Below are 123304 nucleotides of genomic sequence, written 5' to 3' on the forward strand. Positions count from 1 at the left end.
AAGGAACTTTGGGAGTCTTTGGAGAAAAAGTATATGACAGAAGATGCTGGCTCGAAGAAATTCGTAGTAGGCAAATTTCTGGACTTTGTGATGGTTGATTCTAAGACTGTGATCAGCCAAGTTCAGGATCTCTAACTCATTCTGCATGACATTCATGCAGAAGGCATGTCACTCAGTGAATCCTTCCAAGTTGCTGCTTTAATTGAAAAATTACCATAAGGTTGGAAGGAATTCAAGAACTACCTTAAACACAAGCGCAAATAAATGACTTTAGAGGAATTGATTGTGCATTTGAGGATTAAGGAGGACAACCGTGATTCTGAGAAGCGGGCTGGTAAGCATCTAATGGAGTCTAAGGCAAATGTGGTGGAATATGCTCCAAAAGCAAAGAAACGAAAGTTTTCTGGAAAAAGTTCCTCGCAAGGCTCTAAAGGAGGGGAAACTAAAAAGTACAAGTTCAATGGCAGATGTTACATTTGTGACAAAGAGGGACATCAGGCCAAAGATTGTCGTAGCAAGCGCAAAGGCAAAGAAAGATCAAGCAAGAAACCTGCTCAAGCCAATATGACCGAAGTGGACAAAATTTCCAATGGTGTTGAGGACATAAATCTTTCTGCAGTTGTTTCCGAGGCAAACCTTGTCGAAAATCCTAAAGAATGGTGGGTGGACACTAGTGTTATCGCCTCATCTGTGCCGACAAAGAGATGTTCACATCTTATTCTGTGGTGGACAACGACGAACAACTTTTTATGGGCTACTTCTCGACTTCTAAAGTTGAAGGACAAGGAAACATTATTCTGAAGATGACATCTGGAAAGGAACTCACTTTCAACAATGTGCTGCATGTACCAGACATTCACGAGAATCTAGTCTCCAGATCTCTATTGAGTAAAAATGGGTTTAGGCTAGTTTTTGAAAGTAACAAATTTGTACTTATCAAAAACAGGGTGTATGTAGGAAAAGGTTACATGTCTAATGGCTTTTTCAAATTAAATGTACTGACTATTGTACTCTGTATTATTAATAAAAATACATCTTCTTGTTATTTGCTTGAGTCTTCAAATTTGTGGCATGATAGACTAAAACATGTTAATTATGGATCTTTGCGTAGATTAATTAATATGGAATGTTTACCTAAACTTGATATTGATTTAAATCATAAATATAAAATTTGTGTTAAGGCAAAATTAACTAAAACTCATTTTCATTCAATTGAACGAAGTACGGAGCCACTTGAATTAATTCATAGTGACATTTGTGATTTTAAATCAATTCAAACTAGAGGTGGGAAAAAATATTTTATCACTTTCATAGATGACTATACTAGATACAGTTACGTTTATTTAATTCGAACCAAGGATGAAATTTTGGAAACTTTCATTCAATAAAAGAATGAAGTTGAAAATCAACTTGGTAAGAAAATTAAAAAAACTTGGAAGTGATAGAAGTGGTGAATATGAATCACCTTTTGGTGAGTTTTGTGAAGAACATGGAATAATTCATCAAACCACCGCTCCTTACTCACCTCAGCAGAATGGAATTGTTGAAAGGAAAAATAGGACTTTAAAAGAAATGATGAATGTCGTGTTAAAAAGTTCTAGTTTACCTCAGAACTCGTGGGGGAAGCAATACTTTCTGTTAATTATATACTTAATAAAGTACCCCGAAAGAAAGTGAATCAAACACCTTATGAAATGTGGCATGGGTGAGTACCATCCTACAAATACTTAAAAGTGTAGGGGTGTTTGACTAAAGTGGCTATTCCTAGTCCTAAAAGGACTAAGATAAGTCCTAAAACTATTGATTGCATTTTTATTGGTTATGCCAAGAATAGTAGTGCATATCGGTTTTTTATTCATAAGTCAGAACATTTCGAAATGAATGTAAATACTATTATTGAATCTCGGAATGCATCGTTCTTTGAACATATATTTTCAAACAAGACTAGACAAGAGACTAGTACTAATAAAAGATCTTATGATGCTATGATCAGTCATGATCAAGAACAAGATCAAAAACAAGAGCAAGAGATAGATCAAAATGAGGAAAAGGAACCTAGGCATAGTAAACATATTAGAACCTCAAAATCTTTTGGTCTAGATTTTCTAACATTTTTATTAAAAAATGAACCCTTAACTTTTAAAGAAGCTATGTATAGTCCTGAGGCTCTTTTATGGAAAGAATCTGTAAACAGTGAAGTTGAATCTATCCTGCAAAATCACACTTGGGAATTAATGGATTTGCCACCCGATTGTAAGCCTCTTGGATACAAGTGGATTTTCAAAAGAAAATTGAAACAGATGGATCAATTGACAAATACAAGGCAAGACTTGTGGTCAAAGGATAGACAAAAAGAAGGTCTTGATTATTTTGACACATACTCACCAGTTACTAGAATAACATCCATTATAATGCTAATTGCCATTGCATCTTTGTACAATCTAGAAATTCATGAAATGGATGTGAAAACCGCTTTCTTAAATGGTGAGTTAGATGAAGAAATTTACATGAAACAACCAGAAAGATTTTCTGTTCCAGGAAAAGAAAAGAAAGTATGTAAATTAGTTAAATCATTATATGGTTTAAAACAAGCGCCAAAGAGTGGCATGAAAAATTTGACAAAGCAATGATGTCAAACGGATTTAAAATTAATGAATGTAACAAATGTGTTTATATTAAAAACACAAACAATGGTTATGTTGTAGTATGTCTTTATGTGGATGATATGCTTATCATAGGTAGTAATAATGACATGATTAAAACTATCAAGAAAATATTGAATAAACAATTTGACATGAAAGACATGGGAATTGCTGATGTAATGCTTGGTATGAAAATTACCAAAATATAAGAAGGTTATGCTTTGTCACAATCACATTACATTGAGAAAATACTTTACAAATTCAGCAAAAATGATGATCATCTTGCTAGAACACCTGTGGATGTTAATTTGTTCCTTTCTAAGAATGAACAGGAAAGTATTTCTCAATTAGAGTATGTCCAAATTATTGGAAGCTTAATGTATTTGAGGAACTGCACTAGCCTAAATATAGCCTATGCAGTAAGTAAATTAAGTAGATATACGAGTAATCCAGGAGTAGAACATTGAAAAGCTATTATAAGGGTACTTAGATATCTCCGATTTACTCGTAACATTGGGCTAAATTAACTAGATATCCAGCAGTACTTGAAGGATACTGTGATGCAAACTGGATATCGGATACTAGAGACTCAAAATCCACCAATGGGTATGTCTTCACTCTTGGTAGGGCGGCTGTATCTTGGAAATCTTCCAAACAGACTTGTATTGCTAGGTTTACTATGGAATCAGAATTTATAGCTTTAGATAAAGCTGGGGAAGAAGTAGAATGGCTTTGTCATTTCCTTGAAGATATTCCAATGTGGCCAAAACTGGCTCCTGCCATATGCATACATTATGATAGTCAATCAGCAATAGGTAGAGCACAGACTCATATGTATAACGGTAAGTCATGACACATTCGTCATCGACATAACACCGTGAGACAACTATTCTCTGATGGAATTATTTCCATTGAATATATGAAGTCTAAAGACAACATAGCGGATCCACTAACCAATGGTTAGCAAGAGAGTTAGTTGAGAATTCATCGAGGGGAATGGCACTTAAGCCTATTAAATAAGAGTTACCACAATGGCAACCCAACCTAGTTGACTGGAGATCCCAAGATCTAGGTTCAAAGGAACAACCGAGTTGTATATGACTCAGAAGGATCACTGGGGAGTCAAAACTCCTACCCATTTCTATGATGAAAAAGTGATGTCTGTAGCATTTTAGGTTAAGTAAAACTTTTAATGATTCTTATATCTAGGAATACCTAATGGAGTATGGCAGGATACTCTTCATAAAAATCACCTATATGAGTGTGAATTAGGCCCTTTCTATGAGATTTGTGATGGGCTACAATTCTTTAGAGCACTCATGAAAGACTAGGTTATTCAGGGCCAAAATGAACACAATAGTGAGAACTAAATTGTGTCTGGTAATATACTGTGTGAGTTCTATTGTCTTGATTTACACAAATGGCTAAACATTTCAAGACATCATGTTCACTGGTTAGCTAGTAAATCCAATAGTATCTCACAAAGGAAGGTTCAAAGCCAAAAGCTACCTATCTTTTGCAGAATATTTCCAATTTTTGTACTCTCAATAATTAGATCATGTTGTTGTATTTTCTCTCCGTCAAATTCCATTCATGTGGGAGATTATTGGAAATAATGGTTTTATAGGCTTATTTTTGGGCCAACTTTGAGCCCAAATTTGAGTGGGTCCCACACGTCTTTGGGGTGGGTCCAAAGAGGTGACGTGTTCCTTGCCGCATGGCAAGTCACACAGTGAAGATGGTTCATCAAAACCATATATGAGTGAATGGAAAGTTAACGTCATTTTCGAGTTTGTGGAATAGGAAATTGAAGAAGTAAAAATATGGGTTTCCTTAAAATGGTTATCCCACATTGGAAACTTAAGAGAACTTATGTGTGTATATAAGTTCTAGGTGGCAACACTTGGGTTGGGCCCCAAGGAGCACCCCAAGTTTGTAGAAGGGAGGAGTTATAGACAAAGTGACATTTGGCTCAAACCACCACACACACACGTACGCAGCCACCGCCGTTTGTCCGACCGACCGAGCTATGCCTAACGCGGTTGTGGGTTGTGGGTCGAGTCAGTTCTAATATTAATTTTTTGGACAAAATTTATTTGAATTTTTTCCAAAAATTATTGCAGAAAAATTATTCTTTTTCTAAACAAAATTAATTCAAATTTTGCGTCAAATTTGAATTCAAATTTTCTGTCCACAATAGTGCCTCTTCCAGTTCAATTTCCTGTGGTCTAGTAGGTTCAAACAGTTCAACAAGTTGCCCAGCAGGTTCAAACAGTTTGCACCTGTTCTGGTTTTCAACAGATCTGTTCATTTCAAAAACATACATGTTCGGTTTGAATCATATTTGTTTGAATCTGTCCTAACAGTCACCATTTGCCTATAAATAGAGATCATTTCCAGTAGATTTTGACATCCATAAAATTCATTTGTCTTCCCAGTTTTGCTCTCTCTTTGCATTATTATTCATTCTATTTTTTAGAGACATTTGAGAGTATAGAACACAGGTTCTAGTTCGCCGAAACAAATTGTTTTTAGTACTAATACAATCTGTGTAGATCATTGTGTCCTGGGAGATAGACACCATTCATCCGTAAGCACCGAAGCGGGGAGAATCTGTCTTAAAGACAGAATGTCACACACTCGACTTGATCTATTTATGTACTTATTCATTTCGGTAAAATAAATTTGGTAAGTAATTTATTTGTTTGATTTGTTTCAGATTATTTATTTTACACAGAAGATTGTTCCGACTGACGGTAATAGATTTCAACCATGGTTCGGCAAAACTATTAGAAAGAGGAGATGGTGGTGCCTGCAATGGTGCTATAGGGGTGGCAAATATAGTTTGCTAGTAGTGGAAGTGAGGGGTTGGATAGGAAAAGAAATAGTCAAATAATGGTATTTAGATGTTTAAGGCCATTCAAGTCCACATACATAATATAAGGGCAAAAGGGGAAATGACATGGCAATTCTAGAGTGTTGCTATTAGCACTCTATTTATTATTTTAGATCTCCTATTTTTTGGGTAATTCTATTTCCACACACCTATTTATCTCTGTGTACACAATTAATGAAACATAATTTTAATGACAATTCTGCCCCAAAGCAAATGATCATAATAGACATCAAAACACACCATTAATATTAAATTAAAGTTTTCTCTATACACATCTTTTGAAAACAAAAAGACTCAATACACATCTTTTGATTAAAAAAAATTACATAATAAAAAACAAGACCATGTAGACAGGAAAAAAAAATTCAAATAGAAACTCCTACAATTTTATTGCAAGCATTCAATGTAGGAGCACTCATCTCATTTTCTGATGTACAACTTATTTTAATCTTTTCACCATTAACTTCCAGAATTTCCCCATCTACCCAGAATTCCTCAGCATCCTCTACCCAAAATGAGATCCAACCACTATATTAACTAGGAAGTTCTGCATGTGGAAAGGAAAATAGGAGATAGTTTTGCTCCCATTACCAGCTAAGGTCAGCAAATATAACTCAAAAATCATCACACACACACAAAAAAAAAAAAAAAGGGTTGCAAAATTCGATTCAAAGTCAATACCATTTTTTCACAAATCAATCAAATTTAGAGCGATCAAACCCTAAATTTCCTTCAAACGCACAATGTTGGCAAAACCATTGATTCTTTCCTATTTTCCCACAGTGTGAATACCTACAAGATCCAATTTTCACCTCCAAAATCAATAAACTCGCTCCAGAGATGACTCTTTCTCCATCTCTTTCTCGCTTTTTCTTCGGATTTTTCTCTCTGAAACGATAATGGATATGGAAATGAAGACAATGAAGGTGTTTAGAAACTCATAGGAAGTGTTGTAGAGGCTTTAACCTCAAAGAAACCAAAAGCAAAGAGAGAACCCTCTGCAACTTTTTACCTTAATTTTCTCTCTCTTCCCTTCTATTTCCTTTCCTTTCTCTCTAGATTCTCTCTCTACACCTTAGGGCACCTTGCATTCTTGTCCTCTGACATGAAACCTGTAACAACCCCGACCTATGATTAACTGTTAAGTCATGATTAAGTATGCCTAACAAGTAATTAAGATGAAATTCTGAGTTAATTACCTGTGCATTCCATTATTTGTGTTTATATCTATCTGCTGTAGGAATATCTGTTTGTGTTTCTATTTTGTTTTACAAATGGAAGGCTTTATCGGCATCCGATCATGAAATTGACTTGGTATATGTGTTATTTAGAACTTTTAGAACATTATGGTAGGTTAAATTGAAATTCAATTCGAAACGAATTAATTAAAATAATTAATGGCCATTGCTTAAATTAATCATAGTTTAATTAACCAACTCTTAATCAAGCCTATATAAGGCTTCTTTGACTCAAGACACTCAAGTTACACACTCTTATCCCCTCATACTTGAGCTCATAAACGTGAGAGAGAGAGAAAGAGAGAGAGAGAGAGAGGGAGAGAGACTTAGGAAATTGAGTTCAAACACTTGGATGTTGTAGAAACTTGGAAGATTTGGCTTGAAGCCTCAACAATTAGCTAACTAGAGCTCAACTAGACATCTAAGGTATGAAATCAAGCCTTTAACTTTGAAATTTAGTTGGTTAATGCAAGGAATCAAGTGAGATAGGTGAATTGACTTGAGAATTGAGCTAGGAATGAAGGAGTTTAAATCATACCATGTATTCATGTGCATTTCATGGAGTTTTGATATTGTTTTCAAGAGAATTCCCTCATGCATGTAATAATTCCAGCTTGGTTTTAAGAATTCATCACATTTCCTACCAATTCATCTTAATTGATCATGTTTTGGAAGGCTTGAATTCATATCAATACATGCATGTTATGTTCTTTAAACTTTACGCTTGAATTTGCATAATTGATTACTCTTAGGCCTTGATTTTTCAAAATGGTTTTGAATTCATAATGTTTTCCAAGTTTACACAAGCTTCCTTGAGTTTTTGGCCCAAGAGAGCATGTTTTCCAGCATCGAATTTGAGTTTTGAGCCTAGTAGAGCAATATAGAAATTCCAGAATTATGTCTCTCCGATCGAGTGGCAAATCTTGCGCTCGAGCGACCACTCTGAGTTGTGCACTTCCGCTCGAGTGACTAAAAATTAGCTCAAGCATAAAATGCATGCTCTCAAAAGTTGACACATTTTGCAGACCGCTCGAGTGGCAAGAGTTGCGCTCAAGCGAGGACCTTAGTCTCACACTCGAGTGACCATCGAGCGAAAAATTCACACAACCAGTGTAGCGATCCCAGTTTTGCCACTTCACTAAGTATGTCGGGGATCAAGCTGCCCGGTCAGCTCACAAGGGTCCAAGGGCAGCGTCCCTTTGCGGGTCCAAGGGCAGCGCCCTGGTAGGGATCGAGCTGCCTGGTCAGCTCGAAAGGGTCCAGGGGGCAGCGCCCCTTGGCGAGTCCTAGGGCAGCGCCCTGGCAGGATTGAGGGGCAGCGCCCCCAAAGCAAAAATGCAAAATGTATTAGAAGTTTCTTGTCCGCTCGAGCGGCCGTTTATGCGCTCGAGCGGAGAATGTTTGGTTTCAGAAGTTTGACCTGTCTGCAAAAGTACTAGGAAAGTGTATTTGACGCTCGAGCGGGGCTTTCCACGCTCGAGCAGACCATGTTATATCGGTTTGTGAATCTGATATTTCAGATCACTTTTGTGTATCTCTCTCTAAAAACCATTTCCTCTCCCTTCTCTATACATTTCCTTACGCCAAATTGGATCAAAACCTTGATTTCTCAAGATCCATTGTTCTGCCATAAGTTCTTCATCAAAGTTGGTTAACTTCTCAAGGGTTTCATTGTGTGCGGTGAAGATCGAGTTTCGACACCGTTGATTTTGGGGGTTTCATCTCATTTCTTCTTCAAAACTTGAGGTATGAATTTTCTTAGAGTTATATATATATTTTTGCAAGATATGATTTTCGAAATCATCTTTCGATAGCTTTGAAAATTGATTGTTGATTTGAGAAGTTGAGCGATTTTAAAAGTGGGATTGTCTCTTGTTCTTTTAAAATGATCTTATAAGTTTTGATCATCGTTGATTGAAAAAAAGACGATTTTGAAAAGTTTTCTTTCAAAAGATTTGAGTTGTATAGTTTTGGTAAGAAAACCTAGAATTTGGGAATTTTTTTTAAAGGAGACTGAAAATCCATGAATGATATTGTTATATTTATTTTGTGTGTCAAAATAAATGGATGTTTGGAAATTTTTTTATTTATATTTATATAAATGATGAATTTCAGGGAATATGATAATTATTGTTCATTTTGAAAATTATTGTTCAAAACGTTGAAATAGTCTTGAAATGACTAATTGTTGAGGATACTTGAGAAAAGGGAATTATGTTATTCCTTGGTTAATAAATTGGAATAAAAGTATTTATATTCATCTTGTGTTATTGGCATATCAATTCATTTGATTACATTAAACTTTGAAAGTTGATTTGAAAACTTGCATTGAGAAAAGAATGTTGAGAAACAAGTTTTCATGGAATGGTTTTGGGGTAAATACGTTGGTAAGTCTTGATAGGTGGTGGAGATGATATTGAATAAGTTGGTCTGAGAGTCTGGGGTGAAAGACCGAAAACCCGCGCGGATAGGTGTCGAGCCTTCCGGTTAATACCGGTAAAAATGACAAAGGTAGTACTTGTATAGTCTACTTGCAGACACCGACCTAGGGATTACCAGAGTCGTATTTACCGCTCTTGAAATGAATTGTTAAGTTTTGAAGAATTGAAATTGCATGACATCATTGAGCATGATGGTTTTCAAAGATGAAGATGTGATTTTCTTTCAAAAGGGCATAGCATGGCATATGCATTTCATCTCTTGAGACTTGTATAAAATGTATATACTTTGTTAAAAATTTTCTACTGGGCTTTATGCTCACCCTACGGGATTTTTGTGCAGGAAAAGATATGGTGATGTCGCCTAACTAAGGCGAGGAAATGTGTGCTGAGAGTACGAGACTCTCATTTTGTTGTGACTCTGTGTGTAAGCCAAGGGTTGTATGTGTGTGAGTTTGAATAACTGTTTTGTGTAACCAGGCTCAAGCCTTGGAAACTTGTAAATCCTTGGGGGTATTTATTTGTTTATTTACTTATTGTTGCACTAATGTATTGTTGCATAAAGAACTATTGTATCATGTAATGTAAGTTTAGAGATTTATATTTGATTTTCCTTGAAAGAGCCATGATTGTTGTATTATCATTTGGGCTAGAAATTTAGGGCGTTACAACCAGTACTTCTGCAGAATTTACAGACTGCTCGAGTGAAGGAAGTTGTGCTCGAACAACCACTCACATCTTTGACCCTCCGCTCGAACGAAGAAAGTTGCGCTCGAGCGAGGCCCTGTTTTCAGCATAATTGCCTAAGTGTTCTCAAGTGCACTTTTTGCATTCTCATTACATCCTAGGCATTCCTAAGCCATGATTGAGACATAATAATGAGCTAAGGACTAGAAACACACTAAGAACGAAATGCAATATGTTATGTACTATCCAAGTGTGTGTTTCATTATGTGTATCTACTATGTTTATGTAGGTCACGCGCCATAAGCTATTTGATTCGTTTGCTCTATCTATCTACATTCTAGCCATTTGTGAGTAATAACTTTGTAAAGCTACGTTCAATTATAAGTATTTTCTGAATAATATAAGATGATTTGTTTTCTGAAATATTATTTTCTGTATGATTGAATGGTTGTCCAATATTTCTGAAATGTATCTGTGGCATCATTAGCTTCAGATGACATCTGTTATCTTTTCTATTATGTCTCAATTATGGGCCAACTGTACGTCTCATGAGCCAACTGTTATGAATCCTTCTGTATACGTCCCATTTATGGGCCAACTATACGTCTCATGAGCCAACTATACCATTTCCGTGCACGTGAGTCAACTGTATGCCTTTATGGCCAACCCTTATGGGTCAACTGTTTCTGCTAGTGCTAATGGATGTACCACGTATGATTAACTGCAATTTCTGATTATGAATATGATTCTAAATCTGTTTCTGATATGAACTCTGATTTCTGAACATGATTATGAATTCCGTTTTTCTGTAGCTATTATGGACAACATTCATTAAACCCTTTACTCTGTTATTATTCACTAGGCTTCCGCTCACTAGTTATTTTATGTATGTAGGTGATCAGGTGCGTGACCAGGCTCAATGATGATCGCCTGGAACCTGTTTTGTCGGCCAACCCTTGTGCCTCCCGAGGAGGTTCCAAAAGTCATGTGGTCAACTTTTGTGAATCGTGTGAAGGATGTTTTTGTTTTGTTTTTGTCTATCTGTACTTTAGGCTTAGTCCCTGATGACACTATCTGTATCTGTATAATGATACATGACATATGGAAGATTGACATTATATGTATAAGTTTTAAATCTTTTCTGTCTCATGTATATCTATACAGCTCTATGGAGATTGTATTTTGTATATTTGCTTCCACAGCCCCTTATATTTTGTAATTCTGTTCAGAGGCCTTTGGTAATCCCAGGATTACTGGCCGGTTACGACGCTTAACCTATAGGGATGGGTTTGGGTCGTGAAAAAACCCAATGAAGGGTTTTCACTATGTCAATTGAGGGCCTTCAATGGAGTTGTCAAAGGCCTTCATTGTGTCTTCAATGAAGGGTCTTCACTGTGTCTTCAATGTGGGTGAAACCGAAAATAGGTGTGTGGAAAATGGGTCTGGAATTTTGAACAGAAATATAGAAGAAGATTTTAAGTGGTGTGTGTGCAAGAATATGAGTTAGGGATAAAATTGAAACATTTGGTGTGTGGGTTGAAAACAATAACATATAACCAAATTAATAAGTATATACATTGAGAAATGATCTGCATAGAGATAAATAGGTGTGTGAAAATACAATTTCTCCTATTTTTTGACTCTTTTTTTTATTATTATTACAATATAACCTTAAATGAAATTACTAAAATGGGCATCAATCATTTTGGAATACCCCATCTCACAATTAAGCTCACAAACCCACTAAATTATGAGATAGGATTTATGAGAGCACCCACTTCCATCGCCACCCATCCATCTTCTCCAAATCCCACCAACTACAACCTTATGAGATGAGAGGAGTACAACAATGTAAGTTTAGAGGAGGTTCATAACTTTGATGGTATTCTCAAGTCGGAGAAGGTTGATCTTGTAAAGGTAAATTTCTTGAAAAACGTGTCAAAATGGTGAAAATTGTTCATATTTTTTTTTCGATACCAAACTCCTAAACATATGACCAAAATTTAGAAATACAAGCCCGAACATTGCTTATTTGTTTGGGAACACAAGCCCGAACACTAATTGTTTGAGAAGACAAGTCCGAACATGAAAATTTGACACACTTTAAATGGTTTAAATTGTTCGCATTTACAAGAGTTTTCGTTTTATCAATTCGAGAATACAGACTCAAACATTGGTTATTTGGTTTTGTCTTATTGTCAATTACAGCTGTCAGCTAACTCTGCCTGGCTGTTGCTTGTTCGACCATTAGTATTATCCTTGTTGAGAAAGCACTTGCTCTTCGTAGCGCTCTGATAGCTCTGAACTACGAGCAGAGAGCTCTCCTTCCGATTTGGTGTTATTATCCGCATGTTTATTCGATTGGTGTCTATTACAGGATTAAGGTAATTTGTAAGACATGAACTAGTGTTAACAAAAAACCCTGCCAATCAAATACCTGAAAGTGCTTCCTTGACCCATCAGAAGGCTGTTTCATATAAGAGAGAGAAACATAGCTTATTTGTTTGGAAACACATGTCTGAACATTCTCAGTGAAAGAGATAGGGAAGAGACTTCGGGAGATAGAAGAGGAGCGAGATTAGGACTAAACAAAATACGAATTTGCTCCATTTGACTATACATACACATAGATGTATATTTATATCCGTTCTTTTTATGGTTTAGAGTTGATCAAAGAAATTGATGGAAGTAAAGGAAGACATATGTACCAAATGTGAAGAAAAAAGTAAAGATTGCAGAGAACACGTTCCTTATATCGATTGATTCACTTCAGAAACATTTTTCTTCCATCGTCGAGAGAGAGAGAGAGAATAGGTTTTGGGGAGGGTTTTTTTATTATTTTTTTTTTAGGGCTTTGGGAGATAAATGTTTTTAGGGGTGCATTTGAGTGGAGTGAAATTTTCATAAGGATAATTTTTGTATTATTTAGGAGGAGGAAAGAAATTTTAAGAATTTTAAAATTTATAAGTGAGGTCAAAAATCATAAATAGAGTGTTAATAGTAGCACTCTAATTCTATTCTCACACCAATGACATGCGATAATTTGATGACTTCAACCAACTCTGTTAGTCAATTTATTATAATCAATAATTTGATGACCTCAACCAACTTTATTAGTCTATTTATTATAATGCCCCATTACCTGTTGGTCTAAGTAACTTGTAAGTCTATCAACATGACCTAAAAGTTTAAGCTCAAGTTACTTAGTAGCAAGTTAGTAGTGCTTGATATGCCTAATATCACACCTACAAACTTCTGATATGGGATGGGATCATTACATTTAATGAGTCAATTAGCAAAAAGGATAAAATTGAAATGAAAAAACTCAACTTGAGGGGATATTACTATTAAGTTGTAGCTTGTGGAGATGGGAACCCAAAAGGGTTTTATTTATTGACAAATTAAATAATTAGGCTATTTTGAAAATTATGTCTCATAATGGATCAAAATATATTTACAAAACATGTTTTCATCTTGTTGAAATTTAAATAAAAAATTTAAAAAACAAACAAACAAATTGACACTTTCAATACATTTTAAAAAAAAAAAAAAAATAGGAAGCATGTGTTTTTATATTGAAAGCGTGTAGCTTAATTTTTTTTAACACTTTGAGCATTTATTTTATTACGTTGCTCACAATTTTTTTCTTAAAACACTTTCAGCATTTTATTACCGTTGCTTTCAACACAATTTTTTTTATTTAAAATAGAAAGCGCTTTCAACATAAGTTTCTTTTTATTTTTTATTTATTGAAAGCATGACGCTTTCAACTTAATTTTTTTTTTTAACACTTTCAGCATTTTATTATCTTTGCTTTCAACATAATAGTATATATTCTTTAAACAGAAACAAGTTTTCAACATAATTTTTTTTAAATGATGAAAGTGTTTAAGAACCCGAATATAAAAATAAAAATAAATGAGTAATAATAATAATTTTACAAATCTTAAATATTTTGCTGCTAAATCTTATGGTGCAAAATAAATATATTTAAATTAATTCTAAACTATAAATAAATTTATTATGAAAGTCCCTAACTTTAAAGATTAATAATAATAATAATAAGATAAACGTGAAAGTAGATTTGATTAGAAGGGTGTATTATTTAGAGTTTTATATTATACTATGGCGAACAAAATTGGTCTCTAACAGCATCAACAATGGATGTGTTAGTGTATTTGTTAGTGTCAGTTGTTAAGTTTTGACCAGCAAAGTTTGTTGTTTGGTGCTACAGTGGAGCTGCTAGGGTCAGCGTTAGTGATTAAAGTTAGTGTCAGATGTTAAATTGTGTGTTAACTGCAGCCAGCGTTTTAGCTAACGAATGAGAGAGAGGAAAGTGCTGTGGGAAAGCCCCCGGACATCCGGCCGGAAGTCTCCCCGGACATCCCGCTGGAAGTCCACGCCGGAAGTCCGACCCTTCAAGAAAAGGAAAAAAAAAAAATTTGGGTCTGACTGGTAGACCGGCCGGACGTCTGGCCGGTCAACCGGCGGTCAACTAAATTTTTTTTTTTTTTAATACTTGTTGGGATTTTTTATTTTTAACGCACACCCCTTTACACATCTATTATATCACCATTCACTCACTATTCACTCACTAAATTAACAAACTTTTAACCCACATTTTTAGATCTCACTTTTAACATTTTTTGTCATATAACACAGTTTAACACACAATTTTAATACTTCCATTGTGGATGCTCTAAGGTTGTGAGAGTAGCAACTTTGTGAATAGAGTAGCAGCATAGTGCTGGAGGGGGGAGAGAGAGGGAGAGGGAGAGAGAGAGAGAGAGAGAGAGAGCAATTTCCAGCAGCTTTGTGGTTCAACAGCTCTAAGGCTATGTTTGGTTAGGAATTTAGGAAGGGATTTGGACACTAAAAAAAAGTATTAAAAAAATAGGTAAAATATAAATATATTTTATCTAATTTTTCATTTTTTTCTTTTCAAATTCATTCTCAAATCACCAATCAAGAGTCAACCTTTTCTTGTTCTAGTATAATATGTTATATACATAGTTATGGTGCATGTGAGGAGGCTTTTCCCAATATAAGCCTTTTTTACATTGTATTTCCAAAACTAGGCCAACTTCTGACGGAATTCCAAAACTAAGCTAAAGCGCCATTACTATTCGCGCTTTTATTGTTAGGAGCGCAAAAGTAGATGAACAGGAAAATCGCTATTACAAATAGCGACTTTGGTTAAGAAGTCGCTGTTACAAATAGCGCTTCAAGGAAAACGCTGTTAAGAACAGCGTTTTTTACACAAAATTGTTTTGCCATAAAAACGCTATTTCTAATAGCGATTTTACACAAAAATTTTTTGCCAGAAAAACGCTATTGCTAATAGCGAGTTCACTTAAATGAAAACGCTTTTTCAATCAGCGTTTTTAACGTCCCTTATATATATACGAAGCCCCCCCCCCTCATTTGCATACGTTTTTCAGACTTAGGTTTTTCGGGTCTTGCTCTCCATCTCGCTCTCAGCTCACTCTCCATCTCTCAGCCTCTCCATCTCTCACCCTCCTCCATCTCAGCTCATCTCAGCTCGCTCTCGCTCTTTGCTCTCGGTCTCTGCTCTCTGCTCTCTACTCTCTGCTCTCGGTCTCTGCTCTCACTCTCTGTCTCTGGTCTCTCTCTCTCTCCGTGGTATGACATTAACCCTAATTTTATGTATTTAGTTTTTTTGTTTGTAAATGTGTTGTATTTTTCTGTCAATGTTAGGGTTTTACATGTGAATTATTAAATGTGTTAGGGTTTTTATCATTGTGGTTATGAAATTAGGGTTTGGAATTTTTTGAAATCAGAAATCAGGGTTTGGAAATCAGAAATGCGAATGGTTTTGAATTTGTGGAATTTTTTTGCTTTTGAATTTTTGGATGTTGCTTGTGAATTGAATATGGTTATGAATGTTTATGCTTTGTCAGTGTGGTTGTGGTGATGAAATTAGGGTTCGATATCAGATTGTTCACATTATTAGGATTGTTCAAATTAGGATGTCATTTTAGGGTTCACATTATTAAGGGTTCTAATGTTTTTGAATTTTTATGCTTTTGAATCATAAATCGGGTTTGGAATTTTTTGAATTTTTTGAATTTTTTAAATAAATCATAAATATGAGAATTGACAATTGACAATTGAAATTTGGAATGATGAAATTCGTAAATCATCAATTCATATAATTGATAATTGTTAATGTCATATTATGAAATTCATATAATTGAGAATTGAGAATTGAGAATTGAAATGACGAAATGTTTATATTTTTAAATTTGAAATCAGGAATTGGAATTTTGAAATTATGCTTGTGAATCAAAATGTCTATATTTTGAATATTGAATAAGCCAACGTACATTTGTTGAATTGGAAATTGTTTTTTTTTTTGCTTGTGAAGAGGAATTAAAAGGAAATTAGGGTTTTAAAATTAATTTTTTTTAATTAAGAATTGCGATTAAAAAATCCGAAATTCATATAATTGATAATTGTTAATGTCATATTATGAAATTCATGTATTTGAGAATTGTTGATTTGAAATTATGAAATGTCTATATTTTGAAATTTGAAATCAGAAAATGGAATTTTGAAATGATGCTTGTGAGTATTATTTTTTTTTTGCTTGTTAACAGGAATTAAAAGGAAATTAGGGTTTCAAATTATGGTTTTAAAAGTAATTTTGTTTAATTAAGAATAAAATTAGTAAAAATTGTAATTCATATAATTCGTAATTGTTAATGTCATATTACGAAATTCATGTAATTGAGAATTGTTGAATTGGAATTATGAAATGTCTATATTTTGAAATTTGAAATCAGAAATTGGAATTTTGAAATTATGCTTGTGAATCAAAATGTTTACATTTTTTGAATCAAATTATGGTTCAGAAATTGTTAATGTCTAATTTCTACAAAATATAATTATTAAACAAAAAAATATTTAATTTTGAATGTATTTGATTAAAAAAATATTTAATTTTCTCTCCATGAAAAGATCATGTTCTCTCAAATAAAAGATCATGTTCTCTGAAATATTTAATTTTGACTCTATTTTATTAAAAAGAAATATTTTTATTGGTTACTCAAAATATTTAATTTTGACTCTATTTTATTAAAAAGAAATATTTTTATTGGTTTCTCAGAATATTTAATTTTGACTCTATTTTATTGAAAAGAAATATTTTTATTGGTTTCTCAGAATATTTAAATTTGACTCTATTTGATTTTAAAAAAAAAAAAATTTGGTTTAATTTTGTTTGGTTTATTTCACTATATTTGGGGTCAGGCTGCCAAAATATGATTAAAAAATTTAATGAGCTGAATTTGTGATACATATAATAGTATTGTAGTACAAATTAAAATTTTCTCAGAAAACTGAAGTTTCTGAGAAAATTTGAAAAAGTTTTTGAAATGGGTATTGAACGAACTGACTTATCGCCTTTTTCACTTTGTGATTGTCCACTACCATTGAAAAGGAAAATCTAAACATTATGTTTTAATAATGTTTATTCATGTTTGTATAATTAGAAGTCATTATTAGAGTAGTTACAATATATGCATGAAAAGAGTAATAAATTATTTTAATTAATAGTCCATAGCAATTTCGTACGTAAGAAGGGAAAAAAAAATTTGGCACTTTGATGGGTAAGCATGTGTTTTGTAATACCAAATAATTGGTACGGATGGCCCGATAGATTCACATGGATAACTATCCAAAATGTAGTCCATACATTTAACCACCAACTTCAATTTAATTATCTCTAATTTTTTGCCATTATAAATTATCTCTGTAATTATTTTTTTGTTTTTGTATGTGTAAGAAAAAAAAGGAGTAAATAAATTTAATTTTTTTCTTACTTTTCAGAACGATCCAAAATGATCCAAAATCAGTTTTTTGTTTTAATTTTATAAGAAAGCCTCTATGCCCTCTACAAAATGGACGAGGGTTACTAGTTCACATAGGAAATAACTTTGTCATTAAGGTCCGCAATGGCACAAGTTGGAGCAAATCAAATTAACTTATATTTTCCATAAATCTGAACAATTACATCACCAGGTTAAAAAAATCTCTCTCAATGTTTGCACCCTGTATTTTATATTGTCCAAATCAATCGCGTCACCCTCTACTAAATATCTCTCAACCTATTTTATTTTTCGCCACTAATTCGAAAGAATTAAGACAACAAGTATACTTCTTGTTATGTGTTTTTTAGATTAAGACAATAGAGCAATGACAACAAAGAACATTCACGTTGAAAAGATAAGAGTCTTCACATAGGAAGTAAATGAGACACAATCTATAACTCCACGTATGGATGAAATCTCAGCTGTTCTGTTATATGAATAAAAATAAGTGAAAAAAATGAGAAAATAAACAGTAATAATCAAGTTGAGACACAAATATATAGTTGAAAAAATACAAATTGAATTAATGTTTCACCTCTACAGTTCCTTCAACCCTGGAAAATATAAATTGATAAAAAATTAGAGGGTTGCTTTTATTTGTGGCTTCTGCAAATTTTAATGTTTATTTTACAAGTACAATTCGATATATGTATATTGTTGATATTTTAATATTTATTGTTTCATTGAAGTAAGTATATGGCAACTGTTCCAATTATCTTTTACTGGGGGGGAAACATAATTCGGGATCTCGATGAAGGTGTGTCATATGATGCTGAGCCGAAAGGGATATATAGGGTGCAACTTGGCACCACACTTGGCAATTTGGAGGAGATATTTATGTCCAAGGTCGCAAGTTACGGGGAAACAGTCTGATTGATCTTCAAATGTAGATATCCTTATCGCCAGTGGCAAGCAACCAGCAACCAGCAAATACAAAATATTACCGATAAATGACGATGAGGCGTTGAACACCGTTTTAAGTATCGGTGGAAATTTCGAACCACCAAATTGTTTGGAAGTGTACATTCAGAAAGAGGTTGTACAGTATCTTCCGAATATAACACAGATAGATTCGCATCCGTTCACTACATTGCTGACACATGGGGTTGACACGACAGCATTTCAGTCTCCTATGTATGAATCAAATGAATGTTATGCAGCTGGCTACACACAACAGACATTTCATGGCCATGGTGGAGAATCAAGTTCACATGGTGGATACGAGACTGAATTTCACAATAACACCCAAGATGTGCCCACCTATAGCCATCATACGACTCCAGTTGAAATTGCTGGTAATATGGCTGAAACGGTTAATTCTGTGCAGTTTGCTCACAGTGACATGTGCGGTCCTGATGTCGCCCTAGACAATGATGAGAATGAAATGTGTGATGAAGAAAATTTATTGGGCGGATCAGATGATGATGATGATGATGAAGAAGATGATGTCGACGCTCCCGTTGATATTCAGAATGCCCCCATTCCACCTAGACCTGAAATCCCTTTCTATGAAAACATTCACATGGGTGGTGATTTTGACATTAGTAACCGCGATGTCGTTCCCCGTAACCGAATCTGGAATGCTGAAAATCCAGAGTTGGACAAATAGATGGTTTTCGTTGATAAGAAGCAACTCGTACATGCTGTGAAATTGTACCATGCAACAAATAATCGAGAGTATAAAGTCGTAACCTCCAAGCGAGACGTTTGGGTGTGTGCTTGCAAGCACGACTGTAGATGGTGGTTGCGTGCATCTCTTAGTAGGAGACATGGGCTTTTTGAAATAAAGCAGTATAGGGGTCCTCACCATTGTTTATACCCACGAATGAACAGGGACCACACAAATATTAGCTCCAGTTACATTGCTTCTCATCTTTTGGGACAAGTTGCGGTGAGTATACAAAATAAATGTTTACATTTATATACACATTGTTTATTTAAAGTGTTCACACCAAAATTGTGTCTTTAAAGTGTTCACACCAAAATAATCTGACTCATAGGTATTGTTGTATGCAGAACGAACCTGATATGCCCATTAAGAATGTCATCGAAGACATAAAAAAGTCCATGAACTATACTATACATTACAAGAAGGCGTGGCATGCAAGGGCAAAGGCAATTAGAATGGTATTCGGAGATTGGGATGAATCATATATGATGTTGCCTAAATTCATGTATGCATTACAAACATCTAATCTTGGCACCATCGTGCAATGGAAGCATAGATATACCGGAAATACAACCATTATGCCCGTCTTCCACTTTGTTTTTTGGTCTTTCAAACCCGTCATCGATGGATTCAGACATTGTAGGCCTGTTATAACCATAGATGGTACATTCTTATACGGGAAATACACTGGTGTGTTGCTTGTAGCAACGATTGTCACCGCCAATGGCAAAGTACTACCGCTTGCATTTGCTGTTGTCGACAAGGAGAGTTTGGAGTCTTGGTCGTTCTTCATTTCAAATATCAAGGAACATATTGTCATGGACCGACAGGGAGTGACTTTGATATCCGATCGAGCTGAGAGTATTTTAGCTGCTGTGAGGCGGCATTGGTTGAATCCCTCGCTCCAATTTGTTGGATATCATCGGCACTGCCTTCGACATGTTTGTAGTAACTTTAACACTACGTTCAGAAATAAGGAGCTGAAACAACTTCTATGGAAAGCAGGAAGTGCTCATCAACGACGAAAGTGTAATGGTTACTTACAACAAATATAGGCTATTGACCAAGAAGCCATCACTTGAGTTTACAAGATGAATCCTGAGGACTGGGCCCTTTCGTATGACGGTGGACATCGGTGGGGGGTATTGACTAGCAATGATGCAGAGTGCTTCAATAGCGTCTTGAAAGGTGCAAGGAACTTACCTATCTCAGCTATGGTTGAATTTACATTTCGGCGGCTTGTAAAATATTTTGACGAGATGGGAGCCCAAGCTGAACTAGATGTACGAAATGAGTTCCAATACCCTAGAGAGATGCAAAAAACTATTGAGGATGGCATCGCAAGGGCAAATACTTTCAAGTTGATATCATATGACAGGTTAGTTTGTAATATAAATTAAATTATTGTTATTGTGTTGTCAATTTAACTACACCTAAAAACATGAACTTCATTAGTTTCTATTACAATTTTTTTATAGGCCACGCCGCGTGTTTGAGGTGCAAACATCTTTTCGCCATGGACGAGGTCGCAATACACAAATTGTGCGGATGAATCAACCCACGTGCAGTTGTGGGAAATATGAGATACGACACTATCCATGTTCTCATATGCTCGCTGTAATGTCTGAATGCGGTGACAATCCATTCGAGTACGTTGATCTAGTATATAGGCTTCCTGTATACATGAGGGTTTGGGAAACTAAATTCAATCCAATACCGCATCAAGATTATTGGGCTGATCCGCAGTGGACTTTAATGCCTAATGTACTGCGTCTGCGACAAGTGAAACGGGGTCGTGCATCTATGTCTCGTATTCCGAATGAGATGGACATATCAGATAGGCGTTTGACCGCTCGTTACAGTGAGTGCCAGCAGACAGGTCATGACAAGCGAACATGTCTGGCGCGACTTGGTCGATGAAGACTATGTAATACTTACATATTGTAATAGATCTTTTTGTAATTCTTTATTTGTAATAGATCATTTTCTTTTCTTTTGTAATTCATTATTTGTAAACGGGGTCATACATTTAATAGAACATTTTTTATTTGTAATAGATCATTTCTATTGTTTAATTCTTTATATATTGTAATTGTTTTATTTGCTTGACAAAATTTACAACTATCATAGTTTTTATTCTCTACTTCATTGAAAATGTTTATTACAGAATTTTATTTAAAATCACATAGTTCTTCTTTCATTTTAAGATTTTAATATTTCGACTGATTCAAGCATTTTGTACATTTAGAATTTATGAATTACATGTACGTAATTTACAAATTTTATACTTTATTGCAAAACAAAAATTACAAAATCAATAATGAAGTTGTCGAATATGCCATAAATGTAACGAAGTTTTGTCAAATATGTCAAAATCAATAATGAGGTTATGTCAAATATGCCAAAATCAATAATGAAGTTTTGAAAAAAAAATGATCATTCCATTTTTTTGTAAATATTGACATACAAAAACTATCCACATGTTATTGGTCATTATTAAGCTTATGTAACTGAGATCGTAAAATGACTTTGTAAAAGATTTTTATATTCGTCCGAAGCATAGATAACGATAGGTTATGTTGAATTGCTTATCATATTTAATGGCACATAATATGCAAAATTCTGATTTTAGTTAATTGCTTCCATGTTAATGGCACACAAATTTATACTTTTAAAATAATCGACCACATTTATTTTCCAATTCGTCATGTACATAATAATTTGAGCTTAATTGATATAGTTAAATTACATGCTCACCAATACAGTTTTTCAAAATGTATTTGTTTTTCAACTGTACAGGCTTCATGGCACATCTACCTGATGAGGTCCCCCTTTTGAGTCATCCACATCGGGCTGACAGTATATGGGAGGACCCGGTATGCAATAACGTTTGTTGGACTTTACGCGTACAATGAAAATACACTGCATTTTGTTTTTGATTTCCTTGATAATGCTATAATTTAAAATACTCATTCTGTTATGTAGGACCAGTCACGCACCGTGGTGGCATGCCGACGGGGAGATTCCGGCCTGTGGGATCGTCCATTGGACCATAGAGTCTTGCAATGTCTACTACGCGCGGGATTCTATGGTGTATATCGTATAGGCCATATCAGACTGGACCACCCACTCATTACTGCTCTCGTCGAGAGATGGCGCACAGAGACTCATACATTTCATTTCCCGACCGGTGAGGCCACCGTCACATTGCAGGACGTATCTGTCCTATACGGTCTACGGATTGATGGGCGAGTAGTTACTGGACTTAACCCATCATTGACGACGGAGCAGTGGATAGCGCTATGTGCTGAGCTATTGGGAGTAGCACCTACACCTGCAGACTTACAGGCAGGTAGAGTGAAGGTGAGGTGGCTGTCGGAGCATTTTTAGGGCGATTTTCCAGATCATGCTACAGATGAGTTAGTACAGCAGCATGCGCGAGCATATATTCTGTGGCTTATTGGGGGGGTACTTCTCCCTGATAAGTCACAGAACCTACTCAAGCTGATGTATTTGCCACTGTTGAGAGACATTGACGTCATCGGCCAGTACAGCTGGGGCGTCGCGGCTTTGGCATGTTTGTATAGGATGTTATGTCGAGCCACTCAGGTGGGTGTGACTCAGATCGGAGGACCCCTTGTCTTGCTACAGGTTAGTAAGAATTTTATTACATGTCAATTCATATTGTATGGCATATATCAGTATTGTAATTGCGTTCAAACTATTGCAGATTTGGGCGTGGGAGAGATTGATTCGCATTGCCCCGTCTAGGCGGCAACTAGTTGCTCCTGGTGAGGTTCCCATCGGGCAGGGAGACATGCAGATGCCAGCCGGACCTCGAGGTAGCCGGTGGAGGGTTGACATGAGCCACGAGGTCGTATCGACCCACGTAGTGGTCGTGTATAGAGACCAGCTTGACCGGATGATAGACGGCGAGGTATCAAATTTAAATACCTAAATTTTAATTGTCATATGGACTGTATATGTTTATGAGCGATTTTTAATAGACTTGTCGTTATTGTAGTTTATCTGGCAGCCTTATGCTGATGTCCTCCAGACGCTCCCAGACTACTGCCGCCTAGGTGAGGATATATGGATGGCGAGAGTACCACTCATTTGTTTTGACGTGGTTGAGTGGCATCTCCCTGATCGTGTCCTCCGACAGTTTGGTCGGGTCCAGGCCGTGCCGGATCGGTGTGACACCGAGTGGCGGTTGCATGCGACGGATAGACGTGGACGAGCCAGCACTGACTGGAGTCTGCATCATATGCGATACATAGAGTTGTGGGATGCCCGTCGCGACACTATTGTACAGGCTGACTGGAGCGATGGGGTCCTCCCCTCTCCCGACCCTTACATGTTGTGGTATCGGCGACATACACACCTACTTGTCGGTAATCCGAGCCACCTGTCCAAGGCCGGATATCAGGGAGTTGGGCCTTCTCTCGAGGCATTGGTAAGTATCGTACTATATGTCCGATAATTGTTAATATCATAATTGATTATTTTCAATCAACTATAGCCTAATATATCTGATTTTTTTTCCAGGTGGTTCGAGCTGGGAGGTCATATCACTTGGCTGAGGACGCCATTTTCAGACGTGATGGACAGCTTGGTCTGCAGGCCCTTGTAGAGATCAGAGAGTTATTGTACGAGGGGATCCAGCATGCCCATCGGGTAGATCGTCTGCATTTTGGGGACTACGGTGTACACAGTGCAGCAGCTGCTTCAGACACATCAGTCCCGTCCACGTCAGTGCCTCCCAGTTCAGCGCCAGCCACAGCAGGTCCTTCAACTTCAGTCACCCCACCACATGATACCCCATACATTTCTCCATATTCCCCACACGTACATCTTACCCAGCATGCTGACCCTGACCCTGATTGGTCACCGCCCCGCTTCATGCATGATGTTATTACCCCACCCACCCAGTTACAGCCTACTTTTCTGGGGTTGGTGCACAGCCTTTGGTTTTCTCGATTTTTTGCTCGATTTTTTTTATTACAGTGACAACTCATCTGTTATTGATATATGTGGGATTCTCAACTTAGAAAGTCACATGGAAACAGTGAATTCACTGAATTACCTTACAGTCAGCATGCCCTTATTTTGTTCGTATATGCAGATGGATTGTGAAGTCATGTGACTTGGTGCACATGCTTTGGTTTTCTCCATTTTTTGCTCGACTTTTTTATTACAGTGACAACTCATCTCGTATTGATATATGTGGGATTCTCAATTCAAAAAGTCACATGGCAACAGTGAATCCACTGATTTACCTTACAGTCAACATGCATTTACCTTACAGTCAGCATGCATATATGTGGGATTCTCATTTATCCGTTCATAATCAACTATATAAACGAGTAAAGGTGAAGACACAACCTTACAACTCATTTCGCCCTACGAAATTATCATTCATTTGTTTTAAAAAATTAGCATGGCTACATGGTTCATAGGAGGGAGTGGGAGTCGCAGAGGTGATAGGAACTTGCAAAGGGGTGAAAGTTCACGACGAGGAGGGGGAAGGGGAAGTGGCGATGCTGAAAATGAAACACCATTTCCTTTCTTGGATGCCTCTTGTGCTTATCATGATAGGTTTGGGGAGCGACATTTTGTCATGCCCAAGTACTATCGAGATCCATGTGGTTTGGTGGAGGATCCATCAGAAAATCAAACAGGATATGGTTATGCAAAGGCTAGACTTCTTAAGTGGCCTGCACTATTTATAGAGCGAGTGCAAAACGAAAGATTATGTCGGGAAAGACGACTGAAGGTGCCAAAAGCACGTTCCGTTGAGATCCAAAAGGAAGATCCTGATAATGTTGATCGACTATGTCAAACACTACAACGTGAGATTTCTCAAATAGGTCGTAGATTGGCCCGCGATATGCAGCTACTCATACTTAAGAAGGATGCCCAGAAGAACAAAACAGAACCAAATGTTGCGGCTATCAAGGCTATCATGGAGGATCCTGAACTTGTCTCTGACGCTGAGCTTTCGGATTGTTCAGACTCTGAGCCACCTACCGATTTAAGCGCGAATTAGGTGTTAATGTCTACACTTCGGCAATATAACAACTTGCATTAATATGTAATGTCTGTGTTAGAGTAAGTATAACTGTTATGTTATGTTATGTTTATGTTTAAGTTTATGTTTATGTATTGTGTCTGTCAAATGTTACGGCTATTAATATGCAATATTAGGTCATGAATTAGGTGTTTGTCTATCTAACTGTTATGTTTATGTATTGTGTGTTCAGTTAAGAGTGTCCAGGATGTATGTAATGTGTGTTCAGTTCATGGTGTCTATAATGTATTTTTGTGGGAGAATTATGTCTGTACTACCTATGTAACTGAAAACTATTACATTTGCAACTTCAGTTATGTTGTTTTCATGCCCGTATGAGTATTTTGTAAAGTACTGACTTCGTATATTATGTATTAAGTATTATTACAAAAATATTGAGAAAATTTATTTTAGGAGCTCTCGCTGTGGCCTTTGTCTTCTTGGCCTACTCCGCGGTGGTCTTCGCGTCTCACCCTTCGTCGTTGCTCGTCGAGTTGCACAGTGTGTGGGTGTGCTTCGAACTGTAGAGCATGCATATCACATTCTAACCCATAACAAAGACGATACAAAAAAATAAATTTTATAAATGAAAACGGGTACAAAACGGTTTTACTAAACTGGTTTACTAAACTGATTTTCTGAATTACATTCTCACCTTCTAACCCAAAACAAAAGAATAAATATATATGTATGTTTAAATGAAAACGGCTTTCGTAAAGCCAAAATAATTTTCTAAATAACACCTTTCAACCCAAAACAAAGACAAAAGAAAAAAAAAATTACATGAAAACGACTTTAGTAAAGCGAAAAAAAAAAATTATTAATTACATTATCACCTTCTAACCCAAAACAAACACAAAACAATAAGCAAAAAAAAAATTTACATGAAAACAACTTTAGTGAAGACGAAAAAAAATTTTGAATTACATTTTCTAAATCAAAACAAAGACAAAAGAAAAAATGAAAAATGTAACATGACAACGGCTTCAGTAAAGCCAAATAAATGAACATGATTGGCTTAATAATATCTACATGAATATGATTTTGAAATTATATATATGAAAAATAGTATGTAAAATTAATATATGAAAAGAGGTTTTTTTTCATATTATGTAAAATTTATGAATTACACATTCTAAACAAAAACAAAAGAAAAAAAAAACATATTTTAACATGATAATGGCTTTAGTAAAGCCAAGTACTAAAATATACAGTGTAAATATATTTTTTAAAATATGTTTTATGTTTTTTTCTTTTGTTTTATCTTGAAAATAGCATTTTATTCCAACAAAGTTTATGTTAAAAACGCTGGGCGAAAAAAAAAATTCTGTTAAAATCGCTATTTGTAATAGCGTTTATTCATGTTAAAATCGCTATTCGTAATAGCGTTTTCTGGCGAAAATAGATTTGGGTTAAAAGCGCTGTTCTTAACAGCGTTTTCCTTGGGAAAAAAATTAACCCTAGAAGCGCTATTTGTAACAGCGACTTCTTAATCAAAGTCGCTATTTTTAATAGCGATTTTCCTGTTCATCTACTTTTGCGCTCCTAACAGTAAAAGCGCGAATAGTAATGGCGCTTTAGCTTAGTTTTGGAATTCCGTCAGAAGTCGGCCTAATTTTGGAAATACAATATAAAAAAGGCTTAAATTGGGAAAAGCCTCGCATGTGAGTGTTTGTGAGTTGTTGGAAAGAAAAAGGAAACAGATTGGCTGATTGGGGTAGTGTTTTGGGGGGACTTTTCCCAAACCAAGCCTCTTTTGCATCCTATTTCCCAAACTAGGCCTAGTTTGGACGGAATTTCCAAACTAAGCTAAAACGCTATTACAAATCGCGCTTTCACTGTTTGGAGCCCAAAATTTGATGAATAGTGAAAGCGCTATTGTAAAATGCGCTTTTAATTAATAAATCGCTGTTTTAAATCGCGCTTTTAACATAAAAAATTTTTTCTAAAGAAAACGCTATTTGAAATAGCGCTTTCACTGTGCATATAATTTTTATTTTATTTTTTTTAGAAAACGTTATTTGAAATAACGTTTCTACTGTTGACCAAAACCAACCCCCCTCTGACGTACGCACACACCCACAAACACCCAACCCACACTCTTAACCATTAAAATAATATAATTTTTATGTATAATAATAATTTATAATAATAAATTATATAATTTTCATAAATATAAATAATTCTTAGGTTATGGATGGTTTGATTTATAACACGTATGTAAGGGTAAAAATTTTTATAATCAAAAATAATTTATAAATTACCAAAAATAATTTATAATACGTATGTATTTACTTTAAATAGATTATTTTTGATACGTATGTATTAAATGTGAAGATGGGTTTACTGTATGTAAATGTGAAGATAGATTTACTGTAAATGTAAGTGTGAAGATACGTATTAAATTATTTACATACGTATTAATTATAAATTTTTATAAATTATTTTTGAATAATACATACGTATTATAAAATGTGAAGATGATTTACTGTAAAAAATTTTAAATAAAAAATGTAAAGATTTAAATAATACATACGTATTATAAATTATTATAAAAAATTTTTATAATACATACGTGTTATAAAATTTTATTAATAATTTATTTTATAAAATAATTATTATATATTTATTAATAATTTATTTAAAGTATATATATAATACATACGTATCAAAAATAATTTATTTAAAGTAAATATATAAAAATTATATATATAATACATACGTATTATATATAATTTATTTAAAGTAAATACATATGTATTATAAATTATTATAAAAAATTTTATAAAACATACGTATTATAAATTATTTTTGGTAATTTATAAATTATTTTTGATTATAAAAATTGCAAAAATTATTTTTGATTATAAAAATTTTTACCCTTACATACGTGTTATAAATCAAACCATCCATAACCTAAAAATGATTTATATTTATGAAAATTATAAAAATTATATAATTTATTATTATAAATTATTATTATATATAAAAATTATATTATTTTAATGGTTAAGAGTGTGGGTTGGGTGTTTGTGGGTGTGTGCGTATGTCAGATGGGGTTGGTTTTGGTCAACAGTAGAAACGTTATTTCAAATAACGTTTTCTAAAAAAAAAAAAAAATTATATGGACAGTGAAAGCGCTATTTTAAATAGCGTTTTCTTTAGAAAAAAAATTTTATGTTAAAAGCGCGATTTAAAACAGCGATTTATTAATTAAAAGCGCATTTTACAATAGCGCTTTCACTATTCATCAAATTTTGGGCTCCAAACAGTGAAAGCGCGATTTGTAATAGCGCTTTAGCTTAGTTTGAAAATTTCGTCCAAACTAAGCTTAGTTTGGGAAATAAGATTCAAAAGAGACTTAGTTTGGGAAAAGTCCCGTGTTTTGGGTACTGTACAAAATTTTAAAGCCAATTAAGGAACTAAATTTGTTGGTCTTAAAATTCAGCACATTATTATAAACTTAATAAAAATTTAAAAAATTATATCAAATGGATGAATTTTGAACTAAAAGATTTACAGTAGCTTAACTAGATGTTGAATTTCATACTAGAATTTTCTCATAATTTTTTGGAGCCAAAATCTTTATAAATTGATGCGTTTAAAATTTGTCCAAAAAACTAGTACAAAACAGTAACTTTGGAGGTCTCATTCTCTTTGGAAATAATCAAAACTGTCACGACCTGCTCCCCGTACCCAAGGGTTAAGCATCGTGATGGCCAGTAACCGAGGTTACCTCCGGCCAAATCTTTAAACAATTTAATAAACACAAGCGGAAGAAATATTTAAATAAGGGTACTAAAATAATCATTGGAGCTTCTATTTTTATTACAAAAGGTATTGACCAAAAAGGCCGATTTTTACATTAAAAAAATACATTAATAAAAGTGCTTCGTGCCTACTCCGCACGCTGGTCCCGACATGTCACCTGAAAGTGGTAAAAAAATTATAAGCTCATGGCAGAGTGAGAAATATTATACTAAGAGTATAAGGCATAAAATTCACCATGGATAATTAGTTAGGCCAAAAAGAGTTTGATACATAGCATACATAATACGAAAATCATTTAATATTTAACATGTAATACGAAAATCATTTGATATATACTTCAGATCATTTCACATATAATACGGAAATCATTTGATATATATTTCAGATCATTTAACATATAATATGAAAATCACTATACAACCATAACCACGGTACATTACTAAGTGCCAAGCACTACACTGGTCAATGGATCCACGACAAACACTGGACCACAAAATGGTCAATCACTAAGCCCATGGTTATTTAAGTCCCCAAGGCATGGGACTCACTAAGCCAATGGTTATTTAAGTCCCCAAGGCATAGGACTCACTAAGCCAATGGTTATTTAAGTCCCCCAAGGCATGGGACTCCCGTGGTGGTACTTACAAAACATATTTTCATATAAGGTCATAGTCAAATATTCTTTAAGAGTAAAACAAACACATCCATGGGTTTCCTTTTAAGCGAATAGGGTTCAGAAATAAAACCACGTAACTGAAACCTTTATAAAACATAACTTTTAATAAATATATTAATAAAACATAACTTTTATAAAATAGATTTTGGTAAGTCAAAACATAAGTAAAATATATTTTGGTGACTCAAGGTATAATATAACTCACCTTAACTTCAATACCTTACTCTTTCTTTTCACTATCAAAAACTCATTTAACTTTCACTATTTTTTTCTTCCTTTTCCCTCTTTTCTTTCTTTCCTTTCTTTCTCTCTTTCTTCTTTTCTTTCTCTTCTTTCCTTTCTTTTTCCATCTTTCCGCGGATCACCTCTCCCTATTTATAGAGAGGTGAACGCGTTATTCGATCAACGCGTATCCCTCTCCCTAGATTCGATAATTAATTATATAGATTCGTGTACAGAATAATTAGAAATCTGGGTCGTCACAAAAACTATAAAATCTAGTCATTAGAATTGTTTACGAATCTAGTTTCTTACATTTTTGCCTTACATCGATTGTTTATGTATAGTAAGAGAACCATCAATTTATTTGAAGTGTTGCAAAAAACGACTTACGTAGATATAATTAATTATAAATAATTCTTATGATAAGCAAATCGAATAAAACTAATTGGGTTTCAAACTTTAGACATAGTAGTTAATAACTAGAGAGTTTTGGAACCTTGAATAAGATGAACTTTAGTACTATTTAAGAGCAACGGCCAGTTGGGTTGGTTTGGATCGTGTGAGTGTGCTTTAGCTGGAAGTTATTTTGTTTACTATTCTTTTTAATAACTCTTGAGTTAGTATTGGCATGTAGTTATTCAAAATTGGTTCAGGACACTAGTTAGACTTTAGTATTCTATTGAGGATTATATTATTCCTTTATTAGGTGAGTAATTGAATGCTACGTGTTTTTATAAATACTCCATTTTCCTAAAACTATTTGAAAAGTGAACTGCTAGTTTGTTACCAAACTATTTTAGTTAAATTATTATTGTATTTTTGGAACTAAACTATTTCTGAAACATGTGTAAACTTGACATAAAATAAACTATTTGATATGGTCTCATGTTTGTAATAGTAAATTAGCATATTTTACGAAATTAAATTATATTGATTATTAGGATCATATATAAAAGTCCAAAGAATTTATTCCACTGTGTGTGGTGACTCTGCCACTAAGGAACAAATTCGGGTTAGATTGCGATGACTCCAGTGCTCAATGATTGTAAGGAATAGACCTGGGTTAAGTTAGGTGACCTTCAATCGGATTATCTTAAAGAAAAGGCTCAAGTTGTCATCCTGGGAATGGCTCTTGGTTCGATGTTGGATATAACAGGCTTGTTGCCTTGAGAATTTTGCGGCATGTTAGTCGTTACTCTTTGTACCCAGTTTATAATGTCGATTATGTTGTCTATTTTAAATGGAGAATGTCATTTGTTATGTTCTTACGAGACATAAATATTTTTGACTATTAAATTGTGGAACCTCATTTTTTAATCAGATCATCTTTATCAAAACTGTACGCCAATATAATCCATGTTGTATACATCTTATTTTGAAAGTGAACCCTATTTTTGAAACTATATTTACTATTCATAGTTCCACTCACTGAGTTATTAACTGACTTAGTTGTTTAACTTTTTCAGGTAAGAGCAGAACTTAGAATTAAACTCATACCTAGGCAGGGGGTCTGTTGCATAGACCTTTTAGGACTCATTTTAGTTAGATTCATTAATTTCTTTGCATATACATTTTGGTTGGGTTTTATTTAGAATTATTTTATTGTGTGGATTATTTGTATCTCATTCGTTTGGCAAGTGTCCTTTTTAGCAAAAAAGTCAAAAAGTTACTAAAAAAATCAAAAAACCAACAACCCATACCAAAAAGTCAAATATTTCATTTTCTCTCTACTTTTTGCACATCTTTTCGTAAAACACCAAAAAATCATCCCAAACATACTAATTTTTTTTACATCACATTAGCCAAAAAGTCAAAAAATTACTCAAAAAACTTGTTCCCAAACGAGGTACATTTTTGAAAGTTGGTTATGACTAGGGGTGTGCGCGGTGCGGGTCGGTGCGGTTTGAGAGAAAAATAGAAACCGTATGGCGGGTGGCGGATTGATAAAAGTGTCACTAGAATTTGCCATTTTTCTTATCAAAAACCGGCGGTTCGGTTGGCAAATAATGGCGGATTTGCCTTGGCGGTTCGGGCGGATTGGCGGTTTATAAAAAATATAATTCAAATTACAAAACTTAAATCAAAGAGTAAAAAAAAGACGAGAGATATCGTGATGTTAAGCATCTTGCGAAGCTTTCTTCTGATGCAGCAAGTGTAGCAACAACATAATAATATCAACGACTATGCCATCAGTTCATTACAAGCATCTGTGGAAGCTACAATGATCAAATACAATACATAAAATTCCCCTCGAGCAGTAATGTAATACTATATTCTAAGGTATAGAACAATAAGCAAACTTAAATAAAAAAGAATTTTTAGAATCCTATAAAACATGATTTAATAGCGGTGCGGGTCGGTGCGGTTTGGAAGAAAAATAGAAACCGGCGGATTGATAAAAGTGTCACTAGAATTTGCCATTTTTCTTACCAAAAACCGGCGGTTCGATTGACAAATAATAATGAATTTGCCTTGGCGGTGCGGTTCGGTGCGGTTTTGGCGGTTTCGACGGTTTCGGCGGTATTATGCACACCCCTAGTTATGACTGGTTTTGCTATTTATACTTAACATGTCACTGGATTGAATTTTGATTCATTTATGATTGGACTATTGTTACATTCATTCTGTATGACTATGAATTCTTATTTAACCTTCCGTGTACCTTGGGCTAAATTACTGTGAGTCACGACCGGTCATGCCTCATTGGTGTGACAAAAAAAAAAAAAAAACTTACATTTGAAAGCATATTCAGTAAACACACTTTCTATATATATTTTTTTTTAATTGTAAGCAATGACAATAAAATAAACAATGAAAGTGTTAAAAAAAAAAAAATACAAAATTTAAGCTGAAATTGTGTTTACAAAATACGCCTTTTTGTAAACATACTTTCTATTAAAAAATAAAAATAAAAAACTTGTATTGAAAGTGTGTTTCGTAATTACGTTTTCTTATTAAAAAAGTGTAATTACAAAATATGCTTTCTTAATTTATTTATTTTATTTATTTTGAATTCCAACACAAAACCTGTTTGCAATGTAAATTTAAAAAAAAAAAAAAAAACTTTTATTGAAAGCTTATTTCGTATGTACACTTTCTATTAAGAAAGCGTAATTACAAAATATATTTTCTTAATTTATTTTTATTTTTTATTTTTTTAACTCCAACAAAAAGCATATTTACAAAATACATTTTCATGAAAATATATTTTGTAAATACGTTTTGACTTGGGGGGTGTGTGCCAGTACTACAGGGTTATTAACCCTTTTGGGTTTTATTTATTCTTAAATTCAAAAAAAAAATTCTTTTTTTGAGCACAATCAAAAAAAAAAACCTGTAGTGTATGTATTAAGTGCTTTTAAAGGGAGAGAATTCTCTTGGGATTGTTCAAATATCGACAATTACTTGATTAAATCACATTTGTAATAATAATTTATTTTAAAAATTATACTTACCGTTGACACAAATGTGATCTATAAATGTGATTTTTTACAAAAATTAAGTATTTGGCTACCTTATACATTGAACTGTTCAGATTATCGATGTGAGCTTCATAGTAGACCCACAAAGGTTTATCAGCACCCTTCAATCCAATTTGGACTAGAGAGAAACCTTTCCTGATTTAAAAATAGTAAAACAAAAAATGATTACATAGCCCTTCCGCACAGCGGAAAGGATTAAGTTTGGTTTCGTGGTTGATAATGGAGCAAAGGCAGATGTAGGGCTGAGTAAGGAATCCGTAAAATTCGTAATCCGATACAGTCCAGTCCAATTCAGTAGGTTTGAATTGGTTTTTTGAATCCGTGGTTCAGTTCCGGATTGAAAAATTAAAAATCTGTAGTTCACGGATTGGTTCCGGATTGAACCCCACGGTTCCGAATTAGAACCGATCCGGACCGTATACAAATAGTCTATATTTTTATTATACACCCTCCTGCATAGTATCTTCTCTTATTTTATATAAAACTTAAATCCAAATCTAAACTCGGATAGTATCTTCTTTTATTATTTTTGTTTGTTAGTTTTTAATGTTAATTTGTAATGGTCTAAATACTTATGGTAAAATCAATTTTCTTATGGTTGTTTAAATTCTATAACAGTATGTCGCTATTATGAAAAGACATGTTATTGTGAAACTAATATGACGCTATATTTATATTTTTATGAAATTAAAGTGTTATATATATTTTTTTGTTATTTAATTATGTAAATCCGTGGTCCTAAACTGATCCAATCCGTGTTTAAATGGATTGGTTCAGATTGGTTTCACGATTTAAACAGATTAGATTGGTTCTAATTTTTCAAAAACCGTAAATAACAAATTAGTCTTAATTTTATCCCAATCCAATTAAATCCGGACCATGCTCACTCCTAAGCAGATGTTCCTTTGGCCTTCAGAGACTTGACCAAGGAAATCTCTGCCTTATGCGTCCAGAAACGCTAACTTGTTTGGTTTGAATTTTTTAAATTCATTTACTAAAAAATTAAAATTTTCTATTTTTCATTTTTTTTACTGATTTTTTAATATTTTAAATATTTTTTTTTTAATTTTTAAACACACCTAATATAAATACACTTTAAAAATATAATAAAGAAATTTTTTAAAAAATTCACTAAATGCAAAAATACAAAATTAAATACATCTTTCATATTCTTGTGTATTTATTAATTTTTTAAAATAACTTTTTACAAATATTTTATTTTTTTAGATACATCTAAGTAAGATGAATCTAAAAAAAAATTTAAAAAAAATTCTTAAAGTTTTAAAAATATTCACTAAAAAATTAAAAAAAAATTTAAAAAAAAAAAACAAAAAATTAACTTTCAAATAATTGAATATATCTGTTCAAAAAAAAAAATGAATATAAAAAATTGAAACCGAACACATACAATCCCAATCTGCGAATTTTTTCGACCCTCTATCCAATCTTTCTAAATTTTAATATCTCAACACAACAAACAACTTTTTTGCTATTAAATTGCATCCTCTATTAGTAGTTGGTCCTCAATACACATTCAGCCACCACCTTGTGTTAAACACAGTACAAGAAGATGGATTGCTTATGTATAAGGAAAAGGAGAATATGACCCAGAACTCTGCAGGATGTTCTTTGTACAAGGCAATTACAGTAAGGTTAAACCTTCATAATCAAGGAAAAATTCGCAATTAGTATCAACAGCCACTTTTTCCGCAGAGTCTTAGCCTACTGCATCTAAATCAACCTCTGCATCAATCTCTCCATCTATCATCCCTGCCTCTGCCTCTGCTTCTGCTTCTGCTTGTTCGGCATCTGCTTCTATCTGGCCAGGCTCCTCCTGACCACCATCTGTCGTTGTATCAGAGCTTTGCTTGTGTTGTTCGTCTTGAGTTGGAGTTCCACCCTGTGACATATTGCCACTTGTCATTGCAGCATCAGTATCCATTGGTGCTGCTGATGCTTCAAGATCAACTCTGCTTCCTTCACCATCAATCTCACTTGCAGGTGTCGCAATCTTATAATAAACCAAAAACATTTTTTAAAAGAAATTTATATATATATATAAGGAAATTTGAAGTCAGCAATGTTCAAGGTGTCATAGGTTTCCTATAAAACAACAATTTTCAAATAACCATCATATAATTACATTAAGAAAAGAACAAAAATAGTATCACACAAAGGAAAAACACAATCCTGCTGAATACAGCGGTTTATATTAATATAACAATCTAACCTCAGAACTGAAAAAGAAAACGAAAATATATGTTCAACCACTAATATATACAGAATATATATACTGCCATATATACATAAAACGTAATATTCTCACAATTCCAAGAAACTTTTTTGAGAGAAGGGAGAATATCAAAACTCAAAGTGAAGACCTTTCCCAAGCAGGTTTGATCCCTAATGAATCCTGGGAGTAGTTGGATCAATATACGCCTACTAACGAGTGTAATAACAAAGCTTCTCCATTTGTGAATAGACAGACAATAGCAGGATTCCCAATGAGATCGAGGTAAAATGGAGAGTTTCATCATTGGCTGGCCCAATGTCAAAAAAGGCAATAATATGGATAAGTTTCTCATATTTGCCTAGCACAGTCTGAACTTTCTCCAATGGGATCGGTTGGCCTACTAGGACATTAGAACTCATGTAAGATAAGTCAACACTATAATTTCCAAGTGTTTACTGTTAACAGCTGAAATGTGAAAGAACAATTTAGACTAAATATACTCAAACCAAGTTTACAAGGATTTGAGCAAGTGTATTGGGTGCAATAGTGCATCTAAAAGTTAGATTTACTTAATTCTAAAAATCCAACAGCGCCATGACACAATAGTGTTTTGTATGTACATAAAGCATTAAGCAAATGCAGTTTCACTTATTCTAACGCAACCATGCTGAAAATCCTACGTGATTTGTGATTAGATCAAGATTAACTTATTCCAAATCCCAAATAATTCAAACACTCAACCTAAAATCATCAAACACTTACGAGAGTGATTTTAGTTTGTTTGTTTTTGAGAATAAACAATAAATCGACACAAACGATTTTTACGTGGAAAAAACCACAATTGAAGAACCTTCAATTGTAATCAAAAACCACGGGCGAACCAAAAGATTACAAAGATACCATACAAATTACCCAACCCAGTCAATTTGTCTCTGAATCTTCTGTAACTCTTTCACCACGCCTTCGTCACAGAATTGATCCTGAAGTTGATTCCACACCACAACTTCACTTGTCGAATTAACGACTGCGTAGAATCAAACGCCTTTTGGATTCTACGTTTTAATCTTCGGAATCCACCGAAGAGAACTTACTTGAAACTTAAGAAGCAACCTCCTTGATGTATGAATCTCAATGCATAAGTTCAGAACTCTCTCAAGAACATCAAGGAAAACTATGAAAAATCTCCAAAGAAAACTTTAAACACAACCCTAGTGCTTGTAGATCAGATCTAGGAAAAACTCCCTCAAAAAAACATCCTTGCTTTAAATAGGAATCTGGATCCGCGATCTCCGCTCGAGCTCAACACAGCCCGCTCGAGCGGACTGACCAAAAACTGCGTGCGAACAAACTGAGATGCGCTCGAGCGTAGGATAATCCGCTCGAGCGTAAAATCACACCCACCAGTATTTTTTGCTTGCCCTGACAAAATACTGAGACCTGCTAATCTACGCTCGAGCTCACAAGGATCCGCTCGAGCGGACAGAACAAAAACATAAAAAATTATATTTGAATCAACACAATGTTTTGTCTCCGGATTTGACAACATAGGGACCTAACAATCTCCCCCTTTGTCAATTCCCGGACAAAACCTTTCTAACCATTGTTCCTTACACGCACTATAAAAGTTTCAAAACAAATAAACAAAACATTCTTTTAAAACCCGAAAACACACAACTTGGGAAAGAATTCATTCATTCAACTTCATCCACTTATGTGCTTGTTCCATGAGCCTGAAAAAGAACACCCAAACACAAGCCAACCAAAAACAGGTGGAATTGGATTAAATAATAAACCTTTAAGCCAAGCATAAGCAAACCAGTTTAAATAATAAACCATTAAGCCAATCATAAGCAACCAGTATCCATCCATCCATAAACATATATCCAAAATATGAAATCCAAGATAGAACCAAAAACTATATAAATCCAACTGTACCAAGGAAGGATAACCAGAGAACAACTGTACCAAAAACTCCACACACAAGCAACATCACTCCCCCTTTTTGGCCGGGGATCAGAAATCAAGCATCGGGTGGCCGTGGAGACTGAATGAGACGGGCGAGATGGGTGAGAGTCTCCTCAATCTGACCAAGACGACCATCAAAGGCATCGAAGCGAGCATCCAAAAAATCCAAGCGTCTGAGCATGGCCTCCGCGAACTGCTGAAACAGAGCAGGAAGATCCGGAGGGGGAACAGGAGCCTCATCACCATCACCGGCTGCGGTGGCATCAAACTCGGCTTCTTCAGCAAGACCAGCAGCAACTCCTGCAGAAGGACCAACCCGGGATGACTCCCCCTTAATATGAGCCCGACTTTGAGACACAGTTTTCTTGGTAAAAAGGCGAGAAGGAGAGGCAAACTCATCATCTTCTAGGATAGGGGTCCCAAGATCAGACAAAATTCGGTTGATCAAGCAACCGTAGGGAAGGCCAAGCTTTTTATGCCCATGAGCACCGATCATCTTTTTTATAATAAGGGAGGCGAGATCAATAGACCGGTGACGGGCAATACAGGACAAAATGAATCCTTGGTCTTGTTTGACCTCGGATGAGTGTGTGGTGACAATGATATTGGCACAGACAATCAGATTAAGCAGTCTGAACTCCGGAAGAAGTTCAAACTGTTTAATCAAACCTCCTTTAGGCCAATGACGGGCAACACCACACAGTTCCAAAGCCACATCATCAAAGTTACAAGTAGGACGATCAGGAACAGGGAAAGGATAGTATTGGGGAAAGACTTGCTCAATCTTAAGAAGTTGGCGAATCAAAACAGGGGTGACGGAAATGGATTTTGACCGAACCCATGTAGTGAAAGATGGCTCATAATCACGAATACCCTCCATATTACAATAGAATTCTCGAACCCAATCGAGATTCTGACGCCCAGAAAACAATAAAACAAGGTCACCACCTAGAGGGTCGAACAAAGAACGAATGTGGATGGACTCAAATGTATCAGGTTGAACATTCCGTTCTAAATGAACTGTGCGAGTCACAAAAGATTTGTGGAAGGACTTGGATTGTGTGGCCGACTGAAACCTAACAGGGTTATAGGTAGGACGAGAGACGGTGGCCTTTCGGCGTTTCTTCGAGTCATTTTTTTCTTCCTGTTTCATTCTCTCGATCTAGGGTTTGTTTTGTGGCTGCATTGTGGTCGTTTTTTCCTCTCATCCTCCATCCTACCTGCCAATTTGCTCTTTGGTAAGTTTTACCCTCTTTTATTTTCGTTGATTTTTGTTCTATTTGGTTATAGTGGGTGTTGGGTTTTTGATTTTGTGGGTTTTGTGTGTCGTTTGTGATTCTCTCTCTCCCACACTTTTTCCTCGTCCTATTGTCTGTTTTTTTTTGTGTGTTTTCTTTATTGTGTCTGTGGTATTCGGGTTTATCTGTGTTCCTGTTTTCATGTCTTCATGGGCTGTTGAGGTCACTATGCGTGAGTATGGGTCTGGTCTTGAATACATTGCTTTGATTTTCTCATGATTCATACTTATACTTTGCAATTTCTCTCATATTGGGTGTATTAGTTATGAGTTCTTCAATACCATGCTCCTTTTTGTCCATGCTTGATCTTTTGCATTGCACATTGAGGATTTCATGCCCTGTTTTTTTTTTTAATTTGGTTATTGAACTAATGATTTGCTTTGGTTTTGTTTTGGTGTGGTTTGAGTTTTGGGTTTGTTGGTTTGTTGGGTGTTATAGTGTCTTTTTCGGCATGTCTGCTCCTGCTCCTAAACGCCGAAAGGCCACCGTCTCTCGTCCTACCTATAACCCTGTTAGGTTTCAGTCGGCCACACAATCCAAGTCCTTCCACAAATCTTTTGTGACTCGCACAGTTCATTTAGAACGGAATGTTCAACCTGATACATTTGAGTCCATCCACATTCGTTCTTTGTTCGACCCTCTAGGTGGTGACCTTGTTTTATTGTTTTCTGGGCGTCAGAATCTCGATTGGGTTCGAGAATTCTATTGTAATATGGAGGGTATTCGTGATTATGAGCCATCTTTCACTACATGGGTTCGGTCAAAATCCATTTCCGTCACCCCTGTTTTGATTCGCCAACTTCTTAAGATTGAGCAAGTCTTTCCCCAATACTATCATTTCCCTGTTCCTGATCGTCCTACTTGTAACTTTGATGATGTGGCTTTGGAACTGTGTGGTGTTGCCCGTCATTGGCCTAAAGGAGGTTTGATTAAACAGTTTGAACTTCTTCCGGAGTTCAGACTGCTTAATCTGATTGTATGTGCCAATATCATTGTCACCACACACTCATCCGAGGTCAAACAAGACCAAGGATTCATTTTGTCCTGTATTGCCCGTCACCGGTCTATTGATCTCGCCTCCCTTATTATAAAAAAGATGATCGGTGCTCATGGGCATAAAAAGCTTGGCCTTCCCTACGGTTGCTTGATCAACCGAATTTTGTCTGATCTTGGGACCCCTATCCTAGAAGATGATGAGTTTGCCTCTCCTTCTCGCCCTTTTACCAAGAAAACTGTGTCTCAAAGTCGGGCTCATATTAAGGGGGAGTCATCCCGGGTTGGTCCTTCTGCAGGAGTTGCTGCTGGTCTTGCTGAAGAAGCCGAGTTTGATGCCACCGCAGCCGGTGATGGTGATGAGGCTCCTGTTCCCCCTCCGGATCTTCCTGCTCTGTTTCAGCAGTTCGCGGAGGCCATGCTCAGACGCTTGGATTTTTTGGATGCTCGCTTCGATGCCTTTGATGGTCGTCTTGGTCAGATTGAGGAGACTCTCACCCATCTCGCCCGTCTCATTCAGTCTCCACGGCCACCCGATGCTTGATTTCTGATCCCCGGCCAAAAAAGGGGAGTGATGTTGCTTGTGTGTGGAGTTTTTGGTACAGTTGTTCTCTGGTTATCCTTCCTTGGTACAGTTGGATTTATATAGTTTTTGGTTCTATCTTGGATTTCATATTTTGGATATATGTTTATGGATGGATGGATACTGGTTGCTTATGATTGGCTTAATGGTTTATTATTTAAACTGGTTTGCTTATGCTTGGCTTAAAGGTTTATTATTTAATCCAGTTCCACCTGTTTTGTAAGCATAGCCGTCATCTCAGACTCTAAATCAAATTCAGTCTCCGGAGGTTTTGCAGTCTCATGGGCACTCGTGAAAGCCATATTTTCTTTTTGCTTTTTCTTAGAAATTTGGTGGGCTTCATAAGTCTGCAAATTTCCAACCAATTGATCGAGCTTGAGGGTATCAACATTCTGAGCCTCCTCAATGGCTGTCACCTTTGGTTGGAACCTCTCGGGAAGGGACCTCAAAATTTTTCCAACAACTTTTGCTTCCGGGATTTTTTCACCGAGAGTGAAACAGGAATTCACGATATCACTGAGTTTTGCATAAAATTCATCGAACGTCTCATCGTCGCGCATAAAAAGGGTTTCAAAGGCGGACGTGAGACGTTGAAGTTTTGACCTTTTAACAGAGGTAGTACTTTCGTGAATCGTTTCAAGAATATCCCACGCCTCTTTTGCTATTTCACACGTGCAAATTCGACGGAATTCTTCAGGTGTGACAGAGCAGAAGAGGGAGTTGAGAGCTTTGCTGTTCCAACTCGAATTCTGGTAATCGGTTGTGTCCCATTTATCAAGGGGTTTAGGAATATCAATCCCATCAATGGTGATTGTAAGTTCACTCCACCCAAAGATTACGGAGTGCCAAACTTTCTCATCGATGGATTTTAAAAATGCTCTCATACGAGCTTTCCAATAAGAATAGTTTGTACCGTCAAGTAATGGGGGTCTATGAGTCGAGTTACCTTCACGAATAGAATCCATGATACTAATCACACAAAATCACACTCCTATAGTTTTGAAAAAACAAAGAGTGACCCGCTCTGATACCAATTGAAAATCCTACGTGATTTGTGATTAGATCAAGATTAACTTATTCCAAATCCCAAATAATTCAAACACTCAACCTAAAATCATCAAACACTTACGAGAGTGATTTTAGTTTGTTTGTTTTTGAGAATAAACAATAAATCGACACAAACGATTTTTACGTGGAAAAAACCACAATTGAAGAACCTTCAATTGTAATCAAAAACCACGGGCGAACCGCCACTATCAATCCACTACTGAAGAACGAAAAGATTACAAAGATACCATACAAATTACCCAACCCAGTCAATTTGTCTCTGAATCTTCTGTAACTCTTTCACAACGCCTTCGTCACGGAATTGATCCTGAAGTTGATTCCACACCACAACTTCACTTGTTGAATTAACGACTGCGTAGAATCAAACGCCTTTTGGATTCTACGTTTTAATCTTCGGAATCCACCGAAGAGAACTTACTTGAAACTTAAGAAGCAACCTCCTTGATGTATGAATCTCAATGCATAAGTTCAGAACTCTCTCAAGAACATCAAGGAAAACTATGAAAAATCTCCAAAGAAAACTTTAAACACAACCCTAGTGCTTGTAGATCAGATCTAGGAAAAACTCCCTCAAAAAAACATCCTTAACAGCTTTAAATAGGAATCTGGATCCGCGATCTCCGCTCGAGCTCAACACAGCCCGCTCGAGCGGACTGACCAAAAACTGCGTGCGAACAAACTGAGATGCGCTCGAGCGTAGGATAATCCGCTCGAGCGTAAAATCACACCCACCAGTATTTTTTGCTTGCCCTGACAAAATACTGAGACCTGCTAATCTACGCTCGAGCTCACAAGGATCCGCTCGAGCGGACAGAACAAAAACATAAAAAATTATATTTGAATCAACACAATGTTTTGTCTCCGGATTTGACAACATAGGGACCTAACACATGCTATAAAAGTAACAAAATGTGAGTTGAATAAACAATAAAAATAACTGAATTTGAATTAGCAGACATGATTGCTTGTTGGCTTGGGGTGTATGCCCGATCCAGACATTTCAGACACATATCCTAGTGTGTAACATAGTAAACCATTGGAAAACAAGAGACAGGAAACACTGATTGGTTTTCAATCAATTGTTGAGTTGAGAGCATATCTCAGACATCAGTTTCACATTTAACTTTCCACAGAAATAAAGTTCCCCAACTAAAACAAAAGTAAAAAGTTTACCAACAACAAAAATGGAAAGTCAAAATTTCAATTCTTAAGTACCTGATTTTCTTCTCCTTGATGTGCAGCACCTTTTGTTTCTTCCTTTTTAGCACGTTTAGACCTCTCAGTTGGTTTAGCTTGATATTTGGACCGCACATCCGGTGGCAAAAGTTCAAGAGGCACAACCCCTTCAATACCATATTCAGTAAACTGCAAAAAACAATAATAATAATAAATAAATAAATAATATTGGATCAGTTTCTATTTGAAGCATGGTTAACCTGCTGCACAAGATATTGAATATCGATTGTGGTAAAACAAATCATACCCTAGAAAACCCGTCCAAGTCCTGTCGAGCAGAAAATCGGAGTCCTTTCCAGCAATAAACCTGCACGAAAAGTGAATGCATACAGTGACATATACGGATCGAGAATTATGTTTATAATTAACCAGCTTCACTGAAGAAAGACGGATTAATTGTTAGAAGTTATAATTTATCTTTAAAATGCCACAAATTCTTATGTGGTACCATGTTTTAAACAAGGATTTCCCAAATCATGTGCTAGAAAAGCAAGATCATAATAGTCAATGTAATTGACATTGATGCAAATCTGTAGAGGTGTACCAAAAACAATGATACTGTGAGTGGAATTGCAGCGCACACATGGTCAAATGCAAGTTTATCTAAAGTTTTGACCTTCCTCACATGATGAGAGATGCATGAATGATAACGCAGGTGATGTAGAACGAGATAGGGGAAGAGAGGGGGAGAAACACGCAAACGGTCACAGCCTAAAACTCTCAATAATATTATTCCAGAACTTAATTTTACAATGCAAATCATAGAATTTGTAAGCAAAAAGAAACCTAACCAAAATATATATAAAAAAAAAAACCCAAGGAAAATGCTATAGACCCCAAATAATCTACCAAACCTCTCACATAGGTGTGAAGCCCACACAAAACCCACGTGTGTGGGTCCCACACCCATGTGAGAGGTTTAGTAAAAAATTTGGTAGATTATTTGGGATCCCTAACATAACTCAAAACCTAATCAACTAATATCTCTTACTAATTTGTTACAAATTCGTTAATCAAATCTAACTAAATAATGATAATAACCTACTAATTAGATTTATGGGACCAAAAAGTCTTTGGGCCCAAGGGCTTCACCCTAGGCTTCCAAATCCTACAATTGGCCTCCAACCAAACAAGGGTTGCGCTATCAACATGTTATAGTTATGGATTGTAAAGAAACTATCTTTATTTCTCAATTTATCATCTCACACATTTCTTTCGGACTTAGATGTTAAGAAATGTTGGTAGTTTCTCTCAGTTCTGTGTCAAAGGCCTATTCTCCCTTAAAACCCAGCCCACTGTCAAGCCTAATCACTCATTTGACCTTCCAAACCACAACTCAAATGTAAACAGATGTTTCAGCCATTGTTTATACTAAAGAATTCAACATATAATATAAATCAGTAGATGCTCTTGAGAAGCTATCAACATTGCTGTTTCTGTGAATAGGTTATTGTTGTGCTCTTATCTGTGAATAGGAGATGCTCTTGTAACCCAGTACATCCGTCCAACATATAAGGTAGATTCACCAGCCTCAGAGAGAGAGAGAGAGGTATGACAAGCCTTTGCCATGCTTAAAAAATAAAATAAAATAAATAAAAATATAGTAAAGTACAAAAAAAAAAAAAAAAAAAACCCCAAGGCTTTAGTCTCGTAACAAAATAAACCAGGAGTTCAATTTTGTCAATTTAAACCCTATCTAAACCATTTGCCTATCTTCATTCAATAAAACCGATGGAAAAAGAGTATTTTAGTCATTAAACTCAATGTAAATATACATAAAATATCTAAAATACCCTTTTCATTGAGTTCAATGGCTAAAATACCCATTTTCCATCGATTTTACTTAATAGAAATAGGCAAATAGTTTACATTGAAAATAAATAAAAAAAATTTAGGGTTTATATTGATAAAATTAAAAACTCATGGTTTATTTGGTTACAAGGCTCAAACTTTGAGATTTTTTTTTGTAATTTCCCCAAAAAAAAATTCACCCAGGCTTACATTTGCATCCACATATGCTTTACTACACGTTTCCTAGCATTTGCATTTCTCAAAAAACATATACAACATTTCAATTGAATTCCCAAGAAATTAGGTTACCAAAGCAGATCACAGTATTAAAATAAAGCCAATTTACATTGCTGAGGCATCTCCTATGAAATGCAATATTATTTGTAGAACAAGCATAGCAGGCTTATCATTTATATTTAGAGAAAATTCAACATGAAACTAAAAGACGATAAATGAAAAACTAACCCGATTATTTTTGTGATGATATTCTGCTTCTATTCCAGCAGTTAAGTCCATCTGTAAGAATAACTCCAATAAGATAACTAAATTTCCATAGCATGTGTAAAAAGAAAAAGGAAAGGAAACAAAACAAAAGGAAAAGGAAAACAAAAGGAAAACTTATAAGAAACAATGTGTTAGTTTGACTCTATTGGGTGTTTGTAGGTGCTAACATCTTCAGCCAACGGCTTCCAGTATTCTGTGACAGCAGGAGTGCGCACACGTTGAGGATCAGTTAGAGCATTCTGGAGAAGTAACAAATAAGACATGAGGATGGTAGAATGATAATATAGGACAACAAAGTAATGACACGACATGATATCACTCAAACAATAAAAAGAAGAGTATCATAAATAATTAGATATCAACCACACTTTGTTACTTGGAGACAAAAAAAACCAACTAAAAGAGGCTTCTACCATTTTATAAATAAAAAAGGAAAATGTACAAGATACAAGGGGCATACCCCTGGCTAAACACTAAAGATAGAGGCCATCTGGGACAGAGACAGGGCCCATCCAAGGGCAAGCAAACAATGATCCTAGGCCCATGATATCACAATCTCACTAAAGTGTAAAAACAAAAGATGATCTACTATTGTTGATCATTGACAAAAATAGAAATTGGCAGCCTCCGCTCATGTTAAATCTACATATCTGGCTAGGAACCGAACATTCATCATTATCTCCATAACCGATGTGGCATCTCCAAAGTTATTCTAATAAAGTCTGGTGTTCCTTTCCTTCCAAATAACATACACTGAGGCTACACTGAGGCTACAAATAGGCACCAACACAACAATTCACTGTTGTCCATCAATTAGGTCATCCCAATGCCTGTTAGGCCACTCAATATTGTTAGGTTTTTCTGTCCATGTTAAATTATTAATTAATGAAAATGATTTATTTTGGTCTTGGAAGCCTTACGATTGATGGAAAGAATTTAGAAGGCTTCGTATGGAGTTGTGCATGGTTGGCAGTGGTGTTGTGTATATCATACAGTTTACTTATTTCTCATGATTTATGTTCAGTCGGCAAGGGGAGATGAAATGGTATTGTGGCAGATTGGTTGGGAAATGACAGGGTTGGCTAGAGAAAATATTGAAGTACATGAGCTGTTGTTGGCTTTGGCTTTGGCTTTGGCTTTGGGATAAGAGACGAAGTTCTGGGAAGTGTACTTAAAGGCTTTTAGCATCACATATACTACCTTAATATATATTTATATATATTGTGTGATGTGATGGGTATGTGACACACAGTGAGTAATGAGCAAGGGACAAAACAGTGTGTATAACAATGTGTATTGTTGTTGGGTGTGAGCTAGAGAGCAATAAAAGTGAAGGGCTGTGGGAAAAATACAGGGAGTGTCTTTGTCTCACCATTAGAATTTTTCTACAGTTGCTGAATTGTTTTCACTCACCAGCATAGTTGATTTAATCAGGATTCGAATCATGAATCGAAATGGTATTGTACTGAATCGCGAATCGAATCAAATCATGAATCGTAAAGATTTGGTCACCCTTTTTAAATTGCATAGAAAAATATATTTACACACTAAGATATTAAATATATCTAATAAATATGAAATATTTAGACTTAAATCGATGAAAATATTGTTTTAAATGATGATCATGTGGTTTGGGTAAGAAGTTGACATGGGTTCCCATGTTTACCACTTCAACTTTCCCTTTTGGATACTATTTCTTATCAATCATTCTTTACTCAACAACAATGTTTTCTAACTTTTTACAAGGTTAAAAACCAAAATCTTCAAACTTTTCCAAAAATCTCACTTGATGCCTTTAAAAAATTCATTTTGTAAATGCAAATACTTAGATAAAATTGAATGTGTAAGCTTAGGGTATTGTAGAGAGAGAGTTAATTTTTTACCACTAAGGTTTGAGTATTTGAGAGTAAATAGGGAGGGAGAAAGTTAAAAGATGGCATATAGTAATCCTCAAGACCTTAAAAAGATTGTGTGAACAAAAAACAAAGCCAAACATTGATTTTAGCGAATTGAATTGATTCACGATTCAACTAATTCGGTTCACTGATTGACTGATTCACCTACGATTCATAGCTATTTGCAATTCACACACACCATGTTCGGATCGATTGCCCCCCTAAATCGAATTGAATCGAATCGACTCGTACGATTCGAATCGCAAATCGTACGATTCTAATAACAGAGCTCACCAGTAGATATAGACATTTTTTATGAACCATGTAAACTTTTGTGTTCTTCCTTTTCTGTGACTGTTTTAGTTTTATTTTTGCTTCCATTGCTTGGGTTGGTTTATTCCCAACAAACATTGCACTTGTCGCACAGCTAGTTCCAAATGCCACCAATAGCTTATGGAGGATATCTTCCCATTAGCAAGCTAATCATCATGTGTATGAAGCCTTTTCTTAATTGTAGGTCAAAGAATAAAAGCATCACGTGGAACACGTTGAGGATGCCACACCAGCTTGTGCCAAGGAACAACCTGGTTGTCATGGAAAAGGAGATGCCATGAGCTGTCTCCACAACACAACACCACCTCTATAAGCTTGGGGGACATAACAGTGTTCATCTTGGGTTTTAGCTCAATCAACTCAATAGGGTTTATACATGGCCCATGCCAGCAACCCTCGGAGGACACTTTCATCCCTTCCAAGCCCTATATCCTTAATGAGCCTCTCCCCTTTGCTCTCCACAATAGGACCAGTCGGTAGCCAGTAATCAAGTATTGTCCCAATTCCCAACACAATGCTTGATATAGGATCTCACAATGTCTTGCAGCTTCATTAGTTTCTCCATGCCCATGTGTAATTTCCAAGAATTTGTGATTCCTAAACAGAACAGTCCTTCAGCAAATTAGAGTACAACCACTTAACCCAAATAGAGTGTCCCTCATCACAAAGAAATAACCATAAATGTTTAACAGCAGTCTTGTTCCAAATGCCCAGGTCTTTCAACCTAAGGCCCCCTACTTATGTGGGCAGCTCATAGCAGCCCAAGCTAGTTTAGATCCCATGGTCCCTAGGTCTGCTTGTTTCCATAGAAAGGCCTTCAAAAGCTTCTCAATACTTGTAAGCACCTTCTTTCGTAGGATAAACATGGACCAATGCACTTGTATTTTCATCAAAATCCACATAGGTGAAACCCATCAATTCCCAATAAGTCCATGATCATATGACTAGTGATGCATGTGAGACAATAAGTCGCCAAAGATTAGGACTGGTGAAATTGGTTTTTTGTCTCTATTATTTGTTTTTTGTTTTTTGTCTTCTGTTAAATAAACAGTAAATATCCATTAATTGGAATTTCATAGCCATTACTCAAAAAACAGCTATTGGGGACCCATATCTTCTATTGCTATGGTTGGCCATCTTGCACCTAAAGCACCTTTTTTTTTTTCCCCCTTGGCACTGGGGTGTCTGAATCAAAGCTCAACTAATCCCCAAGGGTGCGCAAGCCCTCAGCAAAAAGTTTTCCGCAAGTGCACCACGATTAATTCAAGGATTTTTCCTTAGTCTAATGGCCGCAAGAAATTGTTAGCACCAAAGAAATTTCGATCCCTAAACCTTGGAGGCAGCACACGCCCAAGACCCAAGGCCATGCCACCAGGCCAGCCTTGGGATTTGCACCTAAACCACTTTATTATTTTGTTGAACCCAAACCAAAGTATTTCAAGCTAACTTTCAACTATATGTTGCCTACTCCACCAAGAGAATTTAAGACCGTGTGGCACATGTAATACACTAATACCCCTGATTTTACAAAATTACCCCAAATTTTTTTCAAAATATTAAATGAGTCCTACTTCATATTTTTTGAGAACCTGTCGGCTTTCTCCAAATTTCAATATTTTTCACCATCAATATTGAATATTTTCTTGACATAAAATTTCGAAAAAGAAAAATAAATAAATATAATTGATTGCACAAATGGGGTATGTTAAGTGAGATTTAATATAATTTTGCATAATAAATTAATCTGCATCATAATGGTAATTCTAGCAAATTGTTAGGTTTATTGGCACATTAAATAAACATAATGTGTACAGCAGGAAAACTTGGGGCATTTCAGTAATTTTAACCCCAAGACCCACCATATGTAGGCATTACCCATTTGTTAAACTATAGTTTTAGTTTTTATCATGATTCATACTGGAGAGAGGGAGTAGCTAGTTTTTTGAGGTGGTTCAGTGGTGGCCTCTTAACTATTTTTGTTAGCCTCTCATCCATCACCTTTTCCATTGAGGTAAGTGCTTGTTTCCCTTCTTCCTTCAAAATCGTTTCTCTTTCTTGTTCTTATCTACTGCAATTTTCCTGGTGATTGGGGGCTGGTTGTATGGGTGTGGGTTTTGTATTAGATGTTGAGTTGTGGGCATTGATGGTGGGAGGGTAGACCTTGTCAGTGGAGGTTGTGCAGAGAGAAGACGATGTTCGTGCATGGGATGTATATGCTTGAGTGCATAATGTGCGTGTGAGTAGGTATGCTTGTAAGGGTGCTATGGTGCCTGGGGCTATTGGCTTTGGAAGAAGAGAGATGAAAAGATGGAGACCCGTGAGTGTCATGCATGTTGGTGCATTAGGAAAGAAAGTGGTGGGAATAGATTGGGGGGTTGTGTTGTTGATGTGCTATGGGTGTCTACAATGGGCTGTGTGCATCCGTGAGTGGGAAGTATGGGTGTCTCTTGTGGGCTACGTGCATCCATGAGTGGGAGGTAGGCTAAGGGAGTGTAGGTGACTAGTGTGGGTGGTTAAGGAGTATTACATTGGGGTTGTCGTGTGGCTAGGTTTCATGTGCCATAAGTGAGGGCTGCCATGGGTAGTGTCACAGGGTCAATTTTTCAACTCAAATTTTGCCTATGATGACACTAAGTTTCAGCACACTTAGTCAGCCAATTAAACCAACACTCACGCACTTAAGACAAGTAATATAGAATGCACAACACAGTAGCCATTACAGGTAAACCCAACATTTTTATTACACCAACAATAATACAAAGGATAGCCAATGGCACTCCACTACTTGACCATCTTCAAGTAACCGTGGCATGCCCATAAATAGGCTACAATCAGAATTCCAAAGTCAACCAAGCAACAAGATACAAGGGGAACATGCCACATGGCATGGAAATTGACACCCCCAACTGCCAAAGGGTTAAGATAAATCAGGAGCAAACTAGCAGTTCTAACTATCACCAACTGCCCCTGTAATTCTCCCTTTCTTGTCCCTTGCCAGCATGCCTTAGTCATGCATAACTGCTGCTGTCAGAATTCCTTGGCCTTGCATAACTGCTCATTGCTGCCACAATAATTATGATGCCTTGTATTAAACAAATTCGAATTGCCCATGTGTTGGCCTTGGTCCAACCCATCTGATTGTGACCAACCCCCAAGTGTGTTGCAGCCAGCATTCAAGTCACATTAATACCTTGTATGTGCCATGCTGCCCACACTTTGCCAAGAGTTGAGTGCCGCTGCCGAACGACACAACTCTTTGCCCAACTAGTCAACATCGGCATGCCTCCCTCATGCCTTGGTCTAGGTTTGACATAGGTGCAAGGTGCCACCAAATGTCAAGCCGCTAGCTCCCAAATGTCAAGGTACTAACAGGGAGCCACGGCTGTGTTGGTGGTCAGTGTTGGTGTGACCAGTAGTGTTTTTTGTTTCTGATGTAGGTTGTGCATGGATTAAGGTGCAAATGTGAAGGGCATATTGCAGGTGTGGTGGGCTTGTCATGACAAAAAGATGGGGGTGGTTCTTGCCACTATGTGAGAAAATAAAAGAATGGAGTAAAGGGAGGAGGTCAGTGGGTCTCCTAGATGTGAAGTTATGATTTTGTATATACATAAACAGTGAGTTGAGAGAAGTAGATGGTGTGGAGTTGGGGTGCTCAAGTGAGGTGAGAGGCGTGTTCAGTTCGTACGTACTGGTGATGGTTGCTAGGCAGCCAGCTGTGGGGGTCAACAAAAAAGGAAGGAAGCAAAAAAGGAAGGAAAAAAATAATAATAATAATAATAATAAAAAATAAATAATTTTAAAAAAAATAATAAAAAAATAAAAAGAGGTAGATAAAGAGAATAAAGAAAAATATTCAGATAAAGAATAAAAAAGTAAGAAAATAAGGGGCTATGTTCTGGCAATGATGGACCATAGGTCTTGGGTGTTCAGCGATGGTGAAAGGAGTATGGGTTGGTGTTTGGGTACTTGGGTTTTGGATGTGTTTTGCATGCTTTGGTTTGGGCGTGTCGGTTAGTGGTTCTTGTAGTGTTAGCGTTGGATTAGGTACGACAGCGTACACTAAGTATTTAAAGTTATTTAAGGACACTCTAAAGATTGATTTACAATATGTTATACTATTAAACGTGGTTCAGGTAAATTGCATACTTGGACTCTTGCAAATTGAGATTGTATTCTTTTGGACCTCAAGTGAATGAATTTGCATTCTACATATTTTTGTGAAATTACCCCGTCTCTGAACTATTTTGGAATATATACATATATATATCATTTGACTGCTGGTTTAAAACATAATTATTCATGATTTGAAATCTCGTTTGGCATACGATTATAACTGTTTTGATGTACTCTTTTATTTACATCATTGACAACTGTTTTACATATCTATATGATGAGACTTCATGTGATGACTGTCTATGGAATCATCTGTGGGCAAAGTTCATCGAATATTCTTTTCCGTGAAGTGACTCTAGCCACTAATGGAAAGACCTAGGTGAGGTTGTGGTGATTGTAGTGCTCATGAGCTCAAGGGGAAGTCATGGTGTGTCTAGGTGACCTTAACTGGATTGGCTTAGAAGAGAAAAGACCAGGGTGTCACCCCACATTGACTCCAAGTGCGATGTAGGATCTTACCAGCCAAGGATGCCGCAAGAGATGATTTGGCTCTGGATATTCTTATGATTATGGTTCCAAAGATTGTGTTGATCATGTTAAAACCGTTATGATATCAATTACTGTTATGTTAGGAATTGTGATACTATTTACTCACCATTCAAAGTGATGATACGAGACAAATGTATATACATTGTTTTAAGATAAGAAACACTACCTTGTCAAATTAATTTCATGTGATACCACTGGTTTTAGACTTTTAGTATTGTTAATCGTATGCAATGGTTATTCTTTTTATATCAGCTATTTTAGATTCCCAGCTACTATATTACTATGCATACCTTACCATTCACTGAGTTGCAAGCACACCACTCATATTTACCATTTCAGATTCATTGTTGGTAGGGCTGTACAAAGGTCGGATCGGATCGGTTCTGACAGTCACCAACATCCAAAGTGACACCTTCGGTTTGGCAAACTTTCCATCCGCTACCAACCGAAAACTGCTTCAAAACCGTTCGTTTCGAGTGGTATAAACTTCAGTCGGACCTCAGTCGGTGCTCTGTTATGAAGTTTTATTATCTCAAAGCAAAGGGTGTGAGGGAGAAAAAAGGGTTTCTAGGCAAGGAAGGAAGAAGGATGAGGGTATCAAGACACAAGGAAGAAGCAAAATAGATCTCAACACAACACTATCACCATCAGCAGCACTGCAATCCCAGCGTAGTCGATCTCAAGCCATCACCTCTTCCATGATCCCACGCCGTCGCCATTGTCGCAGAGAGAGGAGAGGTGCAAATAGTGAGGGAGAGAGGAAGGCAAGGGAACTGGTTAGAGAGAGAGAGAGAGAGAGAGTGAAGGGGGTTGGGTAAGAGAGGGAGACGACACGGTTGAGAGAAAAGGAAGATGGAGATGAGAGTGTGGGTTAGAGAGAGGCAAGAGGTTTGAGAGAGAGAGAGAGAGGGAGAGAGAGAGAGAGATGAGATGAGAGAGTGGAAGAAAGAGAAGAAGATAGAAGGTCGAAGGGTAGGGTCAGATTATTAGATATTTGATTGTCTTGGGAAGGGAAAATTTAGAGCGAGAGACCAAAGGGTTTTTTATTAGGGAAGGTTAAGAGGGATTTGAGAGAGAGAGAGAGAGATGAGAAAGTGGGATCGAAGAGAAGATAGAAGATGGAAAGGTTACACTATTACATATCTGTTTGTCTTGGGAAGAAAAAAATTAAAGAGAGAGAGAGAGAGAGAGACAAAAGGTAGGATCAAATTTATTGGGAAGATATGTCTTGAGAAGTGATGAGTCAATTGATGCAACTACAATTAAAGATGCATGTACAGAACTAACAGACTATACATACATAACTAAGTCAGTAGGTTTGGGTTATACGAATTCATTTTTATTTAAACTGATGTTCGACTGAAATACCAAGGAAATTTTAGAAAGTGAACCGCAGCCGACCAAATAAATGGTTGAAACCACTCGTACTATAGTCAGGTCGGGCGGGTTGACTCGGGTTTTCGGGTGAATCAGATTGATGAACACCCCTAGTTGTCGGGATGCTAGAAGAGGAATCTGGTACATTGGGGATTGTCTGTTTCATGACCCCCGTAGCATGTTTATCGTCACTATTGATTCTGAGACTTTGTCCTTTCTGTTTGCATTTGGGTCCTTATTATTTGACATTGAATAGTTGTCCATTTCACACGCTTTATTATTCCTGGTTGTATGTGTTGTTTGTGCCATCTATTATGACTTTGTTACCTTTTGGAGTTTGGTTTCAGATTTATTAGAATTGTATTTCTTTATGGTGTAAGATTATTTGGTTTGGTTGATAGGCTTTCATGCCCCGTGGGCTAAGGCTCCCTGGTTCACAACTATTTGCGTCCCTAATTGTGGTCATACAGCATAACTACGCATAACTGCACCATTTCATTAATTCTACTCTCATTATTTGCGTCCCTATTTGCGTCCCTAACTGCTCAAAAGTGTTTTGAGCAAACTTTTGACTGTAAGTTGCTTACTCCACAAAACGAAGTTAAAACCACGTGATGTAATTACACATGACTACCCCAATTCCTTAATTCTAGTCTCACTACACCTTAACCCTTCGCCACCAATCTTTCAGCCAATCATCTAGCATACAAAAACTCACTTGAGACATGGCATTTTACAGCTCTTTTAGCATCATAGTCATGCCATAATTTCCCTCAATTATCTTACCAGCAACCTAACCCTAGCTACTCATTTTGTTAATCCACCTATGTTTCTTAGTTTGTAACTAATATCAAGCCATATACTTGAATGTCCCGAAGTTCATGCCTTGCGGGCCGGTGACCTTTTCTCTATGGTCCCACCCCCCTTCAGTTTAACCAAAGCACCCTGCCAATAGATTGTTCCCCTGAGACGTCACAATGTCCACACATTAAGCCTGCCACTTTGTTTCACAATTTAGCACACACCTCTCATTTCCCATACGTAATGTTTCAATTCTCATCCAAAAGGCATCAAAAGAAAAAACTACATTTTAAGGACTAAGTAGAGAATTGCATAGCAAAAGAATGCATACACAACAATTCAAGACTCGAGACTAACTCATTTGAATGGCTCAAGCACCCTTGTGACTGACACCTCCCTCAAGCTTCAAGATCTCAAGAAGCCCAATTTAGCCCTTAGATGTCTAGGAAAATACAAATTTTGGGTGATCTGATTTGGTAGTTTCCTTTCATTTGCACAATTATGTCAATTATTTTCATGTCTCATCGTATTATTATTTTTTCATACCGCATAATAGCCCCTTCAACCACTGTTGTAAGCCCAGTGGCTAGCACTTGTTTTCCTCACTAGGAGGTCACGACTTCAACTCCCTCATTCCCCTCCAATGTACCATAAAAAAAAATGAGAGCCCCTTCAAAATTCCTCCATTCTCTTCCTTCCCAAACAAGGGAGCAACAATGAGAGTAAGCTTGGACATGCTAGTCATTCTCATTACTGCTTGTTTCGTTAAGTTCACCCACATTGTGTACGTTATTAGTTAGTGTAGAATTTTCAGACGCCAACTTGCTGTGAAGCCATTTCTTAAAGACAGACCATCTGAAATTGTTTGAGATGTATCCAGGTTTTCATATATTTTGTCCATAAAAAAAATTGTATAAATATAAGGGAACAAGAAGGAGAAAGTCACTATCACATAATGTATTGAGCATTGTATATCAAACTCACCATTAGGCGAAATAGGAGTTTGTCATTTGAACAGCTACTGATTAAACGAGTAATACAACAGTAAGTTTTAGAATGGACACAACGCAGTTCATGCACATTGAATTGCATAATTCTTATTTCACTCTTTACTTTCTTATGGTGGATGATTAAGATTTAAAATATTAGCACAATTAAAGGGTTGCTTGTTATGATGTCAAGGTCAGCCAACTGGTAAAATGGTCCAAAACATTGCATGTTGACTTAACAAAAGAATGATGAAGTGTGAAATTTCATGGTAAATAATGTTCTGCTAACAAATTTTGGTAGTTTAAATAGCAACTTTAAGATATTGTCTATCAAGAACTGTCATAATTACTTGCCATAGAAAACATACCGGATTCTGATCTGCCCATTTCCACAACTGAGATAGTTCTTTATTCCCTAGTCTCCACCGTATCTTACTGCCGGGTGAAAGAGGAAAAAGGAGAAAGTTCAGAAGTAAACCTAAAACTGAATAAAAATGATTCTCAAATTTTAAAAAAGATTTCAAGTTCAAACTAGTCGATTCCACAGTGGCCATAAACTACTACGAAAGAAAAATGGAGGTACCTCAGATTTTGTGAAGTAATGGATATTTTATAGACAGAATAAATGTTTTAAGTTGATAAAATCTTGCAGTTTTGTTTTCTTCATTTCTTACTGACTTTCTTCTTCTTTTCTTTTTTTTTTTTCCAATGAGGGGAGAACTATTAATCAAGTCAATATTTCGTTACTAGTTTTATTTGCGTAATAAAGGAAATTTTTTGTAGGCATTTCTAAATTTATTTTAGAAATGATTTCTAGAACTTATCAACACGTAATTAATCTTGAATAAAATAATTTTTTCTTCACTTTAGGTGTCACTTTAGCTAATCCCTAAATGGATATAAACAAATGCAAGGGATGTGTCCTGAGAAATCTTTCACATTGCATGGATATCATTTTTTTTTACAAGGACTAATATGGACTGTTGTCCGACAACTAAGTAATATGCAAGGTCCCCATTAGAGAAGGGAAAAAAGTATTATGACAGATGCGTAGGATTATAAGATAGTGTACACATAACATGCAAAGTTTTAAAAATCGACCACAACTGTTGCATAACAACATTGAGTTAACGGTTTTGGTTGCTGCCATCTGTTACAACCATTGTAGAGGTTGTGTAATAGAAATGAAGGCCATGACATTATTGTTACAACCATAACAGTTCTATTTTCAGTAGACATTGTATATGAGGCCACTTTTTCCCATTTTTCTTTTTTTCCAACTACTAAAATTACAACCAAAAAAAAAAAAGCACACAGAATTCATGCAAAAATCTTAGATCTACATGTTTTGAGTGTCCAACCTTCAAACTCTACAAGATCTGAGTTGCTATCACGGAAAGATGAACCTCATCTTTTTTTCAAACATTCATTACTTTTCCTTCTTTTTTTTTTTTTTTTTGGATAGATAAACTTTCATTACTTTTTCACTTGATTCCTTGAGTATTAAAATATATCTATTTGGTCTTAGGTTAAATTTGTTGGATATCATGTTATGTACTTTTACATTTAGTATATTAGCATTATCAAATATGTTCATAATTTTTTTTTAATAACAAGGGGAAGTGATCCACAAGTATGATCAATAAAGTAAGGAGAACTAAATACACACAAAAAATATAGAAAAATATCCATAGCAACTTAAAACTAGAGTAAAAATTAGCACATGTATTGAATCGTGTTTAGAAACTAAATAAAACCCACCAAAACCATTTCAAACCCTACTAAATGTGATTATGAAATAAAGACATGTGTATCAGTAAGTTTTTCCAAATTTCTTTAAGTAAAACATTCACAACTCCGGTTGTTGCCACCTTTATGCTATGGTCCGCAAGCATGTCAATGCCACTGATACTTAAAACATTGATAACATGTGCCAAACGGTTTGACAGATTAAAAAACAACAATGCTTGGTAGCTCAAATTTTTATAGCTCAAACGTCTCGAAACGACGTCGTTTTGGAGGTAAAACGACGTCGTTTTGATACATTCGAGCCATTCGGGCCACACAAATTCGAGCTACCAACCATTTTTCATTAAAAAATATGATGCGGTAAAGATGTCCTCTTTACATAACTCGATAGCTCGTACTATGCAAAAGTTTTACAGCCTTTCACCATATGGATATCATCAACTTTGATACCAATAATTGGCAGATGATTTGGGAACACATTCGGTAAGAAAGGTCAACATTTATCAAATTCAAGTGAAAAAAATAAAATAAAAATATAGAATCTCTGCATTGTCTACTAGACAAAAAGTGTCGTACAGAACAGGACTATGGTTGAAGAGCATCATCCAAACTCTACACCAAAAAAAAAAAACCTCCAATTGGAAAGAACAATGACATGAATTTTCCTATTCCACATGATAATCCAAATTGAAACCATCACAACGAATAATTTTTTAAATTACTAGCCAGATAATACCAATTTGGCAAGATCACAGTCTCAATACTAGTGTACATCAAAAAGTCCACACTGACTGCATTTTGTGGATAGCCTAGAAAAATCTCACTCAAACATGGAATAGGACATTTATTTCCACCAAAACTAACCCTGTACCCTCCCAAAAAATAAATAAAAGTAAATAAAAAAGAGAAGAAGCTACTGAAATAACTTTATGAACAAAAGTAATGCATTAGAGGATGTGTTTGTGGGTTTGAGACAACTTCCAATAGCTCCAACAACCATTCACACTTAAAAGCAGATTCTACGAAAAAAAACATAATCCAGACCGCAGGCCAATGTTGTTCCTTTTTAGCTTTTCCATTCCTCATGATTAATGAAGGCAAAGAAATATAGTAGTTAATTCTTACAGTTGTTCATAAAAAGAACTTTTTGAACCTTGATTAATGTGTTTAAGGTAATTTCCTGTTTGCATTGGTTGGGCCACAAAATGGGATAAATACTCCAAATGCGTGGTAGGAGCATCCTTCGTTTAGACCCATAAGTCTTGTCTCGACACTCTATAAGATTTTGGGGAAGGTTTTATCAAAGAGACTTAGAACGACTTTGGCAGAGACCGTTTCCTCGGTGCAATGAGCTTTTGTAAAGGGTTGTCAGATTTTGGATGCAGTTTTGGTAGCAAACGAAGCGGTGGAGGAGAATAGAGTTTTGAAGAAGGAATGTGTTGTTTTTAAGGCTGACTTTGAGAAAGCCTATGATCATGTAGATTGCCACTTTCTGGATTTTGTAATGTCTAGAAAGGGCTTTGGAGAGAGGTGGAGGAGATGGACTTGGGGCTGTTTGTCTACATGTAATATGTCAGTCATAGTTAATGTGAAGGCGTTCCATTGTCCTCTTTCCTTTTTATCCTGGTAGCAGATGTTTTGGGTAGATTCGTTGATAGGGCAAGAGAGATCTGGTAGATGGTTTTGTGGTTGGGAGAGACAGTATTTTTCCCACCTTCAATTTGAAGATGACACCATGTTTTTTTCATCAAGAGAGGAGTGTGGGGTGAGGCGCATTTTGTCGCTTTTAAGGACTTTTTAGATGATCTCGGGTCTTAACGTAAATTTGAGCAAGAGTAGTATTGTAGGCATTAACTTGCAACAGAGCCAAATTCAAGGTTTGGCAGAGATCCTAGGGTGTTCCATAGAGAAGTCACCCATGAAATATTTAGGGCTACCTCTAGGGGGTAGTCCTAGAAGTGAATCATTTTCGGCACCGGTGGTGGATAAGATAGGCAAGAGGTTGGAGGCGTGGAAAAGAGCTTTGCTTTCAAAGGGAGGAAGGTGCACGTTGATCCATTCTATTTCAAGTGGTATTCCCATTTATTTTTTGTTCCTTTTCAAGGTACCGGTTAGGATTGTTAAATCTAGCGAGAACCTAATGAGGGATTTTTTATAGGAAGGAAAGGATGAGGGAATAAAGATGCATTTGGTGAGATGGGAAACTGTCTAGTTGTCCAAGGATAAGGGAGGACTTGCTTTAGGGAACATTATAGCAAGAAATCTTGCACTCCTCGAAAAATGGCTTTGGAGATTCCCTTAGAGAGTGACTCATTATGGCATTCTATTATCAGGAGTGAGTATGGGGTTCATGATGATGTTAGGTTTTATTCAGGTTGTTTTGAGGGGTAATTGTCGGTCTCCTTGGAAGTCGATATCTCATGTTTTCCCTCTTTCCTCTAGATTTCTATCTCTAAGGATGGGAAATGGGGCGTCAATTTGGTTTTGGGAGGACATATGGATTGGAAATTCTTCTTTTGCTAGTGATTTCCCGAGTCATTATAGGGTTGCAAACTCTCATGGTTCTTCCATTGCGTCATTGGCATGCTCTAGTTTCGCCCCAACTGCTTGGAATCTTAGCTTTGCTAGAAATCTTTCTGACAGAGAGGCGGGTGATTTGGCCTCCTTGTTCTCTCGCATTGATCGTTTGTCTTTGGATTCTTCCTTGAGTGATAAATTGGTTTGGCTCTTACATTCTTCCGAAGTATTTTCTTGCAAATCCTTCTTTGAAAAAATCACTGAAAAATCAAATATTCCATTTTTTCCCCTTCATAAAAGAATCTGGAAGTCTTTCGCACCTTTCAAAGTGAAGCTTTTTGTATGGTCTTTGGTTCATAGAAGCATTTTGACCAACGAGGTCCTCAAAAGAGGAGGCCTAATTGTTATCTTTCTCCTCATTGGTGCATTATGTGTAAAGGAGAGAGGGAGTGTCTAAATCATTTTTTCTTGCACTGTTCAGTGGCAAGAAGTTTGTGGCAGCAGTATTTTGCTTGGGGAGGTCCTACTTGGGTGGCCCCTGAATCATGTAGTTCAATGCTCTCTATTGATTTTTGATTCTTAGGCCTAAACAAAAAAGCAAAGGTGTTGAGGCTTTGTGCAGTTTTTGCTCTTTTCTGGGTTATATGGTTGGAAAGGAATGCGAGGATCTTCGAGGATAAATTTACTGACATATCTTCGATGTGGGAGAAAATCAGATTTCTTGCATCTTTTCGGCCTTCAGTTGCTTCCCCATTTAGGAAAATTTCACTTTTTTTTTTTTTTAATTTCTAGCAATTGGAAGACTGTATGCGATTTGTAGAATTTTTTCTTTTACTTTAGGGGACTTCTTGTCCTCCTTTATATCTCTTTTTACACCATTTTAATAATGGCCTTGTTTGGTTTGTTTTTGAGAGAATAGTTTTGGAGAAAAAATTTCAAAATTTTGTTTGGTTTAGTGATTTTAGAAAAAAAAATTTCAAAATCACTCTCTCTCTCACACATCAATCAATCGCTTTTTTTCTCTCCTCTCTCCTTCTCAATCACTTTTTCTCTCACACACATCTACTCAACTACAACAAAATATCAAATCATCCCAAACTCTCATACTCCAAAACTATTTCCAAAATATACAACCAAACAAATCAAAAAAAATTCTAAACTCTCTCCCTAAATTTTTTTTTGAAAATTTATCTCCCAAAATCAAACCAAACACACCCAATATTTTCTGTTGTTGCTGATCAAAAAAAAAAAAAATAATACACATCTTAAACTTCCCAGAGGGAGAACTGTTTTAGTTGCAAGGCTGAAGACAATTGAACAATGTGCTCCATCCCTCCATCTTTTTGTGTGTGTTGCTTAAAAGTTATAATTAGACGCATTGGTGTGGTCGAGTAATGTAAAATTTGCAGAGTTTGCATGGATTCGGCCTAAATGATCATAGGTTTTAATTTTACACTTCACATACAATCCAGCTTTAGGAAACTTGGTCTAAGACTCCTACAATAGGAATTGTAGTGGGTTTTGGTTCTAAAAAAGTTTTAGGGTTGGGGTTTTATAACAAAGAAGAAAGCTTCTGGAGTCTGCAGATGTAGAAGGCTGGTTTAGGCTTGATTTTTAAAAGTATGGAGGCTTGGGGAGAACCTATTTTATGGTATTTTAGTGTGAATTTAGTAACCAAAAGGTAGAGAAAGATTTGAGGTTAATCAGTTGGCTATTTAGGGGCTAGAAAAAGATTGTTCTATGGTCGTGCACAATAACCCAAACATAGTAACTAGGGTATGTACACAAAAAAAAAAGAGACAAAGAAGAAAGAGAATGTTTTGCCCTCTCAAAAAATTCATATAAATACAATCTCAAATTCTCAAAATATTAAGTACATCCTGAAGAGAAAGATTTCATGCCTATTTATAAAGCTGCTAGACTTTCTCTATTCATATAAAAACCATGATTCCCCAATTAGAAAAGACCAAATAAATAATTTCACCCATTAAAATCCTCATGGCAGACCCTTATGACGGGTAATTATATTTGCACACCACAAAAAATCTCAGTACACACATTTATGTCATTCGGAAATAAACTTCTGAACAAAAGTCAAATGTTTGGACATAAACTTAAGTACAAAAAGCGATTGTTTGGACATAAACAGTTGAACAGAATGTATATTTGAACAATTCATTTTTGTTCATGTCTGAACATTGGACTTTTGTTCGGAAGTTTATATGCGAACAACACAAATGGTATGTATTGAGATTTCTTGTGGTTTGCAAATAGAATTTCCCCCTTACAACCCGTCCTACAAATAACAAAGTTACCAAACCTCTAACTACTAAAACTTAATATAATGACAAAATTGGTACAGCAGCATACTAAATTACAACAAATAAAAATAAAGACACAAATTAATCAGAAACTTTATTCTATGATACCCTAAACGTGCTCTATGTAAAATTTCATATTTTCCCTTTTTCTACGATCCCACATTAATTAACAACGTACATGGCCATGTGAATATAAGTTCTTGGGCATCCTCCCCTTGCAAGCCAATTTTCATGAGTGACTTTTACCCATGGGTTTGAATCATTTAGTATCAGAACCAACCACCATGTTGAGTATGGGATCGGACTATACAACTATGGAATGGGATGGGCTTACACCTTCGCGGTTCGAGCTAAAGGAGCAATCTATAGGTCAGATTAAGACACCTTAATATTGTGTTTGGGCATTGTACGATCATAAAAGGGCAACCATTAGCTCAATGTCAATAAACTGAGCCGACTGAGACATCAACTACAGAGCATGGTGGTGTGTTCCAATCCCATTTCCGTAAGAAAGGATTCGAACATCTGAATATAAATTATTGGGCAACCACCCCTTGCAAGCCAATTTGCAAGGATGAATTGTACCCATGGGTTCGTATTCATTATGATGTAACCACAACACTAAAGCATGTCAATAGAAACCCGACACTCTAATTTTATACTATGATAAGCTTCATTTGATTGACTCCATATTTGTTGAATATGAAATTTTTAACCTAGATCATCATCGATCAATTACTTGCCAAAACCACCCGAGGACAAAAAATAAAAATAAAAATAAATAAAAATCTAGCTCTTTCAATTCTACCTCAAACTTCCTTCTAAATTACATCAAAGATCGCAAACACACGATGTCACAAGATTAATTAAAAACCTATTCAAATCAATCTACAAACATTCATACCGCTTTTTTGCTCCATCTTGAACTGATTTCTTCTCTATTAGTGGCTTTTCAAAAGGTGGGCAACCATCACGTTTCCACCAGACCTAAAACACTCAAACATGAGGAAAAAGTAAGCTAGAAAGCAATCATCATAGTGGTGAGCAGATAATTGTAGCTACTAGAGAGAGAGAGAGAGAGAGAAAACGTACCCAATTCCTTTCCCTTTCCAATATATGATCAATACTATTAAGAAATTCTTTGCCATTAGGTGGAGTCATTTCAAGAAGCTTCTTTACACGCTCCTCAAAAGATTTTATTTCTTCCTTCTAGAATCACAAAGGATATCTGATTAATAATATAAAATCAAAAGTAAATTTTATGCATAGATATGCAACTGAATAGGTCAAACTTAAAATAAATCTAATTGACTAGAGTTCACATAGGAAAATCATTTGTTATATTCATATCGGGGGGAAAAAAAAAGTACTGAATTTGCATTGGCTTGTTCAAACTCTTTCAGGGGTGAGGAAAATGGGAAGTCTTAGCAAACACCCACATGACACTCCATTAGCAATATTTTACTACTAATAGATTAGTCATAGAAGACACATAGCAGGACTAACTTGAATATACATATATATTATATATTCTCAAGATGCAATAAATAGTTGTAGATGGATAGATGGTGTTTGGTATTGGGGTGATTCTATTTGCACACTCATACTTTGTCTCAGTACACACCATTTGTGCCGTTCAGATCTTAGTTGCACAAAACAGGGGCTAGGACGGGAGCGGAGGTGGAGCGAGAGCATATAGAAGTTTCTTAAGTTGGGACCGCCTATGGGCGTGTATATATTTATTTATTAAATATATAAAGATATTCTAATGATTATTTTATGCTACTTAATTGTAATATATATATTAAAATATGAATAAATATTTGAGATTCATGTCAACTACAAATTGCCTTTATTAAGTATAAATAAATATTATATAAATAGAAACTACTAGAATAAGTGTGAGTTGATTTTCTTTTGTTTCTATGAGATTTATGTTTGAGAGGTTTCTATCTCAGTTGGGAGCGAGTTTCTTTCTCGACGGGAGCAAGTTTCTTACAATTTTCTTACTTGGGAGCGCAAATCACATTTTTTAGTAAGAAAAGCTACTTGAGTAGAAGGTTCCGCTATCAACTTCCGAACAAAATACAAATGTTCGGATATTTACTTCCGAACAAAATACAAATGTTCGGATACCTACTATTGAACAGGATTTTTGTTCGAACAATTGGTTTTTGTTCAAAAGTTGATATTCGAACATTTTGCTTTTGTTCAGAAGTTGATATCCGAACGACACAAATGATGTGTACTGAGATAAAGTATAGTGTGCAAATAGAATTATCCTTGTGATTGAGCTATCATCTTACCCTCTAAATAAAGAAACCATATAACAAGTCCAAGCTCAGGTAAGTGCATGAGAGTTAACACAGAAACTGCTAATATTAAGGTGTGGTTATTCGCCTTTGTGCGACACTCATTCATCTTTTATTAGTATTGTAGACCATAATGCTGTAAATTGAAGCAACTTCGACGATCTCAAGCAGTACACTTCAATGTTTGGCTTAGCCAAGTTTGATGAAAAAAATGAAAACCGGAGGAAAAAAAAAAAAAAAAACCTATACGTACTTATCCCTCCTTTAATTCTATAAATATTCGAAAGCCTAAATCTTTACAACTTCTAATTTGTTTGTGAATAATTGATATTTTTAAAATTACGATTTTACAGTATCTATTCTCACTTTTTCTATCTAGCATATAAACATAGGAAACTTATTTATGTTCCACTTAGTCTAAATTATTTTCTTATGTTCTAATAAGTTCTATAGGTGACACAGTTATCAAAATACTCCTAATAATAATAGGGTGAAACACATATTAATGTTAACATTGACAATATGAATGTTCCATGATGTGAACATTCACACTGTCAAATTTATTTAATGTTGAATGTTCACATCATGGAATATTTACACTGCCAATGTAAACATTCACACTGTCAAATTTATTTTTATTTTATAAAATTACATATTCAAGTGAGATCTTATTTGATAGATCTCGTTAAATACATTTCAAAAATATAAATTTCATTTAAAAAATATGTACAACAAAAATTATTAATTTTTAAAGTTTAGGGTTAAATTCATTTTACACCCTTGTGGTTTGGTGCTTCTTAGGATGTGTTTTACCCCCTTGCTACATCAATATGTTTGTATCCTGTTGTAACTGTGTCTTGTGTCCATATTCGTGCTACTTAGAATACAACGCAATGTGAACACAACAAATAACAAATTCTAAAAGAATAAGATAAGGTACAGTGGACACATGACAATAAAAATTGAAATCAATGAAAAGAAAATAAAAGATAGAAGAGGTACACATTACAAGAAAAGGGAGATAATGAAAATTAGGGGTCTCTCCCTTAATCCCTTTTATGGGAGCTTCTATTTGCACCTCTTTTTTTCCTTAGTTTACAAAATTTGTGTTGTACGGATATCAACAATGAAACAAAAATCAAGTGTTAGTATATCAACTACCAAACAAAACAAAAAAATGATTGGATATCAAGTACCAAACAGGGTTTTCATTCAGTAGTTGATATCATGATTGATTTTAATAATTGATATCTGAACAACAAAATGATGTGAAATGAGAAGTTTTGTAGTGTGCAAATAGAAGCTCTCCTTGTATTAATACTAGACTAGTTCAAGTTACAAAAATACCCTCCTTACTAATACAAGGAAGAAAGGTAAAAATAACAAAAGCATATTTAACACTACCCCTCAAACTGGAACAAAGATGTTTTCAAGGCCCAACTTGTTGATAACTAGGTAAACAAATAATAAGTACTCTTTTAAGTCAGGATGTCTCCTAGTTTATCTCTAGTTTTCACATACAAATAGCACCAACATTCAAATTCTCTTTGATAAAATCTAAGAAGCACAAACAGTTCTTAGAAGGTGATGTATCTATGTCATGTCCGTGTCGGACACCAACACTCATCAAAACGTGTCCTAATTTTTTAAAAAAAATTAGATCCAGACACTTGTATCCATTGCTTAAACACACGTGCCCACTGATTAGACACACATGAAATAATATAAGTTTGAACTAATTAACTTAGGATACAACAATAAAATAAAAAGCAATGTAAATTTATAAAATGTCATATTACTTTTTTTATTATCTTTTAATGGTATATTCATATATATAATATATAAAAAAAAATATATAAAATTATATATTTCGTGCTTGTCCCCTACGTGGCATGTCCTGCATTTTTGAAAAATTGGTGTGTCCGTGCGTCCATGTCCGTGCTTCTTAGGATGAAATGTAATAAAGCAGCCCATACAAAGCTAAAATTTATGGCCAGATTTGACAAAAAAAAACAGCAGCCAAAGAAGAGCAAATTTTAATTATTTCATTCTGGAATTGCTTTAATTTAGTTTTTTTTAATGCAAGCTGTTGTTCATGTTCCTATAGCAGTACTGTAGCATCACTGTTCATGCTTCTGCAGCGCTTACTAGTTTTTAGATTTTATTTATTTATTTGGATGGTCCATTAGAAAGGATTCAAGGATCAAGATTAAGTGTTAAGTAGGGTTTCTTAAAGATTACAAAAATAATTTGCAGCCTTTACAATGGTAGACCTTTTGGACATGGAAATGAAATATTTCCATTCCCTTTCTTGGGTTGCATCTTCTTTGTTGATTATTTACCTTGAATTCGTGCTTGCTTGCTTGCCTTCTTTCTCTGATTCTTTTCTTGTACACTCGCTGTGTAAGTTGGTATCAGAACCACTTCCTTATTCTTCGGGTTGGGGTTTTGCAACCTTAAGGTGACTCCGAAAGGAAGAGAACAAGGTCGTGGAATTGCAACTCCTGAAGCAATGGCTCCTGATAAATGATGAGAAGAATTACTGGAGTTTAAAAGGCAAGTTGAAGCCTTAACCAAACATATTGCACAACTAGAAACTCCAACTCGTGATGATGGTGATTATGGGTAGGAGGAAGAAGTGTTTGACAAACTGTTTCATGATCTTGCTCCAGATAGAGAACCTTATGAATGGAAAGATCAAAGATGGTATGTTAGGTTGAAAATTATATCCCAGAATTAAATGGAGGACTTCAAGTAGTGGAATTTATTGATTGGTTGGCAGCTACTCAGAGAATTTTGATTTCAAAGACGTACCTAAAGATACATAGGTGAAGCTAGTTGCATTGAAGTTGAGGGGAAGTGCTTCTGTAAGGTGGGAACAACATAGTTTAATGCAACAAAGAAAAGAAAAGAAAATTCAAAAATCAATAATTGGGAGAAGATGAAAAAGAAGTGAAGAGAAACTCTCATTCCTTTCAACTATGTTAAAACTATGTATCAGCGTTTGCAACATCTGCAGCAAGGAAACTGGGCTGTTGATGACTACAGAAGAATTCTATCAATCGATTGCTCGGAATGAATTGTCTGAGAGTGAACATCAGCTGGTAGCGTGATATGTTCCTGGCCTTAAGCAGTCCCTACAAGATTTACTCAATTTGAGCAAATTGACTGTTTCAGAGGCAGTTCAGCCAAGAAAAACACACACTTCTAAGAAGGTGATGTGTTTGTATCAGACACTGACACTCGTTGGACACTGCCCCACGTGTCCAACACTCATCAAAACATGCCTTCTTTTTTTTTTTGAAATTTAGATCCAGACACTTGGAGGACACACGTGCCCATTGGTTAAAAACATGTGTCCACCGGTTAAACATATATGAAACTAATTATAAATTTGAACTAAATAATTTAGGATAAAATAATAAAAGAAAAAACAATGTAAATTTATAAAGTGTTAGATTACATTTTTTTTTTAATTATCTTTGAATGGTATATTCATATAAATAACATATAATAAATATATAAAATTATATAGTTCATGTGTGTCCCCTAGGTGTCATGCTTGCATTTTTTGAAAATTGGTGTCGGCGTGTCCATGCCGTATCCATGTCGTGTGTCCATATCCGTGCTTTTTAGCAGTTCAGCATGCTGTGATGGCAGCAAAACAGCATAACAGTAAAAGTGTTGGGGCTATAAACTGTAAGGATTTTGTGAACAAATCAGTGGCAAAAAATAGTCAATGCCAGTGGACAATATCTCATAACCATATAACGCCATCAGGTTTGCAAGGAGGCAATTCTGCAGTAGTAGCAACTCATCCAAACACCGCTGTACCTAATACAATAAATCAGGCCAGTGGTTGAACAATATGTTGCTACAAGTGTAGGGACCTAGTCATCAATCTATTTACTGTAGAAAAAATAACAGTAGAGAAGGCAAGCACTCTTAATTGAGAGTGACAAACTAGAAGATGATGAACAAGATGTTCTTAATTATGATGATGATGAAGAAGATGCAGCGGAAATGTTGTACAGTGTAGGCAAGTTACTTGTCATACGAACAGAAGAGCCAATTGACCCCAAAGCATGAGACTCAAGCGGATAGATAAAAACAAGCATCTTCCGTAACACTTGTGCTATTGGTGGGCATGATTGTAAACTAATCATTAACAGTGGCAGCTACAAAAACATCGTCTCTGAAGAGGCAGTGCACAGGTTAAAGCTAGAAATGAAGCCACATCCTCATCCTTACAAATTGACATGGTTTAAGAAAAGGAATTAAGTACGTATTACCAAGCAATGCTTAGTTTCTTTTTCCATTGTAACAGGTATTTTAATAAAATACGGCGTGATGTAGTCGCTATGGATGTGTGTCATTTGTTGTTGGGTACATGATCGTACTGTAAAACACGTGGTCTAAAAAATACATATACATTTTATAAAGATAAGCAGAAGAATATTTTGGGCCCATCTGAAGGAAAGAGCATGCCCGAGCCTAAACTAGGGAAAGGTGGCAACTTTCTCTCTATCTAAATTTCTTGACAAAGAAGAGAACAATGGAGTGTTGTACACGTTGATAGGGAAGCATGTACCATCGCCAGCAGCTATACCAGTACAGATGCAGCCTATTATTGCAGTATTTAAGGACATGATGCCACAAGAGTTGCTTCTAGGACTACCTCCTATGATTTGCAAAGCACCATATTGACTTGAACTCTGGGGCTAGTTTTACTAATAAAGCGCACAGCCAAAAAGATTGTGAAGAGTTGTGCAAGCACATCAATGAGCTGTTACAGATGGGTTATAAATGAGAAAGCATGGGTATGTTTGGTTTGAATTTGGGAGATGAGTTTTAGAAAAAAATTCTAAAAAATTGTTTGGTTTGAGTTTTTCTCAAAAAATTTCCAAAATCACTCTCTCTCTCTTACACATCAATCAATCATTTTTTCTCTCTCTTCTCTCATTTTCAATCACTTTTTCTCTCACACACATATACTCAAATTCTTCCAAAATATCAAATCATCCCAAACTCCCAAAAAAACAACTCTCCCAAAATATACAACCAAACAAATCAAAAAAATTTCTAAACTCTCTCCCTAAATTTTTTTTCAAAAACAACTCTCCCAAAAACAAACCAAACAAGCCCCATGAGTCCTTCTTGTGCTGTTCCAGCGTTGCTAGTGCAAGAGAAATATGAGAGTTGGCACGTGTATTGACAGTAGAGCTATTAATAAGATTACTGTTAACTACCATACTCCAATTCCTTGACTTGATCATATGTTAGATCAGCTAGCAAGGCTAGCATCTCTTCCAAAATTGATTTGAAGAGTGGATATCATCAGGTTTTCATACGTCCAGGTGATGATTGAAAAACAGTATTTAAGACAAAAGGACCCTATGAGCAGTTGGTGATGTTTAGCTTATCAAATGCACCTAGTACTTTTATGTGAGTCATGAATCGTGTGTTGAGACCCTTTTTTTGGCGAGTTTGTTGTCGACTACTTTGGTGATATTCTTGTGTACCTTCATTGAAGTGCACAAAGAGAATCTCTGACTGCTTTTGACTACTAGGAGTGTGCCACTTTATATTAATAATTTTGGTCTATGAGGTTCCTTCTACAGGTCTTCGAGCTGATGCATAAACGGTGAAAGAAATTCTTGAGTGGCCGTGGCCTTCTAATGTTCACGATGTTTGCAGCTTTCACAGCTTTTGTCGACAGTTTATTCAAAATTTCGGCACTATAATGGCACCAATTACAAACTGCATGAAGAATGGTGTCTCTAGGTGAACCAACAAGGCTTAGGATAGCATCACACTATAAAAGAAAAAGTTAACTGAGGCACCTATTTTGGCACTGCCAGATTTTGAAAACATATTTGAATGCTTTGCAAGTTGGCATTGGAGTTGTGCTAAAGTCAAGAAAGTAGACTTGCTGCATACTTCAACAAGAAGCTTATTGGTACAAGACTCTGGAATTCAACTTATGATATCAAGTAATACAGACAAAAGAACTTGGGTCCAAAACACGGACAATGGTTTCATTCTTGCAGGGATTTACTTTCCCTTCAAAGCATAAGGCCGGAGTACATAATAGAGTAGCAGATGCATTAAGCAGGTGGTCTTCTTTATTATCTACTATGCAGGTGAAAGTTGTTGGTTTTGCCACTTCAAAGAACTTTATGAGGATGATGCATATATTAGGCCTATAATAAAGTGAATAATATATAAAGATATGCAAGAGAACTATTGTGTGCATAATGGTTCTCTTTAAATGAACCAGATTATGCATTCCAGATTGCTCTGTGTTTGGATCATGGATTTTGTGTAGGGATTTGGAAAGGGAAATAACACTAAGCAGTGGGATTGTGTTACAGCAAGCCGAATTTGCCTTTAATCAGTCCAAAAGATACGACTACACAGCAAAGTCTCTTCGAGATTGTTTATGGCCAAACTCCTAACAATTTGTTGGATTTGGTACCTATTCCAAATGTGGGGGGGTGGAGATGCGGTGCTGACGAGTTGGTTGAACGCATTATCAATTTATGAGCAGGATAGACAAGCACATGACTCTGCATGAATGAACACTTCTTGAGGTTAAAATGTCACTTGGCTAACCTACAGGTAACAAAAACCTCACGAACATGAACTAAGTGATCCTCCAAAGAACCACTATAAATCAAGATGTCATCAAAATAGGCAACCAAAAAAATCCCAATGAAAGGATGCAAAAGCTCAGTTCTAACCTTCATGAAAGTAATAGAGGTATATTCAATAGACCAAAAGGTATGACTAAGCACACATACAATCCATCTTAAGTCTTAAGAGGAGGTTTCCACTCATCACCAGTCTAATCTTGATCTAATGGTAACCACTACACAGATCAATCTTAGAATGCCACTTGGAAACAACCATTTGATCTAACAAGTCATCGAGTCTGGGGATGAGAAACCTATATTTACCATGATCCTGTTGATGGCCCTGTTGTCCATGCACATCCTCCAAGAAACATACCTCTTCAAGATCAAAAGGGTTGGGACTGTAGAAGGACTTTGACTGGGCTGAATATACGTCCCGCTACCTGCCTATCATGTCAGCACACTCCTCGGGGCTCATCTTTTAATATGAAAAATCAGGTAACTATGATCATGGAAGTAGGTCAATGGCATGTTGAATGTCACTCAAAGGAGGAAACTCATTCAATAACTCATCTGGGGTCACATCACGAAATTCAAGCAACAACTAGTTAATCTCTGATTGAGGGTCGATATGTGGCCCAACAGGAATCTGGGTTTCTCCTTTATGTATCCCAAAAAATTGCTCCAAATAAGCCACAACTCACATATCTAGACAATACTGATATTTTTTCGAAAAATAAAAGAAAAATGAAAAAGCGCATCTAAACCATTTAGATCAGAAAAGAAAAACATGGTGAAATTCAGCTCTCCTAGTCCAACATGGAGAGCAATTTTTTTTACATTACAGCTATAGCTATATCACCGATAACAAGTTTGAAAAATGCTCTAATACCAAGTTGAAATTATTGAAAAGAAAATAGACAAGAAAAAAGAGAGAGAGGAGGCACACAATTTGAGAAAAGGAGACAATGAAAATTATGGTTTGCTCTTTTAATACCTTGTATTAATACTAGATTAGTCCAGATTATTTAAATACGCTCCTGAATAATACAACAAAGAACAGTAAAAATAACAAAGGCATATTCAATATCATATGCACTAATACAAATACAAACATGTGTACTATTGTTTAGTTTTTATGTCAAAAAATATTTCCTATGAATTCATTACACATTCTATGATTCTATTATATCAAATTTACTGTGAAAAAGACAACAGATATGCTTCACTCATATGGCCTTTTAACTGGAATCCACGTGACATAGCCTCACTGTTAAAATCCACCTACTCTCCACCTACTTCACCCACTTAAACCTACTCCACTAAACCTAACCCACTACACCACTACCACCTCACCTACTCCACTAAACCTAACCCACTACACCACTACCACCTCCACTTCACCTACTCCTTACCTACTACACACTCACCCTCTTCTATATATAGGAATCATGAATCATTGTAATTGATATCAATATAAATCAATCAATAATACAATTCTCTATTTCTCTTTATACATTAAATTTCTACATGGTATCAGAGCAAGGTTAAGCACTTAGTATTTTTCGTTTCACCGGCGGGCGGCAACCTCGCCTTGGCCGCCCGCCGGACCTCAACCTATTCCGCTTATTTTCTACACATACCTTCCTATCACTGCCTAAATCCTCTCTCTTGAGGCCAATGTGAATTCCTCTTCTTCATAATCTGCACTAACTGTGGCATCTTTTCCTGGGGCAAACTCTGCAACCCAACACTCAATCTATGCTTCTCCTCCATGCTCATTTGCCTCTTGTTAGGATCCTTCGCCTTCGGCTTTGGTTTGGGCTTCGCCACAGCCTTGAGCTTCACTGCAGCTTTCAGCTTCACGGCAGCCTTCGGTTTCACAGCAGCATTTGGCTTCGCAGCTGGCTTGGCCTTTGCCGCTGGCTTGGGCTTCACAGCGGCTTTAGCTTTTGGCGCAGCAGCTTTTGTCTTAGCCGGAGCCTTCTTTTCCTTTTTCGCTTTTACAGCCTTCGGCTTTGCAGCAGCCTTCGGCTTTGCTTCCCTCTGGTGGCTCCCCAGGTTCCACCTGAGCTGCATGATTCATTTATAGCTGCAATTGATAAGGGAAGTATTAGAACAATGCCCAATAGAAGTATGCCAGCTGCTCCTTACCCTACTCCTGGAGCACTATTAATAGGTGATGCTTTCAACATGCGTCATCCTTTAACTGGTGGAGGAATGACTGGAGCCCTGTATAAGGTGTTTTGTGCATCTCCTGATCAAGCAAGGAAGGAAATGCGTGAAGCATGTTTTGATTATTTGAGCCTTGGAGGTGTGTGTTCAACAGGACCAGTGGCTTTACTCTCTGGTCTAAATCCTAGCCCATTGAGCTTGATACTCCATTTCTTTGCTATAGCCATATATGGTGTTGGCCGTCTCTTGCTACCATTTCCTTCCCCTAAGCGCCTGTGGATAGCAGCTAGATTATTTTTGGGTGCATCGGCTATCATTTTTCCCCTCTTTCTCTCACATGGGCTTGTCCCCTCTCTCTCCTCCGTTTGATTTCAAAAATCCATTATTTTTATTTATTTTCTCCAAACCACTTTCCTTATTTTCCCCATCTTTCATTTTGATTTCAAATATATTTTTATTATTTCTTTCTTTATTTTTCTTTCACATTATTTTTTAATCTTTTTCAAATTCCATTCATACCATATAGCTTTGCACACCAAACCATCTTTTTATTCATCTCAGGGATCAACCCCGATCACAATTTTAACCAAAAAAAAAAAAAACAACCACAACAACACAAACCACAACACCACAAGATTTGTTTTCTTTTCTGCAGACGGCCACCCACCGACCTCACTTTTTCGCCTATTCCGCCGGTCTTTTCTTCTTGCCTCCGTCCTGGGCGGCCCTTGACGGTGTTGCCTCCGTGTTTCCCACTCCACTGGGCACGATCACTCCACCTTGCTCCTCCACTACAGCATATGGCGGACCTCCAAATCGGAACATAACGGTGGCCTTCCGCTTCAGCTCCTTATTTTCCGCCTTTAGCACACTTATCTCTGCTCGCGCATCCTTATACATGCGTTGAAGCAGAGCCAGTTGGGCGTTTAACTGCTGCACCTCATTTGTCCTACTCTGCAGCCGGTGCGACAAGTTTGTGACCGCAGTCATAGTTTCAACACAGGACTTCAATGTATACTGATTAGCTTCAATATCCGTTTGCACTGCCATTTTTTGCTCCACCGACCGCATCGGAAAGTTCAACGGAGCAAAACCAGAGGTGTTTGGTTGAGGTTCACAGACCACCGCACCAGTTATCTCTCTTGTTGACTCGTTGAGGTCGGGAAAGAGAGTGAGCAGACCACGGGAAGAAGAGGCTATGTTCTGGGTAGCTGAACGGGAAGAAGAAGCCATGTTTTTGGGTTGCTGAGTGTTTCAGAGAAGGGTTGGTTACAGAATGTTACAGAGAACGAAGAGGTTTCAACTGGTTTGCTATGCTTCCAAGCCTCAGACTTCGCTTTGGTTTATAAAGACAGAGACGACGAGGCCGACACGCGCTCTGTCAATCACGTGCATCGCCGCGTGTTAGGCACCCCTTTTGATGGCTCGACGCTTTCTGTCGGGCACGTCTTTTGATGAAGTGGGCGCGCCTTTTGATGGCACGCCTTTTTATGGATTGGGCACGCCTTTTGATGGCACGCCTTTTGAAAGATTGGGCACACCTTTTGAGGGTGCGACTTTTTAAGGGTCCAACAAGACTCTGTAAACTGTCCCGACATTGATTCCGGTTAGCTCCTTCATGGGTCCGACAAGACTCTGTAAACTGTCCCGACATTGATTCCGGTTAGTTTCTACAAGGGTCCGACAAGACTCTGTAAACTGTCCCGACATTGATTCCGGTTAGCTCCTTCATGGGTCCGACAAGACTCTGTAAACTGTCCCGACATTGATTCCGGTTAGCTCCTTCATGGGTCCGACAAGACTCTGTAAACTGTCCCGACATTGATTCCGGTTAGTTTCTACAAGGGTCCAGCAAGACTCCGTAAACTGTCACCACAACTGTCACAACATTGTCTGCTACAACGGTCCGACATGACCCCATAAACTGTCTTCTACATCGGTCTGACACCGCCATCCAGTGTCCTCTACACCGTTATGACACCACCATACAGTGTCCTCTACATGGTTATGACACCCCCATACAGTGTCCTCTACAACGTTATGACACCACCATCCAGTGTCTTCACCAATGGTCTGACACGACCATACAGTGTCTCTTATCCTCTTTTATTTTTATGTATTTTCTTGTTTTGTTACTCTCTCCAAACTCAAGTTGGTTAGTTCCTATCCCCCTTGAGTTTGCGGGGGGCTGTTAAAATCCACCTACTCTCCACCTACTTCACCCACTTAAACCTACTCCACTAAACCTAACCCACTACACCACTACCACCTCACCTACTCCACTAAACCTAACCCACTACACCACTACCACCTCCACTTCACCTACTCCTTACCTACTACACACTCACCCTCTTCTATATATAGGAATCATGAATCATTGTAATTGATATCAATATAAATCAATCAATAATACAATTCTCTATTTCTCTTTATACATTAAATTTCTACACTCACTATTTCTAACATGTTTGACACATGTCGAACACACGTCAAAAAATGTCTTTTTTTTAAATTGTTTTAGACCCAAGCAGACTTCGGATATTTGGATGACTCTCATATTCATTGCTTAGACACACATGAAACATATTATAAATTTGAACAAAATAATTAAGATACAACAATAGAAGAAAAACAATGCAAATTTATCATTTAATCCCGGTATTTAACTTTTACAAATTAGTGTTTGTGTTACATTCTTTTTATTATATTGGAACTTAATATTCATATGTGAGACACATAATAAATATTAAACCATCTATTTTGTGTGTCCCTCATGTATCGTGTTCTACATTTTTTGAAATTTTTCATGTGTACATGTTGTGTCGTGTTTTTATGTCCATGTTTCTAAGGAATAAAACTAAAGAAAAAGGAACTTCCAAAAGTCAAGAGTAGAATGTATTTTCAGTTCATCATATTAGGAAACTGTCAACACTTTTTTTTTTATATCATATAATCCTCCGTCACAAAACAATACAGAACTATACATAGAAAATGTTCTGAACAATTATTGTCATGAACTGCACATTTGCCTATTTCATTCAGTTGCCTGTTTTGTTTTATACCAATGAAGTTGATGACAAGTCCGCTTCCAATGTATGGTGCTCGGGAATGACTCAGGTGCTAGACAAATAGCATCTATCCTATAAGCAAAAACAGACATGGTTGTATGTCATTTATAACATTCCCTGCAAACTTGCTAAATATCTTAATGCTTTACCTACTCGCTCTAAAGTGTTCATTTATTATGTTCAACTCAATACAACATGCAAATTACACATATTTGTGGCCTTCAAGTCCCAACCACATACGCATTCACAAATGTACAAAAACAAAATCATAGCCATTCAGTACAAATATTCTTACAAAATCAGGATCCAGTGATATTGGTTCTTTGTTTTCAAAATATTGGGGTTTTTTTTTAAGTTTTCTATTTCTGAACTGGGAAAAAACTCTTCCACATTATCTTCTATTCATTCCTTTCACATAGTACTACATTTCTATTTTTTAATGAAAAAAAAAAATGAAACAAAATCTACATCGATACATGTAAAAAATCATGTAATAAAGCTAAAAAAATTTAAAATGTCACTGACCAATGTTTCAGAGGGCAAATCTTTGTCGTTCTTCCCTGGTGCCTGGCATTAATTGAGTAAATCATTTAATGCATGGAGTCAATAAAAAATGAAAGTAGCAATTCAGAATTCACATTGAAAACAATTGTTATAATTCAACAAATGATACTTGTATTCAACAATGCCAGTCAAAATTCATAAAATGTCATCTTAAGCATCCTGGAAGTCTTGATAATACAACTTACACATGAAAGTGAACTTGTTTGCTATATACATCATCTCAAGCATCCTGGAAATCTTGATACAGCTTACACATGAAAATGTAACTTATTTGCTAGTCTCATTCTAAAACAGCATACTATGTTTTAAAAAGCAACTTTATTTTGAATATAAAAGATTATAAGTGCTACTATTAGCACCCCACTTATTACTTTGGACCCCCCAATTTTATTATTATTTGTTATTACAATAATAACCTCAAATGAAATTACTAAAGAGGACATCATTTATTTTGGACATCCCATCTCACAATTAAGCCCACTCACCCACTTAGTGCTTGTTTGGGATAACCTACAAAAACCAAAAAGTTACTAAAAAAGTCAAAAAATCCATACTATTTGGGGGAAGCTTGTCGGGGAAGCCTAGAGGACAAAATTATTATTTTGCCCTTTGAATTCAGCTTTCCAAAAGCCAACAAGGGTAGAATGGTCATTTTGATTTTACTACAATATTTTATTACACATCTTTTCGTAAAAAGTTAAAAAATTATCCCAAATATACATCTTTTTTTTCTCTACTTTTTTAGCCAAAAAGTCAAAAAAATTCACTTATATAACACATTCCAAACAATCCTTTAATCATAAGATAGGGTTTATGAGAGAATCCACCTCCATCACCACCCACACACTTTAAAACATTCAAAACTTGCCCACCCTCAAAACCTTGAGGACCCTCCGGCGGTGATATTCCAGCGGCAACGGTAGCAACCATTCAATTATACATACTTCTCCAGCAATGACAATAAGTGGAAGTTTTTCTGACAACAATAATTCCATGAGACGAATGGAATACAACAATGTTTGCTCAGAGGAAGTTCATAGGATAGATGGCGTTCAAAGCTCGGATGGCGTTTGAAGCTCGGAGGAGGTTGGCCTTATAATGGTAAGTTTCTTTAAAAATATGGACAAAAATGGTGAAAACGGTTCGACTTTTTTTTTTTTTTGTACTAAACTCCCGAACATATGACAAAAAAATGGCAACACCGAGCCGAATTAAAGGCATCAATTTGACAACGGATTACCGAACATTATTCATATGTTCGGCACTATGTTGCCATTTTTGGTCATATGTTCAAGAGTTTAGTACCAAAAAATAGTCGAACCGTTTCCACCATTTTTTTCCCATGTTTTTGAAGATTTGAACTACCCATCTCAAATATTGCAAGGAAGATTGAGAAAAAGATGGGTTTCATATCCAGAGAGAGTGAGAGAGATACCGCCGTGAAACTTGTGAAAATGGGTTTCAGATCAACAGAGAAGCTCCTCTTCACTTGTGAAACTTGTCTTTCTTCCTATGAGATCCGTCGTGAGAAAGAGCGAGAGAGATACCACCGTGAGAGTAAGAAACATGATCGACGGAGAGATCTCCACGTTGAACTTTAGATTTTAACTTTTAAGGTTTTGGGAGAATAATGGTTTTTAGGAGTGTGCTGAAGGGTGTGCAATTTAGTGGGTGTGAAGCTTTTAGAAGGATAATTTTGGTATTACATGGGCAGCGGAGAGAGATTTTAAGGGTTTTGAAAATAGAGGATCCAAAGTAATAAGTGGGTTGCTAATAGAAGCTCTCAAGATTATTCCATGGGAGATATTCCAACAACCAATCTATGGACTCAAACATTGTTTACAATTTTCAATATCTTTCTTTTGTGTTAAGATAGAAAATAAATAAATAAATATATATGTGAAAGAAACTCTAGATCCACCACTAATGACCAACCCACAATGCACACTATACAACAATAATGGGAGCTTCTAGTTAATAAATTTAACTCATTGCATCCCTCTCCTTCATAAAATTATCTTTAAGGACTAAAAGCATAATATATATGTGTGTGTGTGTGTGTGTGTATTAATAGAATTTCTCTTTACATCCTTCTTTTTTCTTCCCATCACCCAACATCACATTTCTCCTCCACCAACCATTGCCATCCTTTCTCCCTTCTCTCACACTCTCCATCCCTCTATAACTCCTAACAAATCTACCATAAAGAATATAAAACTAATAATAATAACAACAAACAAACAAACAAATAAAGAAAAAATTTAAAAGCTCCTAGTTAAAACATATATATGATAATTGTAAATAAATTACATCTAAGATTTTGATGTTTAAGAGATGTTTGTATATGGTATTCTATCATTTTGATGTAGTTTCGTGCTATTTAAAAAGGATGGAGTAGCAGCACCAATAGGCTCCAATTCACCAACAAACTATGATTATTCAACCTTCATAGCCAAACATTTTTAGGTCGCACACTAAGGCCGAACATGACTAATTTCATCAATTTTGGCCGGTTTGGCCCCAATTGGCCAAACAAAACTTGAATGCAAAAAAAATAAATAAATAAAGTCCTAACAAGATAATCTTCCATTCCAATAAAAGAGTTGGAGTGTCGCATTGGTGGGAGTGTGTGTGTGTCAGCGTTTATAGAAGATTAAGAGAATAAACAAAAGAGGAAGGTTATAGGATGAGGCTATTTTTGGAATTATAAGGGATGTAAAAAGATTTTTTTAAATGAGTGTAAAAAATGGGTGCAAGGAAGAGATTTTGTGGTGTAAATAGAAGCTCCCTGCTATAATGCTTGCAAGGGGCAACCATTATGGTCTTTGAATAGCACAACTACAGTGCTAGCCAACAGTAAATGATGTAAGTATTCTCTTTTGAAGGAGGATTGCTCTTGCACTTATTTGGACAAGGCTTTAATGAGATTAGTTGAGTATCGCCAAGCATAACCAATGAGTTTGTCTCTAATAGTTATGTTATTGCAAGCTGCAATTCATAAAGGACGTGGTCTGCCAGTACTTTGGCAGATATACACGTTCATTTTGGAAAAGCGTACATAATTTTGCTTCAAAATTTTGGACAGAAGTTCCAATCTATCAACAATTTATATCAAATTTAGAAGACCCCCTTATCTGAAAATTACAGAATTTTACTATTTAAGCCAAAATTTTATGGAGGGAGAGAACCACCACAACTTGGAAGATAAATAATACAACATCCTATTATTAATATATATTTATTTAGTGATTTGTAAGTATGCAGCTCCTTATGTAATTAATCAACCCAAAATGAGAAATGTAACCTCAATGGGCATTTTGAATTTCCTAAACCATACAAATTCGTATGGCCTAGGAAATTCAATGCTTATAATAAGCATATTTATATTGCAAACTAAAGAAATTCGGTTTTGGAAGAAACTATTCCACTTGGACATTCAGGTTTTTGTTGTTCATTATAGTTTTTATTTATTTAAGGTCCTCATTAGAGCCTTATTGTGTTTATTTATTTATTTAACACAACACCACACTACTACTATTGTGTTTATTTATTTACTACCAAACTACTACTAACTTAAGGCTCTGATCAAGACCTTTAATAAATAAACACAATAAAGGGCAACAAAAACCTGAATGGTCAACCGGAATAGTTCCTTTTAAAGCCTAATTTTTTTAGTTTCTAACATAAGTCTGCTTATTATAGGCAGGGACGAAAGATTATCATATTGTACATACATGTGTGTTTGTGTATATGGTGAAAAAAATTATTCATCTTTTGGCCCCTCCAATGATGAAATCCTAGTTCTGTCCCTGATAATAGGCAATGCATTATGGAATAGTTTGCAACATAAGTCAGCTTATTACAGTCTCCTCATTCATAAGCCAAATGTCAAGAGAATTCAAAAAGTAGTAGTGCCTCTTAAGGTAAGAATTATTATGTGGTCTTTGGCTCACGGGAAGATCATGACCAACACATTTTTCAAAAGAGGAGACCTCATTGCTTTCTCCACCCTCAATGGTGCATAATGTGTAGGAGTGACGAATCTTTGGATCACTTATTCCTTCACTGTCAAGTGGCTTAGGATCTTTGGCATCGCCTATTTCACTTGATTGATATCCCTTGGGTGGCACCAGGCATGTGTGTGCAAATGATATTAATTGACTTCCAAGGTTTTGGGGGTAAAAAGAGAGCAAAAGTGATGTGGTGTTGTATCATTTTTTGCAATGTTTTGGGTTATATGGATAAAAATGAATGCAAGGATCTTTGAAGACAAGTTTGATGATACGTCGTCGTGGGATAGTGCGTCTCTTGGCAACGTTGTGGGACTCTGTTTCGACTTCATTTAGAGGGACACCTCTTTTTTTGATTTCTAGAGATTGGAAAGCTATTTGAGACATATAAGTTTGTTCTTCGTCTTGATTAGAGTAGTCTAGTTTTTTTTATGAGGATTCCTTATCCCCACTTTGATTTTTTTGTTTTTTTCTGTTGATAAAAATAAAAATAAAAATAAAATAAAATAAAATAAAAAACGTCCAACAATCAGATATGGTGGACAATAATTTTAAGGATTTGAACAAAAAGTACGATTATGGTTTAACAAAAAATTGGGATTGAAATACTTTAGGTTGAGTATAAGTTTAATACAATTGAAAGAAACAGCTTGCTGGAATTTCTGGGTAGCAAAGTGACATCAGCATTGAAGCTAGATAAAAAGGATATAAATAAGCTAGGGTTTGCGATCAAAGGAAGACAATTTTTGGAATGTATTAAAGATACAATAAGGGTGGGTCTGGCTAAAATGCACAGCAGCACTTGAAATCAAAGGCAGAAGAAGAAAAAGAAGTTGAAATTTCTAGGAGTCTCAGCCTAAGAATAAAAATTAAAAAAACTCCATCAATTCTCACTATTAAACAAGAGCATACGCAGGGCATGCTGGGTGATTCTATTTGTACACCGCACTTTGTCTCAGTACACACTATTTGTGCGTTCGGATATCAACTTCCGAACAAAATACAAATGTTCATATATCTACTTCCGAACAAAATACAAATGTCAAGTATCAACTATTGAACGGGGTTTTTCTTCGAATAATTAGTTTTTGTTCAGAAGTTGATATTCGAACATTTTGTTTTTGTTCAGAAGTTGATATCCGAACGACATAAATGGTGTGTACTGAGATAAAGTATAGTGTGCGAATAGAATTACCCCTGCTATAGATGTAGAGACACTTTTGTACTACATATAGCTCCCTAGTAGACATAGAATTTCTAAAATAATTGAAGTCAACTAATTCCAAACAAATAAAAGACTACCAGAATCGTTAACTAAACAACTTAGCATCCTGGACACTAAACAATGATAAACTAACTAAAATACCCTTATACTATAAAATTTTTGAAACACCCTTTCCAATTCCAATTGATTTAGAATTATTTGGGTTCTCATTAAAAAATCATTTAAACTTTTACACATACAGCCACATCCACTGGACCATCTGTAGGGCTCACATGAGCTCTTCTACTTCTTCACCATTCCCGGAGCTCTTTGTTTGGAGGGATGGGACTTGGGAAAACATAAGGGCCCACATGTCAGAAATTTCCCCCACAGAATTAATAATGCCTCATTTGTTTAGATGGGTACTATTAGTCAGGACCCGATAGATAATCCCCTCTCAGGGCTATCTTCCCCCCTCCATCCAATGGCCCACAATAATCCTCCAAATTTTATCACATTCTTTATCTCATTTTAACCAAACAAATCACAACAATCCCATGGTAGTGAAAAAACATGTGAAGCCCACGGAACTACCCTAACCCCCAAATCCTATTACCTGAAACAAACAAGGTAAGAGTTACCCTCCTAACAGCCTTAAAAATTTGTAATTTCATTTAGACTTAAAAGAGTGTTTTGAAAGAAACCATCTAATGATAGGATTTCTAAAGCATGCTATCATTCTCTGTTACAAATGTGATTGGCAGGACTGCATTAAAGGGGGCATTATAGTAGAAAGTTTGCACCCAAATCATCAATTGAAATAATTGGAAGTCCAAGTTCACTTTTACTTCGGGCACCCTAAAATTAATCATGAAATTTAAAAAAGTTCCAAGAAGTATGCAACCAGTGTATTATATTAGAAAGTTTGCACCCAAAGAATCAATCGAAAAAATTAGAAGTGCAATTTCCCTTTTACATTGGACACCTTAAAATTAATCATGAAATTTTAAGAAAGTTTCAAGAAGTATGCAACCGATAAGGAAATATTCACCTTGACTTTAAACCATAATGCAAGCATTCACCATGTCCAAGGTAAATAGAATTTTTTTCCCCTACTAACGCCCCAAACCCACACACTCTTGGACACAATTTTTATTGATAAGCAATAATGAAAAAAAAAAAAAAAACAATAAACCCGGCACTTCATTTACATGTTAAAGCAGCACTTTACCACTGTGCAACAATGGCTTATGCAAGCTACTAGCAGATAGACAGAGTAGTTACAATTTGGCTTCACATCTAGAACATAACAAAGTAACCATGATAGTCAATGTGTGTCACACTCGCACAATGACCAGCACATCAAAGATAGTAAGTATACTAAATATGTAAGTATTACCTTCAGATAATCAAACAAAATAAGGCATTGGACAAGGACATGGCGTCGAAAACTTGGATCTTTTAACTGAGGTAGAATAAAAGGGGAGAGGAACAAAAACAAAAATAAAAATAAATTAACAGAATCAAAACTCATTACTGCAACACAACTTGAATTTATTACAGAAGACGTTAAAACTTGGTAATACTCCTTACCTCTAGACCCATCAGTTTGCTGCTGGTGAGATACTTTATGCCGAAGGTTGCTGCCTCATCCTCAAGATTATTAGCATTACCCTCTTCATCACTTAAAGGCTGTGCATCAAAGGTATTCAACACAACCTAAAGATCCCAATGTTCAACAAAATCATTTTTACTTAAGTTTTGACAGAATTACTCTTAAGTTCAATACAGGTAAAGGCAAAATGAAAAGATTAGAGGCACAGAATAGATGCACCATTAAACTGGAAGTAAATTTCTGCCACTTTGTTGGAGCGAGAGTTAAGGAAGCAGGATTACAAAAATGTTCCTGAAGCCCAGCCAAAAAAAATCATCAAAAGGGGGAAAAAAGAGTTACAGTAATAAGAATATTTTAAGAGCGAGAATGGTAATATAAGTTGTTCTAGATAGCAATAATGCATATGAAATGTCTAAGAATAAGCCACAATCATAACCAATTTATATCAGTGTAGCATCTCATAACGACTTTCTCATAAGCAAGCTTAGTGAAATTCATCAGCTTACTCAAAGTTCTTATATTTATTAACCGCAAGAAGCTCCTAGTATAACTTTGGGGAAAAAAATATGTAAATAATGCCACATTGGTCACATAGGATTCCAAGACTATGTTAGGTAGACAAAATCGCTCTCTTTCAAATACGGTTCCAACATACATGATATACTCACCTGTAAACTCCAAAACGTTTTGTAGAAGTTGAAATCAATAGAAATGCCTGTTTGGGGAGGGGGAGGTAGAAGTAATTCAGTATAGCTTCAACACAAATGCTATTTGCTCCAAATTAGCAATACAGCGTAGAAAGATGTCAAACCTCTGTGTGTGTGTGTGTGTGTGTGTGTGAGAGAGAGAGCAAGTAGGTCAAGGTTACCTTCAGGAGCCTCTTTCTCATATTTTGTCTCATTTGATGTGTTGAAAACTCCCTTGATATTGACAGCTGCAAGCATTGACAAAAGACAAAATTAACATAGCTACAAAAGAGAGGGAAACAGGGAAGAGAGCGACAACAGAATGACTAATGATAACAAATACCTGAACGTTCTGATAATGGGAAAAAATGAGCAAGGAACATTATAATTCGTCCACAAAACACAACATCATTTGCCTACAAATTCAGCTTTGAAAGCATTAATAGCAATGGTGAAAATTTCACAACTCCTCAAATTACACTTATCGTAATTTTAAAATTGATATGAAAAGTCACCAAAAACAATGACACCCTGTGTGTTAGAAGAAAATAAATAAAATGCATGCAATTGTCTCTCCGAGTGTCCCTCTCTAGAACTTCAAAAAAGAAAATTTTATACAGATATACAAATAACAAATTCGGGTCAGTCAAACTAATGTAGAACATTGTAGGGAAGAAGAAAAAGAATAGTGCCACAGCCTTAATCTCAATATCAATCATCCAAGCTAACTATTACAATGCAAAGACCTAGTACTTAAAGGGTTAAAACCTAATTCAAACTAGAAAACTAAATCCTAATATTATTGGAAACTTAATCCCTAGTTAAATAAGAAACTAAATATCACTATAATCTTAATTAAACTATAAATATAAATATAAAATTACAAAATAAATAGATCCTGATGCCAACTTGGTGTGTCCACGTTCCGCGTCATTCTCACCGACTGATAAAAAGAGCTCGCCCCCTAGTTCGCTCTAAAATATTGAACTATTCCATACCACCAAATCAAGTACTTCAAATATGTTGGCTCACTATTTTTTTTCTACAATTGAAGCTCCTCTGTAGTTCCAATTGTCTTGGTCTTCAAGTTGCTGATATGGTCTACCATATATGGCTTGACAATCCAAATGAAACTATCAACACCGAGGAAATCAACTTAATCTAACTTGATCAAGGGAATTGGTTGGTGGTGGTCCAATAAGAAGCTCCTCGTTCGATAAAACCATTTTGCACATGAGAAACTAAATTCTAATATTATTGGAAACTCAATCCCTCCTTAAATAAGAAATTAATTAAATTATAAATAAAAATAAAAATAAATAAATGTAAATATAAAATAACAAAATAAATAGAATCTTCATGCCAACTTAAAGTGCCCTCATCCCATGTCACAAACCACCAAAATAAACAAGCTACTCCTTATTTTTTACATGTCTAACCATATTATTGGGGTTCTGAGAAAGTGTGATCACATATTATAAAATCTACATTTAAAAAACAAAAGCTAACATATTTGCACTAACAATTACTTTCATTTTTTTTAACTTTGGTAAGTAAAACATAGACAAGAACATCCTAACTTGGGCTTCAACAATGTACCATCCCTTTGCGGTTGTCAAGCGATGCCACTTAATCTAAAAACAACTACTTACTTTATAAACAATAAAAATACTTCCCAACCAAAGTTTTCAAGGCACCAACTTTTAACAAATCCAGCAACTGTGACTGAAAATTCATGCCAATTTCATCCCTTTTGGCTCATAGACTCAAGATCCTTTCTTTTATCTTATTAAAACTTAACTAAGGTCCACCATCAACTTAAACCCACCATGAAACTAATATAGGCAGCATTCCCCCAAATTTTCTAATGATGTCCCACATTGGCATGTGTTTCAACCCCCCCCCCCGGAAGCATGTTTCAAATTGTCCAAATAAGCTCAACAAGTTCCTATAGTTAAAAAAGTTCTAACAAATTACAGTTATATTTGTTAGAATAATATTAGTATATATTATTATGTGAATATTTTAGATTGATTAGATTATGTGAATATTTTGGTTTAGTTTTATTCTCATTTCCTATTTAGGATTAGGCCTAGAATTGCTATATATATAAGATGTGCACATTGTATTGATACACAATTGAATATACAGATTCTTTAGAAATATTACATAGTATCAGAGCCATGTGTGAAACCCTAGCAGCAATCATGATTGATTCTCTTTTTCGATTCTTTGGTTCTGTTCTGTGGACTTAATCGGTTCTCTAGTCCTCACTAAGTTCATCTTCTGCTCCTTTGATGTGCAACCTATCTATTTTAATTCACAACTCATCTAGTTCAAATCGTGCCCCATCTTTGTGACCTATCTGCTGCATCGTTGTAAGCCATCATCGCAACCCCCTGGTTCTCCTGCTTCGTCTGGCTCATCAGTCCATCTGCTCTCACGACCTCTCTTTCTCTGAGGAATCAATCGCGACTTCTCTCTTTGAGGCTTCGATTGTAGTCGCAATCTTCTCCTCTCACCAGACTCACATTTGTAATCTCCTCTAACTCTAGTTTGAGCGATCGAAGAGGTCTCTATCTTGTTCTCCCTCTTTCGACTTCGACTTTAGACTTCAGCTTCGGTCTCTCTCTTTCCGTTTGGTTCTCAGTATTGGTTGTGGTTCTCAGTTCTGACTCAGGTTTTGCTTGGGGATTTACACTTACAACCCTATTTTCTAGTTTTTTACACCAAAGTCCCTCAATTTTCTATTTATTATACTTTGTCCATCAGTTCTCTTTTACTTTTCTGGTTTATTACAATGTCAACGGATCAGATTGCTAGGCCTGAAAATAGGCTATTTATTATACTTTGTCCATCAGTTCTCTTCTACTTTTCTGGTTTATTACAATGTCAAAGGATCAAATTGCTAGGCTTGAAAATAAGCTACTAGCTTCAGATGAGTGTCCTTTATGTCATCAAAAGGGCCATTGGAAGTATCACTGTCCTAAGAAGGGATTTATCAACAAACAAAAAAAAAATCACTGTCCCAAGAAATGACGTTTGCCTGCCTCGTCTTCTCAGCAGCCTCAGCTCCAGTTCCGAGCTCCTCCTCTTAGTACTTTTCGGCCTCCCACCGACTCTACTGCATCTACTCCGTCTCTTGATCCTAACTTGGCTTCTTTGAGTGCTTAGATTAGTCAACTTTAGCATATACTATCTACCTCCCAGCCCTCCCGTCTACCTCAGTTGTTTCCTCTCTTCATTCAGGTTTGTTTGAGTCTTCTTCAAGTATCTCTTAGTCTATCTAGATTTTTTACTCTAGTGCCTCTCATCATATGACTCCTCATCTCTTCTTACTCCAGAATTGTAATCCCCCTCCTTTCCCTATTACTGTTAATGTTGCTAATGGGTCTGGTATGTTTGTTATACCTATTGGTTCTATCCTACCGTCTGCTATGTCTACCGTCTCTATTCCATCTATCTTATATGTTCCTTAGTTATCTGTCAGTCAGCTTCATGATTGCAGTTTTCATGTTATCTTCTCTTCTTCTATCTGTTCTGTGCAAGATCGGATGTCCAAGCAACAGATTGGGACTGGCTGTAGAGTTGGAGACCTCTATGTGGTGGAAAGCTTGCATCTGCATATGACTACCTCTCCGACTGCCTTTTCCTCTTTTTAATTAGATTCTCTGTCAAGTCCTTTTTATTTGTGGCATTCCAGATTAAGGTATTTTTCTGCTGATTGCTTACAATCTTTAGTTCAGTCAGGTATATTTTGGTAAAGTTTCTCCTAGTCAAGTTACCTAGTGTCGTAGGTGTGAACTTGCCAAAATGATAGCCTTACCTTTCCATAAAAGTACTTCTATATTTGATATATTATTTTCTTTAGTTCATACTAATGTCTGGAGTTCGTCTCCTATTCTCACTAAAGGAGGTTTTGCATACTATGTTTTATTTGTTGATGACTGCACCGGTTACATTTGAGTTTATCTTATGACTCATGAGTCTAACTTCTGCCAGATATACCGTATTTTTCAGTCTATGGTCACTACACAGTTTAGGTCTGCTATTAAATTGTTACGGTCTGACTTGGGGGGAGAATATTTTAAAACTGAGTTCTGTGAGTATTTGGCCAATTTGGGTACCATTCACCAAACTTCCTGTACTGATACACCTACCCAAAATGGTCGAGCTCAACGTAAACACCATCATTTTCTTGAGACAGCTAGGTTTCTCCTTCTCTCTGTCTCTGTTCCGGCTCCGTTTTGGGGGAAGACAGTTCTTACTACTGTTTCTTCTTAACCATAGCCTACTCCCATTCTCTCTAGTCGGTCTCCTTATGAGGCTTTGTTTTCTCAACTTTCCAATTACTCCCTCCTTCGTGTGTTTGGGTCTACTTGTTTTGTCCTTTTACCCCGTAAAGATAGGACCAAACTTAGTGCCCGATCTGTCATGTATGTCTTTTTGTGTTACAGTCTCACTTAGAAACGTTATCGCTGTTATAACCCCTATTTCCAATCGCCTTTATGTCTCCCACCATGTTACCTTTCTCGACATCTACCTTATTTTCAACTTCCTCTTCTTACAACTCCAGTTTCCAAAGTAGATTTGGTTTATATTAATCCATTTCCTTCTAAGGTCTCTCATAATGAGTACATCTTTGTTGTTCCTCATGACCTTGTCCCTTCTTCTCCTCGTACCACCCCTCCTGATGAGTCCCTCTCCATTAAGCCCCATAAATCAGTTCCCCCCTCTCCTCCTCCTCCTCCTCCTCCTCCCCCACCTGCTCCTTCTCCTCCTCCATTGTTAGTCTATTCTCGTTGCAAGGCTATCCCTCCATCAATTGTCTCTACCCCTGCTACCGATCCTTCTGCCTTTGACAACTCTGATCATATTAACTGTAAGCATCCCCTTCGCATCCGTAAACAGATAATCAACCTTGGTTTTGCTAAAACATGTTTTTCTCCTTCATACTGTAGGTTTTGTCTACTATTCACTCTTTTTGAGAATCTCAGTCTTACAAGGAGGCCTGTCCAGATCCTCATTAGATTCAAGTTATGGAGGATGATATGTCTACTTTGCAGAAAACTAGTACTTAAGAGTTAGTTCCTTTGCTAGTTTGTAAGAATCTGGTTGGTTACAAATGGATCTACAAAGTCAAGACTCATTCTGATGGTTTTCCTAAGTGCTACAAAGCTTATCTAGTTGCCAAAGGTTGCTCACAAGAGTATGGTATTGATTATGAGGAGACCGTTGTCCCTGTTACCAAGATGACTACTGTCCGTACTTTGATCTTTGTTGCTGTTGTTCGTCATTGGCCTCTTTATCAAATAAATGCATGAATGCTTTCCTTAATGGCCATCTCACTGAGGAGGTTTACATATCCTCCTGACCTTCACCATTCCTCTGGACAAGTTTGTCGTCTTCGGCGTACTTTATATGGTTTGAAGCAATCTCCTCGTGCTTGGTATGATCGCTTTCAGACTACTATCACTGTGCTTGGGTTTCATCCTTGTGTCTAGGACTCTATTTTGTTTCTTTTCCACACCTCTGTTGGATTTGTTGCCTTATTACTGTATGTGGGTGATATGATCATCATTGGTTCTAACTCTTCTGCTATCTCTTCGGTCAAGTAACATCTCTTCCACACCCTCAAAATGAAAGATTTAGACCCATTGCGATATTTTCTTGGTATTGAGGTGTCTTTTTCTCCTAAGGGCTACTTTTTATCTCAAACCAAGTATGCTAATGAGGTTATTCACCGTACCAATCTTACTGATACCTCCACTGAGCTAAATGTGAAGCTCAACACAACTAATGGTGTCCCTCTAGATGATCCTACTTTATATCAAGAGCTTGTGGGTTACTTAGTCTATCTAACAGTTATTCACCCTGATCTCGCCTGTATTATTCATGTAGTTAGTCAATTCGTTTCTATTCCTCGATCTACACATTAGGCTACTTTGATTCCGATTTTTTGCTATCTTCGCAGTATTATCTTTCAGGACTTGCTGCTGTCTTCTACTTCTTCCATGGATTTGGTGGCCTATGCTAATGCTAATTGGACTGGTAATGTTAATAATCGTAAGTCCACTTCTGGTTTCTGTTGTTTCTTGGCAATTCCTTGATATCGTGGAAAAGCAAGAAACAAATTGTTCTTTCCCATTCTACTACCGAAGCTAAATACCGTGCTATAACTCATGTTACTGCTAAAGTTATATGGCTTCGTTGTCTCCTATCTGACTTGGGCATCCCTAAGTCCTCTCTGACCTCTCTCTACTGTGACAACCAAAGTGCTATTCAAATTGCCCATGACATAGTCTTCCATAAACGGACAAAGCGTATTGAGATTGATTGTCACTTTGTCTGTCATAATCTGCAGTCTAGCTCTATCTCACTTCCTTTCGTCTCTTTGACTCTGCAACTTGCTGACTTCTTTATCAGGACACACACCACTGCTCAGTTTTAGTTTCTTCTTGGCAAACTCTCAATATTTTCTACTAAAACACCTTAAGTTTGAATAGAGGTGTGAAAATAATATTAGTATATATAATTGTGTAAATATTTTAGATTGATTAAATTGTGTGAATATTTTAGTTTAGTTTTATTCTTGTTTCCTATTTAGGATTAGGCCTAGAATTGCTATATATATCAGATGTACACATCGTATTAATACACAATTGAATATACAGATTCTTCAGAAATCTTACAATATTGCCATAAATTACTAACTAAAAGGAAAATATTGAAAAAATGGAGAACTTCAATTAGATTATACCTTTGATAGACGACGGAGAAGTTGATTGCATGTCCTCAACATCACAAGTTTGCCACGTGCAAACAATTCCGGCTATCATATGCAACCACGTAGTAAAAGAATAAGAATAATTGTTATCAGGAGTAGACAACTCGTGGTATAAAATTACGCTTCTAAAAAGTGAGCAAATAAAAAAATCAAACAAATAAATAATAACTAGAACCTAGAATAAGTACCAAGGGAGTGAAAACAAGAATGATCCAAATATTTCATACCTTTCCCAATATGTCTTGTTTACTCTCTATATATCCGAAGATATCTTTGCAATTTCTCATTGTAGACATTTCAGTCAAATCTTCCAATAGCTGGAAGATCATACCAGCTTCAACATGTTCTTTCTCACAAAGATACAGTACAATGTCTACAAAAGAAAAAAGAAAGGGGGGAGAGAGAGAGAGAGAGAGATGTAATTTTCTTATCATTACTTTCAAAAAGAACAAGAACTATTGTGTGCAATCAATGAAGAAAAATAAAAACTACAAAGCAAATTAGGCATATTACAATTAGTAAAAACAAACATTTGTTAAAAATATCTTTCATTTTCAACTGAGTACTTCTATTACTTCAAATAGAACTCTTTTTGTTTAAGTGCTAATTATTTCAAACTTGAAAAGTAAGCCCTAACGCCCAAAAGAATCATGCTTTTGTCAGAGAACAGTCCCACAATTAGTTGAGAAAATCAAAGACAAAAATATTTTAGAATTCTTTTACTGACCGAATTCAATACAATGTACGTAAGGACAATTTCATTGACGGATTGTAATGACAAAATTTTGAACACCCTAAGAATTTTATACGAATAAGTTCTTCCATTTTAATCAATTGAATGCTAGAAAGTAAATTGTGGTCTAACCATGGACACTTCTAAGAAGGCAACGTGTCTGATACCGACATGACACTTGTGGAACACTTCTCAACACTTACACACATAAAACACATTACAACTTTGAATAAAATAACTTGGAATTCAATGATAAAACAAACCCAAAAAAAAAATTATATGCATTCTCATCTTTTAGATTTTGAAAATTATTACCTGTTTAAATATTCATATATATGACATATAATTATTTACCTTTATGAATTATTATATATAATAAATATATAAAATTATATATTTTGCACATGTTCCCACGTGTCGTGTCCTACATTATTTGAAAATTTTTGTGTCGGCATGTCCATGTCGTGTCTATACTGTGTTTGTGCTTCTTAGATTGTGTTCTACCAAATAACATCATACTTGACAGCACATTTTGAAATTTCTTCAAGAACCTGTACTGGATGGATCTGGCTGGGGTGCCCAATTTGATAGACGTGTTCACATATTCTATTCTAAAAATATTGTTACAACATTTCTTAAAATTTAAGTACTAAATTTACACGCACTTTTCAGTTTTCTCAATTTCTTTATATTCGCAAGAAGAATATATATATATATAAAAGAAATTCTACCTCAGTTTATCATAAAGATTACATGTTTGTCATGACTTCTATGAGGTTTTATTTTCAGATCCCACTATTTCCAAATTCTTCCCCAGCCCTTTATTCCACAGCACATCAATCCAACTACCTACCTCCCCAATATGTCCAGTTTTGGAGTGCAATACTCATTTCACCATGTTACGATATAAGACCTTTATCTTTCCAACTTAACAACAGATGCATCACCTAATATAAATCACCAAGATATAACAAACATCTATAGACCAATATTGGATTCAGAATTTCAATAGTTTCAAATTTACAAAGAATTGAGTTTAATCCAATCACAGTCATACCACAACTAGGAATCATATTCTTTTGATAACTTTTGTTACTAGGCATCATATGCCTATTGCCAACAATTTTGGTATCAGAACTTAGGAATTAGGTCCTATTCTTCTAGATTTGAGTTGATTCATCAATTACATGCATTGAAAGGAGAGTTTGAACCTGATTTTGGAACCCTAACTCGCAGCAGAACTGGTGTCTAAAACCCTAGGTGTCAAATCTCGAAAAACAAATTGTACCTTTCCAGCTCAATCTTGATTATGATTTCATATAAGGATTGTCAATCGCATTGGACTTCGACTTTGATTTCAAAATGTCAACTTGATTTTTTGATTCAGGTTGTGTGATGATCCTCTTTGCATCTTCATCATATGCTGCTTTTATGAATCTTCAGTTTTTGGATGTTACAAATTGTACTAATGGAGACATGACACACGTAACCTATACTTCAAATTGAAGCTTTAGCTGTACCAAAGTATGACTTCGACTTTAGTTTGTGACTTTGTGATCGACTTTCATTCAGTGAGATCTGGAACTCAAACCCTAGCTGAAGTGGTTTGAACAAGTGAGATCTTTGAATTTCGATCAATCATTTCAGTATCTTGACTATCTGTGATTCAATTTCGTTCAAATTTGGTCTGAGATTTGGTCTGAGACTGATCCGAAATTTGATCTGGGACTTGACTGAGTTCATCTTCAATTGAGTTCATTTTCAATCTTGACTTTGCCACGATTTGGATCTGCGATCTGGATCTTATTCCACAAATTGCATTTGGTTTTCATGTTTCGATTCTGGATATTGAATCTGACCTGGGCATATGAGTTTTGGTTTGGGAACCTTCTGAGTATCAACCTGTGCCGAAGTCTCTATTTGCTGACGACTTGTCTGTTGCTTTGATTTGAGTTCTGTATCAGTTCATTCGAATTCTTAAAGTGTGTTTGTTGAAGAGTGCTCATTGAAGTGTGTGTTTTGGTAATTATGATATATGGCTCAAAGAGGAAGAGGTCGAAAGGGAGGTCGGGGTCAAGCATTTGCTGTGAATTTGGAGGATGAAACCGAGATGGATAGTCAATTTAAAAGGAATAATGGAATCCTTGTCAAAGAGATGAAATTTCTGAGTTGAGACGACAACTTGCAACGTTGACCGAGATGGTGCAACGATTTCAAGCTCCTACAAATGGTAGTGACACGTCCAATGATACCGAAGAAACTATACATTCCTTTGAGAATCCTTTTGGTGCTCCACATAGGCGTCAAGCAGATTTGAAACGTTCCAAGTACAAGTTGGTGAATAACTCAAGATTGAGCTTCTCAAATTCTATGGAAGCCTCAACCCAGATGATTTCATTGATTGGCTCAATACTATCGAACAAGTATTTGAGTATGGAGACGTTTCTAATGACAAGAACGTCAAGTTAGGGGCAATCTGGCTAAAAGGAAGGGCTTCCGCTTGGTAGGAACAACGTCAAATTAGTCAGCTACGCTGTGGAAAGGGAAAAAACCAAGATTGGGAAAAGATGAACAAGAAGTTAAAAAATCACTTTTTGCCAATAAATTACCTTCAAACTGTACAAGAATCTTCATGATCTCTAACAAATTGGAAGTGTTGAAGATTACACAGAGACCTTTTCCAACCCATTACTAGAGTTGACTTCAATGAAAGGGAAGATCTAATAGTGGCAAGAAATGTGAGCGGATTGAAGTCCACTGTTCAAGATATTCCTGTCTCACACTCATTGTGATCCGTTTTGAAGCTTACAATAGAGCTTTAGCGGTTGAGAAGCAACAAAGCAGTAGTGCGTATCAAACATACTCTCAAGGTAGTTTCCAAGGTGAATTTAGGCTGGGACCTTCCACTCCTTGCTTTGCCAAGGCTAGTCCTCCTATCGAGAGGGTGGATAGGGCTGTTCCGCCTCAAGCTTCCTGTACCAATGGCATTTCCGGGAGCCATAACCCACCTCAAGGTGGAAACTTTAAGTTCTTTAAATGCGGAGAATTGGGTTTTAAGTCTTCAAATTGCCAAAAGATGATGGGACACCGTAACAAGGCACTTCTTATGGGAGGATCAATAGGGCAAGATTGTGAGGATGATGCTATCTTTGATCAACATATAAGTGAGGAAATTGGAGGAAACTTGGTTGAAGAGGAAGGCCTAGCTCTTATGATGAAGAGGAATTTTTTTGTGCCTAAGCCAAGAAATGAGAAAGATTGGTCGAAGAATAATGTTTTCTACATATACCACTTGAAACATTGATTAAAGAGTTTGTAACATGATCATTGATGAAAAAAATGGTCAAATGTGGATTCTCAAGAGGTGATTGACAAGTTGAAGCTTAAAGTGGAAGATCGTATCATCCTCAACCTTACAAACTCTCTTGGTTTAATGAAGGCCGTGAAATCAACGTATCTAAGAGGTGTTTGGTAAGCTTCTCCATTCGTAAGAAGTTCGTTGAAGTGTGGTGTCATATCATGCCTATAGATGTTTGTCATATTTTACTTGGCCGACCATGGCAATATGATAGACAAACCACACATGATGGCAAGAGGAATACCCATCGTTACACAAACTTGCCGTTTTTCAGAAAATATCAATGTCAACACTATTACACGGTCTTGGGTAGAACTCACCCCTAAAGCTAGCTATTAAGGTGAGGATGCCCTCATACTTATATACTTAATATTACTTTAATATTCAAGCGATGTGGGAATTCACTTCACACCCTCCCCCACACCCAGCGTGCTCACTCGGTAGCACCTGCAACGTGCAAGCCAGGGACATGCACCCTACCCATCCCTTAATACTCTGGCTCTGATACCATGTTACACAGTCTTGGATAGAACTCACCCCAAAAGCTAGCTATTAAGGTGAGGGTGCCCTCTTGCTTATATGCTTATATTACTTTAATACTCAGGCAATGTGGGACTTCGCTTCACACAACACCGACACAGGTGCAAAATACAGCCCGAACACAACACTTTGCACAAGGATACAGCAATTCAAAGTAATCGATGAAGACAACACACAGACAAAGGCAAATCGAGGCAAATCGAGAAGAAAATATGCAGATTGAGGTAGAAGAGATGCAAATTGAGATGAATCGAAGAAGATGAAGAACTATAGTTAAGTTGTCTGGTATCACCAACAGCGAGACACACAGAGAGTAAAAGAGACAAAGAGAAGGAGATATGCTATTTGCTGAAGGCGAGAAACGCAAAGAATGAGATAGGGAGCGTGAGAGTACTTTTCAAGGTCAAAGATTTTATCTTGCTACGTGGCACTGTATAAATGGGTGTCCAAATTTCCCCCGTCTTTCATTTTCCTCTTTTTCTTATTTTATTTTTAGTCTTGCCTTTTTTTGTCAATCACCACGGGCTTCGCGAAACTTTATAAATGTTTTTGGGCCACAATGAAACTTTTAGTTGGGGCAGAGTTGTTACTAATGTAAATATAACCCAACCAACCCATTCTCCATATAACCAAACTATCCAACCAATTTTTGGCCAACCCAAACTAAAATTCTAAAGCAAAAAAGAGGAGGAAAACAAAAAGGGAAGAAAATCATAGTAGGAGGAGACTACTCCTGTTTTTTGATACTTTTTGCCATATCCAAGTACCTGTATTGAATTTTTGTACACTTTTTAGTCAAGTTCGCGTATTCTTCATTTAGAAGTCTGATGTGTCCGACCCCTAAATACACACACTCACACCCGAGTCCATGTAACATAGAGCGTATAAATACATCATTATCAATGTGTCCACCAATACACCTTGTTGCCCATGAAGAGGAAAGTGGCACAAAGTGGCCACCAATGACTCATCCTCTATCTTTCTTGCTACTTAAGAAGCATGGACACTTCTCAGAAGGTGACGGATCCGTGTCATGTCCGTGTCGGACACCGACACTCTTTGGACACTCTTAAGACACATGTCCGACACTTTTCAAAATGTGTCTTATTTTTTAAATTTTTTGAAAGACCCGGACACTATTTGGGCACTTAGAATACACACGTGTCAATCACATAAACACAGGTGTCTATTGATTAGACACATGTGAAACTAATTATAAATTTGAACAAAACAACTTAAGATACAATAATAAAACAAAACCCATATAAATTTATAAGAATTAGTGTCATATTATATTTTTTTATTATCTTTGAGTGATATATTTATATATATAACATATAATAAATATATAAAATTATGTATTTCATGCATGTCCTCCACGTGTCGTGTCCTGCATTTTTTGAAAATTCACATGTTGGCGTGTCTATGTCGTATCACGTGTCTGTATCCATACTTCATAGGTTGCTACAAAGGAGAATATAGAGGAACGTAGCAAACAAGTCGAAGAGTCTAAAGAGTGGAAAGTTGAAGTTTCAAGGATACTCGGGGATGCTTGTTATCCAAACTATTGGTCATTCATTCTTGCATTGCCCTATAGTTCTGGCCTTATGGCACACGCTATTTCAGTCGGTAGAAGATGGATTGGGTGGCTCCGGCTTCTTGTGTTTAGATGTTTATGATTTATTATACAGGGTTTGCATCCAATAAGAAGCCTCAAGTACTTTGGAGTTGTGTATTTTGTGCTATGTTTTGGGGTATTTGGTCGGAAAGAAATACAAGTTATTTAGAACACACTTAAAAGAGATTGGAGGGTTGTGGAACAAAATTTGTAATTTGTCTTTCCTCTGGGCTTCAGTGTCTTCTCCTTTCGGGCTATATGCGACTAGTAATTGTCTTTATATTTCTTTTTTCCATAGAGGATTTATTGCCTACCTTGATCTTTATACGTCATTCTCTTTTCATTTAGTTATTGATCCCCCAACCCCCCCCCCCCCCACCACCCAAAAAAAAAAAAAACACAACAACAACAACATCTATTCTTACCAACAATTTGTATCCAAAGTCCTCAAACTTGAGGACAAAACTTGTCTTTTGCCCTATGCTTGAATATGAGGAATTTAATATGTCAGGAAGCTAAAAATGTCTAACTGGAAGACTGTAGGTCAGATGCTCCCTGTCAGCCAAAAAGACTCTAATAGTAAATCTTGAGTTTGCACAAACAAGGGTTACCTCTGGTCCCCAGAGACTTCCCTTTTAGAAAGTGTGATATTTATTCATAAGAGTGGCATAAAGAAACATGGAAACAGAACACAAAATGCTTAATCAAAATTAATAGCTAGTGAAAGCATGAACATACCAAGAAGGCGGGGAATTTGACCCTGAGTCACTTCCCCATCAACAATCAGTTGCCCATATTCCATAATTTTCTCCCCTGACTGAACTGCAGCTGACTGCACAAAAATTCAAGCACATGTTAATTATTAGACCCAACAGAATAGACACCAGTAATTAGTGTCATGTGAAAATGACAAACGCTTCTCAAGAGTTGTTTTCTGTGCATCTAAAGAATGTATGTGCACATACATGGCATGAGAGACAGATCTGAGTATCCTCCCTTCTATTTTTTCTCAGATCCAAAAAAGACCCAAAAGAATAAACGTCATAATCTGTACGTAGTTTGCCACTACAGATATTCAATTCAATACAGAAAAACCAAAACATATAAACTAGCCATGCAAGTTTTAGCAGTGGAAATTTAATGTATTGATGAAAGCAGCATAAACAAATTTAAGTCGGCAGCCAAACTACAACATAACTGAAACTGCACCCAGAAGTTTGGGTCCTGAAGAAGTTTCTACATATATTGTAACTATCTATAGTGCATATATGGATGAAATGATGACACATGATGATCTAAGAGACAGATAAGGAACTTGATCTAGTGCTGCCTACAATTGAATTTTGTGACAGAATTGGGAATTGAAAGGAGCTAAGGTTTATGAGGTAAACAGTTTTAGGAAACTTGGGCCAAGACAGCACACAATTGGACTTGTGGTGTGTTTTGGTTTTGGAAAGCTGCCAGGGTTAGGGCACCCTTACATAATATGTAATAGGAAGTTTCTATGGGATGTAGAAGGGTATCAAAACTAAAATTGGCTGGGTTTTAAAGCGGAAGGCTGCCGGATTTTCAGAACGAAGGCTAACTGAGAGCTAGACAAAGTAATTTAAGGTTTAAATGGTTAGGACCAATATGCAGGGGATAGTATTAGGTGTGCCTAAGAATTAGGCTAGGGTTCTGGGTTAGGAATAGGATTGCTCTTCAGCTGTGTGAATAGTAACCAGAATTGTTCTTCAGCTGAGAGAAAAGGAGAGAGAAAAACTGTAGGAATCCCACCTAGAATTCCTTAAAAATTATCTCCTAAGGCAATTATACCACATGCATCAAGCAAAAGCACTCTAAAACTCGACTTCATATAATAAAATAATTGCATAGATTTTTATAGCATGTGCTGCCTGGTTCTCCAAATTCTACTAGGACTATGACTCGACAATTGAAAATTGACATTTTGGCTACCAGACTATTCTAGACATACCTAATACAAATCTTATATGGCGAAAAAATGGCATGGTAATTCTTTTTATTTTTCCTTTTCATTTTTTAATGTTAATAACAAGGTATTTTATCACCACCACTGAAGAGAATCCCACCCTTGTCAAAAGACCATTGACTTTATCTTTTCACCCATGACAAAAAATAAAATATGATTAGTGTGTGATCCATTATATAACAAACCACAAGCAATAAGTATCAAATTTAGCAACTTACCACCAATTCCTGAAGTAATGTCCGTAGAATATTTTCCAACAACTGATTCTCATCTTGAACTAACTTTGTTTGCTTCTGTCAAGATAAGTACAACAGACCTAGTTAGATCTAATTGATCAAATAAATGAGAGGAATTCATCATCGGCACATCAGGGAGAAAATGGAACAAAATCCTCATGTATTTGTTTTCAAAAATGATGCTTCTAGCAATTTATAATTTTAGGATAAACTACCAATAGGTCCTAATAATATGACTTAATTCCCTCCAAGTCTTATTGAAAATAAATCTTAGTAAATTCATCGCTAAAAATAATTTTTTTATCACGATTTTTTACATGTCACTAAAAATTAACAATTAGTGACTTTTTTTGTCACGATTTTTATAAATTGTCGCTAAAGCTTACAATTAGTGACGTTTTTCTGTGACGAATTTTTCAAACTCTCGCTGAAAGTTGTGAATTAGTGATTTTTTTGTGACGTTTTTTTAATTTGTCACTAAAACTTATAATTAGTGACATTTTTTTGTGACAATTTTTATATTGTCGCCGAAAATTAACAAATAGTGACGTTTTTTATAGTGTTTAATGAAAAATGGCATTAATTATAGGACCTATTGGACAATAAGTCCACCTAGTAGGACATACACGTAAGTCCCCCTTTATTTACTTCTCTGTTTTTTTCTTGTTTTTTTTTTTTTGGGTGGTCATTATGAAGAAGTAAACTATGGTTCTTAATCCAGAGTAAACACAGGTTACCACCAAGCAAAGAGAGTAAACAGGCTTATTGCCATAGCAAATTGGGTAAACTCTTTCACGTACTATTCAATCTTTCAACGAAACAAAGAGATTGTAATTCAGTATAGACAACAAGGATAACCATCACCAAATCATTCACCCACATATAAAATGTTGGGAAATAGGAGTAAGAGGATGTGTCGTAAGTTATAACTAAATACACAACTTTTGTTACAAAATTTAGTGCAGTGAATGATAGAAATTTGAAGTGTGTACCCCAATGAAGTGATGCATCAAGCTCATTCATAAATGTCAATTGGAATTTTTAAAAGACAAACAAAGATCTTCTTATATATATATAAAGGTTTCACAGTTTATCCTCAAATTAAGACATTCTAATTCTAATTATAATATACAAAAGCATAGCCATCACTGTATTTAGCAATATAAAGGGCAGGAGCTAATTTATGTTGCAATGAGCAACAATGAGGAAGAAGTGGGGGTGTTCAGCAACTACCTGAGGTTTAATAATTTCTTGGACAGTCTTGAGAGCAAAATTTTCTGGTGGCCCTGACTCCAGTATGGCCCTCCTGAATAAATCCTGATTTACATATCTTCGGTTCATAAAAATAGTCACACAACTAAAAAGTAACTAAATTTACACAACAACCCAAAAACAAAGAGTCAAATAGAGAAAAAGGAAAGCAGTTGTTTGTAACACATTTGTTGAAGTGCATAAACATCCAAACAACTAAACCAACCATGTCCAGGCTCTGTTTTGGCTGAAATGAGGGAGGAGTAAAGAAGAAGTGGGGGTTGAGTTGTTGAGTTACTTACAGTGGTAGAAGCGACGTCGCCGGAGGAAGATGAGCTACACAGTGTCGATTTAGCTCCATTTTCGGCACCGCCGATGTTCGGTCGTTCAATTCCAAGATCCATAGCCAGCAAACGAAGCAGCTTTTTCGGATCTTTAAAATGTGTATGTCTTACGTACCTTCTCTTCTTCTCTGCCGCTTCCTTGATTTTCTAACGCTAGGGATTCACACAATTTACTATGGTTGATTTTGGGAGGCGGGTTAAAAAGGTCAAAAGAAAGTTAAAGCTATGTTTATGTTTGTTAATGTAGGAGGGAAAAGAAAAGAAATGATTACTTAAGTAATAAGAGAAAAGAAAAGAAAAGAAATGATTGTAATTTCTCTTATTTTGTTTAGATAAGTAAGAAATAAAAAAAAAAGAAATGATTGTGATTTCTCTCCTTCTTATTTGGTTAGATTTCATTAAGAGAAAAGAAAAGAAATTATTTTATGTTATATTACCAAAATAACCTTTTTATATTTTCAATCATTTTATTTCTTTTATTTTTATAGGGGTAAAATTGGTATTATGAAAATATAAACATTTGTGGATTTCTTTTCTCTCCCAATCTCTCCACTTTTGGGAAGATTAAAAATAAGGGTTCTCTCTATTTCTCCTCATTTCTCTCCACTTAAGATAACCAAACAAGGAAGAGAAATACATTTCTCTCTATTTCTTTTCTTTTCTCCTCAAATCACTCAATCCAAACACAGTGTAAGGGAGGGAGCTTCTATATACACATACCTAATCCCCTCTATACACACACTTAATGATATTTAATTTTATTATAATTTTATCCCTAAGTGAAATTACTATTTTAGACATCAACCAAATTCATCTCAATGCACACATCCAGACTTACTATTCACGTTCATCTCAATGCACACATCCAGACTTCACGTTGAAGCTGAAGCTTCAACCTTCCTTATTCGTAGCTTCTTCCTCATTCATTATTGATATGGAGGATTTATCTTCTGAAAATCAGCAAATAAGTATTTATGAGAAACATAGCGAAGGAAATACGAGTTTCTTTTTTCTTTTTTTTTTCCAGCGTCGTTCGGATAACCAGAGCCGAATTGTGTTATTTGGTTCGGAAATCTACTACCGAAATAATTATTTATTTTCGGAAGTTGTTGTCCGAACAAACTAATAAATTTCGGAAGTTGTTGTCCGAACAAAGTTAACTTTTACAACATTCAACTTTCGAAAGTTGAAAATAAATTCAGACAACTACTTCCGAATGAAGTAAAAAAAAAATTTTGCAAATTGTATACCAAATTTACTGTTTCGAATTGCAAATTAATCTTTATAATGCCATTAAAATTTTGTAATGTTATACAAAACATGCATAAGAAGGGAGAGAAAAAAAAAGAAAAAAAAGAAAAACACTGTTCGGAAGTTTAAAACCGAAAGTATATATACTGTTCGAAAGTTGAAATCCGAAACAAAAAATTAATTTCGGAACTTGATTGTTGTTTGAATTTAATATATTCGGAACTTCACTGCCGAAATAATCAAAAAGTTTCGAAAACCTACTGTTGAAATAAATCACCAATTTCGGAATCCTACTTCCGAACAAATGAATTAATTTCGGCAAACCAGTTCCGAACGGTTTGTTTACACTCCGTGGGCCTTCGTCCGTTTTCAAAATGATAAAAACAAAACTCTACGTTTTGATTAATTCATTTGTGATTTATTTCAACAGTAGGTCTGTGATTTATTATTACTGACAGAGGTTGAAGATGAAAGCTCTGTGTGTGTATTTGGGGATGAAAGCTGTGTATGTGTATTTGCACACGGTAAGCTTCAATGGGTGTGTGTATCCTCAAGGTTGAAGATGTAGCTTAAGCTTCAATGGGTGTATGTATCCTCAAGGTTGAATATGTAGCTTCAGCTTCAATGGGTGTGTGTATTTGCACCGTTGGGAGAGAGCTGGGTTTGGGGTCGAGGGGTGTGTGTGTGTGAGGGCAGATGTGGAATAAACCGTGTGTGTAGTGAGTAGATTAATTAGGAATTAATTTTTTTAGTGTGTGTAGTGAGAAAGATGTGCAAAGAGGGTATTTGGTGTGTGTAAATAGATGCTCCCGTTAAGGGAGCTTCTATCTACACACATACACCAAATATGTCTTTGCACATCTTTCTCACTGCACACACCAAAAAAAAATCATTCCTAATTCTTTTATTCATTGCACACACATTTGATTTCACATCTACCCTCACACTCACACACATACGCACACACACACCCTCAAACCCAGCTCTCCCGACGGTGCACACTCATTGAAGCTGCATCTCTCACATTGCTCTCCCAACGGTGCAAATATACCCATTGAAGCTGTGCGACATCTCCCACATTGCTCTCCCAACAGTGCAAATGGCTCCCTGCTTCACACAGGTGGAGTAACTTTTTTGGGACTTTTCCCATATTAAGCCAATTTACTATCTTAATTCCCAAACTAGGCCTAGTTTGGATGGATTCCCTAAACTAGGCTAAGCGCTATTACAAATCACGTTTTCACTATTTGGAGCAGAAAATTTGATGAATAGTGAAAGCGCTATTACAAACCACGCTTTTAATTAAGAAAGCGTGGCTACAAACCACGCTTTTAATATAAATTTATTTTCTAAAGAAAACGTGGTTCCAAACCACGCTTTCACTGTGCATGAGTTTTTTGAAGAAAACACGGTTCCAAACCACGCTTTCACTGTGCATATTATTTTCTTAAGAAAACGTGATTCACAATCACGCTTTCACCGTTCACCACAACAAGCGTGGATTGAAATCACGCTTTCATTGTTCAATATAACAAGCGTGGATTGAAACCATGTTTTTACTGTTCATTTAAATTTTATTTTATTATTTTTAAATTTTTTTTTTTCTATTGTCATTGTTTTGGTGATAAATGTAATTCATAAAAAAAATTTGGCTTTTCAAAAGACGTTCTCATGTTAATTTTTTTTTTTTTATTTTGTCTTTGTTTTGGGTTAGAATATGTAATTCAGGAATTTTTTTTTGGCTTTACTAAAGCCGTTTTCATGTAATTTTTTTTTTTCTTTTGTCTTTGTTTTACGTTAGAAGGTGATAATGTAATTCAAAAAAAATTTTAGGCTTTACTAATTCAGAAATTTTTTTAGGCTTTACTAAAGCCGTTTTCATGTAAATTTTTTTTTTTTTTCTTTTGTCTTTGTTTTGGGTTAGGATGTGTTATTCAGAAATTTATTTTAGCTTTACTAAAGTCGTTTTCATTTAAATATATATATTTTTTCTTTTGTCTTTGTGTTTTGGTTAGAAGGTGATAATGTAATTCAAAAAACGGTTTAGTAAAACCGTTTTCTAGCCGTTTCCATTAAAATTTTTTTTTTTTTCTTTCGTCTTTATTTTGGGTTAGGAGGTGATATACATGGTCTACAGTCCGAAGCACACCCAGATACTATGCAGTTCGACGAACAACAATGAAGGGTGAGACGCAAAGAGCACCGCGGAGTAGGCCAAGAAGACGAAGGGCACCGCAAGAGTTGCAGCAAGAAAGAAGAAGAGAAAGACCTCAAATTTTGGTGATGTATTTTTTACATACGAATGGTACTTTTTTCATTTTTTGCTATGTAATGTAACTTGTATGTAATTTGAATTCCGATTACGAACAAGAACTTATGTAATGTAAATATTGGGCTGGAGTTGATGTTATTGTGATTCAATTGGTTTCGCTTATTTCATAAGACTGATGTTGTGCAATAAATGAATGAATGGAAAGATTATTTGTTTTATTCAATTGGTAGTGTATTTTTTGTAAGAATGAGAACGTTATTTGTTATATTCAATGAATAATGGTTACATTTTTGGGTTGTTACGATTAAGAAGATGAACAAGTTAAGAGAATGTGTATTTCTCCTAAAATATATTTTGTCAACATTTTTGTAATAAAACTTAATACATAATATACGACGTTACTAATTTACTAAATACTCATACAGGCATGAAAACAACATAACTGAAGTTGCAAATGTAACAGTTTTCAGTTACATAGGTAGTACAGACATAAGTCTCCCACAAAAATACATTATGGACACCATGAAGTGAACACACAATACATACATCATGGACACCGTGAACTGAACACACAATACATAAATATAATAGTTAGACAGACAAATATTAGGCAGACAATCTGACAAACTCATTACGGAAACACTTAGTCTAACACAGACATTACATATTAGTGCATGACCTAATATTGCCGAAGTGTAGACATTAACACCTAATTTGCGCTTAAATCGACAATCTCAGAGTTTGAATAATCCGAAAGCTCAGCGTCAGAGACAAGTTCAGGATCCTCCATGATACCCTTGATAGCCGCAACATTTGGTTTTGTTCTGTTCTTCTGGGCATCCTTCTTAACTATGTATAGTTGCATATCGTGGGCTAAACTACGGCGTATTTGAGAAATCTCACGTTGTAGTCTTTTACATAGTCGATCAACATTATCAGGATATTCCTTTTGGATCTCAACAGAACGTGCTTTTGGCACCTTCAGTCGATTTTCCCAACATAATCTTTCCATTTGCACTCGCTCTATAAATAGTGCGGGCCACTTCAGAAGTCTAGCGTTTGCTAAACCATATCCTGTTTGATTATCAGATGGATCCATGCATGAACCTCCTTGAATTGGATAATACTTGGGCATAAAAAAATGTCACTTCCCAAACCTATCACGATAACCACAAGTATAATCTAAAACAGGTATTGTTGTTTCGTCTTCAGCATCGCCACGTCCCTTTCCCCCTCCTCGTCGTGAACTGTCACCCCTTTGCAATTTCCTACCACCTCTGCGATTCCCACTTCCTCCCATGAATCGTGTAGCCATGCTAATTTTTTAAAACAAATGAATAATAATTTCGCAGGACGAAATGAGTTGTAAGGTTGTGTCTTCACCTTTAGTCGTTTAAATAGTTGGTTATGAACGGCTTTAGAAATATGCCTCTGCATCACAATCTCACATATACGAACAAGGTATGAGTTGTCACTAGAATGACAAAACAGAAAAAAAGGGAATACTGTGTACCAAGTCACGTGACTTGACAATCCATCTGCATATACCGACAAAATAAGGGCATGCTCATTGTAAGGTAAATTAGTGAATTCACTGTTGCCATGTGACTTTCTGAATTGACAATCCCACATATATCAATAAGAGATGAGTTGTCACTGTAATCAGAAAACAGAGAAAAACAATGCCTGTGCACCAAGTCACTTGACTTGACAATCCATCTGCATATACCGACAAAATAAGGGCATGCTCACTGTAAGGTAAATCAGTGAATTCACTGTTGCCATGTGACTTTCTGAATTGACAATCCCACATATATCAATAAGAGATGAGTTGTCACTGTAATCAGAAAATAGAGAAAAACAATGCCTGTGCACCAAGTCACATGACTTGACAATCCATTTGCATATACCGACAACATAAGGGCATGCTCACTGTAAGCTAAATCAGTGAATTCACTATTGCCATGTGACTTTCTGAATTGAGAATCCCACATATATCAATAAAAGATGAGTTGTCACTGTAATAAAAAAATCGAGAAAACCAAAGCCAAATAGTGATCCTCTAGGTAAAGAATTTTTACAGTTGATTAATTACATATTCAATTGCATATCAGAATTTTCTCATAATTTTTGGGAGTCAAAATCTATATTAACTGGTGCATTCAAATATGTCCAGAAAATTGGTGTTAAACAGTAATTTCGGAAGTGTTGTTCTCTTTGGGTATAAATCTAGAAAATCTCAAATCAGCATCATTAGAACTGCTTAGAAGTCTAGTTTCTTACATTTTTGGCATTGCATTGATTGCTATTCTATACTAAGAGAATCATTAATTTCTTTAAAGAGGTGCATAACACAATCTGTTTCGGTATAATTAATTGCAAATAGATAATTTTCATTTGTAGATGATTTTCATTTGTAATAATTTTCATTTGTAGATAATTTTTGGGTTTGATGCGGATCTTTCCCCTAAAAACAATGTAGATGATTTTCATTTGTAATAAAAGGCAAGTTGAATCCCTAGTCGTGCAGTTTGCTTATTGTCTCAAATCAATTTGATTCTTGAAGCTCTAATTGCATCAACTTTTATCCTTTAATTTTACACAATGCATGAATTAAGTGCAACGAATAATATCTATGAAGAGATTAGACCAAAATCAAATGCAAAATAATTCATTCAAAAGGGTATAGATCACTCACACTAATCCCTTAATTACTTTGAGAATAATAAATTGACTATTTTAGTCTTGATTTTAATCCAATTTCTAAACAGTGAATAAAGATGAAATACTGAATAAAGGTGTATATATATCTAGTACTATTATAAAGAGAAGTCTTCTCTGGGTGTTTATGTCTCATATTTTAGATTTTTCAAAAATACCCATATATCAGTTATATGGGCAGTTATGCACTAAATTCATTTTTATTTTTTATTTTTTATTTTTCAAATCTATCAACTTTTGAATTTTTCAGATTTATTTCAATTTTCAGATTTTGAATTCAATCATACAGTTTACAGTCTTATTTTCTAAAACAAAATGATCATATATATGTAAGCATGTGGACCTCGAATTAAAATTGCCAGTCCACCTTAATTCTCAATTCATGAATTTCATAATATGAATTTCAATTCTTAATTCTCAATTAACAAGCAAAAAATAAGAAGCAAAATATGAATTTCAATTCTCAATTCTCATAATATGAATTACGGTTTTGAATTCACAATATAAATTTCAATTCTCAATTCTCAATTAGGGTTTTGAACTTCATAATATGAATTTTAATTCTCAATTCTTTTTATTAACAAGCAAAAAATATAATTTCCAATTCAAAATTCAAAATTCACAATTCAAAATTCCAAACCCTAATTTCAAAAAATATAGACAGGATTCACAATTCAAAATGCAAAAAATATAGACACTATTCAAAATTCAAAACCCTAATTTCTGAAACCACAAGCATAATTTCTAATTTCACAATTCAAAATCCTAACATTTTATGATTTTATAATTTCATAACCGCACATTTAAAATCCTAACACATACAATTTATGATTTCATAATTTCAAAACCCTAACACAAGCATAATTTATGATTTCATAATTTCATAACCACACATTTCATAATTGAAAACCCTAACACATTTATGATTTCATAACCCTAATTTCTAATTTCATAATTTATGATTTCACATTCAATTGAAAACCCTACAAAATTTTCACAATTCAAAACCACAATATTTTTTACCAATTCAAAACCACACATTCATATTTTAACAATTACAATAAACACATAAAATTCAAATGAGATAGAGAGAGATAGATGCCATACCACGGAGAGAGAGAGAGAGCAGAGACAGAGAGTGAGAGCAGAGAGAGAGTCTGAGAGCAGAGGGAGAGCGAGAGCGAGAGTGAGAGTCTGAGCGCAGAGGGAGAGTGAGAGCAAGAGTGAGAGCAGAGCAGAGGGGAGAGCGAGAGCGAGAGTCTGAGAAAAACGTAAGTGTAAAAAGCGTGATTGCAAATGAGGGGGCTTAGGGGTTTTATATAAGTTGTAAAAGCGTGGTTTCAATCCACACTATCATTTATCAACAGTGAATGCGTGATTGTGAATCACGTTTTCTTAACAAAACAAATATGCACAGTGAAAGCGTGATGTGAATCACGTTTTCTTAAGAAAAGAATATGCATAGTGAAAGCGTGGTTTGGAACGACGTTTTCTTCAGAAAACTTATGCACAGTGAAAGCGTGGTTTGGAATCATGTTTTTTTCAGAAAACAAATTTATGTTAAAAGCGTGGTTTGTAACCATGCTTTCTTAATTAAAAGCGTGGTTTGTAATAGCGCTTTCACTATTCATCAAATTTTCTACTCCAAACAGTGAAGCGTGATTTGTAATAGCGCTTTAGCCTAGTTTGGGAAATCCGTCCAAACTAGGCTTAGTTTGGGAATTAAGATAGTAAATTGGCTTAATATGGGAAAAGCCTCGTGTAGATGGTTGACAATTTATAAAGGGAAATGCTATGGGACACGTGTACCATAGTGCTATATATTTTTGTGATAAATATTACGTTTTCTCTTTTGATAGAGTTGTAATAACGTGTGGTTTAGAAATGACGTTACTGTAATAATATTAGTGTAAATTATTAATAGGTTTTAATAGTTAAATTTAATTATCATAAAATTTTATTGAAAATAAATCTTAGTAAAATCGTCACTAAAAATATTTTTTTTTTGACGATTTTTTACATATATCATTAAAAATTGACAATAAGTGACTTTTTTTTGTCACAATTTTATAAATTGTCGCTAAAAATTATAATCAGCGTTTTTTGTGATAAATTTTTTAAACTGTCGCTAAAAATTATAATTAGTGACATTTTTTATGATAAAATTTTAAATTATCGTTGAAAATTAACAATTAGTAACTTTTTTAGTAGTGTTTGATGAAAAACATCATTAATTATCATTTGACCTATTGGACAATAAATTCACTTATTAGGGCCTACACGTAAGTCTCTCATAATATTAGGTATTTTTATAATAATATTTTATATTTTTTAGCTAGAAAATATTTGAATAAAAACATATATAACATTATCATAAAAAAATAACATTATCATAAAATATGTAACATCAATACGAAATGTTTTGGAAATAAATTTGTTAATTGGGATAAGTTGTCTTTAATTCACTAGTTTGACTACACCGCGCTATGTAGACTTATAAGTTTAATTACGGATCTCGTTTTGATTATTTGAATTATTTATTTTTTTAGATTACCTTGTGTAAATTATGCATACAAAAAATTAAATCAATCCAATATATATGTCTCTCAAGACAACAAAAATAATTTCAAAAATAAACTATGTGTTTTTTAAATACAAATTTGATAAGATTATATAATGATCTATTTTTTGTATAAATAATTTATACAAAATAACCTAAAAGCAAACAATTTAAATGATCAAAATGTAAGCCTCGGCCTCACAGGCTGCAACAGTATTGTCCAATCCAACTAGTGGACTAGAGACAACCCATGCCCATTTCAAAAAATTGATTTAGCAAATTGTGGAAGTTTCTATTTTTACGCATCATATTATCTCACTTCACACGCTTAATTTTTAAAATTTTAATTTGAATGTTTATTTCCTAATATTTTGGTTTAAAAAACAAAAATATAACATAACCAAATAATTTTATTCCGAAGTTGATTTCTCTATTAAAAAAAATGTACATTGAGAAAAAATCATATGCGGAAATAAAACAAAACTATTTGGTCTAGTACACACATCTATTTAGTTTTATGCACACTACTTACTCATCTCCCGTTTAGTTTGTTATGGTTAATTGAAAGTTACAAAATAATCACAAAATTATATCCACAATCACAAAATTATATACACAAAATAATCAATTGGTTGGTGCTTGATTTTAGAAGCATAAGGAGAGGGATTGACTTGGGTGGATTGATGGTGCCAATTACGAAAAGTAAGTTTAATTTGTAAATATAAAAGTAAAATTTTATATCGGGTTGTTGTGATTGTTCTTTTAACACATACTCTGTTTTTTGGGGGGAATTTAATCAAAACTCTTTCATAATAAATTTTTAATGCATTAAGAACAAGCACAAAAAGTTTTCTTTGAAAAAGTATAGCACACACCACTATTACGAAAAATAGGGGTGCTCACGGTTTGATTGCAGTCGAAAAACTTCTAATCCGCTATCCGTTCGTCAAATTGGCGGATTGAAAAAAATCAATCTGCATCCGCCTATTGGATTGACGGAAGCAGATTGAGCGAATTGGCGGATGGATGGGAATCGGTTGGCAATTTAAACTTTTACAAATTTTAAACATGATATAACAACTAGTCAACATTTTTTTTTATAACAATCCAACTCAACATAACTAAAAGATTATCAAGTAAATTGTCAAATACCAACAATAAACACGTACAAAAAACCATACATTGTCAAAACTATTTCATTACTTTTTTTTTAATTTAAAAACTATTTAATTTGATTTTTTTAAAAAATGACAAAATTAAGCCTTATATTTTCCACACAAAAATACTAAATATCAACACTTGTCATTTGATAAAAGGATTTCCAAATTAAAAACACAACAAAATATTTAAACTCTTTTTCAATTGAAAATATAAACAGAATATCTAAACAAATTGAAACACAAAATCTTACAAATTACTAGGGAGGGGTGCTCGCGGTTTGACAATTCGGTTACGGCCAAATGAACCTCAAATCCGTCATTCATCTAAAACTAGGCAAATTGAAAAAAATTAATCCACAACCGTCCGCTACTCATCACGTATCCGTCCAAAATGCGACGGTTCAGTTCGATTCAGTTCGGGCGGATCGGAATATCCGCTGCTCACCCCTAACGAAAATATCCTTAGTAAGTAATTGGGGTTAATTACAAAAAAAAAAAAAAACCCTAGAGTTGCACCCTTATAACAAATCAAACCCCAAACTTTTAGTTTAGTTTTTGAATCATGATTTAAGTTTTGAGTTGTATTTTGAGTTTTGAGTTTTTGAAAAGAGAAAATTTGTTTGATTATGAGTTTTGACAAAAATTAAATATTTACAAATTTTCTTAATTTTATTTTTTTAGGGTAAATATTTTTTACAGTAAATATTTATTTATTTATTTTTAACGTACGTTGTATTTATTACATTTGTGCAGTGTATTTTTTTAAATATTTTTTTTAAATTTTAAATATTTAATTTTATTTTTAAAATATTAAACAATTTTGGATCTTCCATATATATTTAAATCGTAACAAATTATTTGGCCAACACTTAAAACAATAACAAAATATTTATTTTTCTTCAAAAATAAAAATAAAAAAAATTATTTTTTGAAAAAAAATATCAAATAAAAAATTATTTTAAAGAACAAAACAAAAATATTTTTTTTTTGATTTTTTTTTAAATAGAGTTTTGAAAAGAGTTTAGTTATGAGTTTTGAAAAAAAAAATTTGAATTGAATTTTGAGTGGTGTGTTTTGAAAATAATTTTAAATTTTTTTGATTTAAATCACGATTCCAAAATAAAACAAAATGCTGCCTTAAATGTTATGAAACTTACGTAATTCTGATGCAAATATAAAAATATTAAATATAAGTGTCGATATACACTATTATAAACTTCGTACCTCCATCATCACCACTGCCACTACTACTATTACCACCACTATCACACCACCACCATTATCATCATCATACTATCGCCACCACCACTACTACCACTATTACCACTATCTCCATTACTATTGTCATTGTTGCCATAAGCACCACCCATTTCACTATCTCGACCATAAGCGCCATTGTCATCACTACAACCCTTGGCCTCTACCTTCTTTTGTTTTGTTTTGTTTTTTTTTTTGTTTTTTTGTGGTGTTCTGAAAAGGAATAGAACAATACACAAATGATAAAAAAGACAACAAAAATAAAAGCAATAAAACCATAACAACAAATCGAGGCCTAGTGCCTCTGATATTCTCGCCTAAGAAGATCAGCCACCACCAGACTTTGAACCTCCTCAGGAGGGTCTTCCATGGCAACTAGGTGCTCATCTTTATAAGCTCCAAGATTAGCCAACTTGTTAGAACATTGATTTCCTTCTCTCAAAATGTGTTGGATAGAGCATCTACACCTTTTCAAAAGATGTCTTACACCAGCTCATCTTGGATCACCTTTTCACCTCTACCATCATTACCTTAATTTTTCAATTTAAACCATACACTTATGAATTGATTTCAATTCAAATCATCCGTTCACCTCCGGTTCAAAGCACTGACGGAGAAGGATAATTTTGTCAATTTACCATATAATCATATACATACACCATATCATATATATATACATCATTTTCTTCCTTACATTTTCCCAATCGACCTTGCTACCATCAACGCTCCGCTCCGCTCCCACCACCACCACCAGTGCCTCCTCTTCCCTCCCTCACCAAATGATCTTTTTCTATTTTGCCCGTACCTAGTTTTACAGGCAAAATCTGCAATTATGCTTAAAAAGCTAGCTTTGTAATGTAAGATCAATTGCCAAACATATTCAAAAATGAATAGATTGTTGTAATTGGGTATTCTTCAATTTTGATTTTACCCAACAAACAGATTTAAAACAATAACAACAACAATTGGCAACTCCAATAATTTGTACACAGATCTCAATTTTGCAACAACTCACACAACAATTGGCAATGCAAAGAATTTGAAGAATATCCAATCCACTGGAGGTGAAAATCCTGATTGCATAATGACCCATAAAATACCATGGTGCAATGAATGACCAAACCAATCTACTAGAAAATGGGAGAAGCCCGTTGTTTTTGATTTGTTGTTTTTAGTTTGGCACAGAATCGCTGGGAAAGGCGGGTCAATGGAGATGGGGAGTTGGGGGGAACTCGCTGATAGGAGAGGGAGCCCCCTCCACTTCAGAGAGAGAGAGGTTATTCTCTTCATCTTCACGCAATGAAATGAAAGTTTTAGGTGGATCTACAATGGAGATGCCATGGCAGTAGATATGCAAATAGAGACAGAGACAGATAGGAGTTGATCTCAAGACCTTACACCACACCACAAACCACAGAGTGTTACACCCACCTCTAAGCCAAATGTCTTGATTATATTTTATTCATATTTATCTCACATTTTTTCTTCTCTTTTTAAATTTTCATCCAAATTCATAATTTAAACACAATATTATTAATTTATGGACTTCATATATGGGTGGCGTCTAATCCCTGCTTGAGTGGAATTTTGTGGTCTTTGAATTGATAAATATCTTTGATAGCCAAGAAATGGATTGTTCTATTTGCAAACCAACTTATGTCTATCATTTTGTCATTTTGATATCACTTTTTGAACAAAAATAAGTTATTCATGTATCAACTTACAAATGAATATACTATTCAATAGTAGATATCAGACCAATTAAATGACACAAACATATAAACTTTGATGATGTATAGTGTGCAAAAATAACTTTAAGATTGAGCCCTTCATGAACCCATGAATTGCTTCTCAGGTTCTAAAATTATTCTTTACCAAAAAATCATTTTATTAGAAAGGACAATTCATGATTCTAAATTCTTGTTAATTTAGGTCATTAATCTGTCAGGCTTTGGATGGTTAAATTAAACCGATGTTGGGCCTAATTGGATTGGGATAACACATGTGCTTTTACCATATAGTGTAATCACAGCTAGAACCTGGCTTGGCTTGGCTCGGTGTTGATCCACCCCTACTTGGCACCCTCTCACTTGGGTGACCACACTCCGCCACTTGAGGATGCTTTCAGTGCTCGCACATCCACTTTGCGAATAACCTTGGTTCACCCCTATTCCACTGTACGATATACTTGTTATAGATATTTAAATTTTTACATAATTTAACACCATTTGATTGATCAACACAAATTAAAATTTTTTAATTAATCAAAATGAAGATAGTCAAAGTCTCCAAAAATATGTGGGTATCATCAAAATCATTGGACTTAACTTATTTCAAAATATGGGTTATACCCAAAAGAAACTTATTTCAAAACATGGGTCATACCCAAGAGAAACAGGTGAATCTATTTTGATAATTGAATCAAACAATTGGTCCAATCCAAACGTGTGGGTTCCGCAAGGATACTTGTCAAAATTTCTTAAAAAATTAGGAATTATTTAAATTCAAATTCAATTTATCAGTAAAAATCGATACACAAATTTCTCCAATTTAGAAATTGAAATCAATTACAATATTAATTGAATGAGGTTTTCAAAATTAACACCTCATCTTTTGAGCCTACAAACAGAGACTCTCATACATGGAAGGACTTTTTGACAAAGGCCCTGTTTGGCAAGTTGGATTTTAGTTTTTTTTTTTTAAAGCTAAAATCCACAAAAAATCAAAATATGCTAAAATAATTAATAAGATAAAATGTCACATTAAACCTATAATCATTTCATTTTTTCTTTCACAAACGTCACATTCAACTATAAAAAAAAATTCAACTATCTTTCCAAACACAAAAAATTTTAGCTTACTAAAATAATTAAAAGTTAAAATAGCCTACTAAAATAACCAACTTTCCAAACGAGACCAAAAAGTTCTCAAAGATTCCTCTAGGATTTACATAAAGTTCTCTCCAAGACTCTCATATGACAGCAAAAGCATGCTCAAAATAAATTTACACACACACAATGGAAAAACATATTGTATTTAACATAGTTCGGCAAAAATTGTTGGAACAATATTCTGTGTAAAATAAATAACTCGAAACCAAATCAAATAAATAAAAAATATATTACTTACAGAATTTATTTACTGAAACGAATAAGTACAAAATTGATCAAGTCGAGTATATGACACTTTGTCCTTAAGACAGATTCGCTCCCCTTTCGTGCTTTCGGATAAATGGCGTCTATCTCCCAGGATACAACGATCTACACAGATTGTAGTAGCACTCCAAATAATCTGTACGACGAACTAGAACCTGTGTTCTATACTCGCAGAAATTTCTCTAAAAACCTACTATGAAGAACGATGCAAACATAAAGCAAAAATGGGAATAGAATTAATTTTCTGGATCTTTGAAATCTGCTATAATTAACCTGTATTTATAGGCAAACTGGTGACCCTTTAGAAGGGCCGAATATGTAAGTTTTCAAACCGAACAGGTATGATTCAAACTTTGAACAGATTTGCTGGAAAACCAGTTTGAATCTGTCCATAACTGCTGGGCAGTTTTAAATCTATTAAAAAACAGTTTGAACCTATTGGAAAATGGAACCGAAAGAGGCATTGTTTGGACAGGAAATTTGAATTCAAATTTAGAGCAAAATTTGAATTAATTTCATTTATAAAAAATAATTTTCCTGCAAGATTTTTTGGAAAAAATTCAAATAAAGTTTGTCCAAAAAATTAATGTAAGGACCCAAACCACAACCTGCACCCAGACCCGAACTAGCCTGGTGGCGACGGCGCGCGCATGTATGGTGGTTTGAGCCAAGACTAACTTTGTCCATAACTCCTCCCTCCTACAAACTTGGGGTGCCCCTTAGAGCCTAACCCAAGTTTGTCCACCTAGAGCTTATAAACACATACAAGTTCTCTTAAAATTTCAATGTGGAACAACCATTTCAAGGAAACCTACATTTTACTCTTTAATTGTCCATTCCATGAACCCAAAAACGACGTTAACTTTCTATTCACTCATAAATGATTTTGACGAACCGTCTTCACCGTATGACTTGCCATGCGGCAAAGAACACGTTAACTTTTTGGACCCACCCTAAAAGACATGTGGGACCCACTCAAAGTTGACCCAAAATAAGCCTATAAAAAACCACAATTCCAACAATCCCCTACATGAATGGAATTTAATGAAGAGAAAATGCAACAACGATCTAATTACAGAGAGTACAGAAATTGAAAATATTCTGTAATGGATAGGTAGCTTTTGGCTTTGAACATGTGAGACACTATCGGATTTATTAGTTAACCAGTGAACATGATGTCTTGAACTGTTCGGGCATTTGTGTAAACCAAGACAATAGAACTCACACAGTATATTACTAGACAAAGTTTAGTTCTCACTATTGTGTTCTTTTTTGCCCTGAACAACCTGGTCTTTCATAAGTGCTCTAAATAATTGTAGCCATTCACAAATCTCATAAAACTGGCCCAGTTCACACTCATATGGTGATTCTTATGAAGAGTATCCTGCCATACTCCACTAGGTATTCTTAAATATAAGAATCGTTAAATGTATTACTTAACCTAAAACGCTACAGACATCGCTATTTCATCATAGAAATGGGTAGGAGTTTGACTCCCCAGTGATTCTTATGAGTCATACACAACTCGGTTGTCCTTTTGAGCCTAGATCTTGGGATCTCCAGTCAACTAGGTTGGGTTGGGTTGCCGCTGTGGTAACTCTTATTTAATATGCTTAAGTCCCATTCCCCTCAATGAATTTTCAACTAACTCTCGTGCTAACCTTTTGATTAGTGGATTCGCTATGTTGTCTTTAGATTTCACATATTCAATGGAAATAATTCTATTAAAGAGTAGTTGTCCCACGGTGTTATGTCAATGACGAATGTGTTGTGATTTACCGTTATACATATGACTCTGTGCTCTACCAATTGTTGATTGACTATCACAATGTATGTATATAACATGCACCGATTTTGGTTTCATTGGAATATCTTCAAGGAAGTGATGAAGCTATTTTGCTTCTTCTCCAGCTTTATCTAAAGTTACAAATTCTGATTTCATAGTAGACCTAGCAATGCAAGTTTGTTTGGAAGATTTACAAGATACAGCTGCTCCACCAAGAGTAAAGACATACCTACTGGTGGATTTTGAGTCTCTAGTATCCGATATTTAGTTTGCATCACAGTATCCTTCAAGTACTACTGGATATCTAGTATAATTTATCTTAATGTTACGAGTAAATCGGAGATATTTTAGAATCCTTATAATAGTTTTCCAGTGTTATACTCTTAAATTACTCGTATATCTACTTAATTTACTTACTGCATAAGCTATATCTGGGCGAGTGCAATTCATCAAGTATATTAAGCTTCTAATAATTTGGGCGTACTCTAATTGAGAAATACTTCCTGTACATTTTTAGAAAGAAACAAATTAACATCCACAAGTGTTCTAGCAAGATGATCATCATCTTTGCTGAATTTGTCAAGTATTTTCTCAATGTAATGTGATTGTGACAAAGTATATCCTTCTTATGTTTTAGTAATTTTCATACCAAGAATTACATCATTAATCCACATGTCCTTCATATCAAAATATTTATTCAACATTTTCTTGGTAGCTCTAATCATGTCATTTTACTACCTATGATGAGCATATCATCCACATAAAAATATACTATTACATAACCTTTGTTTGTGTTTTTAATGGAAACACATTTGTCACATTCATTAATTTTAAATCCATTTGACATCATTGCCTTGACAAATTTCTCATGCCATTACTTTGGTGCTTGTTTTAAACCATATAATGATTTAACCAATTTACACACTTTCTTTTCTTTTCCTGGAACAGAAAATCCTTTTGGTTGTTCCATGTAAATTTTTTCATCTAACTCACCATTTAAAAAAGTGATTTTCACATCCATTTGATGAATTTCTAGATTGTTCAAAGATGCAATAGCAATTAACATTCTAATGGATGTTATTCTAATAACTGGTGAGTATGTGTCAAAGTAATCAAGACATTCTTTTTGTCTATATCCTTTAATCACAGGTCTTGCCTTGTATTTGTCAATTGATCCATCCGCTTTCATTTTTCTTTTGAAAATCCACTTGTACCCAAGAGGTTTACAACTTGGTAGCAAATCCACCAATTCCCAAGTGTGATTTTGGAAGATCGATTCAACTTCACTATTTATAGCCTCTTTCCATAAAGGAGTCTCAGTATTGGACATAGTTTTTTTAAAAGGTAAAGGCTCATTTTCTAACAAAAATGTTAAAAAATCTAAACCAAAAGATTTGAGGTTCTAGCATGTTTACTACGCCTATGTTCCTCTTCCTCATTTTGATCTATCTCTTGTTCTTGTTCTTGTTCTTGATCATGTTCATGATCATGACTAGTAATAGCATCATAAGATCTTTTAATAGTACTAGTCTCTTGTCCAGTTTTATTAGGAAACACATGTTCAAAGAAAGATGCATTCTGAGATTCAATAATAGTATTTACATGCATTTCGGAATATTCTGACTTATGAATCAAAAACCAATATGCACTACTATTCATGGCATAACCAATGAATATACAATCAACAGTTTTTGGATCTATCGTAGTCTTTTTAGGACTAGGAATAACCATTTTAGCCAAACACCCTCACACTTTTAAGTATTTGTTGGATGGTACTCTCACATGCCACATTTCATAAGGTGTTTGATTTACTTTCTTTCGGGATACTTTATTAAGAATATAATTAGCAGAAAGTATTGTTTTCCCCCACAAGTTCTGAGGTAATCCACAACTTATTAACATGGTATTCATCATTTCTTTTGAAGTCCTATTTTTCTTTTCAGAAATTCCATTTTGCTGAGGTGAGTAAGAAGCGGTGGTTTGATGAATTATTCCATGATCTTTATAAAACTCACTAAAAGGTGATTCATATTCACCACCTCTATCACTTCTTAGTTTTTTAATTTTCATACTTCATTTTCATATTGAATGAAAGTTTCCAAAGCTTTATCCTTAGTTCGAATTAAATAAACATAACTATGTCTAATATAGTCATCTATGAAAGTGATAAAATATTGTTTCCCACCTCTAGTTTGAATTGATTTAAAATCACAAATGTCACAATGAATTAATTCAAGTGGTTCTGAATTTCTTTCCATTGAATGAAAATGAGTTTTAGTTAATTTTGCCTCAACACAAATTTCACATTTATGATTTAAATCAATGTCAAATTTAGATAAACATTCCATATTAATTAATCTACACAAAGATCCACAATTAATATGTCCTAGTCTACCATGCCACAAATTTGAAGACTCAAGCAAGTAAGCAAAAGATGTATTTTTATTAATAATAGATGGTACAACAGTCATTACATTTATTTTGAAAAGGATATCAAACATGTAACATTTTTTTACATACATCCTGTTTTTTGTAAGTACAAATTTGTCACTTTCAAAAACTAGCCTAAACCCATTTTTACTCAACAAAGATCCGGAGACTAGATTCTTGCGAATGTCTGGTACATGCAGCACATTGTTGAGAGTGAGTTCCTTTCCAGATGTCATCTTCAGAATAATCTTTCCTTATCCTTCAACTTTAGAAGTCGAGGAGTTGCCCATGAAAAGTTGTTCGTTGTTGTCCACCACAGAATAGGATGTGAACATCTATTTGTCGGCATAGATATGACGAGTAGCACTAGTGTCCATCCACCATTCTTTAGGATTTCCGACAAGGTTTGCCTTGGAAACAACTACAGAAAGATTTATGTCATCTACACCATTGGAAATTTTGTCCACTTTGGTCATATTGGCTTGAGCAGGCTTCTTCGTTGATCTTTCTTTGTCTTTGCACTTGCTACAACAATCTTTGGCCCGATGTCCCTTTTTGTCACAGATGTAACTTTTGTCATTAAACTTGTACTTTTTAGTTTTCCTTCCTTTAGAGTCTTGTGCAGAACTTTCTCCAGAATACTTCTATTTTTTTACTTTTAGAGCATGTTCCACCACATTTGCCTTAGACTCCATTGGATGCTTACCATCTCGCTTCTCAAAATTGCGGCTGTCCTCTTCAATCCTCAAACGCATAATCAATTCCTCCAAAGTTATTTCTTTGCATTTGTGTTTGAGATAGTTCTTGAATTCCTTCTAGTCTTGTGGTAATTTTTCAATTAAGGCAACAACTTAAAAAGATTCACTGAGAGACATGCCTTATGCATAAATGTCATGCAAAATAAGTTAGAGATCTTGAACTTGACTAATTACAGTCTTAGAATCAACCATCACAAAGTCCAGAAATTTGCCTACTACGAATTTCTTCGAGCCAGCATTTTCTGTTTTGTATTTTTTCTCCAAGGACTCCCAAAGTTCCTTCGCCATCTTGATAGGGCTATAGATGTTGTACAATATGTTATCAAGTCCATTCAAGATATAGTTCCGGCAAAGGAAATCAGCATGTTTCCAAGTATCGACCGCAGCAACCACTTGTCGGTTGGTTTCATCCTTGTTTAGAATAGGAGCATTCTCACGGAGAAAACGTACCAGGTTGATCATAGTAAGATAGAACAACATTTTTTGTTGTCATTTTTTAAAATCAGTTCCTAAGAACTTCTCTGGCTTTTCACCGTGATTGACTAGTACAGTCACAATAGGAGAAGGGATTGGAGCAAATTCAGTCACCATACCAGTACTAGTTTGAGCATTAGTTTCAGTAGCCATAAATTAGAATTTATAAAACAAAATTAGAATTAGAATTTTATACCACACAGAAAATTAAACCATAAACACAGAATTTTAATTCTGTAAAAATAAAAGAAACAAAAATTATAACTTTTATTTCCAATTAATTTGTTTCCAATTAATTAATAACCATAAACACATATTAATTATAACTTTTAATTCTGTAACATATTAATTCCACGTAGAAAAATATTTCTGTAACACTTAAAAAATTAAAATACTGAAAACAAAATTTTAATTAATAAAAACTCAGAAATTATTTTTGAAAATCAAAATTAATTTCTGACCAACTTCATAAATAAATATTCTGAAATTGTTAATCATAACCAGTATATTATTACTAGTTGTCAAGGAAAATAAACAGTATATTACTAATATTTGTATTTTCCAATCAGAATATTATTTTGTATAATCACAGAAAATAATTTCTGTAAAAAGAAGAAATGAAGAAAAGGAAACAAACGAAAAATTTTGTTTAAACAAAATAATTCGAATCTGTCTTAAGATTGTTGGAACAATCTTCTGTATAAAATAAATAACTCGAAACTAAATCAAACAAATAAAAAATAAATTACTTACAGAATTTATTTACCGAAACGAATAAGTACAAAATTGATCAAGTCGAGTGTGTGACACTTTGTTCTTAAGATAGATTCGCCCCGCTTCAATGCTTATGGATAAATGGCTGTAGCTCGACTTTTCTAGCACCCCCTTTCGGAAGCTCGAAAGAAAGTCCGACAGTTCAAACTCCCACGGTTCTGAATCTAATCTCATAAGTGCAATGTGAAACTGATAAACACCAAAGAGTCCAAATCCGACAAATCTTTTAAAAAATCGATTTTGAATCGAATTGCGAAAAATGAACTGCTTTGCCAGATACAGAGTCGCCACCTAAATATTTTATTTTGAGAAAATTTAAGAAACCCATGACTTGTGTCAAAGGCCACGTATTCGTCATCACCAAAGTTGTCTCGGCTCGGGAACTTAGATACGAGAGGGGAAGGTCATAGATTGAGCATCCCCGCTCGTCCGATCAAAGATCGGCTTCTACTAATCATGATGTGATTTTTTTTATAAACATTATGTGCTCTTGTTTTGATTATTAAGCTAGCTTTATTATGTGATGCACACAAGCAAATATAGACTAATTTGCTCAAGTTGGAGCAATTCAATTTTATGTTTGTTTTGTGAAAAGAGTTTGAATTTGTCACATCAAATGGGCTTAAAGTTTGCGAATTTGCCACCAAACATAGTGGGCTTAAAACTGTGGATTTGCCACTAGACATAGTGAGATTAAAACGTATATTTATTGAATCGTTCCAATTCAAGCAACAAGCCTTCAACCATATGCATTCAAGCAGTTTAGTAAGTAAGCATTTAGCCTCATGGTAAACATGCTAGACATGACAATCACTCACACTCATGCAAGTATGCTAAAGCACTAAAAACTCACCTAGTACTCCAAGCTAAGAAGATATGAGTTAGAAAAATATGCATGATTTCTAACTATGCCAAGTGTCTAATACAACACATGCAAAGAATGCAATTAATAGGCTCGGCTACTAATATGACATATGAAGCAATTAAATAACATGCGGTCTAAGCACATATTCAAAGAAGGTATTGAAACGACAATGCAATTAGAATGATGCGCCGAGCCTCGATGCATGCAATACAAGATGAATGGATGCAAACATAAGGTATGCTAATTGAAACATGTTCCTAATCTAACCATCAAAAGTAGTTAAATAAAAGAGAGAAAGACGTGGGGCTGAAAAACATGCACATTATTACATTTCGCTCTCACAAAGAAGAGTCTGAATAGATAAACTAAACTAACTAGCAACTAATTAGGCTAATTATACTAATTATTACAAACCAAAATGAAATAAATAGCTAAACTAATTAACTAATTATTACAACACTAGAATAAATTAACTAGTAAGCTAACTAATTAAGTTACAACTCAAATGTAAGCAAACTAAGTAATTAAAGATATTAACTACACTGCCACTACTCCGCCTCGAGAAATGGAAGATGCACATACTCGGATACCACCCGAAAAGACCTCCGTTTTGCTCTCGAAAGCCTCTGTTTGCAGAATTAAACACTTCTTGAACCATTTTGCTCCACCTTGCCAACATTCTGCTGAGGTTTGCATCAGTGGCCAATCGGCTACTGG

General features: G+C 35.3%; 3 protein-coding genes across 4 annotated transcripts; 2 read left to right on the forward strand and 1 right to left on the reverse strand.

Annotated features, from left to right (window-relative positions):
* Positions 1 to 19229: 19229 nt before the first annotated feature.
* LOC145818989 (uncharacterized) lies at positions 19230 to 20517 on the forward strand. Its single transcript, XM_082912963.1, has 2 exons — positions 19230 to 19684; positions 19810 to 20517. Exons 1-2 carry the CDS (start codon positions 19403 to 19405, stop codon positions 20515 to 20517), a joined length of 990 nt encoding a protein of 329 aa, XP_082769089.1. The 5' UTR covers positions 19230 to 19402.
* Positions 20518 to 22969: 2452 nt separating this feature from the next.
* Positions 22970 to 31671, forward strand: LOC145818990 (serine/threonine-protein phosphatase 7 long form homolog). The gene is made up of 5 exons (XM_082912964.1): positions 22970 to 23113; positions 23193 to 23399; positions 23487 to 23918; positions 24011 to 24414; positions 31668 to 31671. The coding sequence occupies exons 1-5, from the start codon at positions 22970 to 22972 to the stop codon at positions 31669 to 31671; spliced, it is 1191 nt and encodes a 396-aa protein (XP_082769090.1).
* Positions 31672 to 35040: 3369 nt separating this feature from the next.
* On the reverse strand, positions 35041 to 101347 carry THO1 (nuclear matrix protein-like protein). 2 transcript variants are annotated; one of them, XM_082915495.1, is made up of 21 exons: positions 101083 to 101347; positions 100763 to 100846; positions 99512 to 99586; positions 98042 to 98135; positions 91282 to 91427; positions 91028 to 91099; positions 84611 to 84683; positions 84450 to 84515; positions 84250 to 84296; positions 83801 to 83872; positions 83560 to 83685; positions 83366 to 83431; positions 76714 to 76755; positions 63091 to 63207; positions 62903 to 62985; positions 55780 to 55846; positions 45522 to 45593; positions 45316 to 45366; positions 43307 to 43366; positions 43039 to 43188; positions 35041 to 35694 (listed from the first exon to the last, which is right to left on the reverse strand). In XM_082915495.1, exons 1-21 carry the CDS (start codon positions 101182 to 101184, stop codon positions 35401 to 35403), a joined length of 1959 nt encoding a protein of 652 aa, XP_082771621.1. In that variant the 5' UTR covers positions 101185 to 101347; the 3' UTR covers positions 35041 to 35400. The 2 variants fall into 2 exon arrangements, with proteins under 2 accessions (XP_082771621.1, XP_082771622.1); XM_082915496.1 differs by having other exon boundaries at positions 35658 to 36313.
* Between the last annotated feature and the right edge of the window lie 21957 nt (positions 101348 to 123304).

The sequence above is a fragment of the Camellia sinensis genome, chromosome 2, assembly GCF_055761805.1.
Source record: "Camellia sinensis isolate YWXY chromosome 2, ASM5576180v1, whole genome shotgun sequence".
Classification (NCBI taxonomy): domain Eukaryota; kingdom Viridiplantae; phylum Streptophyta; class Magnoliopsida; order Ericales; family Theaceae; genus Camellia; species Camellia sinensis.

Excerpts from the sequence above, each read along its gene's own strand:
- LOC145818989 (XM_082912963.1), top strand. The coding sequence starts at position 19,403 with ATGGTTTTCGTTGATAAGAAGCAACTCGTACATGCTGTGAAATTGTAC. Across the intron at positions 19,685-19,809 it reads ATCTTTTGGGACAAGTTGCG|AACGAACCTGATATGCCCAT; the intron begins GTGAGTATACAA and ends TGTTGTATGCAG.
- LOC145818990 (XM_082912964.1), top strand. The coding sequence starts at position 22,970 with ATGTATTTGCCACTGTTGAGAGACATTGACGTCATCGGCCAGTACAGC. Across the intron at positions 23,400-23,486 it reads ACCGGATGATAGACGGCGAG|TTTATCTGGCAGCCTTATGC; the intron begins GTATCAAATTTA and ends TCGTTATTGTAG. Across the intron at positions 23,919-24,010 it reads GGCCTTCTCTCGAGGCATTG|GTGGTTCGAGCTGGGAGGTC; the intron begins GTAAGTATCGTA and ends TTTTTTTTCCAG.
- THO1 (XM_082915495.1), bottom strand. The coding sequence starts at position 101,184 with ATGGATCTTGGAATTGAACGACCGAACATCGGCGGTGCCGAAAATGGA. Across the intron at positions 63,208-76,713 it reads ATTTGCCCTCTGAAACATTG|AAGGAAGAAATAAAATCTTT; the intron begins GTCAGTGACATT and ends TTGTGATTCTAG. Across the intron at positions 43,189-43,306 it reads ACTTGGACGGGTTTTCTAGG|TTTACTGAATATGGTATTGA; the intron begins GTATGATTTGTT and ends TGTTTTTTGCAG.